The 144,179-nt window shown below is 42.4% G+C and overlaps 3 protein-coding genes across 3 annotated transcripts; 2 read left to right on the top strand and 1 right to left on the bottom strand.

Moving 5' to 3' along the window:
* The first annotated feature begins 23,964 nt into the window (after positions 1–23,964).
* LOC308293417 (serine incorporator 1-like) lies at positions 23,965–39,975 on the top strand. The gene is made up of 9 exons (XM_080735933.1): positions 23,965–24,099; positions 30,352–30,513; positions 31,482–31,672; positions 34,014–34,231; positions 35,618–35,787; positions 36,198–36,288; positions 36,759–36,903; positions 37,422–37,637; positions 38,201–39,975. The coding sequence occupies exons 1-9, from the start codon at positions 24,070–24,072 to the stop codon at positions 38,337–38,339; spliced, it is 1,362 nt and encodes a 453-aa protein (XP_080592059.1). The 5' UTR covers positions 23,965–24,069; the 3' UTR covers positions 38,340–39,975.
* Positions 39,976–40,854: 879 nt separating this feature from the next.
* Positions 40,855–93,791, bottom strand: LOC308293415 (aminopeptidase Ey-like). Its single transcript, XM_080735925.1, has 20 exons — positions 93,181–93,791; positions 82,110–82,252; positions 80,227–80,366; positions 79,685–79,811; positions 70,350–70,504; positions 69,453–69,566; positions 67,196–67,339; positions 66,370–66,435; positions 65,397–65,462; positions 61,882–62,060; positions 59,967–60,046; positions 58,573–58,709; positions 57,608–57,663; positions 56,191–56,341; positions 46,175–46,266; positions 45,668–45,778; positions 44,464–44,631; positions 42,964–43,104; positions 42,226–42,289; positions 40,855–41,149 (listed from the first exon to the last, which is right to left on the bottom strand). The coding sequence occupies exons 1-20, from the start codon at positions 93,771–93,773 to the stop codon at positions 41,006–41,008; spliced, it is 2,871 nt and encodes a 956-aa protein (XP_080592051.1). The 5' UTR covers positions 93,774–93,791; the 3' UTR covers positions 40,855–41,005.
* Positions 85,172–88,746, top strand: LOC308293424 (uncharacterized protein). Its single transcript, XM_080735941.1, has 4 exons — positions 85,172–85,250; positions 86,599–86,689; positions 86,999–87,182; positions 87,801–88,746. Exons 2-4 carry the CDS (start codon positions 86,628–86,630, stop codon positions 87,966–87,968), a joined length of 414 nt encoding a protein of 137 aa, XP_080592067.1. The 5' UTR covers positions 85,172–85,250; positions 86,599–86,627; the 3' UTR covers positions 87,969–88,746.
* Positions 93,792–144,179: the final 50,388 nt, after the last annotated feature.

The raw sequence follows: 144,179 nt of genomic DNA, 5'->3' as shown, positions 1-144,179 counted from the left end.
CTCTCTCTCTCTCTCCCTCTCTCTCTCTGAGAGAGAGTGTCTTTTGCTCTGTCCAATGTGCTGAAAACACCAGCAACATGGTGAGACCTTAGATGAGAGAAAGTGTGTGTGTGTGTGTGTGTGTGTGTGTGTGTGTGTGTGTGTGTGTGTGTGTGTGTGTGTGTGCGTGCGTGCGTGCGTGCGTGCGTGCGTGCGTGCGTGCGCGCGCTCGTGCGTGCGTAAGTCCTTCTCTCCCGCTTTTCTTTTGTGCCTTTCTTGCTCTGTCCATTGTGCTGAGAACACCCATCCCCACATGGTGAGATCCTTATACAGCAGGTGAGATAAAGCCTGTGTGTCTCTGAATAGAATCCTGAGGCACACGTTGCTGAGAACTGGTGTGAGGAGCTGTTTGGAGGGATATGATCTAGGGACCCCATTATGGTGTGGCATTAAGAGAAAAACTAGCCCTGCGTTGAACGTGAAGGTTCGGAAAAAGTCAGATGTCAGATCTAGCTTTCTATTTATCTTTTTAACATACATGGTCGTTACTGTAGAAGCAGGAACCAAATGATAGGAGGTAGGGAGAGCGTAAATAGCATTCATACATGAATATGAGGGAATCATTTTGACCCCACATGGTAATAAGTGCATTTCGCTGTTGACGGGTGGAAACCTTGTATGTCCAAAACCGTTCGTTTTGTATTTATAATTTTTTTAATGATTCAAAGTGGTGAAAATAGACGATCTACAAGCACACAACGCCTCACACCGCGAGGCGCTGTGTGCTTGTAGATCGGCTATTTTCACTAGTTTTGTGCGACAGTCTTGTATGATGAAGCAGGGCTTTACTTTACGAAAAACATACACATTTTGGAGATACAAGGTTTCTGCCCGACAGTGACGATTTATATAGCGCCTTTAACCCTGAGACTATTTTACACATTGGCATCACTACTGAATGGAGTGATGATGGTTTAATTGTAGGCCAGGGTATACGCTATATATAAATAGCCAAGGTAGTAATTAGTGTCATTAACAAGCGGCTCATCACTGATGAGAGAAGGGAAGACGCAGGTCTGTGAGCTTGCCGTTCTTTTCTGTCACGCCTGTCGCTGTCTTTGAACGAACCTTGACCTATTCTTCCATCAGAAGGCTTTCATAACGGCGGGTTTCATGATTTTTGGATTTCACTTGAAATGAGGACAACAGGCTACGCTTCACATGGTCAGGCAAGATCGTTCTGCCCCTCATTTTGCCAAAAAATGTCATGTGACTAGAAATAGAAGATAGGTTTTAATGTTGAACACACATTTTCTTTTTAATTTTCCCAACAAAGTGAATTTTTCAGATAGGAGGTTTTGCGTTTTGGCCATCGACATTTCCAAAGTAACAATTTAAGGACTTTTTACCACCTCTAAAATGACAAATTAAACCTTGGCCAAATACTTAAATATTAGAAATATATCAGAAATTGTGAAAATAGCAGATCTACATGCTCACAAGTCACAACGCCTCGCATGTAGATCAGTTATTTTCACGTTAGAACCGGGTTATACAAAATGTAATGCCTCTGTATGTAATAACTCTTAGTGCTCGTCAGGGTGGGTGGGGGGTCCCCAGTCAGAATCTGATTGTTTTGGGGGTCGCGGCCTGAAAAGGTTAAGAACCACTGTTGTAACACAGTGGTTCACAAACATTTAGTTCAAGAAAAACAATACATTTTATGTGTCTCCCCTGGACTCACACAAGTGAACATATAGCCAATCTGCCAATTTCACTTTTTTTTCTTACTTTTTGGGGGAAATGTATTACATTCTTTTGACCTTCTTCTGATTTTTTTTTTGTATTTTTATTAGCAAAAAGCTAAATAAAAATATGAATAAACATAATTGTAGGGATATTTAACATCCAGTGATAGGGACACAATAACTTGTGTAACCTGCAGTATCTATGTGACAGTGTGCATGATGATAGTCATCATCCAGTGATAACAACATTGTCCACATCTCTCTTCGCATCACCATTAGCCCAGGGTAACAGTAAACCTTCCCTAAATAACAAATAGTACTTCCCTAAAATAAGCACTTCCCTATCCACCAAATAAACCCTTGGATATACTCGGTTGACCAAGGTAGGTTGTCTATTTCTCTCCACACTAAATCTATTTGACAAAAAAACAGCCAGTCTACAAGCTCACAACATGTTGCATAATCTACGACACATTGTGAGCTTGCAGATAATCAATTCACTAATCACTATGGAAATGATCATACTAGCAGCTCTATTATCTATTCTTAGCATCATACTGTTGCTGTCGGGTAAAAAACCTCTGTATTTCTTGTCATGGTTTCTTTTTGGAAATGAATGCCCTAATTCAACATATAAGAACGTCGCACTAAAGTAGTGACAATAGTGGATCTACAAGCTTGTAGATTTATTTATATTTTGTATTATATACCGTATAATAGGCAACGAGGTCTTATGCACACCTGATAGGCTTAGAGACGGGTGCGTACTGCGTAGGCAAGCGCCTTGGGTTTATGAAAGGCGCTATATAAATACAAGTTATTATTATTATTATTATTATTATTAGGCAGGGATCAATGTATACTTTAATCATGCACAAATAGTACATATGACCTGCACACCTTCTTACACTTGGCAAAATAACTCTTTTTTATTTAATAATGCAACGTTTTGGTCAACGACCTTCTTCAGGCATAATTGCGACCGTAGGTCGCACTTACTACAGAAAGCTGCTCGAGGTGTCCGTGCGTCCGTCAGTCAGTCACACCTCACACGTCACACTTTTGCCCTGCTCATATCTCGGCCACCGTTGGCCCGATCCATGCCAAAATTTCCACACAAACTCCTTGCCTGCCAAACTACAACCTCCAAGGACCCCCAGAGTTCCAGGGACCCCCAGGTCCCTGGAATGACCACCCCAACGGGGCTGCTCACGGGGAATTCCCGGGGACCACCCACTCCTGGTGCTCCAGAACGGATGCAAAAGTGGTGGCGCCCCCAGTGGAGGACCCCCTGCCACTGCAGCTCACATAAAATGCCGTAACTCGGGCTAGGAGCGTCCGGGAGAGCCGGGGCCGGTACCTAATCGTCCGCCAAGGCAACGCGGACACCCCACCCCTCATTTCTCACATGGCCCTCTTCTAGCGCCACCTACAGGCCGATTTTTAAAACACATTTTTGGCCACTGCTCCTACAGTTTTGGCCCTCAAATCACGGAAATCACTACACAGTATGTCTACACTCATGTCATCAACATGGATCCGGAAGTTTTTGGAAAAACAAATTTTTGCCCTATTTGTGGAGATAAGTGACCTACGGTCGCTTATCTCCCGATTAGGGAGTCTTACTGGTATGTACTATTTGTGCATGATTGAAAGTATTATATATAATAAAAAAGTAACCGTTTTGGACATACAACCTGACAGTGACAATATGCTATGGTTTTCTCTTGCCGTTTTTCAAAGCCAAGTATTCAGGGGAAAAGGGAATATTGAGAGATTGAAAACCATTGCATTAACTGACTATGAGTGGACTGACCCTGTATTTGTAAAGCTGCGTCACTAAAGAAGAAGACTGCTCTAGATTTGGCATCACCAGGAATGCTGGTACCTCATTGGCTGTTGATGATGACGTTGCCATAAATGCTGCTCTCTGATTGGCTTAATATTGATGACATCAGGGATTTCCATATATGGGTATAAAACATGGCCTATCCAGGCCCACCCTTGGCTACGCCCTTGCAGCCACCTATCTGACCAACTCAACGCTGGGCACGGCACCCTCTTGGGATCTTTGGCAAGAGCTTTTATACATTTGTAGTAAGATGACTATCAATAAAGATAGCAAATGTTACAGGCGTGTAAATCACATGACACTGTACTGTATTCACATCCTCCCACGCTACACGTAGGGTTGAGAGTTAATACTCCCACAGGGGAGGAGGGGAGAGGAGCTGCCGTCATAAGGTCGGCTGTTCGGTGATGCCGAGATGTTGTGACTCCCTGAACCAAATTAAACTCTGCTTTAAAACTGGAGTGCATCGGCCTTTAGAGTCACCTCACCAGTCACCGCTAAGCTCGCGTCACCAGTCTTTCATGGGGAAAGCCTGGTATTCGTATACAGCAGGCCGTTTGATCCCGCCTAGGCGGGAACCACAAGCAGAAGAAGCGGCGTCGCTTTGTTTTGGTTCCCTCCGTTTGTTTACCCAATCCCTATTAAAATGCTCGAGCAGTCTAGTGTAGTCTTTTTTTAAGATTTTTTTATTTTTGGCTTTTTATGCCTTTATTGATAGGACAGTAGACTGACAGGAAATGGGGAGAGAGATGGGGAATGACATGTGGCAAAGGTCGTCCGGATCGGAAATCGAACCGGCGACGCCAGCAGGCATCATAGCCTAGTATGTGGTATGCGCCTTGACCACCAGGCCAGCGGGCGCCCCAGTCTAGTGTAGTCTTGCCAGTTGCTACGAGTTGGACTAAAAGATGCATACCAAACAAATTTTCCAAAAGAATAACTACTCCGCATCAAGGGGTTATTACTGTAGGTACTGTAGGCCCTAAAAGTATGTCCTTGAGCACAGGGGAATTATTTTGGGTTAAAACCGTTTCCGGTTTGATAGTTCCAGCCAAATTGTATTCCTTTGAGTATTACAACATGACGTAGAGTGGTTTCCGCTCCCGACCGGATCAAACCCCGAAATTGGAAGCGATCCCAGGCTACACCACCGCTTGTTTCTCTTGAGTCTTGCACAATCTGGCAACGCTGGGCTTAGTCTGTCCGTGGGAAGCCCACACTAATTGACACTCCAGTCCCCATTGAAAGGCCATTTAAATGATAATCGTAGCTCTCTGCTCCTCCTCTGACAGGCTAATCAACTAAAGGAGCTCTTCAGATGCTCAGACAAAAATATTTTAAAGGGGGTTGCACAACACACACACACACACACACACACACACACACACACACACACACACACACACACACACACACACTTATTATACTTGAGAAGACTGTGAGCTTATAGATCTGCTATTTTTGGTGCACGACACCAATATGCAACTAGGTCCAATTGGCATAACTCCAACCGTGAATCTTAAAACTAACCTCCACATGTCTAACCCTAACCCCAAGCTGACTCTACAAACACAAACACTTGAATGATTTCCTTGTGAGAACCTGGAACTCACTCATATCCTTCTAGACCTGTGGGGATATTTGGCCCTCACAAGTATAGTAATACAAACACGCACGCACGCACACACAGAGTGAGGTACAACCAAACCACTTTCATCATTTCATCACCTCATAAAAAAGGACCAAAATAGCCGGTGAGTGGAATGAGTGAAAGAATCGAAACTAATGACTGCAGTGAAGAAATTCCTGCCTCATCTGAATAGCATTTTAACAGGTGCAGGATGAAAGAGCCTACTGTATGTGAATTTACTGAATTAGGAAATGAATATTTGTCAAATAATGACATTTGAATCACGTGGATCCTGGGAACTACGATGTGATGTGATATCATCTACAGGTTCACAACGTGATGTGTTGTTAACTTAGACATGAGTTAATTTCATTAAGAGCCATTCACATAGGGTGACCATATTTTTAGCCGCTCAAACCGGGAGGCAAACCAATGTTGCCTAAAAAACGGGACCCTCAAAGCAACGTGCACGCGAGTGCCCATTCTCTAGCGTTCGTGCATGTGCACATACACACCGCAGGGTTGCATACAGGCAGTGAATGATTGACAAACAGTCTCAGCATTGAATTCAGATTGCGTGAATGCATTCGTTCATGTTTTGAACTGAAAACAGCTACTATTATTTTAATTCTGGCGAAAACCGGGACAATTTTGTAGTGAATGTTGAAAACCGGGACATATTAGTGTTTTAGAGATATTTGTTGGGACACCGGGACACGCAGCTTGAAAACGGGACAGTCCCGGCCAAAACGGGACATCTGGTCACCCTGCATTCACGGCCTGTCCTGCGAAGCTTGGCCAATGGGTGTACAACAAACTTTGAGACATTAGTGCCCAGATGTAGGCCATATCTAGGCCATTTTTTTTAGCTCCTTCCAGGAGCACCGTTCAAAAGTAGCAGATATACAGAGCTCATAGCATGTCACTTTGTGCCATGCTATGAGCTTGTAGATCTGCAATTCTTTTGAAAAATCTTTAAAATCTTTGAATTGTAATTATTCTATGGACTCAAATCTTTACTTCCGGAGGTCCCTAGCACAAAATAGTTTGAGACTCCGCAGCCGATTACATGAGCATTTTGAGAGTCCTTGACATAAAAATGTTTGTGTAAAACTGATGTCTGACACAGTCCTCCCACTGTATCCGTTATCCTTCTGATCCTCTGTTTGTCTCAGAGAATGGCTCTGTCTGACATTTCTGGCGAGTCCCAACGGCAGCAGACAGAGATGAAAGCAGCACGGACAAATGGCAGCGGGCCATGAGGTCACAGGATAAAGGCCACAAACACTGATTTGGCGACGGGTTTATGGGAGCCGGTCGATACGGAGCAATAATGACCGACCAGAGCCATTATCTCCCCACCCTCCATGTGACAAGCAGAGGGAGTCCATGTGACCTGGATTCACGGCACTGTGGTAAACTGACATGCAGATAACCAGTGGTAGAAAAAAGTACTCAAATGTTTTACCAAAGTAAAAGTAGCAGTACTAGAAACACTCTGTTACAAGTAAAGGTCAGGTTATCAAAATGTATTGAGTAAAAGTACTCAAGTATCTTGTGAATCTTTTGAAAAGAGCAGATCTAGTAAAGCCAACATTAGAAATAGGGCTGAAGTGGTTTTGTAATAATCAAATTCTACCAAAAGTAACTATTATAACTCAAGTTTTCAAATGATTGTGGGAGAAGTATAGAGAATTGGAAATACTCCAGTAAAGTAAAAGTACCTCAAATGTTTACTTAAATACAGTAGGCTACTTGAGTAAATGTACAGTACTTATCGTTATCTCCTTTACACCACAGCAGATAACAGATGACAGATGTTATATGCATTATTGTTTCAAAAGATTCACATTTCAGAGGAGGACACTTTCTCAGGTTGGGTAGAAAAAATACACCTGACAGATGGAAAATGTACTGTAAGGCAGGGGTCTTTAATGTTTTCAGGCCAATGACCCCTTAGTTGAGAGAGAGATGAAGCAGAGATCCTCACAACCTGTTCATAGATTCCATAGAGTTTCATTATTTGGCAGCACAATCATCAGTGTATTTTGGATCAATTTGTCTTTTCAGATATTTAACCAGTTGAACAATACTTTAAAAAGTTGACATTTCACTATGTACTTAGTCTGCTCTTTTTCCCCTCTACACCAAACCTCTTTGCCAAAAATAGCTGATCTACAAGCTCACAACGCCTAAAGTTCTCAGAATAAGGTCACTAGAGTTCACGTGGTTATTATACAAAAGGAGAACAACGTTTTGGAGGATCCCCTGTAGTAACTCTGAGGAGGACCCAATAGGAGTGAGTCCCAGACCCCCTATTGAAGACCCTTAATTTCTGTAAGGTGCTGTAAGTCAGTTGTTCTAAACTGACTGGCTAAACGCATGTTCAACCTTATCTTCATATAATTGGTCCTCAGTGTCCTCACCGATGCTCATTATAAGATGGCTAAACTTTAATAACATTTATGGGTCACACTCTTGTATTCTTCACAAATAAAGGACAAATGTTTCTACTATCCACACTGACGATGGCCGGATAGACGAAACATTTGACCTTTATAGTAAAGACATGGAGAAGAAATAAAAGAAGTTAGCGCAGTCTTGTCAAACACTTATTTGAACACTAAAAGATGGCACCATTTCTGTCTATTCGCTCTGTGTCTCAGACCTACTTGCCTACCAAATACCAATGATGGGGATTCAAAATGATTGTAAACGATAGCTCTCGTCCTCTGAAGTTAATAGCATGCTGAAATAGATGACTTTGCTCTGTGGAGGAAACTGATTGTGTCATTAGGGTAAGGTTTCTTAACTGTCCACAAGCCCTCCTCTGAGACTCAGAGTGAGTGGACAGAAATGGTGCCTTATTATAATTAGCATTAGTGAGGAGGAGCAATTATATGAAGATAAGCAGGGACGTGCAGAGAATGTTAGAGAGGCAGGGGCTGAAAGTTCTAAAAGGGCCTTTTGGTGAAAATATCGAAAATAGCAGACCTCCAAGATCACAATGTGTTGTCGGCTATTTTGGGTGCTTGATACCACACTTAACTAAGCATAATCAAGTCAATACTGGAGATGCGGCATATGGCATGGATTTCTACACAGAGTAGAGGGCAATTCTTTCAACATAAGATGCTGCATTCAAGTTCAGGAGAGTTTGGAAAAGGCAATTCTCTTGAATGCTGCCTTCAGGTATGGAATGGAAAGAAAGCATTTGCATTTCTTTCACCATAGTGAAAAAAAGCATTCATGGTCTGGAGAGGGCACTTGTTTACAGACAAATCAAATGGCAAGCCCCTTTTGATGTCTATGTGTGCACGTGCCTGAAGATAAGGGTTGAACATGGGTGAAGTCATCCTGTATTAAAGGAAAGCGTGACTGTGTGGAACTAGTCAGAGAAACGGCTGAGCAACCACCAGCCATAGCTGACTAGCATTGCAACGACTGACATCAGCTGACTCAAATAGTGACGTGCATGTCCTTTCCTTTTTTGAGCGGTGGTCACACCGTCTCCATAGCGTGGCCGTGTGTGTAGGTATGTTTGTTTGTTTGTTTGTTTGTATGTGGGTGGGTCTGTATGTAGCCTCAAGCCTGTGGTGTAGTACCTTTTCTGACCACACATGTTAAGGGAGGGGCGCTGTTTTCAGGCCAGGCCAGGCACACACACACACACGCACACACACACACACACACACACACACACACACAGGGGGGAAGGGGGGGGGGGGAGCGGGGGGGGGGGGGGGGGGGGGGGGGGGTAAAACCACCGCTCAGTTCACACGGGTGTGATTTTTACATTGCCTATAGTCTCAGACCAGGAATGACAAAGAGTCAGAATTAGGTAAACAGGCAACAGTGGAAGCGTGACATCATCATGTCTTCCGAATAAAACGATGATGTCAGACAGAGATCACATCAAACCAGGATGATTCGCTTAGCAGTGACAAAACAGGAGGACTGTGGGTCACAGCTGGTGTACACTCCAATATATGTACGGTATGTATACGTATATAGCGCACAGGGCTGGTAAATTAATATTCATAATTTTTTTGTTTGTTTATTTGACAGGGACAATAAAAGAAATACCAAGTTATAAAAACAGCAGCGCACAACAGGTTGCGTTGTGAGCTTGTAGATCATCCATTTTCACTCCTTTTGCTTAACACTCACAAATAATATAAAAAAAAAGTTGGAATAAGGAGACAGAAGGTGTCTGCTCAACAGCGGTGATATATTACCCTCTCTAGGCCTTGCCAATGTGATTTATACTATAGCCTTAAAAGGTGGAATTGTAAGATGTAGAGACACAAGGTGATACATTGAACACTAGGAGAGTGATGTTGGCATTCATTTTCCGTATTTGACATTTGGTATCTCCAGTCTTCTTGATGCACTAATTCATTTGGTCCCCTCTCGTTTGGGGTGTTTTCTTGTCACTGTGCATTTGCACATATGTAAAATTTGTCTTGTATATTTTAGGAGCAGTGGGTGCCATTAATACAGCACCCAGCCACCCAGGGAGAAGCTAGGGGTTTAAGTGTCTTGCTCAAGGACACTCTGACTAGAGGCGCATTTCCACTGCAGGGCCAAGCCAGAACCAGAACCAGAACTTTCCTGAACCAAGAACTTTCAGGAACCTGTGAAGTTCCGGGACCAAGTTCTGCTTTTGTTTCCATATAACCAGACCTACGTCATAACACAGACGCCTGCGCTCCGTTGCGTCATTACACGCGACAAACAAACAGATAACAAACAATATGATGACAACAGACAAGACCAGAGACGATAAGCTGAAGACACGTTTTAAAACTATTGACTCCGTTATTATCAGTTATTGAGAGCTTTTAAGAGAAATTGGCAAAATGGAAGACACCATCACGCAGATATTGATTTTATTAATGTTTTATGCTTTCGTGAATGCAACCCGCACTGTACAACGTCGGTGGAGACGAGCCAAATATGAACGGAATCTGCTAAGCTTAAGAAAGAGAAGAATTGAAATTATAAATGAACTTGATGAAACGGCAAGAAAGAGATGGATGGAATGGATGCCTCTACATGTTAGAACAACAAACAGACGCTGTTTTTCCAGGAGAGTGTCCCATGTACGTCGAGAAATGGTAAGACGAACAAACCCTACGTTAAACAGCAGTGTTTCACAAACGTACACATTTCAGTGTCTCCCTTTATCTCTGACAGTGCACAAAATGGAATCAAATTAATCCCTTCATTTGGTTCAATGTTCTAGTTGTACACTGTTACAGACTTGTATGGGTCCACTTAGAACAGTGGTTCTCAACCTGTGGGTCGGAACGCCCCAGGGGGTCCCCAAATTATTAACTTAATGTGAAACATTGTTTTCTCACTCAACAGTAAACATACCAACATAAAGTTTAAGTGTATAGAGGGTATCTATCTGCACACTTCGAAAGTGGCAATTTAAGGACTTTTTAATACCTCTAAAATGACAAATTAATCATTGGACAAGTTGCCAAAATATTAAAGGCAGAAATTGTGAAAATAGCAGATCTACATGTTCACAACGCAAGGCATCAAAAGGTTGAGAACCACTGATAATAGAACCCACATAGATCCTGGAATCCACTTGAACCAATATTCTGGGCACCTTTATAATGTGTGGAACTCCTGATCTGCAAGCTCAAGTCCAGAGCCAACGGTCAACTTCATTTAGCATTAAGGGTTTAAGTGGTCAAAGGTCTGAAAAACTTTAACATGAAACCAACAGTAATAGAAAACATATGTCATCAAACAAAAATAATAATAATTGACAACACATGGCTGTCAAACTGTCTATGAAGATATGCAATCTTTGAAAAAAGTTTAATCTGCAATGCAATTTAATACAATATATGATGGGTTTGGGTTCCTTGCTTCATCTCACTCAGCTAAGGGGTCCTTTTAGGTGGTACATTAGGTGGTTTATACACATTGTTACTTAAATAGTTAATGTTTTGTGATTCATACGCATACTGTTTACTTATGTTTTAGATCCTCCACTTCGTCCGAAGCAGACGCAGCTCACCAGAATGTTGGATGGAAGAGAGGTCAACTGACTGGTGGGACCGTATTGTGCCAAACTGGAAAAATGTCAAATATGTTGACAACTTCAGGATGTCTAAAGAGACGTTGATGTACATCTGTCGCACATTGCAACCTGAATTACAGAAGCAAGATACAAACTTCCGTCTGTGTTTGACTGTAAAAAAAAAGGTAGCCATTGCACTGTGGAAGCTTTCAACCAATGCAGAATACAGAACTATATCCCACTTGTTTGGTGTTGGCCTAAGCACAGTGTGGCGTTGTCTTAAGGAATTCTGCACAGCTACTGTTAAGGTTCTTATGCCTCAGGTTATTAATATACCAAATGCAACCACGCTCAAAGCGATCGCCTCATTTTTTGAGCGCAAATGGGGACTACCACAGTGTGTCGGGGCAATTGACGGCTCTCATATACCAATACTTGGACCAGAGAACTTTCATACTGACTATTATAATCGCAAGGGTTGGCATTCAGTTATATTACAGGCAGTTGTAGATGGCAAGGGACTATTTTGGGATGTGTCTGTGGGGATGCCTGGTAGTGTACACGACGCAAGAGTTCTGAAGCTGTCAGGACTCTGGCAGCTGGCTGAAAAGTCATTACTTTTCCCAAATCACCCCAAAAATGTATGCGAATATGATCTAGGCTACTACTTGCTCGGTGATGCTGCCTATCCCTTACAACAATGGTTGTTAAAGCCATTCCCAGACAATGGACACCTCACACGTCAACAGCGGTCGTATAACTATCACACTAGCAGAGCCAGAGTAGCTGTTGAAAATACTTTTGGCAGACTTAAGGGTAGATGGCGATGCCTACTGAAGCAAAATCACTTCAATTTAGAACTAGTCAAGTTAGTTGTGTTGACCTGCTGTGTCTTGCACAATATTTGTGAAAACCATGGTGAGATATACAGAGAGGAATGGGCACGGAGAGACGACGACGATATGCCAGAACTGCCTGTGGAACCTTTGGCAGACAATCTAGAGGATGAAGGTGACAATGCACGCACAGCTCTGATGCAATTTCTAAACCCTAATTAGTCATCCCTATATTAATGTTGTATGTACACAGTACTCACCTGACCAGTAAAGTTTGCCAATTGTCTGACTGTGCCCTAAACTGCCTTAATGCCTGAATGTAGGGTACTTATTACATTAAATAAGCAAATACTGTTTTTCACTTTTTATTGCTTGTACTTTGAACTGTACATCAATCAACATGTCAGTGCATTTCTTTTTTGAAATCAAAATACTCAATGTTCAAAAGTGGTTTCTAGAATTGTATGAACATACCAGTATCTCAGCAAACTGTTCAGTGCAAAAAAAAGCAATATAAAACATATCAAACATCTGTGCATGACTGCATGTATTGTAAACAACTGTATTATTTATATTAAATATAAAACAATATCAGCACACTGCTATGTAAATCATTCTTTATATTAATTTAAGTACATGTAACAGCAGAATTCTATATTAAGTGCATGTATTGTCAACAAATATCAACTATTTGATTTGACTTAAAAAGTAACAGTCATGGGCTTGGCTAGAAATGTGGTGACATTGAAGCCTCGAACAGAGTCGGGTCCGCGGTGGAAGGCTATCCACCGCGGTGTAGTCTTTTTGAGCGTTGACGTTGTAGTTTTATGACTCAAAAAGACTACACCGCACTACACCGCCGTGGATAGCCTTCCACCGCGGACCCGACTCTGATCGAGGCTTTAGTAGCAAAGCTTTGCTTTACTTCTTGCTCATGGCATCGACCAGCCGCCCAAGGACTGAAAGGAAGCCTTGTTGGAATAAAGCGTTCTCTCTAGCTTCTTGCCGTCGTATTTCCATTTCTTGTTCTCTGAGAGCAGCCTCTTCCAGCCTGGACCGTTCCATCGCCTCCGCACGTGCAGCAGCATCTTCCAACCTGGCCTTCTCCATCATCTCCAACTGCTCTCTCTGCAACTCTTTTTCATGGTCCAGCTTCTCCTTCTCCATCGATTTCATTGCCTCAAGGAATTCCACATCACGAGATCTTTTGCCTAAATTAATAAAGACAAAAAGGAGATTGTTATTATGCAATTCAAATGTTTGATCCTCACTATACCATTGTTATTGTGTCCATAACATTAAGATAAGACAACAGCCCTTTATTGATATTTTAAGGGAAAAGGGGAAAAAGACTGAATGAACCAGTTAAGCCCCATAAAAATGTGGTGAAAATAGCAGATCTACAGCCTCACAATGTCTCACACTGTGAAGCATTGTGAGTTTGTAGATTAGCCATTTTCACAGTCTATTGATATATCATTTAATATACCTGCTATACAAAGCAATGCAATGTTTTCTAGATGGAAAGAGGGGTCTAACATGGGTTCTATTTACGGTTTGGGTCAGTACATGTGATAAGAAAGGTTAAAAATAAAGCCCATGGGACATTTCAGCCTGGTACCTGGCAGAATAAAATATACACTTCAAGGAAAAAATGAAAAGAATACCCTATGCAAGTGGAACCCTCTTTCCATCATTGCTCTTTGTACTTAAGAATACTTCTGTATTTTAACTGAAGTACAAATTTGAGATACTTTAACTTGAATAATATAATAATTACTGGGTACAAGTACTGGGTTCTGAGTATAGGTATATATATCATAATACAGGGTATAATATGGAAAACATCTATAGTCATGTAGTAGTATGGCTTAAATACAAGTAGGCCTACAGCACAGCATATGCCCTATGGCTAAATCTTACGCTTCTGTGTGGTACTAGTTGATGCTGCAGTTGATCCTGTAGTAGTGGATCCTGTCTCCCCACAACTGCTGGTGCTTGTCTCTCCATCAGACAATGGACTTGCAGGTGAAGATGTGCTTGAGCGAGCGTCTGTCAAATGAAAACGGTGTCAAATTAAACATAAAGGGAAAATTCTGGTCCATCAAATACAGAAGTATTCTAGTGTGTAAGAGCAATGATGGAAAGAGGGTTCCACTTGCATAGGGTATTTATTTATTTTAAATCCTTGAAGTGTATATTTTATTCTGCCATTTACCAGGCTGAAATAATGTCCCATTGGCTTTATTTTTAACCTTTCTCTGTACTGACCCAAACCGTAAATTGTTAATAGAACCTCTCTTTCCATCTAGAAAACATTGCATTGCTTTGTATAGCAGCCAGGTATATTAAAATGATATATCAATAGCCAGTGAAAATGTCTAATCTACAGACTCACAATGCACTGCAGTGTGATATATTGTGATGCTGTAGATCTGCTATTTTCACCACATTTTTAATGGGGCTTAACTGGTTTATTCATAGTGTCTTTTTCCCCTTCTCCCTTTAAATATCAGTAATGGGCTGTCTTATCTTAATGTTATGGACACAATAACAGTGGTATAGTGAGGATCAAACATTTGAATTGCATAATAACAATCACCTTTTTGTCTATATTCATTTAGAAAAAATACAGATAGATATAGATCTAAACAGCTGTGCTGTTTATATAAATGCAGCCCATTCACTGCACTGCACTCCAAAACGAATATAACACTAACTACACTAACTACTGTCCAGATATGATATGCTTCTTGATATGCTTACCTCTTTGCGTTTCGATGGGTTCGTCGTTTGCTATCGCTTGTAGCAATGCTGTTGCAGACTCCACAACGTTGCTGGAGCCTGCATACACCGGGCGGGGCCCCAAAATAGCATCCAACGCATCATACCACTTGTTGGTTTTTCGGTTGGCATCACTTTTACTGTTATGGTCCTTTATTTTCTTGTAGTCCTGCTTCATTTTCTTTATTTTTTCGCGGCACTGTTTGCTTGAGCGCTCAACACCCATTTCAGAAAGACGACGGGAGATTTGTTTAAAAATCTTCTCGTTGCGGACGGCTCCTTCTAGCTCCTTCTGTATGTTTTCTTCTCCCCATACGCAAACCAGAGCCTGTATTTCATTATTTGTCCAATGTGTAGTGTCGTGGTTATCGTCTGGCGTCGCGTCCATAGTGTTTATGTGTGTTAATATCTGTTTATTTATCTCATCTGTCGGACTCGGAATAGGTTTTTAAAAATGGCGCTGTTGTGTTGTCAGAGGTTTGTTTCTCCCCGTTCTCCTCGGTGCGACGGTGTCGTCACCTCCGCTCGACCAATCGAGAGCAGCAGCGCTGCTGGCCCCGCCCATAGGTTCCCAGAACTCAAGTTTTAGTTCTGCCTCAGGAGCAGGGCTGAAAAAAGGTTCCAGGAGGTTCCAGGAACCTCGTCTGGAACCGGGCCGTTCGCAATGGAAACAAAACCAGAACCAAAAAAATTGGTTCTGGTTCCTGAAAGTTCTGGTTCCAGGTGGCAGTGGAAAAGCGCCTATAGACCAGGGCTGTGAAACAGGGACCTTCTATCTCTGCCCATTCAGACATTACACAGTAATTTTAAGATTTTTCAAATTATTTCTGAAATAGCAGATCAACAAGCTACAAGCTATTTTGAATAGTCAGAGTCTAAAAATAATAGGGTTAAACTGGTTACACTGATTTTGATACTAGATTAACTAAGTTTGTTTTTGGGCCCCCCAGTGGCCTTGGGGGTCCCCGGACCCCACTTTGGGAACCACTCTGACTGAGTAGCACTAGCAGTCAAATGAGGAGAGATGGGTCACAAACTGCTCGTCATAAAGCCAGTATAGTGACAAACAGATGTCACGAGGCCAGGCTGTCACAATAATTACATAGGCTACAAATTATTTGAGATAATCTCACTTATTTTGAAAAAGTGCTTCTGTGCTGACATTATTTTCCACACGTTTCAAAGATGTTCTTGAAGTTGTGGAAGGATAACAGCCATTTCCACTACATATTATTAAAATATTTCAGTCATATCTGACATAATTGTCATATCTCCCGTGTGCATTTTTATTCAGAAATGCATTTTTATTCATACACTATGTTACAACGTTCCAATGCCAAAACCACAATTAAATCCGTAACCACAATTATTTGTATGACAACTAATCGTCACAATGCCATGATCGTGATACTATGTTGTGCCTTTCTTCCTGGTTCCAGGAGCCTTTTTTTGCTCACCAAACCATGGAGAGACAAGGTTGCTTCAAGGGCCGATGGTAATGTGCACCATCTGTGAGCCAAATCACTCTACACTGGCACACACAAACAGCTATTTTCCAAGACGAAGGGTAACCTAACCTAGAACCTTCCATAACCCTGAACCTTTGCAGAACCGTATTTCTTTTCATTATTATTCATTTTTAGATTATATTATAACCACATCTGAAGGGGGAGGTACGTCATTCAAAAGAAACCCAGACCAAAATAGGGGAAATGTAAGCTCACAAGTCACACGTGTCGAGCTTGGCTATTACGGCTATTACGCTAGTACAGTGGTCTTCAACCTTTTCTTGCCAAGGACCCCCTAGCTGAGAGAGGGAGGAAGCAGGGACCCCCCATACATACTGTATCCACCTCTTTCCGCGGGAATTTACTGGAGAATTGTTTTCACCACACTTCCGGTTGACAGCAGACATACAAGCTCACGTCGCGTCGCAGATGCAACCGTTGTGAGCTTGAAGATCACTCGGCTGCGGCGCCGGAAGCTCTGTGCAACTTCTGCGCAATGCACGATGGGATGTTGGAAAGTTGTGGATACAATTATACAGAATTAAGGTTTTAAGGATAGCTTCATAGACTTGTTTGACAGCACTATCATCAGTGCATGTTGGATTTCTGTTAATGTGATTTTTTAAGACATTTAAACTTTCACTCTGTACTTGGTCTGGTCTTTTTTCCCTCTACAGTCTACACTAAACCTCTTTGCCGAAAATAGCTGATCTACGGTGTTGTGAGCTCGTAGATCTGCTATTTTCGGCTAATGTCCTCCTCAGAATAGCTCTTATCACACAAAGATTTGGTGGCCCCCCTGTAGTAACTCTGAGGACCCCCTAGGGGTCCCGGACCCCCTGTTGAAGACCCCTGCGCTAGTATAATTATAAGTTCTACCTCCTGATCAGGGCAGGGGACAACTTGAGTTCTGAGAACCTTATCTGAAACCCAGCAATAGCGTGTGGAAACAAACCCAGAACCTTATCTTCAACGAGCCATATAGCGTATGGAAACAAATCCAGAACCTTATCTTCAACGAGCCATATAGCGTATGGAAACAAATCCAGAACCTTATCTTAAACCCAGCTGTAGCAGCATAAACAAATCCAGAACATTACTAAAACACAGTTGTGCGATGTAATGCAAAGAGACTCCTGAATCACTGCCCTCCACTAACAGTCTGTCCGGCATCAGACAGGAAACAAATCCAGGACCTGTGAAATATGTTATAAAGACACGGGACAGCAGGGACGTCCAGAGAATGTTAGAGAGGCAGGGGCTGAAATTTCATCAAACATAGCAGACCTACAAGCTCACAACGCGTCTCAGCGCGACGCATTGTGAGCTTGGAGGTCAGCTATTTTTTGTTGCTTGATACCACACTGAACTAAGCATAATCAACAGAGAGAGCAATTCTTTCAACATAAGATGCTGCATTCAAGTTCAGGAGAGTTTGGACAAGGCAGTTCTCTTGAATGCTGCCTTCGGGTATGGCATGGAAAGAGGGCATTTGCATTTCTTTCACCAAAGTAAAAACTGCAATCATGGTCTGGAGAGGGCAGTTTTTACAGACGGATAAAAGGGCAGGGACTCAAGCCCCCTTTGATGTCTATGTGTGCACGTGCCCGCAGGGCAGTTCGCTTAGTTTACTCTTGTAGTGGCAAACAGCCAACAGAAGCAACAACACACAACATCCATCCATAATACATCCTGCTCTTCTCGTCCTCAAATGCAGCCTCAAGCCGGGAGAGGAGAGGTAATTTGTGACCAGGGCCTTATAGCACTGGTTCTCAACATGGGTTGCAGGGGGACCAGCATGTCCATGCACCAGACCCATAGAGAGAGAGAGAGAGAGAGAGAGAGAGAGCGAGAGAGAGAGAGAGAGAGAGAGAGAGAGAGAGAGAGAGAGATTTGCGTCACGCTTGCTGGATGTTGCCTCCTGTAGTTCCAAACATTGGAGCTTCCTCATTCCATTCTTACAAAGGGAGTCTATGCTAGTGACGTAGCGCTCTCTCTATATATCTCTACTATTGATTGATTGATTGCCTGAATACTTTATTAGCAGTTCGCATGGGAAAAGCACAAGACAGTTCAGATGCAATGTCTATAGGACATTGTTACTATTAAATAGGATGTAAACCAAAGAAAGCACAATGGCTTGTTTACATTGGAGTCCTTTTGTACCACAGGTCTGTAACCCTAAGAGGGTACAAATTACGATCCATTTGTACACTCTTTAATTAAACACTGAAGATACAGTGTGGATTGGGGTCCCAGAAAATATATAACATTAAACAAAATATTATGCAGGGGTATTCAACTCTGTAAAGTCTAAATGACTTGAGGTCAGGGGGCTACAAGACTATACCAACAAAAGTGAACAAAATGTAAGCGGTAATCATTAATACTAAAGGTTAAACGATTTATGTATTACACATAAAACAATGTTTTTTTTTGTTCCTTTTTTTGCAGAATAACAACATGATTTGCAACCAGATTATGATCGGAATCAATGTTTTGGCTTTGCATCAATCAACCATCGCAACAATGTCATGACCAAGGCCGTTATACCGTAGCTCTAATGCATATCAAACTGGGCTGTCCGTGAAATTGCAATGGCTGAGAATCACTGAACAAAAAAGAATCCTGGGACCCCCAGTATTTCATGTAGCTCAGCGAGCATAAAAATGGGAACCAAATAGCTCTATGCACAGCAGCAATATTGGAAAGAAATTGGGTCTCTTCTTTACTTCCTTCACAGGCGTCACCAAGTATAGAAAATGATGTTCCATTTAGTGTGGTATGTGGTTCTCAAGCCTTTTCAAGGAACCACATTACTATTGAGTGTAGAAATGGAACTATATGGAACCATTAGTTCCATTTGTACACTCAAGAGTTGAGGGTACCTGGACCACAGCAGACCAGTGAGCCAACATTGCACGATATCAGCATCAGCCGACTCTGTTCGACCAGAATGGAACAGAGCCTTCATTATATAATTGGTAAGACCTGTGAAGGAAGTATAAGGAATATGCCCTATTTCCTTTCCAATATGGCTGCTGCACGCGCATCGAGCCCGTTGACCCTCACGGGAGGTTTTGTGACTGTGAGAGTGTAGCCTACAGATGGAACGAACCGCTGAACTCCTCTAAATGCATGCCTTTGCCCGGCCTGGGATGATGATGAGAGGTCATTTGTGTCCAGACTAGAGCCTTTTACGGCAATTAAATTGTAACAGCTGAGAGGGCAATTGCCTCGTCACCCGTATTGGGGGAGGGGGAGTGGGGGGGACAGTAACACAATACTGTTGATTCATCTCTGAGTGACCACTGTTATGATGACAGGTTTGAGTGAATACTTAATTAGTCAGAAATGTAAACAGCACGTGGTACATTCAGACATAATGTATTATGGGCAGTGGTAGACAGTAACTATACATTTTACTATTATTTTTTTACTTCTAGGAAAAATAAATCTTACACAAAAGATAGTCTATTATGAATTAAGCTCACAACCATGTTACAGTGTGATGCATTGTGAACTTATATTATTTTTACATTTTGGGGGAAATTATTTAGCAGTGCATATTCAAAGTGTACTTTGTAACATATACTTTTGAATACTGAGTATTATTTAATTAGGCCTAGTGTGCTTTGTCCACCACTGATTATGGGTAGGCTAGTAGGCCTAATATATGGCTGTAGGCATAAGAAAATACTTTAAAATCGATCAAAAATAATAACCCTATTTCCCACACATAGCTTAAAGCTATAACAAATTGCATCAACCCTTGACTGAATAGTTGCATTATACATTGATAATTTGGTGAATTATTGATTATTACATGGATAATAGGTCTAGATCAATTATTTTAATCCAATAATAAAATATCTAGCCCATGAATATTTGCCACATTCTGCCCCAAGAGAGAAGACAGCTTATAGCACTGAGCCTTTATCTAATATAGTTCATTAGTCCTACATATAAATTGACAATCTTATTACCGGTATTATATATTGGCAATGGTATTGTTTATTGTTGCGTACATAGGGCACCTGCAGGGCACCGCTGTTTACCAAGAGCTCCCCAAAAAAATAATGAAAAAAAAGCAAACAAGAAGAAGAAGGAGAAAAAAAAGCAATACAAATTATTAAACATTTTTTGGTGAACTCGACACCGTATGCATTGCACAACCGCGGTATGGCGGTATTGCACCCAATTCTAGTTGTTCATAATTTATGTGCCCAATGCCAATGTAGACACACAAAAAAATACACAATTCATCCCAATACGTCTACATAATTCATATTCTCAAATGTCATAATTATGAATACATTAATTACCATATTATAGCTTAATAGCCAGGCCAACAGCAACAGGCATGTAAGCCTATACACCTGTGGAGTGAATTATAAGGGACGGGGGCGTCGCTCGCCGACAAGAGAAGATCTCCACAAGCTACAAAGCGTCACGGAACGCGACGCTTTGTAGCTTGAACTCATTGGAGATCTGTTCTTGCCAGCGAGTGACACCTACCGCCGTAAAAGGAGTAATAAATTGGAAATTTTAAACGGATTACGGCATGTAGCCTACGTGCGCAATAACAATGAACGAAACGACACTCACCAGTGCGTTGCGTGCGCCTCAAGGGGAAAAACCAAAAGTTGGAACTATCCTCCGCTCACCATCTTCTCCTTGGGCGTGAATTTGTTATTTCTGTCTTGTGTTATGAGTTAGGACTCCCTTTCGTGTGAATATATTGATAAAAGGTGTTAACTACGGCTGACATTCGTTAAAACATCCCCCTATTATTGAAACGGGGAGCCAGCGGAGCGCACGCAGGTTCAACGTACAAAATCCACAGGAGCGCAACTGGCCGAGAGGAGCAAACCATTCTGCTGTTTTTAGTGGAGGGAGGTGTGCACCTAGCCATGCGAAACATGACGGTCGTATCTCACGACTGTCATGGATCGACCTTCAAATGTTGTTGAGCAGTTTAACCAATTTGCCACATACGTTTACACAAACTTTCAAATTTCAAAAATAAAGTGCTTACTAAAGGCGCATCGATGTCACAATATGGTACGCTCAAGCCGAATTACCCGATTCCTCCGTATTGTTTAATAAGAAGCATTTTAATCTGATCAGTTGCCGTTTTCTAAAAAAGCTATAATGTATCATAGTGCAGTACACCTCCCAACCGATGGGGTCGCTTGAGAAAAATCCGAGAAAACGGCCGCCAATCGGATTAAAATGCTTTTTATTAAACAATACAGAATATACAGCTAATTCTGTTTAAGCGTACCATATTGTGACATCTGTTTACCTTCAGTAAGCACTTTACTTTTAAAATCAGAACGTTTGTCTAAAAGTACATGACAACATGGCTAAACTGCTCAACACTAGCTTGAGGTGGACCCACAACTGTCTTTATATGACAGTTATCTTTCAGGACAAGGGGTGAACCGTGCCACGGAGTTATAACTAGAAATCAAAATGTACTTGTCAGGCAATTTATCACACAAATCAGAAATGACGCAATTTGCTCAAAGATTTTAGTGACAAATTGAACATTTACGTCGAGGGCGGGTCGTATAGAAAAGGATGAAACCGGGACACCCCCCATCAGGACGGCGTGTCGTCCATGGATGGTAGCGTCCCCGTATTGTCCAATCAATCGCCCCGGGCTCCATCCATCCATAGACTCTGGCTCTGTGGTGGCTTATTGTGTGAAGTGTGCGGCTCTTATCTCTCAACAGGTTGTTTGGACCTTTTATAATCTGATAATGTTAGTTCACAGTGAGCTACTGTACCTTCGAACTTCCTCATATCTTCTACATTACATGTTTCTTTTGTTTATGCCCTATTGCCCTATCAGTGGTCAGTGGTGGAGTCTGGAATTCAAAATGTAGCCTTGAGTAAAAGTACACAAGTAAAAGTACAAAGGTAAAGTAGCCTACAAAAGTATCAAAATGTAGTTAAAGTACTAAAAGTAAAAGTAGCCTATCATTGTGAAGAATGTCAAAAATGTATAAAGCATATTTTGAAAATAGCCGATCTACAAGTTCACAATGCTTGTAGAATGTAGATCTGCTATTTTCAAATGGCTGAAATAGATATAGGCCTACACACACACACACACACACACACACACACGCACGCACGCACGCGCACGCACGCGCACACGCACGCATGCACGCACGCACGCACGCACGCACACACACACACACACACACACACACACACACACACACACACACACACTCTCTTACTCTCAGAGTTTCTCATCAGGAAGGTTTTACTATGAGGTTCAGGTTAAAGAGAAGACGGGCTGTGATTTAGGAGTGGCCAGAGAGTCCATCAACAGGAAGGAGAATCCAATGAAAATGACCCTCGACAACGGTTATACTGGACTATAATGTTGAGGAATGGAAATGATTACTGGGCTTGTGCTGGCTCTGCTGTCCCCATCCCTGTAAGAGAGAAAGAAGGTCCAGACAGTGGGAGTGTTTGTGGATTATGAGGAGGGTCTGGTCCCCTTTTATGATGTGGAGAGCAGAGCTCATCTCTACTCGTTCACTGGCTGCACCTTCACTGACAAACACTCTATCCATACGTCCGTCCTAGTCTTAATAATGATCATCTCTCCTCTCTTCTGTCATGGGCACTCAGTTTGGTGGGTAGGCTACTATCCTCTCCAACTTAGAAAAGAAAAGCATGAGATCCTACAAGAAAATATATTCCCAATTTATTTAACATTCAAAAATGGGACCATGCACCTTCATGACTAATTCTAGGCACATACAGACTAAAAGACTAAAACTATGATGACAAATTTTCATTGAACCTTTTGAGCTATGATGAAAAGAAACTATGACTAAATATATTGTCAATGTTGACAGCAAATAAAAACTATAGCTGGAAATGTTAGGGAGGGACTAGACAAGAGATCCAGTATGTGAAAACTTGAGTTAGGCCTACTACGCTACTTTGTAGATTTTACAAAACATACATTAACCACTTTAGCCATATAGGCCTAAATACATTTTCGGCCATTTGAAAATAACAGATCTACAAGCTCAATGTTAAGAAGCGTTGCGATGCCACGCATTGTGAGCTTGTAGATCTGCTATTTTCAAAATATTTGTATTCATAAAACTTGTGAAATGGCACAGTCTGCATGATGAGTAGGCCTACTTTCTACTTTTGTACTTTATTAAGCTACATTTTGATACCAATAGACCTACTTTTGTACTTTTGCTCAAGTCAATTTTGAATTCTGGAATAGTAGGCTATTGGGGGACTTGAAGTGGAACATTGTGCCCTACTTTTACTTTTGGTAGGCTACTTTTAGTACATTTTGATACCGATACCTTTACAAATGTAAATTCCTGACTTTTACTTGTAAAAGAGTACACTGCAGTAATGATTTTACTCAAGTAAATCATTTGATGCTTGCTGACTTTTTTCCACACCACTGCCTGGTCCTTAAGTTTGGGAACCAATCAGTGTAGGTATAGAACAATGACGTCATGACGTTACACCAGAAGCTGTTTCCTATCTTCAAACACACACCCTGCAGTAAGTTGCTTCCTTCCAGAAGTGCGTCGTCATTGGATTTCCTACTAACTTCTTCACACAACAAAACTTAAGAGTTTTGGATTAAAAACACATTTCTTCTAAAAGCAGGAAGTTATAAACACCATGGGATTGGTGTGTTCACTCGTCAGCTGTGTGAGTACAAGTTTTATTAAGTAATTTAACACAAAATAAGTAAATACAAATGTCAAAACAAAACGACCTACATTCACGTCCGTTGGTTTGTTTAGATCCGCGAGGGCGAACATAAAACACTAATATGGTCGATTTGTTGATCGATTATCTGACTTCCACATCGTCACTTTACCGTATTGACACTGTGGATTGATCAATGTTTTATTGACACTTTCAGTTGCAGTTATTTCGGAATGTTTTAATGTCTAAAAAAAGAAACGCTTTGAAAAACTTGATTTCCGGGGTTTTCACGCAACTGTGTTCTAGCTGCTGTTATGTTCTCCCCAGATAGTTAAAGGTGCTGTAAAGTGATTTTATTTTTGTTATAATAAGTGTTAAATAGCTCTACTTTCTTTTAATAGTAACCATTGCTATTGTCAAGAGTGGTTTCAGATCTTTTATAGTAAACAGAAAACATGTTCAGGAGCGAGAGAACTCATACAGCGATAGAACAGTGTTGAAATAGGCTAAATAAGTGATTGTCATGTGACACCATGACTGTCATGGTGTGACTGTCCATATCTGGTGAAGTAAAATGTCTATGTATTTGTTTATTTGTATTCTTTCCCCTTATTTTTTTCTGCTTTTGTAATTGAAGTTATCCTGTGCAAAGTACTCTGTTCTATCCGTCTGTCTTTCAATGTTCTATGAGTGGTTCCTGTGTAAATAAGCCGTAAAGCTTACTAGGATCTCCTTTTTAGTTGACCTTGTAACAGTGATTTGTACTGTACTTTTTCCTATTCAAACATCTACATTCTTCAATCAATCAATCAATCAATCAATCAATCAATCAGTCAAGCAATGCCAGAATGCCAGTGAATCATAATAATAAAGGTTTCCCTTAAAAGACAAATCCTACACTATACACTACAGTGGTGTAATTGCGACCGTAGGTCGCACTTACTACAGAAAGCTCCACCAGGTGTCCGTGCGTCAGTCAGTCAGTCCGTCCGTCACACCTCACACGTCACACTTTTGCCCTGCTCATATCTCCGCAACCGTTGCCCCGATCCATGCCAGATTTTGCCCACACACTCCTTACTTGCCAAACTACAACCTCCAAGGACCCCCGGAGCTCCAGGGACCCCCAAGTGTAAAAAATGAGCACATGTGCAAAAATTACCAAATGACCACCCCAACGGGGCTGCTCACGGGGAATTCCTGGGGACCACCCACTCCTGGTGCTCCAGAACGGATGCAAAAGTGGTGACGCCCCCAGTGGAGGACCCCCTCCACTGCAGCTCACATAAAATGCCGTAACTCGGCCTAGGAGCGTCCGGGAGAGCCGCGGCCGGTACCTATTCGTCCGCCAAGGCAACGCGGAGACCCCAACCCTCATTTCTCACATGGCCCTCTTCTAGCGCCACCTTCAGGCCGATTTTCACAACACATTTTTGCCCACTACTCCTACAGTTTTGGCCCTAAAATCACGCAAATTGCTACACAATATGTCTACACTCATCCCATCAACATGAATCTGTCCCATATAGCGCCACCTTCAGGCCGATTTTTAAAAACACATTTTTGGACACTGCTCCTACAGATGTTGCCCTAAAATCACGAAAATCACTACACAGTATGTCTACACTCATGTCATCAACATGGCTCAGGAAGATTTTGGAAAAACACATTTTTGCCCTATTTGTGGAGATAAGTGACCTACGGTCGCTTATCTCCCGATTAGGGAGTCTTACTGGTGATACATTAATACTAGTGATATGATACTCACCACAATACATTGTTGACAATATGATACCTGGATGATAAAGGTTCATTCATGGCCGATATAGTAACTATTTAGCAAAGATATTCTAATATGTGTGAAGCGTGTCACAGTGTCAATAGTGCAGTTTTTACGGGAAAAAGTTATTATTATGGATATAATTAACTAAACACACTGTGATTCTCTAGCAAATACATGGACATTATTTTTCAACACATGGACAAACCAGCACCAGCATGAACACAGAGATTACACACATTTATTGATAGACCAAGAGTAGCTATATGGAATAGAAAAGTAAAGGTTTTCTTCTTAAAATTGCTAAATACAAGGCACAAGTAGGCCCCACTTATCTATAATCGTTTATTTGCATTGTAAAACTATTTGATACCGATTATTTGCATTGAAAAACGATACGATACAAGGCCAAACGGTAAAATATTTTGCTCTTTGCATATCGATATAGTAGATCTTTGCAAATTAAAATCGATGACCGGAGTCTCAGACCAGAGACTCTTTGAGTAGTCTACTGGTGACTGTCACTGTCATTGTAGTGTTTATACCTGGTCATCAAATTATTGTCTCAGGAATATGACATCTCCATGAATTCAAGACTTCATGGGGTGTGTAATTGATCGAAAATAAGTCATTTTCTGTGGCGTAACTACTCCTTGTTAAGGCCTGCCTGCGTTCATGTTTACCATGCATGCAGTTACCCTGTGGTGTTATTATGATCCTATTCACAATACAATGAGAGGGAAAGAGAGAGAGAAAGGGAGAGAGAGACTATTCAGAACACAGGGTAAGAGAGAGAGAGAGAGATAGACCCTGTTTACAATACTAGGAAGAGAGCGATACTATTTCCAACACAGATTGACAGAAAGAGAGTGGGAAGGAGAGACGAGAAAGGCCTTGTTTACAGCAAAGAGAGAGAGAGGGAGAGAGAGAGAGCTATCCCTAAGAGGATGAGAGAGAGACACTATTCCCAACAGAGAGAGAGAGAGAGAGAGAGAGAGAGGAGAGAGAGAGAGAGAGAGAGAGGAGAGAGAGAGAGAGAGAGAGAGAGAGAGATGTTCCATGAGCTCAGCATCAGTTCAAGGTTGATGTGTCAGTACAGTACATCATCAATAGTTGATGTTTGTCTAGAAGGATACAGAGAGGAGAGGAGACAAGGTTGTCATGACAACAGTATACACGCTGCGTTGTGCATATCTTCGCTGTCGGGTGGAAACCTTGTATGACCCAAGATAACGTAGCTTTTCAGGTAAATGGGTATAATGAGCCTGTGTTCCAATGGATCCAATGTGCTCACAAGCTTTTCACAGATGAAAACTAAATAAAAACTAAGCTATGATTAATAAATATATTAACAATTTCATCAACAAAAAAAAAAAAGAATGTTAGGGAGGGACTAGTGGAGAAGAGATCAATCTTTTTGCAAGACGAGTCCCACTTTATGCTCGGTCTGCGCGCGAGCGTCACACTCCGATCTAGCCGATCTACAGGCTCACACCGCTTGTGGATCGACTATTATTTTTCCGGCACAGGTCTAAGTATAAAATCGGGCATTGGACGCCATCACGGCCTGTCAAAATAAACAAAACTAAATAGAATTTAATTCGACTTAGAATAAAACTTCCATCTAAATATGCTGTCAAAATGGAACACTGATGCAGATGGAAAGCTTCTGCCTGACAGCAACAACATGAATGCACAGTCAGTGCCCGCACACACACACACACACACACACACACACACACACACACACACACACACACACACACACACACACACACACACACACACACACACACACACACACACACACACACACACACACACACACACACACATCCATCCCAGAGGGCTATCCATCAGTCTAACAACAGCGTGAGTCACTGTCCTGTCCTGGGCTGTCCTCCTAAATCGTAATGCCCTCCGTGTGCGTGACTGTGTGTCTGTGTGTGTCTGTGTGTGTCTGTGCGTGTGTGTGTGTGTGTTAGTCCTACTATATTTCTGTGGACCAAATGTACAGTATACTGCGTGAGAAATAGATGATGTGAGGAGTCTGTAGAGTCGACCATTCCTCACAAGAAAATAGTTGTTTTTTATGGTTGAAAACGCATTTTTAGAGAAATGTTTAAAATCATGAAAAGGTTCAGGAACTTCAGGTTAGGGGCTAGGTAAGGTTTAGGATCAGATATTTATACGTTAGGTTTAAGGATCAGAGATGGAGTTATGCCTGATTTACACTTAGTTGCATGCTGGTGTCGTAGACCGAGAAATAGCTGATCTGCTGCTAGCTGCTATTACGGTTTGTGAAAACAATTGTGAAAATGACATACATTTTGTCGCAGTCCTAACATGTTGTTGTCCTCACAAGTATGTTAATTTCAAACCTGTGTGTGTGTGTGTGTGTGTGTGTGTGTGTGTGTGTGTGTGTGTGTGTGTGTGTGTGTGTGTGTGTGTGTGTGTGTGTGTGTGTGTGTGTGTGTGTGTGTGTGTGTGTGTGTGTGTGTGTGTGTGTGTGTGTGTGTGTGTGTGTGTGTGTGTGTGCGTGCGGCGTGCGCGTACTGTGCAGGCATCATTTATGCCCCGTCTCCCTTCCAAATGAACGCTGCCTTGAATCTTAACTCTTATTCTGCCAGATGTTGTTATTTATTATTGGGTTTTGTGCCAGCAAAAGCACCTTACCTTTGCGATGATATAGACAAACGTGTATTATTATTTTTTTTTAAATGTTCTCTTAAAGAGTGTGCCGTGGCTCTACCAGCAGTAGGGGGCAGCCTCATGCAAGAATTAATGTGAAAATGGTCTCAGCTCGACGCTTGCTTGTCAAGGCTGTTCAAGGCTGATGAGTCGCTACAGAGCAATAGATCCAGAGAAAAACACATGGAACAGTGTTGTGACTCCATTGATGTTAACGTCCAGTTGGATTTTAAGAGTACTTTTATGGGAGCTGTTTCAACGGTAGACACCCGCGCGACACCTCAACAGGTTACAGACATCAAACCAAGGTACAAAAGAACGAGCCAAAGAACGTACAATTGGCATTATCGGGCCGTCAAAAATGGGGCGAACGGGAACGTTCAAAGCAGTATAAGAGTTAAAGGAGCACTTCACCCATTTTAACCTCAACTCTGTATATTTGGTTCTTACTAATGCTCCTTATAAGATGACACCATTTCTGTCTACTCATCCTACGTCTCATTGGTGGGCTGGGGACAGTTCACAAACCTGCCTACCAGTGATATCATCAGTGGGGATTTCAAAGGAATAGAAACCATAGCATCTTCCTGGAAATCCTTGCATGATGAAAGGTTTCTCTTAAAAGACAAATCCTACTATAGTATACACTACAGTGGTGTAACGAAGCCATTGTTCTTAACATTATGACAAATCTGGAGTTTTGAAACTTCAAAAAAACTGCTTGCCGGGTGATGGTGTGGAGTCACTGGTAGTCAGTTTTCTGAACAATGCACAGTCCTCCTATGTTCACACAGTGAGTTGACAATCAGATATGGTGTCATCTTATAATCAGCATTAGTGAGGACCAATTATATGAATATGGTTGAACATGGGGGAAGTGCTCTTTTTAAGGATTGAATTGTGTTTTTTGTCCATTGAACATTGGAACGTATAAATAAAAATGTCTGTTTGGCTTCTGGGCTTTGCAAACCCAAGTTCCACACAGCGCACATTCGACAAATAACATAAATGTATAAAGAACAGCCCGACACATTCAATAATTGTTTTACGTTCAACAAAATAAAATAAAATGAAGATAATAGTGGAAATAGTGGACAGATCTGATATTTTCGGCTGATGTTCGCTGTGGAATGGTGATGGCGATAATATCGTAAATCGTGATTTCTTTTGTCACAATAATCGTGATATGAAATCTTCATATCTTCCCATCCCTATTATGTACTGAATAGTTGTGACAGGGCTGTCTGTCTGTCTGTGTGTCCTGCAGGCCTCATGTCTGTGTGGCTCAGCACAGTGTCTGCTGTCAGGGACATGCTGGGCCCCTGATTCAGCCCGGGAAAAAGAGTTGGAGAGGCCCTCATTGCGCCCCCTATAGCGCTGCTGCTACTCAAAGATTTGCCATTTCAGATCATGACAAGTGACAAGCCAGTGGGCCAAGTACTGTACATGAGTTATATTTTGTCGTTGTCGGGTGGAAACTTTGTATGTCCAAAGCCGTTTGTTTTGTATTTATCATTTTAAAAATGATTTAAACTAGTGAAAACAGCCGATCTACAAGCACACAACGCCTCGCACCGCAGATGTGCTGTTTTCACTACTTTTGTGCAAACAGTTTAATTTTTACTTTTGTGCAAACAGTTTAATTCTTTTCCTAATGGCCGGCCTGGACCGACCGGGAATGAAGCGGCCGTTCGGGAGTTCGGGAGTTGTCCCGCTTTTCCCAATGGCCAGCACATCCCTGTCTGCTGTCCTCCTCATGTCTGTCTCTGTGTGTCCTGCAGGCCTCATGTCTGTGTGGCTCAGCACAGTGTCTGCTGTCCTCATGCTGCCCCGCGTCCTTCAGCTCCACCATCACCCGCCTGGCCTTCTCCTTCCTGCTGCTGCTGGGCACCTTCCTGTCTGTCATCATGATCCTCCCGGGCATGGAGACACAGCTGAAGAAGGTACGTCTGTCTGTATGTCATCATGATCCTATCAGGCATTGGAGACACAGCTGAAGAAGGTAGGCCTGTCTGTCTGTCTGTCTGTCTGTCTGTCTGTCTGTCTGTACTGCAGGGTTCCCCAAATAGTTTTCCCCAAGGTCAGAATTATGTCTAGGATACCAAGCTGAGGGCCACAAGTAACATTGCAGGGGGGCGACGGTGGTGTTCCCGCTACTCCAACGACAGTTCAGATATTGTCGTTGTCGGGCAGAAACCTTGTATCTCCAAGTTTCAAATGTCTACGTCTTTTGGTAAAGCAAAGCCCTGCTTCATCATACAAGACTGTTGCACAAAACTAGTGAAAACAGCCGATCTACAAGCACACAGGTGCGAGGCGTTGTGTGCTTGTAAATCTGCTGTTTTCACTAGTTTAGTACATTTTTTTAGATGATAAATACAAAATGACGATATACTAGTGTTGTTGCTGCTCTTATACCACCATTATTACTGGGGTTGGTGGGGGCCAGACAGTAGCACCCTATTGGGGAACCCTGCTGTACTGTCTGTGTATCATCATGGAGACACAGCTGAAGAAGGTAAAAAGACACAATAATCGTATCGTGGACATTAACATTTATTGTGAAATTATCTTCCGTCATTCACTGGGATCAATTCACCTCGGTACCATTAAAAAATGTAAATCCTCTATAATTGGTTAAACGGAACTGGAAATGATGTACTTGATACAGTATTTTTTTTTCTCCACACTCTTGTGTGTCTGTAGATCGGATATTTTTTTGGCAAATGTTCCGCCCCAGGATAATGGATGTTTGGGATATTTTGATTATTGTGATAATATCGTAAATCAACAATAATCGTGACATGACATTTTAATATTGTCTCATCCCTAGTTGGTTGCACCCACCTGGTACCAGGCATGTTTGTGCTCGTACCTGGTCCTATAATGCCTGTGTTTTCCATCCCACCAGATTCCAGGGTTCTGTGTGGGGGGCACCCACCTGGTCCCCGGCATGGAGAACCATGTGAACTGTGACGTGGTGGTGGGCTACAAGTCGGTGTACCGCGTCTGCTTCGCCATGACCTGCTTCTTCTTCCTGTTCTCCATCATCATGATCCGCGTCCGCAGCAGCAAGGACCCCCGAGCCGCCATACAGAACGGGTACAAACACACACTGTGCTGTCACGATTACAAATTTAAGTTGACGACGCAAGCTTGTTGATCAACTATTTCTAATATTTTTATATTTGAAAATGTCTGACATTTTTTCAACATGGAAACGATTATGACGATTGTATGCGATTATCTCAAATAATTGCGATTAGACAATTATGTGATAATTGTGACAGGCCTACGAACACACACCATCTCTCTCTAGGGCAGGGTTTCTCAAAATGGGTGCCGTGACGCAAGTCCAGGGGTGCCTCAAAATACTATTTGACTTTGTAAAATCGGACCTGAGTTGCGCTCTTTTTCAGTCTACTCTACACCAAATCTCTTTGACAAAAATAGCAGATCTACAGGTTCACAACGTGTCCTGTAGATCGGCTATTTTTGGGCAAATGGTAAAAAAAAATCACACTCGTGTGAACTGAGCGGTGGAGGCTGTGTGTGTGTGTGTGTGTGTGTGTGTGTGTGTGTGTGTGTGTGTGTGTGTGTGTGTGTGTGTGAGTGTGAGTGTGCCCTCAGTGGCCTGAACAACAGCGCCCCTCCCTTAACATGTGTGGTCAAAAAAGGTACTTCAGGCTACAGACAGACAGACAGACAGACACACACACACGGACGGATACACACACGGCCACGCTATGGAGACGGTGTGACCACCGCTCAAAAAGTATAGTTATTTTCAATCTGTCCTCATGGAAATGGGTAGTTTTCTCAAGTTTTCCTCGTGGGGGGAAAGATTTACATATTGGGGAAAGATGTAGATATTAAGTACGTACCGTAACATGACTTAAATGTAAGATGCTACAAGTGAATGTAATTCAGGCGTGCCATGGATGAAAAGGTTGTTTACAGAGAGGTGCCCTGGCCTGAGCCAGACATGTTTGAGAACCACTGCTCTAAAGCCCCTTTTCCACAGGCCCAACTCCACACCACTCCACACCACACCGCCCACTTGTGTGAGGTTTTCCACTACAAGGTCCTGGGTAGAGTGGTGTGAAACTGCTACTAAACGGGGTACTAAAAAGTATCCACTCTAGAGTAGGTCTGAGCTAGGCCAAGCAGGGCCAAACACCTCATTTTGACTGATCACTCACTGGGTTTTCATTTAGACCACCAGGATATAGTTGTAATCCATGATAATAGATTCTATTGTGTTATAACCACTATTATAATCTATTATAGTATATTATAATTATCATAGTAATACATTAATACTTTATAATGTATTATAATCACAGTTATAATCCATTATAATTAGGATAGTTGTAATACAAATTTATTATGTATTATAATCACAGTTAAAAGGGTCAATTTGTTTCTTACCGATAGGGGTACTTTTGTGTAATGGAAAATGTAGATATTTTTATGTGGTGTGGTGTGGTGTAGTGTGGTGTGGTGTGGTGCTAAAACTGCAGTCGAAAAGGGGCTTAAAGTAAACAATGCTGCCCTCTTCTGGTCATGCAGGGAGGGTTTCCCACTGATTGTGAACTGACTTAAATTGGGCTTAGACAGTGTAAATGTTATCAACTAAATCCATGGCGAACAATGTTCATAGACAAAAACTGAATAAAAAACAAATCAATGATGACTAAAGCTATGACTAAATATACAGACAATTTCATCTACATATAAAAACTATGCTAAAATGTCATATTAAGTATGAATCAGGCATTACAACGCCATCAAGGTCCACCAATGTAAAGTTTGGTCGACTAAATCAACTGTAGATTTAGTCGATTCAAATCCTATAAAACGGGGGTCTTCAACGTTTTCAGGCCAAGGACTCCTTAGCTGAGAGAGAGATGAAGCAGGGACCCCCAGATTCCATATAGTTTCATCGTTTGACAGCACAATCGTCAGTGTATTTTGGATTCATGTCAATTTGTGTTATCAGATATTTAACCACTTGAACCGTCAATACTTAATACACTTGACCTTTCACTCTGTACTTAGTGTGCTCTTTTTTCCCCTCTACACCAAACCTCTTTGTCGAAAATAGCCAATCTACAAGCTCACAGATCATCTATTTTTGGCCAAAGTTCTCAGAATATGGACGTTAGGGTTCAAGTGGTTCATTCTATCACACAAAGATTTGAAGGACCCCCCAGGGGTCCCGGACCCCCCGTTGAAGACCCCCGCTATAAATTATTACTAAAACTAGAATAAAAGTAAAACATGACGGACCCCCCTGCATTAGTAAGTACATGGTCGGGGACCATGTGCAATGCTTTCACCCACTACCAATGGTCCACGGACCACCAGCTGAAAACCTCTTTTCTCACAGTGGTTGTTTTAAGACAAGGAGTAATATATTTGTCTCTGTGTTGTCACTCAGGTTCTGGTTCTTCAAGCTTCTCATCCTGGTGGGCATCATGGTGGGAGCCTTCTTCATCCCTGATGGAACCTTCACTACAGTGTGGTACTACTTTGGTGCCATTGGCTCCTTCATCTTCATCATCATCCAGCTCATCCTGCTGGTGGACTTCGCTCACTCCTGGAACCAGTCCTGGCTGGAGAAGGCCGAGGAAGGCAACTCCAAGTGCTGGTTTGCAGGTAGACCACATGGTGGCCATGTCCAAACAAGGGATGGTGTGGACATCGATAATCGTATCGTGGAGATTTAATTTATTGTGGTATCGTCCTCTGTCATGCACTGGTATCAGTTCACCTTTTATTTGCCGAGCTGCATATCCGGTACCACTTAACTCATTGAGTGCCAATCCCGAACTAGTTCGGCTTTATTATCGTATCGCAGAGTGACGATCCCGAACTAGTTCGGCTTTAAAAAAAAAAAAAATTGAATTTTTTTTTTGGACCCCATCAAATCTGGTGAACATGATTTAAATCGCGATTTTGCATGTTCCACCCCCATACAACCCCATCTAACATACAGGGCAGCCATTTTTGTTTACATAACATGTAAAACATAATGGCTATTATCTCAAGAATGCCTGAACGGATTTCCAATTGGATTTTTTTGTTTGAAAGCTGTGAACAAACTGCACAAATCCACTCCAATTGCATTGGATTTTTTAGAGATCATTCTTCTCTGTTTTTTTCCCATGCATGAGGTGTGCAAGGTTTAATCGTGGCTAAATTGCAGAAAATAGATCTTCTAAAATGCTTGGTAGCCAATAGCTAACTTCAAGCTAACTTCATCCTCTTCCTGTACATGCACAAAGGAAAGTGTTCAGGCATGTCATGGCTGCAGGGCTTGTGCATATACCAGCACTGTCTAAGTAGAATTCTCTGGTCATTGGGGCCCTCTAGTGGTGAAAAAGGGGGCACTCAAAGAGTTAATAAAACTGTAATTGGTAAAAGGTACTTATAATCGACGTACTTGATGCAGTCTTTTTTTCACTCTTTTTCACTCTCTATCAAAATTCTTTTGGCAAATGTTCCACCCAGGATAATGGATTTGATTATCGTGATAATATCGCAAACCACGATTTCTTTTGTCACAATAATCGTGATATGAAATTTTCATATCGTCCCATACCTAGTCCACACATTTGGCCCTCAACAAACACACTATGTTTGTTGTCACATTAACCTTGTTGACACTAGGTTGAAGTGGTTAAGAACGTAGACAGTGACATGGGTGACATAGAAAAAGACAGTGACATAGAAAATGATGGAAATATGAAATAAATGTTTCATCCAGCTGTTTTTATAGACTATGGCGAAGCATGTTTGGATTGCATATCTGCAGTAGCTGTTGTCAGACTACCTAACGCACTGCAGTAGCCATTATCATAGCACCAAAAGACATGCATGCCAGGTATACTCCTGCTTGTGGCCTTGACCGAGGTACTGACATGCACAACTGGAGTTTTATCTGATTATGCAGAAGTTTGTGCCAGGGAAGCCCCAGAATAGAATATTTGTGTTAAAAACAAAAAAACTAAACAAAGAAATCTTCTTGTTGGTTCTTTTCAGCTCTGCTGACGTCCACCTTCCTCTTCTACGCGGCGGCCTTCAGTGCCATGGTCCTCTTCTACGTCTTCTACACCCAGCCAGAGGGATGCACGGAGCACAAGGTCTTCATCAGCCTCAACCTCATCTTCTGCATCGTCGTCTCCATCGTCTCCATCCTGCCCAAAGTCCAGGTCATACACACACACCATCGTCATAACCCCTCAATCATTGCTGCCACTGTATCTTCTATCTGTATCTTCTCAGTGATTACTCTTCTGAATAATAGATAAAAAAATAAAGAAAGTATAATTGTTGATAATAACGACAATACTATAAAAACTCGGCAAGTTTAAAACCAAGACCTACCTTGTTTAATCCAACCTTTTTTACCTTTACTTCTATAGCTTTTCATCTTTTAACTAGTTTTTCCAAATAAAGTCGTTTTTATTTTGTTGCTGTTTTGTAAATCAACTGTGAGTACACAGAAAAGTGCTATATCAATTGTGTGTATACCGCACGATACATCACTAAAATAATGCATCTAGATTAGATTATTTGATTATACTGTATGTGATTGATGGATTATTCTCTCTGCACACAGGAAGCTCAGCCCAGTTCTGGTCTGCTCCAGGCGTCCCTCATCTCGGCCTACACCATGTACATCACCTGGTCGGCCATGTCCAACAACCCCAGTGAGTCACATGGCGCTCATATAATGCATGGATTAAAGGCACAGTGGTAAAGTCCATGACAATCCATCGCGGTGCAGCCGGCTTTTTCAGGCGTCTTAAGCCTCCCATACACGACAAGACTTTGGAAATAATTTTAAAAGACTACCCTCTTACACTATAAGATTTAAAAAAATATGTTTAAAGACTTTATATAAAGGTTTTTCAAGATTTTCAGCCTTTAGATGTGAGATGCCATTAAAATTTTACTGGCGAGAATATCAACGTAATCATTGTACTTATACATATTGTGTTAATTGTTTAGGAAACTCTTGTTTCACAAATCACAGACTGTCTGGGACTTGGCCTAACAAAATGGTTCAGTCATGAGATTGTATTTCTGGTTAATTATTGTAAGGTCATCTGTTATTTGTATTTGAATATACCTCATTTATATCCCAATAATTATGTCATGAACATGCGTATGTGTCCAGATCGTCAGTGTAACCCCAGCCTGCTCAGTCTGGTCAGTACCAGTGCCACTCCAGCTCCGACCACCGCTCCCGGCGACGTCCAGTGGTGGGACGCGCAAGGCATCGTGGGATTGGTCATCTTCTTCTTCTGTACGCTCTATGCCAGGTATAGGATCAAACACTTCTTCTGTACGCTCTATGGCAGGATAGGGTCAAACACTTCTTCTGTACGATCTATGCCACACGCCGGTATCTCTAGGAACTAGTGGAGGTAACAATACGATGGTCATTCATCGTGACATCGCAATCAGGGTTGTCGAGATGATGACATTTTGGGTTAGAGTTAGGCATTGAACACTGGAATAGATACTACAATATTACATTTCTGTTTGGCTTTTAGGCTTTGTAAACAGAAATTGCACAGGGCAGATTTGACAAAATAACAAAATAGCATATCGTCGCCAGCTCATTACTTTTTCAAGTACATTATTTCCAGGTCTGTTTATAATAAAGGGTTTAAGTGGTACTGGATATGCAGCTCGGCAAATAAAAGCTGAATCGATCCCATTGCATGATGGAGGATAATTTCAGGATGAATTCAAACCTCCACGATCCGATTATTGTGAGTGTTTTCTTTCTCTATAAACGATAATAACTTATTATCGTCCCATCTCTACTCTGCAGCATCCGCTCGTCCAACAACTCCCAGGTGAACAAGCTGATGCAGACGGAGGATGTCCAGGGCCTGACGGCCGACTACGAGGCCCCCGCGGACGAGGACGGGGTCCGGCGCGCCGTGGACAACGAGGAGGACGGCGTCACCTACAGCTACTCCTTCTTCCACTTCAGCCTCTGCCTGGCGTCGCTCTACATCATGATGACGCTCACCAACTGGTACCAGTAAGTGGCTTCACTTCAAAACAGTTAAACAGGGCCGGCCCTTTTCCGATGACGTCAATCTCTGGTTCCTTGTCCACTGTGAAAATCCACTTTTTTAACACGAGATGGGTCTAATCGCTGACTTGTGGAAAATGCTATAAAATGAAAATCCATCAATAATCTGTCATACCCCGAAAAAATGAATTTCAACTGCCCCTAGACCAGTGTTTCTCAAACTTCAAAATTTCAAAGTCTCCCCTTAACTCTGACAGTGTTCAAATGGAACCAAATTAACCAAATTAACCTGGTTCATTTTGCTCCCCGGGAACCAAACTAGTGAAAACAGCCGATCTTCAAGCTTACAAGTTACAACACGTATCGCTTGTAGATCTGCTATTTTCACTACTTCCTAAAAAGTATCCCTCCCCCCTCTTAATTCATTCACATGGGTCCTGACCCACTGTTTTGGGGGAAACGCTGGTTTTGTGCTATTGTAGGGGGCTCCCTTTCACACTGTCTCACAAATCAGATTTATTTTTTGTTGCTTTTATCCCTGCTAACGCTAACTTGTCCTCTCCCTCCAGGCCAGAGACTGACTACCACGCCATGAAGAGCAGCATGCCGGCGGTGTGGGTGAAGATCTCGTCCAGCTGGCTGGGTCTGGCGCTCTACCTCTGGACCCTGGTGGCTCCTCTCGTCCTGCCTGAGCGAGAGTTCAACTGAAACCGCCTACACCTGTCACTACAGTAAAAGGCTGCGCTCGCACTGCAGACTAATCTTCATTTGTTGGCCTGTTTACTATGCACAGCAGCCATATTACTTCCCTTCACTTTCTAATTGTACTAATGCAGGCTCTGTTCCGTTTAGTGTAGCACAGTGGTTTTCAAACATTTTAATTTCAAAGACCCCATAACTCTGAGAGTGTGCCGATGGAACCAAATGGACCATTACGGGTCCATTCGGTTCCATTTGCACATTCTCAGAGTTATACACCCGTAAGGGGCAATTTGGAACCCCCTCAAGGAACCATGACCACACATGAAGCCCCACTGGTGTCAGAGTAATGGGGAGAGTCCGACGAATGCAACGTCGAAGTAATGCGTGTCGGAACAACAACACGCACCCACTGATGCAGCAGAGTGTTAGCAGTGGGCCAACATGCACAATATCAGAACCCTTACTCTGTTTGACCTGAATGGCTGCTGTGCTTAGCCAACTGGAATCCAACTGGATTCATCAAGTCCGAAGAGCAAAAATAACACGCGAAAACTGACCGTTTCAAATTAGATACGAGCCACATTCCGAGGTGGTTTGAAATGCGATTCAAATCTTATTTCCAAAGATGTGTCTTGTTGAGAAAATAGCTGATCTACAAGCTCAGAACACACGCGATGCAATGCATTGTGAGCTTCTAGATGAACTGTTTCCGGTGAGCGACCCTTCGTACGACGGAGTGTAACTTAAGTGTTACTCACTCCTACTTATTTACATCGTTAGCACAGCTATCAATGCAAATAGGTCGATAATGTCGGAATGCATAATTCTGATCTGATCACTTGCAAATTATTGGACAATCGGTCATCAATATCAGATTTGATAAACAAATGGAATTTACCTGCAGTCCGAACAAAGCCAGCGATGTTGTTGCACCGCAAGAGCACATGGTTGTAGCTTTATAAATGAATCTGCTTCATTCTTTTTGTCCTCTTGAGACTTTATATTTGTTACTAATGTGCCTTAATGACTTTGCCTTGGTTCACAAGTGACGTGAAATATGCCAAATATTAATTTGACTGTGTATCTCAATTCTTATATGCTACTGTAAATACACTGCCCATTCCTTATTTTATAGGTCATTTTTATATTTCACTTCATTAATGATATATCACTTGCTGATTGCCGGTTCAGTTCAGAGCCGATTGTTTTTTTATAGCTCACACCGTTTGGATACTGAGTGAATTATTTGTCTGATTCTGTTATTTTTTCTATTCTTTGTTTCTATTTCTAGTCTGAAATTTAAAAGTTGTTCAACTGGTCTGGGGATTTGTTGTAGGCCTACATACTTTAATATAGTTTATTGTTAAGACTACAGTATGTTCTGTACTATTTAGGAGGTCGTGGTGCACCATGGCATTGGTGTAAGGAGGTGGGTGAAAGTCTAATGTCACATTTTGAACCAAATGCCTCAACATCAAACTCGTGATGAAGATATCTTATTGTGGCGTTAGTGACAATAATGCCAAATAGCTTTCCCCAAAGAATTGTCAAAAATAACAAATACATTAAGCCCACCACCAGAATCAGCATTCTATTTTAGACCTTCAATATTAAACCAATAAATGTGTAAATGACCACTGTCCTTCTGTTCCATTTTCTGTGTGTGCGTGTGTGTGTACATGAGCATCAAGGGTGCCCATATAGATTTTTATTTTATTTTCTCGCTTGTAAAAGAAACAGGCAATAACTCACCACAAGGGGGAGCTCTATGGTTGAGAGATGAAACATTGGACCTACAACTGATTAAGCAGATATACATTATACTGTACACATTGACGTGAACACAGATTAGCCTACATACATTTATTGATTAACCAAATGTAGTGATGAGTGATGGAAAAGTAATTCAATCTTAAATCCTATTCTTTTCTTAAAATTGCTGAATACAACGTGTACAAGTACTTAGTATCAATACAATTATTATTGCAAAAATGATTCAATACCGATTACACTGCAAAATGATTTGATCCGTTACAAAGTCAAACAAAACTATATTTTGCTGTTTGCATACTGATGCAGTAACAGTTAGGCCTACTATATCGTTACACCTAATCACAGAGGTTAGCATATTATAGGCATAGAGAGAGGAATTTGAGAACTTCATTGAGTGATTGATTTGAAATGGATGATTATAGAAATAATGTCATCCATGCACAGACAGATTTTGAACGTGATGTTTGTTGTGATGCTGGTCAGTTTTTGAACCATGGTTGGATGTTAACAAATGACAACATTACGACAACACACATTATCAAACTTTAATACATATAAAATACTTTTACATTTAAAAAATGCATTTCTTTAAAAGCGTCCAAGTTCAAAAACAAGTCACATTAATATTATTATTATAAAATATAGCGGCTGGTTTCATCTTTAAATAAAATAGATTATACAAAATATGAATTGAATATATAATATTATATAAAATATATGAATTTAAAAAATACATTTCTTTAAAAGCGTCCAAGTTCAAACAAGTCACATTGATATTATTATTATAAAATATAACGGCTGGTTTTCATCTTTAAATACAATAGATTATACAAAATATGAATTGAATATATAATATTATATAAAATATATGAATATGTTAAACTGTATTATTGAATGAGTTATGCAGCCTGCTCAGTGAACCATGTGAGGACCTGGTCTTTGTTCATGGTCACCCAGTCAATGTTCGCCTTAGTCCTCTCTAGCGCCTCCTCCAGGGCCGAGGTAGCTGCACCATCCGCGTGGGCCTCTTTAAACTGAAGCAACTGCATGGGGAAGAAAATCACACCCAGTGTGAAGTGAGCGGTGCCTTGATGAGTTAATTTCATTAAGCTATATGAACTGGAGGAGGGGTGGGCAACTCTGATGATGGAGAGGGCAATTATATTTCCACACTCCCTCCAAAGGTCGGGCAGAAACCTCCGTATTTTAACTTTTTTCCCTAAATGAATGCCCTACTTTGTTGTTCATGTTCGTCATGTCACAAAAAAGTAGCAAAAATAGCCGATCTACAAGCTCAAAACCTGTAGATCTGCTATTATTTGGGAATTGGAATCCTGATTTTTTTTTTTGCTATTTTTGAAATGGAATCCTGAAAAGTTAAAATTTTATTTAATTTCACATGCATTTAGTTATATTTACAGTTTAACTACAAATGCATTGGAAAATAAAAACCAATACAATCGTAATACTAGTCATTAAACTGAACTAAACTGAAGTAATTAAAGAGGATCATGTTTGCATGTCTGGAATTGTAACAGCTTAATAACTTAACCTGCGGATCAAGCTCGAAACACGGCACGCTTTGAGCTTGTAGATCTGATACTTTTGCTACTTTTGAATTTGAATGCTGAAAAGCAACAGTTTTGGGCATATGAGGTTTCCACCCAAAAGAAGAAGAATTAATTACATACCAAAAATAAATGTGATCTAAATAACTATACTAGATAACAATTCAGTTGAAAAGCTGACTCATTAGAAGCAGAAGAAAATGCCACTTGAGATAGACAAGGTAAAAAGCACATGCTGTTTGAAAAAAAAAAAAATATATATAGGCTATATGAATAATTAATAATAATAATAATAACCGAATCTATGGATAGATCAATTTGTAACATTACAGAAGCACCGGCACCTTATTATAGACTAAGTGGGGTTGCCGTTTTTGCATTTTCCGTATCTCTTATATTAGCAAAATGCAGGCACGTGATTCCTGATGAAGCCGGTCGAGTGTTCTCTGGCAAAACCTCTGGGGTTTCTATATAAAGAATAAAGTTGGACAAGTACTATAGTGTGGTTGCTAGGGCAACCACACTAATAAAGCGAGAAAGCAGCCATATACCTGTTTGTACTCGAACTCAGAGGAGAAGCGATTGGTCACGTCATAGATCAGGCTGAATCCATAACTACAGACACAAGGGAAAGCAAAAAGCATTTAATTGACGTCAAAACCTGCTCATCACTGTAATTGCCAGATTTGCCACCAGTGTCCATGTAACAAATACAACTGCCGTGTGAGTTATTTACCTGGTTTACAGTGACCGTATGCCTTTTTTTTAAGATACAGTATATGGACCCTATACTCAGTCATTGAACCTAGCCTGGACCCTATACTGTATACTCACTCATTGAACCTAGCCTGGACCCTATACTGTATACTCACTCATTGAACCTAGCCTGGACCCTATACTGTATACTCACTTATAGACCCATACAGGATGTGCAGAGAATGTTAGAGAGGCAGGGGCTAAAACTTCTAAAAGGGCCTTTTGGTGGAAATATCGAAAATAGCAGACCTCCAAGCTTGTTGTGAGCTTGGAGGTCTGCTATTTTCGGTGCGTAACAACAACACTCTGAACTTCTTTCAATGCAATTCTTTCAACATAAGATCCTGCATTCTGGAAAAGTTGGACAAGGCGATGCTCTTGAATGCTGCCTTCAAGTATGACATGGAAAGGGAGCATTTGCATTTCTTTCACCATAGTAAAAACGGCATTAATGGTTTGGAAAGGGCACGGATAAAAGGCCCCTTTGATGTCTATGTGTGCACGTGCCTGGACCCATATGTCAGTATACTCACTCATTGATAAGGTCCCATTTTGCTCTGAGGAAGTCCCATGCCAGAGGCTGTCCGATGCGGTTAGTGGATATTTGGTTGATGATATAGGAGGCTAAGTACTGCTTACTGATCTTCTCTGGATCCAGACAGTAGTCCATATATCTGCAAACACATAACCCATAGATCGGCCATTTTCACAGTATTTATCCCTGGGACAGATTCAAACTAAATCTAATGCCTAAAATTCCAAGTGCTTGTCCCTGCAGTTAAAATATGATTATTTTGGGGGGGTCGCTGCCTGAAAGGTTTGGGAACCCTTGATATAGAACAGTGGTTCTCAACCTGTGGGTCGGGACCCCCAGGGGGGGTCCCCACATTATTTTGGGGGGGTCCCCAGCTGATTAACTTCATGTGCAACATTGTTTTCTCTCAGTAAACAAACCAACATAAAGTTTCAGTGTATAGAAGGTATCTGCACATTTCTAAAGTGACAATTTAAGGACTTTTAATATGTCTAAAATGACAAATTAAAATGGTCAAATTGTCAAATATTAGAGGCTTAAATTGTGAAAATAGCCGATCTACATGCTCACAACGCCTCGCAAAACAATAGAACTGTGTTATACAAAATGTAATGCCTCAACTGTTAGTGCTCGTAAGGGTTCAGGGGTCCACTGTTAAAATATGATTCTTTTGGGGGTCACGGCCTGAAAAGCTTGGGAACCCTTAATATAGAACATCGGTCTTCAACGTTTTGCAGGCCAAGGAAGCCTTAGCTGAGCTAGAGATGAAAACAGCAGAAAACAGCAGCACACCATATACAAAAATCCCAACACACAAAAAGAAAATAACATAACATGATAAATAACAGCCAGGGAACAATTCCCAGCAGCGTAGGAAGTGCATACAGTGTTACATATTGTATACTCTATAAAGTATATACATTACATAAAGCACTGTGATGAGTTTTGAGCTTGTAGATCTGCTATTTTTGCCACTTTTCAATTGGAATCCTGAATTAGGCTATCTTTTGATATTTTTGAATTGGAATCCTGAAATGTAACATTTTGATTTTATTTCAAATGCATTTAATTTTATTTATGTTAACTTTATGAACTTAAATACAAATACATTGTTGGACATAAAAAAAAGAAATACTAACATTTCTATACTAGTCATTCAACTAACTGAAATAATTAAAGCGGGTTACGTTTGGAATTGTAACAGCTGAAAACAATAATATGTTTGTATTCCAATATTAACCTGCGGGCTGCATTAAGTGAAGGTGAGGGCCGCATGTGGCCCCGGGCCGCTACTTGCCCGTTTATATGCCCTATAGCCCAGGGGTCTTCAACAGGGGGTCCGAGGCTCAGAGTTACTACAGGGGGGTAGTAACTCTGCAACACAATTCTATACAATATGTAATGGGGGTCCCTGCTTTATCTCCCACTCAGCTAAGGGGTCCTTGGCCTGAAAACATTGAAGACCCCTGCTATAGCCTACATGTCCTGCTGTACGGACCTGTTGAGCAGCCATGGCTCCCTGCTGCAGGCCAGAGCAGAGAGCAGCATGTCCCCATCCGAGGCCACGGTGGAGTTCCGGTACATGGACCAGCCAAAGTCCCACTCCTCAGCGCCCCCTGCTGCTATGGCGCTGCAGTACACCGTGCCTCTCAGGTTGGGGTGGATGCTGTGGACCAGGGACGTGCAGAGAATGTTAGAGAGGCAGGGGCTGAAATTTCTAAAAAGGCTTTTTGGTGGAAATATCGAAAATAGCAGACCTCCAAGATCACAACGTGTCACAGCGCGACACATTGTGAGCTTGGAGGTCAGCTATTTTCGGTGTGTGATACAACACTGAACTAGTAAGCATTATCAAGTCAATACTGGAGATGTGGCGTAATGGCATGGATTTCTACACAGAGAGGGCAACTTCTTTCAACATAAGATGCTGCATGACAAGGCAATTCTCTTGAATGCTGCCTTCAGATATGGCATGGAAAGATCGGGCAGTTGCTTTTCTTTCACCATAGTAAAAACTGCATTCATGGTCTGGAGAGAGGGCACCTTTTTCAGGCAGATAAAGGGGCAGCGGCTCAAGCCCCCTTTGATGTCTATGTGTGCACGTGCCTGCTGTGGACATATAGGCGTTGACAGCAAGAATAACACCAATTATAGTCATCACTGCAATATGCAAATTTCCTCTTCTACCCAGGATTTTAACACGGTTTCCTGCGCACGTGCTGACATCTTTAAAGGGCCAGTTCACCTCTGGGACAACCAGATCTTATTTTATTGTTGTTTGAGATCAACACAATCCAAAAAATAACTCAGGATTGTGTTGATCGTGTCCCAAACAACAACAAAATAAGATCTGGTTGTCCCAGAGGTGAACTGGTCCTTTAACCATTGAGCTAATAGGCCTGGCTTTCTGCCCAGGGGATACATTGAAATCTGTGTCAGATCTATACGTCTCGATTTTCACCACGCTGCAAGCTTGCCCAGCACAACACTTGGGGAACACTTCAGCAGTCTGTAAACAAGGAAATACTTATTATAAATGTTATTGAGTAGCCTGGGTAATAAGCGGGATAACGACTGGCTCCTTGGTCTTTTGTAGCTTCGCCTCGGGTAGTTATAAGGCTGTCGGGATTGTTATTTCTCGAGAAAGACCGCAGAGCCAGTCGTTATCCCTTATACCTATAACATTAATATTATTAACATACGGGTTCCTGGTGGGGTCGCTCATCCACTGTCTGAACCAGCCAGTCACCAGCTCCTCACATCCCTCCACTCCAGTGCTACAGGCCATGAAGATGGCGTTCACCTGGTTGTACCTGCAGAGAGATGGACGAGAACAAACACTTGACTTCACACATCATGGGAGCGTCCTTCATATCTTCCCAGTCGGCCAGCAGAAACCTCTTTATCCCCATAGTTATGTACTTTTTCAGTTTTGTATGTGTCTATGAAGTCAATATTACTCTAATAGACCACCGGGTGGGGTTATAATGTGCAAATTTTACTTCCCTGTGCATTTCTGGTTTCCTCCTGAAAGAGGAAAGCCTATGAGTCAAAAGAACCGGTCGAAAAACACTGATTTAATGATCATAAAATAAAATAAAAAAACGTTTTGTGTTTTGTCTTAAATCCTTTGTGTGATGCTGTGGCATGATCAAGTAGGGCGTTAATTTACATAAAGCTGTATAATCTTTGCAAGTAAATCTCCTTACTGGTCAGAATGTCCGTCTGGGATCTTGGTCCAATTGGCTGTGATGTTCTTGAAGTAGTGGAACAGGGGAGTGACCTGTTTCTTAATGTAAGCCTGGTGAATGAAAAGGCCTCGAGGTTATGTCATTTTATATTTGTTACATTGATTAAAGAAAGTAAAATACAAAAGCCCCTGTGAAGAGTTCCATTACAAGAAGAGATATTTATCTACATTTTAATAAATGAGGCACACATACTTCAATTCACTGATGACCAGCATGCGATTATTTATCATTGAATAGTAGAAGTGACAATGCAATTTTTTGTTCCTTTATTTTTTTTTCATGTGATCCAAGATTTTCAAATTATTGAAAAATTGCAGATATACAAGCTCACCAGGTGGCACCGAGTGCCGCGCTGCGAGCTTGTAAGATCTATTATTTTTTCAAAGTCATGAAAATTTGTGCAACTCTTTGAATATTTGCATTTTTTAACCCTTAAGTTCTGTTCAGATTCACTACACCTTCGTTCTGTTTGGGTCATTTTGACCCGGGGGATATTTGGTTTTAAAAAAAACAACACTAATATAAATTTTAACTTAACAAATCATCATGATACATTGACTTTGACTCAATACCAAACAATTCATATGATATATATGGTAAATGTTTGCATTTCTGCTTTGCTATATCACATTAAACACTGAAAGAGCTAGGCGTTTTTTACTGATTTAGCTAAAATTCATGTAAAAAAAAATACTTTATTTAATACTACATGCTTATAGGAAAAAATGAAAATCAGACAATGTTTTTATGAACTTTTTTTTTTTTTTTGTTCAACATGCCCATTAATTGAATACGTGTGGTTCAAGAACAGGACGTCATTCTCACATAGAGCTGAACACACATGTGAACACACATGAACGTCACATATGAATATACACTTGAACATATACACTAGGACAGAGGTTTTCAAACACTTTGGTCTCAGGGCACCCCTGTAAACAACATTTTCATCCACAGCACCCCTGAATTACAGTGTTATTACTTTACAACACTTTATGTTTATGTAAAATAATGTAAAATTTTCCCTAAGATACAGTACAGTCAGAAGGAAAACCTCAGATAAGTGAGGGGTGAGGGTGAGGGGTGAGGAGGGGAGGGGTGAGGAGGAGAGGGGGTGAAGGGTGTGGGGGGGTGAGGGCGATAGGAGGGGGGAAGGAGGTGACTGTGTCTGTGTTAGTATACAGTCTGTTTAAAATAGCTACAAGTTCTGTGACTACTAACTATACTTTTTAAATAACTACACACACACACACACACCTAACCCCCCCTCCCCTGATGCACAGAAATACAAGGAATCATGTACAAACAAAGATACACAATCACCCCCTAACCCCTTCCACCCCTCACCTCACCCTTACCCCCTCCCCTCCAAACCCCCCAACCCAACCCAACCACACCTCCCTCCCACCACCCCCCCGCCACCCCAGATGCACAGAAATAAAAGAAAGCATGTATACCAGGGGTGCCCAACCTTTTTTGACCCAAGGTCTACTTTGAAAATGTGCCACCTAGCTGAGGGCTACCAGCCCAAAATGTACCGTAACACCCATTCAATAGGCTATACATGTGAAAAACAGAAAATATTAATAGATATTATAACATTGTCAGGGGCGGGCTGGCCATCTGGCATACAGGGCATTTGCCCGGTGGGCTGGTAGGCTAGGGGGCTGGGGGGGCTGGTGTAAAAAGAAAAAAAGAAAGAAAATAGCCAAAGTTCTGACACATTTTGGCACTAATTTATATGTGCCGCCCTCGACCGGTAGAGTATCTTCGCGCGTGTTGGTTGTGGGGGCTGGTCTGGCCAAGATGCCAGGGCTGAATTTTAGTCCCAGTCCGTCCCTGAACATTGTACTCACTGTACTGTACTGTAATCATACTGTATAGTAGGAATTGTAATTGAATGAAACGATTGCAACTTCTCACATTGGGCATACAGACAGCATGACCATTTATTGCACACTCTGCATACATGCACTGACAACACACTCACACAAAACCTGTGGATTTATGTCAAGTCACTGATAGTTCTCTTTTTTATATAGTTTTTTTTTTCTTTTTCTTTTTTTATAGTTTTTTTATAGTTTTTTTTTTTTGTCCTTTATTCCATGTCAGTCTCTCTGCCTTAGTGGGAAACCTGGCACTGGGAAGAGGAGGCTAGCCTGTCAAAGTCAGGGTTGTATGAGCTGGTTGCAAGTTTTAGGCTAAATTAGGCAGGCCACAAGGTGCTCATCTGTGGCTCTGTACTTTGACTTGATGAACTTCATGTGAGAAAAAGCAGACTCACACAGGTAGGTTGATCCAAATAAAGCAGTTATGTTCATGGCACATCTCCTGGAGCGAGGAATTTCCTCCGCTCCATTCCTCCGCTCCGCTCCGCTCCAAGCCGACCCTATTGGGGCCGCGCGCCGCATGTTTCCAACAAAACAGAGCCGTGCGCAGTAGCCTACTAGTGCAGTGAAGCCTTGTTGGCACCGCGGAGACGGAGAGGAGAACAGACAGAGAATTCCCTTTATCACGATTTCACTCATCCACACACGTAGGCTATGTTTATAATACATAGCCTACCTTGTGTCAGTTAAGTTATATATCACCAGCCAGTCAACGGATACGAATTCAAGTGAGACTGATTGAAAAACACACGCCACGATTAATCAATAACCAGCTGGATTTAATATTGCCCGTCTTATTAAAAAATACAATGCCTTAGATTAGATGGCGTCTTTTGTAACAGTGAACGCAGGTCTCCATCAAGCCGAGGCTCACGTAACGTTACCGCAGGCATTTGTGTTGGGAACACTTGTTGTGCAAAGCAAAGGAGAAAGTGTTTCGCATATGGTAGCAAAATACTTTTTTTATTTTGGCTGGTGACTCTGATTGACGACCCTGAGCGGAGCGTGGAGCGAGCGCGGAGCGAGAAATGCGAAAATCAACGTGAGCGACGGAGCGGCGGAGAGCGGAGCGGTGCGGTGGCCGACCAGAGCGATGAGCGAGCGGGACAAGAGCCCTCTGGAGCGCGGAGCGGCTTTAGTTGCCGCTCCACTCCGCTCACATGCTCTGACTACTACACGTTGAGTTGAGTTCAGTCAACATCATCCACTCGCTCGGAGTCGTTTCACTGAAACGCCCGATGTATGTCCTTCCCCCCCCGAATTAATAAATTATTTATTTGAAATCATCTCGCGGTCCACTGGTAACCAGCCCGCGATCTACCGGTCGACCGCGATCGACTGGTTGGGCACCCCTGGACTAGAAGCTTGTAGGAACAAACAGACCAGCAGAGGACAATAGGAGGAGAAGGAGAAGCTTGATAGGGGGAGGTGCAACAGGGCCAGGGAGCTAGGTGTGATCCTGAACAATGGCAGCCATTGCAACAGGGCCATTAGCATTAGCACATGCACCCACAACACCTACTCTAATTGAATATCCAAGCTCAGCAAAGCTCAAGACAGACAAAGACAAATACAAATTGGATCTACTGAAAAATAATATAGAGACACTGTATGCTGACTGCAACAAACATAAGACAATAACAAACCTCATTTTCTTCACACATAGTCCTAAGGCATGGCATGAGGCCACTGAAGAACACTACCCAGAGATAAGAAACGTGGGGGGGAAAGATGGAGCTTGCTTAAAAATGGGACTAGACGATCATGAAACCACCATATACATTTTCCATAGTGGAAAAGTAATGATCCAGGGAAACTGGGCCCCTCTACAGAGGGACTTCACCCAAATCAGGGAGATAGCACACACAAAGCTGAGTCTACTGAGAGAGGACACCCACACAGGAACAGTACTGGGTAGCCCACCCCCACCAAACAGGGTCACAAAAGAACACACATTCATGAAATACACCCCCAACACAGATCCAGACATGCTTAACATGTTGCTAGAAAAATTCCATAAAATGGAAATAAAGCAAGTTCAGATGGAGCAAACACTCTTAGAACATAGGCAAGAACAGACCCCCAGTCCCAGTGCAGAGGAAGAGCGTGAGCAGCTTGCCCTTAAAGGAACTGTGAAACAGCTCCAAAACAGTGAGGCGAAGCTGAGGCAGGAGATAGCACAGCTAAAGATAACCATGGGGATGGAGTTAGGACAACTAAGAGAAAGCATGGAGAAGGAGCTAAGAAAGCAAAAAGAAACAAAGGAAAGGGAGATAGATGACATGAGGGAAAGTATGAGAAAAGACAGAGAACAGCTAAACATAAGGTCAGAAAAGGATATAACACATCTCTGGAGAGAGATAGAAAAACTCAAGGCTGAGACAAGTTTTCCAACTAGCGCTCAACAGGAAAGAGTAGAGCCAACAGAAAACATCCCAGGAAACCTCAACCAGCCAGAAGGACCTATAAGTCAAGGACCTTCCCTAGAAACCTCCCAACCTGAAGAGCCAGAACACAGCCAGCCAGAAAGCCCGGAAATCATACTTTTGATGGACTCAAATGGGAAACACGTGGATGAAAAAAAGCTCTTCCCGAAGCACAGAGTCAAAAAGATCAGATGCAGCAACACCAGAAAGGCAATGGAGCAGCTGACAAAGGACTGTCTGGGTTCTCCCAGTCACATAATAATACACACGGGTACAAACGACATATGGAAGCAGGAAAACTACCAGATGGTTGCGTCGGCCAAGAGAATGATGGAGAAAGCCACATCAACATTCCCAGACGCAAAAGTAGTCATCTCTGCACTGCTACCCAGACGAGATGTCGAACCTGGCTACATCAACAAAATCAACACACAAATTTCCCACATTTGTGCAACGAAGCAGAACGTTAGCTTTGCAAAACACCCAAGGATGACCGGGAATTGCCTAGAGGACAAGGTACACATCTACAAGCATAAAGTCCCAGCTTTCGTAAAGAGCCTTAAGGATACGCTATTCAACCGCAGCCCCAGACAACCCATTGGACCCAGACATGGGGGACCCTCTGGATTCCCTCCTGCTTCACACAGACAACAGCGTGCTTCACCCAGACAACAGGGTGCCACACACAAGGGTAGCCCACTCACACCGCTGATGGCCATCCCCACCCGTGCACCATTCACACCCCCAATGGCCCACCCATTCACTCATGCACCAGCCTCACCACCACCCACTCTCCCACACTCATACGCACATGCAGTGACCGGAGAGATCCCCAACATACACCTCTTCCAGATGATGAAGGACTACTGCGCATGGTCCCAGAGCAGAACCCATGGAATCTAACAATGTGAACTATGGAGTACAAATCTCTCACTATATCATCCTGGAATATACAAGGACTGAAGTCGAGAGCCCTTGGCAACAAGAGCAGAACCCCAGACTTCTCCAAAGAAATTGCGAACATGGACATCATTGTTCTACAAGAGACATGGCACAGAGGTGACTGCCCCACGGGCTGTCCTATTGGCTACAGAGAACTTGTGATACCATCTACAAAGCTAGCAGGGGTCACCCAGGGAAGAGACTCTGGAGGTATGCTAGTATGGTACAAATCAAAACTAATCCACTCAATTAAGCTAGTCAAAACTGGAGCTTTTTCTATCTGGCTAGAAATAAACAAAGAACTAACCACAACTGAAAAAAATGTATTTCTGTGTGCTATCTACATCCCCCCGATAGAATCCCTTTATTTTAAGGAAGACATGTTCTCCACTCTAGAAGAGGAAATTAGCTATTTTCAGGCACAAGGTCACATTATGGTTTGTGGAGACCTAAACGCCAGAACAGGACAAGAGCCTGACACCCTCAGCACACAGGGAAACAAACACTTACCAGGGGGGGAAAACATCAGCTCCCCAACATGTCCCCCGAGAAACAATCACGATAAAGTAACAAATAAACATGGGTCACAGCTGCTGCAGCTCTGTCGCTCACTGGGTCTGTACATAGTTAATGGTAGGCTCAGAGGGGACTCCTTCGGCAGATATACATACAGCGCATCCCTTGGAAACAGCACCGTAGATTACTTTATCACTGACATAAACATGACATCTCTCAGAGCTTTCACAGTCAGCCCACAAACGCCCCTGTCAGACCACAACAGAACCACAATCTACCTAAACAGATCAACACACAGCCACGAAAAACAAAAACCAAACAAACTACACAATGTTAGAAAACTCTACAAATGGAAGGAAAATAGTTTAGAAGCATTCCAAAATGCTATTAGGCAAAAACAAGTCCAATCACGTCTAGATCAGTTCCTAGGAAAAACCTATCAAGAAAACAACGAAAGTGTAAACAGGGCAGTAGACGACCTAAATAATATATTTGACCTTACAGCTTCATTAGCAAGCCTAAAGGTATCAAATAGGAGAGCCAGGAAAAAACATGAGAACGATAAATGGTACGATAACGACTGTAAGAATCTCAGGAGTAAATTAAGGAAACTATCAAACCAAAAACATAGAGACCCAGACAACCAGAACACACGTCTCCAATATGGAGAAACACTGAAACAATACAAGAATACAGTAAGAGAGAAGAGAGATCAACACACCAGAAACCAACTACAAGATATCGAGGACTCCATACAAACAAACAGTTTCTGGGAAAACTGGAATAAACTTAACAAACTAAAACAGGACGAACTGCCCATCCAAAACGGAGACACATGGGTGAACCACTTTTCCAGCCTCTTTGGCCCAATAGAGAAAAACAAAGAGCAAAAACAGATACAAGATAAACTGCAAAACCTAGAGTCAGCCATAAAAGACTATCAGAACCCATTAGATTCCCAAATCACCCTAAAAGAACTCCAAGACAAAATAAAAACAATAAAAAGTAAGAAGGCCTGTGGTGTTGATGGCATTCTTAATGAAATGATAAAATTCACTGACCTCAAATTTCAACTGGCCATATTAAAACTCCTTAATATCGTGCTCAGCTCTGGGATTTTCCCCAACTTATGGAACCAAGGGCTGATAACACCACTCCATAAGAGTGGTGACAAATACGACCCAAATAACTACCGTGGGATCTGTGTAAACAGCAACCTCGGTAAAATTCTCTGCATGATCATCAATCACAGAATTCTACATTTCCTCACAGAAAGCAACGTCCTGAGCAAATCACAAATTGGCTTCCTACCAAACTATCGTACAACAGACCACATCTACACCCTCAACACCCTTATCGACAACCAAATAAACAAAAACAAAAGCAAACTATTCTCCTGCTTTGTTGACTTCAAAAAAGCATTCGATTCAATCTGGCACAAAGGTCTGATGTACAAACTGTTGGAAAGCGGTATCGGGGGAAAAACCTATGACATCATAAAATCAATGTACACAAACAACGAATGCGCAGTTAAAATAGGAGGAAAACGCACAGACTTCTTCCCCCAAAGCCGGGGAGTTAGACAGGGATGCAGCCTGAGTCCAACTCTCTTTAATATATATATAAATGAATTGGCAAAAACTTTAGAACAGTCTGCAGCACCAGGCATCACCCTAGGCAAAACAGAAGTCAAATGCTTACTCTTTGCAGATGACCTGCTGCTACTGTCTCCAACCAAAGAAGGACTGCAGCAGCAACTTGATCTCCTACACAAATTCTCCCAGACGTGGGCCCTTACAGTAAACTTAACCAAAACTAAAATCATGATATTTCAAAAGAGATCCAGCCGCCAAAACCAGCAATTCTTTCTAAATACAATCCCATTAGAACAAACAAAAAACTACACCTACCTTGGCCTAAACATCAGCAGCACAGGAAACTTCAACCAAGCTGTAAAAGACCTGAGAGACAAGGCAAGAAGGGCTTTCTATGCCATCAAAAGGAACATCAAAATAGACATCCCAATAAAAACCTGGCTAAAAATACTGGACTCTGTGATAGAACCAATTTCCCTCTATGGTTGCGAGATCTGGGGACCAGACGCAAACCAAGACCTTGAAAAATGGGACAAACATCAAATAGAGACCCTGCACACAGAATTCTGCAAATCAATTCTCAGAATTCAGCGGAAAACACCAAATAATGCATGCAGGGCAGAATTAGGACGATACCCTCTCATAATCAAAATAAAAAAGAGAGCATTCAAATTTTATAACCACTTAAAAGAAAGTGACCCAGATGCACTTCATAACAAGGCACTCACACACAGAGAAACCCTAGAGAGATGCCCCCTCAGCCAACTGGTCCGGGAACTCTGTACACAAACACAAGCAGAGCCACCAGACAGACAATTCACTGGACTAAACCAAATTATAAAACAGCAGAAAGAAAGCTACCTGACACATTGGAGAGAAGCAACCCAAAAGCAGAGCAAACTAGAATGCTATTTGGCCCTAAACAGAGAATACACCATGGCAGAATACCTGAGCAAGGTGGCCGACCCAAAACAAAGAAAAATCTTGACTAGGTACAGACTCAGTGAGCACAGTCTTGCAATCGAGAAAGGACGTCACAGGCATACCTGGCTCCCTAGAGAAAACAGACTTTGCACCCACTGCACACAAAATGAAGTGGAAACTGAGCTACATTTTCTAACCACCTGTCCGCTGTACCAAGACATCAGAGACACATACTTCCCACAGATCATAACCACCCAAGGAGAGTTTCAAAATATGACCAATGATGAAAAACTCCCATACCTGCTGGGGGAAGTAAAACAATGTGCAAACACAGCAGCAAGATTCGTGAGCTGCTGTGATAAGAGAAGGATATCAAATGGAACCCAACCACCTTAAAAACCATTGTATATATCACTGCTCTGCCTGCACGTTACCGTGATGCATGAAAACTGTTTTCACCTGTATATATTTTGTTCTGATTGTATTGTATTGTATTGTGTACATTTCTGCTTTGGCAATGTAAACGTATGTTTTCTCATGCCAATAAAGCCCTTTGAATTGAATTGAATTGAATTGTGTGTGTGTGGGGGGGGGGGGGGGTTCGGAATTGGGCTTTGGAAGGGGGGTGTTAGAAGTGGGGGTGACTGTGTGTCTGTGTTTTGGATTAATGCTGTGTATTTCTGTGCATCTGTACTTAAGGTTCAAAAAATATGAGAGGGGTGTAGCATGGGTGTAGTGCAAAAATATTTGTTTTACATGTTCATCTCAGAAGAATCTTTAAGGCCAGTGAGTTTCAGGTGGAAATTTTTTAAACTTCTACCTTTTTTTTCCAAATGAAAATGTAAACCGGGTCAAAATGAACTTAAGGGTGAGAACATTTGTAACTCAAATTTTGCTTCGGGGGGTTCCCTGGAACTAAATACTTTGATATTTTTCAAAAAAATTCAAATTTCAAGATTTTTCAAAAATAGCAGATCTACAAGCTCACAGCACGGCACTCGCGCTGTGAGCTGTATATCTGCTATATTTCAAGAGTTAAAGCACAAAGTAATGCGTAATAATGCGTTCCCTAAATGGGTTAAACCCCCTCCCCTTGTGAAGAACATTCATGGGGGGCCTGCAGTGAATCCTTGTATCCAGGGCCTAGAATACAGTATGGTGCGCAGGGGCGTCACACCAAATTCTGGGCCCTGGGTACAAGGATTCACTGCGGGCCCCCCATGAATGTTAACTATTGAAAAATAGCAGATATACAAGCGAGTGCCGCGCTGCGAGCTTGTATATCTGCTATTTTTTTTTAAAACGTGAAAATGTGTGCAAGAAACCTATGTCAAGGACTCCCAAGATGATATGTATTTGGCCACGGACCCCCATCTAAAAAAAAATTAGTTCCAGGGACCCCCAGAAGCAAAATTTGAGTTAGAAATGTCCGCTTAAAAAAATACATATATCCAAAGATTTTCACACATTTTCACAACTTTTCAAAAATAGCAGATCTACAAGCTCGCAGCGCGGCACTCGGTGCCGCGCTGTGAGCTTGTATATCTGCTATTTTTCAATAGCTAAAGTTATTAGGGCCCCCTCCACCTTGGGCCCCAGTAACTCAGTCCCACTTTCCTACCCCTTGTGACGCCCCTGATGGTGCGACACCCCTGCTATGAGGTGAAGGATTGTTGAGCAACCTGCATGAGTCCATAGACCTCACTGTGACTGCGGTCAAACAGGTAGAAGTAGTGCAGGTTGTTCCTGGCCGTCTGCCAGGGCATGTACTCTGTCTCTTTGACCAGAAACTGCGTGGTTCTCAGGGCCAGCGTTATGTTCACCATCTTTGCCCTGGAAAGAAGAAGATGAACTCATTCATTAAAGCAAAAATCAAACCTCGGTTCGAAGTGAAGCGGTGAACTTTTATTCTATGTGTTCTAGAGTTATGAACTCTGTGATCTATACATCTATACAGTTATGTGATCTATTCATTCTTTATATAATATTCTGAATTCTACATTCTTTATATATTCTGAATGAATAAAGAATGGAGGGCCAAATTATCATGTGAAGCTTGACCAATCCTCAAAGTATCCATTCATCAGACCGGGAGGGACACTACACACATATTCTGGACGTACAGGACAGATAAAACCTATTCATTCTGAACTGAAATGGCCATATATGGACATGGGACACACATTTTGCTTTTTGAAAAAGTCTATTCATTCTGGACTGATATTCTGGACGTACGGGACAGATAAAATCTGTTCATTCAGGACTGGAGTGACCATATATGGACATGAGGTGACATACATTGTGTTTTTGAAAAAGCCTGTTCATTCTGGACTGAGATGACCATATATGGACATTAAACACACATTTTGTTTTTGAAAGAACCTGTTCATTCTGGACTGAAATGACTGAATGATATATGGGCGTGGGACACACAAAGCCAAAATAAGCAGTTTTCTGCTGACATAAGCAGGAATCATGCAATTGCTTATTTTTTTTATTTATTTTTTATTCAGGCGGCTAACAATGCTTCCTAAAGAAATGTTGTGTGTGTGAGACACTTCCTGGGGCTACAATCTGACCCAAAAATATTATTTTTATCTGTGAGAAGTTCTGTCATTGGTCGATTAAACTGGGGGCCCATCCAAAATAACAGACTAATCAGGACCGCCTCTTGTTCTTGTTCAAATTGGTTGACTTGACCTGTCTGTCAATTAGCCCCGGTCGGCTGGTTCATGCACCAATGAGCTGCTAATGACAGAGCTTCTTACAGATAAAGTAATAGTTTTGGAGGTAGACTGCGGCTCCTAGAAGCACCACAGAGACTAGATTTTTTTAGGGAACATTGTTTGCCGCCTGAATATAATAAAATGAAAAAAAATAAAAATAAGCAATTGCATGATTCCTGCTTATGTCAGCAGAAAACTTATACCCTTTCAAAGGCTTTATGGCAGTGGTGGAAATAAGTACATTTAATTAAGTACTGTACTTAAGAAAAAGGTATTTTTTTTTAATAAATGTACTTCGGTAAAACAATGTAGTAGGTGACCCTTCCATCACTGCACAATGGTGCTCAACAGTGTTATGAAACCATGTTCTCACCTTGCCAGGTTAAAAGCGTCGTCGATAATCTGAGCTCGGTTGATTAGTGGGATTTGCTGAAATAAAATAATAACAATTAGTCAAAGTCGATGTGGTTTGGCAGACTGGCAGACATTTTTATTCTGTAACACTGCAGTGTTCATTTCGTTAAGACTATAACCCATTTAAAACCTCAAATATGTATTAAAAAATTACAAAACAAAATGACCGGTACCTCTACTCGTACTCATCCGATATTGCTCACGGCAGCACCGGATACCATTTTGTTTCATGAATATGTTGGAAACAACATATCGAAAGTCCTAAGACACAGTTTTGTGTCTTAGATCAACTAATGCACTAAATCGCAATATTTGGTTTCCAGACAGGAAATGGTGGACAGTCTCGCGATACTTGGCACGTTCAGAAACATACGTTGTGCTCTTTAGATACATCAATAAAATTACACAGTGCGCACATCGAAAATCAACACAACAAAGACAAAGATTAAAGAAAGTGTGACATGTCTTCTTTTATTTTCCAGAAGCGAAATTTACAAAGGTCTCAGTCATTAAGAAAATAGTGTTTGTTCATGAGCTGGTCCACATGCTTCCATTGACTCCAATGCATTCCACCCAACTTCCGGCTGCAATTTGGCACCCATGGTGCGACTAATCTGCCGATTGGAATTGCGTGATAGCAAAAACTACGTCGGTGTCCCTTCCTCTAAATATTCCTTGACCGTGACTCTGTGCCTCCGTGTCTGTTAAACCAGGGGGACCGCCCACCAAACCTCTAGACCAATCAGTGAACGGGGTGATGTCGGACAGTAAAAGCAGAGAGATGTGTCAGGGTGAGAGTGGATTCGCTACTCACCATGGTGAGTGACAATGTTGTAGTTTTCGAACTTTAGAAAACTACACTGCGGTGATTAAAACTGGAGTAGCCTATGAATGGCTTTAGGCACTCACTCAGTTTTTCTGTACCTGTGGGTTTGTTTGCAGCGCGGCCAGCAGTCTCTCCCAATTCTGGGAGTCATAGTTGACTCTATAGAAGCCAGATGTGTCGATGTTGGCCATGATCCAGTCAGCGCTGCTGCTGCAGGTCATGTTGGGGTTGGTATCTGATGTGGAGTAGAGTGGTATTCAACAAGTGTCGAGCAGTGCTAATTTTGACAGCATATTTTGATTTAGTTTTAGATAGTCTTTAGAATTAAATTCCATTATAGTAATAGTTTAGTCATATGAAATGTTTTACTTTTAGACTTTTTAGACTAAATATACTTAGAAGAGTCTTGTCAACTAAATCTACAGTTGAATTAGTCAACTTTCTTTTTTTCCCCCTGGCTGGCCTTGATGGCATTGAAATGTGTCATTTGTAGTGTAAAATGAAAGTTAAATTATGGTTAAACATCTGTTACTCAATTTACAAGATGTCTACACAATTAGATAATTTATATATATATTTTTATATTTTGATCAATGTTTGCCTGTTATCTCTCCTATGGTACCAACATCAATAGGCCTACAGCATGGAATTGTGGATGTTGTGAAGTTTTGGGTCTGAGAGGCCAAATCTCACCAAATGGTGGTCCTTGGCTCAAATGCCATACTGTATTATCTATCTATAAATGCGACAAATCTCTGTCTGTCTGTCTGTATGTAATCCGCGTATCTCGAGAACCGTTCGTCCCACCGGCTTCAGATTCGGCACGCGCGTTCCCCGCCGCGGCGCGGAGTGCAGTGCCGGGCCTCGGCCCGACCCGACGCGCGGTTTTCCGAAACCGGCGCGAAACGTTCTGAATCTCCTTATGCGGAGCTCATTGTTGACATCAGGCTGTTCCGGAGGAAATCGGCACAAGCGCTGACTCATTGTGACATCACTTCATAAAAGGCTCTGACATCACGTACGCCACATGAGTCAACAAATATGGGCATAAAATGGACGCAGATAAACAGATATCTCCATATACGGGCATAAAGGGACACAGACAGACAGATACAGAGATCTCCATATATGGGCATAAAATGGACGCAAATAGACAGATATCTCCATATATGGGCATATATGGGCATAAAATGGACCCAGAACTATATCTGCAGTGATCTCCATGGACATAACATGGACACCGACAGACAGACAGACAGATACAGATATCTCCATATATGGGCATAAATGGACACAGGCAAACAGATGGTCAAAACGGGTCCTATGACAACAGGTATAATGGGGTTTGCATTAAAGGGCGGGGCATTCATTCCCTATTTACATCGTTCCCGAGTTGGCCAGGTCGCCGACTAGACGCTGGGCCGCCCGACAGCTTCTAGTATAAATAATTGGCCTTGATATGAAAAACCACTTCATGTGAATGGAGTCTCACCTTCTTTCTTGTCGAGCCAATAGGTGTGCTCTTGCACTGCACCGGTCTTTATCCATTTAATGGGTACAATCCACTCATAACTACAGGGACAGCATATATACAGTACATGATGCACATTAAAACATGAACATATGCATACGTGTGTGTGTGTGTGTGTGTGTGTGTGTGTGTGTGTGTGTGTGTGTGTGTGTGTGTGTGTGTGTGTGTGTGTGATTGTGTGTGTGTCCTATGCAATACAAACACCAAAATCAATCCTCCAGTTCTAGGCAACACAGAAGGGAGGGGAGAACCTTCTGTTTCGCCTAGAACTCCTCTAAGGTATGACATAGTTCAGTATTGAAAATGGGCGGTTTTCCCCTTTAAGTATACCTGGTTTTCAGGTGGGTGGTGACTCAGCTGAAGTTAGCCACTCCCACAGTGTTGTTGAATGGTAAAAAGGGGAGGGGATGATTTTATGATGTCACTATATCAGTGTATGTCAATTGGGCCTTTTGACTCGGAGGCTTTCAGCTTTCAGGAAGAAAGTCTTTTTACTTGTTAATTTCGCCAGCAGAGCACGCAAGTGCAGTGGTCGGCTGCGTATATACGTATGTACACACTAAAAACTCATGGGTCATTTCTTGACCCAAATCATGGGTCATTTGTGTTAGGTCACATTTCTGGGTCATTTCTCAGAGCCACAACCCTTCCTTGAGTTATTGGGATATTATTTTGACCCAATTCCAGGGTTGTTCGAGTTAGGTAATATTTATCTGGGGGTGACCCGTTTTTGGGGTTAGTGGTAACCCCTATACTTGGGTCAGTTGTCTAGCTTTGGGCCAATCAGGGGACAGGCACCATAAACCTGTTTGCAAAGCATGCTGGGAAAAGCATTTTTCTAGGTTTCCAGAGACATTTTCTAAGCTGTTGGGAGCTAAAAATGCTAAATATGTCATATCCATGTGTCTGTCTCGGCAAGCTGTCTGTCATATGTCTGAATTTGATTTGTCAATATTTGAGCCTAAACCCTAACCGTAAGTGCTTGGCTGCTAGCTTAGGGTTGAGCTCCCTCCCCAACAGCTTGTCTGAAAGAGAAGAACTCATAGTAATTCTGAGATTATTTTTGTGTATCTTCTCTAAACTATTCTGACAATAGTATTATCAACATTGTTGCATAATATATTGTATGCACTTTTATGTTGATATTACCAATCTTCGAACAATTCATCTGAGAAGAAACCCTGAAACATTTCTGATGTTATGTTAATGACAGATAATATTGACGTTGTCATTCTAAAGACCATGCATATGTAGGTTGTATTCATTTAGCCCACTCAACCCCAAAACTTGGGTCATATTGACTACAATCTTGGGTCATTTTAAACAAATAATTTGGTTATTTATTTGACCCAATTTATGGGTCAATATTCATAACCAAATTTCTTGAGTTAAAATAACCAAACCTGGCATTGGTCCCTATTTGACCCGTGAGTTGGATCAAAAATGACCCAAGTTGAGTTGTTTTTGACCCAGCAGTTTTTAGAGTGTATGTCGGTGTCTGCCCGTGTTTAAGCCCATAGCCCAATCAGGGACCAGCATTTCTGGCAATGTCATCATTAACCGCCAATGAGGGACCAGATTTCCTGGTGATGCCAGTGGTGATGTCACTGGCATCGCCAGTGGTGGTGCCAGTTAGTGCACCTCATGGCTTGTTAGTGCACATGTTGGTGCACAAGTAGGCCATACATGGCCGGCCATACATGGCCTGCTTGTGCACAAGGCGCACGTTGTCACCTCGACAGAATGCAGTTCTAGTTGCACCACACCTGGGGGTCTCTTAGAGTATACTCCATAGACACATACAAAACTGAAAAAGTACAAAACTATGGCACCGCCACTGGTTAAGAGCACCACAAGATCAAACAGTGTTTCCTACTTGAAGGGAGAGGTTCTGTTCACTGGAGAGTCCGGGTCCAACAGGAAGTGCTTCTGACTGATGCTTCCTGTCCGGGTGTCGATGGTCACCACCGGGAAGCCCATCTGGAGGATCCAGCGGTTCATGAAGTCTTCTACAGGGTAGGGCAAGCCCAGACTGGGAGAGGCACTGTCTACTGCCTGTAGTACAACACATAACATCTATTATTACTTGCATCAGCAGAGCGTGCAAGTACTGCGTTCGGCTGCGTATGTAGGTAGGTACGGCAGGTAAGTATGCAGATATGTTGCCGTGTGTGTGTTTAAGACTGTAGCCCAATCAGGGACCAGCATTTCTGGCAACGTCATCATTAACAGCCAATGAGGGACCAGCATTCCTGGTGATGCAAGTAGTGATTCCAGTGGTGAGCGCAGTGGTGCACAAGTACTACTTGTGCACAAGGCGGAAGAAGTAGGCACCTCTAAAGAGTGCAGTTATAGTTATTACTTGCGCAAGCAGAGCAAGCAAGTACTGCGATCGGCCGGGTATGTATGTACTGTATGTATGTATGTATGTATGTATGTATGTATGTATGTACAGTATAGACTGTAGCCAATCAGGGACCAGCATCTCTGGTGACATCACTATTAACAGGAAATGAGGGACCTCATTTGTCTTTGGAAGCCTGATGCCAGTGGTGAGCGCACCTCATGGCATGCTCTGCTTGCGCAAGTTGGCACCTCGACAGAGTGCATTTCTTATTTATTTAATTGATTGGTTCAGGCTACGTTGCAATGCAATGGCCGACGGTTTTCCGTGTGACATCGGAATGATCGCTCGCTGGCAGTGCAGATGAGCTGTCAATCATGCACCCCTGGAACGTCCACAAAGTCCCAGCCTGGGACGTCCACAACGTCCCAGCCCTAATTCCCAACGGATGTCGTGTGGGAGTCCCTCCTGCTCCAGACCGTACTCAATAACCGCTAGTTTACATAACGTCTTGAGACTAGGACTCAAGTCCAAGATGTCTAAGGGGTCGTTATTGCCAGAAGAAGCAACACAACCTTGTCCGATACAGTTGCTATCGTAACTGTATCGGACAAAGATGATACGTTCTCTCACCTTGCAACAGCACTTCATTTGAAGGGACCTTAAACACAGGCCCTTCCCCTTGGGCTGAAGCTCCTTCCAGGAGAAGGTCTCTGGATTGAACTTCCACAGATCAGTTAAGAACCCAAACCGATCATTTCCCAGTGGGTCCAAATACAGATCATTTGTGCCCCTGCACTGACTAAACCCACCAAATATGTACAGTTCTCCATTGTAAACAAAGGCTGAATGACACCAGCGTCCTCTTGGAAGAAGCCCTGCAGAAGGCATGCTCAACCAGCAGTTGGTCTGCATGTCAAACACTCTGACGTTGTTGCAGTAGTTTGTCTCTTCATACGATCTACTGGTTCTATAGCTACCAAACACGAACATCTTTGTCCCGATGATGGTGGCAGAGTGACCTGCTGAGGCAAGTCCCGTAGTGCCTCTGGTGTGAATTAGAGACCAGACCATTGTGGCGGTGTCCAACCTTGTACAAGTCATTCATGAATCCAGTCAGCTGGTTGAATCCTCCATAGACATACATGACCTTCCCCGAGACACAGGCTGAGTGCCTCTCCCTCCCCTCTGGAACTGTCCCAGAAAACCTGGGCTTCAACCATGTGTGGGTGTCAACATCAAACGCATAAAGCACATTGAAGTAATCTGAATAATTATATCCCCCCCAGAGGTAGGTTATAGTTTCGATCAGCACAACTGTGTGGCCTTTGCGATAGGAGGGAACCTCTGGGTTCAATTCTCTTCCAATTGTCTCCGTGGACAACGTCATCCAGCGCAAGGACACTGTGTTGATGATTTTCACCTCAATCTGATCGTTTCCACGGTGCCATGCGAATGAGTAGACCTTTTCCCCAGATGCAACAGCAACGCCTACAGCTATATCCATTGCACCTTCCAGATGGTCGACCCATTGCAACATATCTCACAGCAAAGCAAGACAACTACTACTCTGCAAAACAAGTGAGATATTCGCATGATCAACCATTTATATAGTATAGTACTGAACAAACGTCACTGTGAAGCTTGGCCAATCATTGAAGCCGATGTTTTAGGTCAGCTAAAACATCAGATGCAGATGCCTGTTGATGTTCCTAAAATGGCAAATTGATCTGTCATTTCTTGCCATGAAATTTTTGGCTTAGTAATGCAACAAAAACTAAGAAATCTTCACAAATTCAAGGCTTTGTGGGGTGTATAATTGATAAAAAATAAAATGTTTATTGGGTGAACCACACCTTTGATGTTTGATTAGTAGGACAGGTGATGTGTGAAGCCTTCAACTCAAAACGTTTATGTTTGAAACCCATGTGGGACATGAAACGTATCATTGCTGTCGGGCAGAAACCTCTTCTCTCCATATATTCGTCAAAGAAGAGTGCCGGACAAAAGCAGTGAAAATAGCACGCGGCACGTTGCGATAAAATGCGCTGTGAGCTCGCAGACCGGTGTTTTTCACAAATTTGTTTAACTGTAAAGCTTCTGCCCTATGTGTGTTTTGCACCTTATGCCTAATCATGTACATAACTGCCACTAGATGCCTAATCATGCACATAACTGTCACACGATATGTCTAATCATGCACATAACTGCCACTAAATATGCCTAATCATAGGGGCACGGTGGTGCAGTGGTTAGCACTTCGCCTCACAGCCAGAAGGTCCTGGGTTCAATTCCCACCGGGGGAAGCTGTGGGCGCTGGGGGCGTGTTCCTCCACCTGCGTCATCAGCACCCACACCCCAGGTGGGGTTGGCGATAGGGCCTCTCTGTGGTGAGTTTGCATGTTCTCCCCGTGTCTCCTTGGGCATAGGCCCTCACACAAAAACATGCAGTAGTCCTGGTTTCTATACTACCTCTCCCCCTAGCCAGCCGGGTGCTCCCCAATGTCCCCTGGTGCGGCAAGGGGAGAGCGGAAACCAGGACTACAGGTTAGGTAGTCACCGGGTGAGAAAAATGGGTTGCAAAAAATGTGGGATAAAAAACAAAAGAAAAAAAATATATATATATGCCTAATCATGCATATAACTGTACAAGACATTTGTTTCGATGAGACTGCCCTGACTTAACACGACTGACAACACGTTGTGCTGCGATGTCTTTATGCCTCCACTGACAGGACAGGAAACAGCGAGAGAGACGGGGAGCGACACGTCACACGCAGCAAAGGCAGTTGGGACCGGGACTCAAACCAGCGACACGCTGCCAGGCTACACTGAGCCCATGTGGCATGCACCCGGACCGGTAGGACAGCGGGCACCCCAGTGTTGTGTTCAGTTTAATGAAACACAACGAGAAACCTTTCAGCCCATCATGTCGTCTAACACAGCCAATGAACATCAATGACATATCCTGATAAACGGATAAAAGAAAACACCACAGACACGTCATTGATTATTTTCTTTTTTTTTTCATTAGGAAAAAGGGTTACCTTTTGTAGATGCTCCCAGAGGTCTGTGTAGACTGTGTTGCTGTACTTGAACACGTTTAAGTAAGTCTGCAGAGAGATGGATAGTGTTAGTATGTAAACGAGTGTGAGAGTTTAATAAATTAGCTCTTGGTTTGGAATAAATATATTTTCTTTGAGACATACAGTAGAGAACATACATACGGGTATTTCGGGGCTTGGCCCGAAACACCTTTGCTTCTCCAGGTGTACAACACACAGCTTTCTCCATTGGAATTGCATTACGGAACGCACACGTTGTTACATTTTATGGGTTTATTTTGTCATAGCACAACATATGGTGAAGTATTGTAGTGAAGGTGATTGCAACGACCCCCAAATATTCTAAACGTCCCGTGATTCTACCAATAATCATATTCTTTGAGAGACATGCGTGTTTTTGCCGGGCCACTGGGAGAGCCACAATGACTTGAGATTGATCCCCTTCCCCTATTCGCTCATATACTAGGACAGGGGTCCACACCAACCGCAGTAAGAGCAGCAACAACACTAGTATATTGTCGTTGTCGGATGGAAATCTCGTAAGTTCTTTGTGTGCTTGTAGATTGGCTGTTTTCACTAGTTTACTTTTTTTTTTAATGATAAATGCAAAACAAACGGTTTTGGACATACAAGATTTTCACCCGACAAACGACGATATCTGAACTGTCGCTGGAGTAGCAGGAACGCCACCATTGCCCCCTGCAATGTTGTGGCCCTCGGCTTGGTACCCTAGACATAATTCGGCCCTTGAGGAAAACTAATTGGGGAACCCTGTACTAGGAGATGACGACGTATGTGTAGGCAGAAGAAAGATGCAGCACAATAATAAAGCGCATGTAGTGTCACTATATAAAACTGTATTTTGTCTGGTCAGCAACTGTCTAAAAGATTTGTGTTGAGGTTTAAGGGTTGTGTTGCATGTGGTTTCTTTCAATCTTCATCTTACGATACTCACAACGAGTCCTTTGGAGAACACATCCTCTGTGATGACGTCTGAGAGCATCCTGAGAACTGCAGCCCCCTGGAAACAACATCAACATCATATAGTTTCCTCTCTAATGGACCGGGAAACGGGCACATTAGTCCGAGGCTGGTGAATGCTAACCTGCCGATGCTGTTGAACCTCATGAATGATAACCCTAACCCTAAACCTAACCCTAATCCTAACCTTACTTGGACTAATGGAACCTCAGACTATTGAGATTTTCCCCCTGGAAACAAAATCAACTCATTTAAGCGCCTTGCAGTCGGTCACGGTGTGTGTGTGTGTGTGTGTGTGTGTGTGTGTGTGTGTGTGTGTGTGTGTGTCTGTGTGTGTGTCTGTGTGTGTGTGTGTGTGTGTGTGTGTGGGTGTATGTGCAAGGACGTGTCGAAAATGTTAGAGAGGCAGGGGCTGAAATGCTTGACGCATTGTGAGCTTGGAGTTCGGCAATTTACGGTGCTTGATACCAGACTGAACTAAGCATAATCGACAGAGAGGACAATTCTTTCAACATAAGATGCTGCATGCAAGTTCAGGAGAGTTTGGACAAGACACTTTCTCTTGAATGATGCCTTCAGGTATGGCAAGGAGAGAGGGGCATTGGCATTTCTTTCACCATAGTAAAAACGGCATTCATGGTCTGGAGAGGGCAGTTTTTACAGACGGATAAAAGGGCAGAGGCTCAAGCCCAATTTGTGCACGTGCCTGCGTGTGTGTGTGTGTGTGTGTGTGTGTGTGTGTGTGTGTGTGTGTGTGTGTGTGTGTGTGTGTGTGTGTGTGTGTGTGTGTGTGTGTGTACCTTGCTGTAGGTGATGACGCTGTACAGTTCATTGATTTGTTCAGGTGTCTGGATCTCCTCCTCCTTAGTTGACAGAGGATGGGAGGAAGCCAGGGCGTCCTCCTCCATCACACTATGCACCATATCCACCACCATCCTAGCTTTCTGCAACATAGCAAGAACTCAAGATGGTTCAGTGGATTTTCTTTTTGTTTGAAAGCTGTGAGCGGCGTGCACGCGCTGGTGCACGATGGACACACGCGCACACGCCCACTTTAAAAGGTCAGAAAAGTATCAGTGGTGGAAAAAGTACTTTTCTACTTAAGTAAAAGTATCAATACTGCCCTACAGTAGATGTACTCCGTTACAAGTAAATGTCCAGAATTCAAAATGTACTTGAGTAAAAGTATGAAAGTATTTGCATCAAAATGTACTTAAAGTACCAAAAGTAAAAGTACTAAATGTTTGAAAATAGCAGACCTACAAGCTGTTGCGACGCGTTGTGAGCTTGTAGATCGGCTATTTTCAAATAGCCAAGGTATAAAATAGGGTTAAAGTGGGATAATGTGTGTTTTATAATATTATAGTTTACACCTGCAAAGTAACTAGTAAAGTAACGTTTTAAAAATAAATGTAGTGGAGTAAAAGTACAATATTTGAATCCAAGATGTAGAGAAGTAGAAGTAAAATTATTGGAAATTGGAAATACTCAAGTAAAGTACACATACCTCACAATTGTACTTAAGTACAGTACTTAAGTAAATATACTTAGTTACTTTACACCACTGAAAAGTATGGCAGTCTGATCCAAAAGACCAAGTCTTTGCCTCAGACACATTTGTTCGTGTATGGATACCACTTTCATAAGGTGATATTTATGACCACTTGAACCCCAGAGGGGTCCAGGGGAAAAATTCGCCTAAAATGCATGCCCAAATTGGAACAGTTGTGGACCCAAAACTACAATGATTGTGGCTACTCTTGACCCACCAAATGTAAGCTAACCCCTGAAAATTCACAAATGCAGTGTAAAACATCACATTTCTCTTACCAAATTGTAATGCTGTGATCACTTACTAGGGAAAAGAGGATTGAAAAAGACCTCCGCCTATGGAAAATCTGCATTCTGAATAGTGAAAAAGACTCAAGATCTCATTGGAGTCATATAGTGAAATTGTCCATCAAGGTGTCGTCAATTCATAGGCAAAATCTTATGAATATATTTCAAACTATGTAAACACTACAGATGTTTTAGTGAAAGTAGTGCTGTAATATTAGTAATGTAAAAGTATAGGGTGAAAAATGATAAAAACAAGTACAAATAATGTGTAATAATCACTTAATATGAGTAATGCATGGATGAAAAATCACACCCGTGTGAAGTGGAGCTGTGTGTGTGTGTGTGTGTGTGTGTGTGTGTGTGTGTGTGTGTGTGTGTGTGTGTGTGTGTGTGTGTGTGTGGATCATGTGTACCGATTTTTGTGACATTTGAAGAAAATATGTAGGAAAAGGAGCAAAAAGTGTGTTTTGGAGAAAATTCAAGATGGCGGAAAATCTAGCATGGCGCAAATGGGCGTGGCCTATATGGGGAGATGCGTCATGACCCAAGGAATCCAGGGAAAAAATATTTTTAATTTTTCGACCTACGGTTCAAGAGTTACAGGCCAAAACGTAAAGTGGGGTGTTATAGCGCCACCATGAGGCCAAATGACACAATTATTTTTTATTTAATCCTTGAAATCATTATGAACCTCCTCTCCAAGTCTTGAAACTGTAGCCCCTGTGGTTTGCGAGAGACAAATAATTGAATGTGAGTTTTTGCGATTCCCATTCTAAGTCAATGGGGAAAATTAATTCACTAATAAATTAATATCAATTAAACTATAGAACCTTTCTCTTAGAAAAGTAATAGCCCACGATTCCCGAGTAAGCCGGTCGATTTGACATATGGCGCGAGTGTGTGGTGGCAAAACTGTGGGACTAGTTACGCGCCGAAGTTTAGGAAGTTCAGGCTACATACACACACACAGACAGACACACAGACAGACACACAGACCCACACAGCCACGTATAGGGAGCCTGTGTTTCACACAGCTCCAAAAATACAATGGCAGCTGATTATATGTGCTGCAGCGCCCCTGTAGCAGAATCAACATTGAAATTGTAATTTGATTTTGTCTCTATTGATTTATTGACCAGTTGTGTGACTGGTTGTGACTGGTTATGGGAAGCCGGCTTCCAATATGGGCTTAAGTGGTTATGAGACAGCAGAACTTACAATGCCCCACGTTGGTTCAGCAAAATGGATTCCCAGGTATGCAGCATAGGAGGCAAAGCCCTCCTTTAGCCACAGCTCATTCCACCATCTCATTGTCACTAGATTCCCAAACCACTGAGGACAAAACATGGTTACATTAGAACACATTGACAATAACGACAGATAATTTTCTTCCTTTCTGGTCTTTAACCTACTCTCTAAGTTGGACCCATTGTTGCCATGTCTGCTTATTATAAGAAACCTTCTGTAAAGTTGCTTGTAAATAGTTACTTTCAAGGTTGCCTTTTGGGGCTTGTTTATAAGTGTAGTTGCTTCTTTTGGCTTGTATTTTTCTTCTTTTTTTAATATATACATAAACAATATACAGCGTGCACCCCACAGGCGTGTTTCTAATGTATATCGTCACTGTCGGGCAGAAACCTTGTATCTCCAAGTTTCAAATGTGTATGTTTTTTTCATAAAGTAAAGCCCTGCTTCATCATACAAGACTGTCGACTAGTGAAACCAGCAGATCTACAAGCACACAACGTGTAGTCTAGCTTGGAGCTTGTTTCTAAAGTGTAGTTGCTTATTTGGGTCTTGTTTGTAAAGTAACTTTGCCTATTTGGGCTTGCTTCCAAATGTTTTTAATATGGTCTTTTCTCAAATATTGTCATGTCATGAAACCCCATCTGAAAATGTGCCAGGGAACAAGATGTATTAATTTATTTTTAAACATCAATGCGTCGCAGTCGCAGTGCGACGCGTAGGCCTAGTGATCCGCTATTTTCAGAGAGCAACATCTGAGCGCAACCCATCTTAAAAAAGACTTGTCTTGAAAAAATTACCAATAGATTTCACCTTAGTTTTAGTCATCATCATAACTTAGTTTTTGTGCAAATGAACACAGTACTGTACCATGTGGGCCAGCTCATGGGAGGTGATTTCAACCACCTGTTCCTTGTCTCCGTTAGTGGACACGTTGGGGTTGTAGAGGATTAAAGACTCTGAGTAGGTGATCAGACCCCAGTTCTCCATCCCTCCAACACCGAAGTCAGGCAGGGAGATCTGGTCTGAAACATGGAGGAAAACATGTATAAAGAGCTCTGGCCACCACCACAGTATGGCCTTTTAACCTGTCATTACTCCAAAATGGTCTCATTTTGAAGGAAAACAGAAATCATTATCACTCTGTGCTACTGACATTGAGTAATGCAAGTTTGAACATACTGGAATAGAAGATTTTTAATTCTCATCTAAATGCTCATAGCCTTAAAATGTTAGCCTATATATCTTGCCTATGTAAGTGACACGCTTTTATGTACATCGGAGGCGACTAATCAGAGAGTTCTACCTTCGGGGTCAGAAACAGCGCGGGTCACATGGTTCATGGTCACTTTACCTATCATAGTTGTGCATTAACGACTTGTGATTTTTGCAAGTCGACTCAACTCGATTATTTTGGGGGGTCCCCAGATGATTAATTTAATGTGCAACATTTGTTTTCTCACTCAACTGTAAACAAACCAACATAACGTTTTTAGTATATAGAGGGTATCTTCACATTTCTAAAGTGCCAATTTAAGGACTTTTTAATACCTCTAAAATGACAAATTAAACATTGTCTAAATTGTCAAATATATAGGCAGAAATTGTGAAAATAGCCGATCATGCTCATCAGGTTGGGGGTCCGTAGTTAAAATATTATTATTCTGGGGGTTGCAGCCTCAAAAAGTTGAGAACCAGTGTAATATTAGATAAAATACAAAGGTTTTTTCTTTTTTTTTACTTCGACTTTCGACTTTCTCTGGTGGGAGTCGACTTGTGACTTTTTCGTTAATGCCCTACCTCATAGACTTCAATGTATTCTGTAAACTTCCGGTTCACGGTTTGTCACTATATACGCCAATAGATGTGACTGTGCGTAGAAGACCTGGCCCCATGAAGTGAACGGGAGTGATGCGACTCTATGAATACATGGCTCTGGTGTACACGTGTTTCTTTAAGAAAATATGGTCTGTGGGCCCATGAATATTAACAGGTTAAAAGCACTATTCAGGACTTTTCTGCTATAATTCAGGCTTTTGCAAATCCCGCCCCATTCTGCCCTGTTACTATGGTGGGACATTTGACCCTGGGCAGATTGTTTTTATAGTGGCAGTGAATGGGATTTTTTTTATTTTTTCATAGCCTCATTACAGCTATATAAAGTACCAAAGGAAAAACATCTAGGTGATATTAATAAAAAGGGAAGACAAAGGTACAGTAGTTACATTGCAAAACAGGGGGTTTCCCCGAAAATACATGTTTTAATTTGTTTAATCCCAGTGGGACAGAATCATCCATTGCAGATTCTTTTATAGTGGAAGTGGATGGGATTTTTTTTTATTTTTTCATAGCCTCATTACAGCTATATAAAGTACCAAAAAAAACACATACGTGAAATTAATAAAAAGGGAAGAAAAATGTACAGTAATTACATAGCAAAACAGTAGTTCATTGCATCTTGGGTAGGAAGAGGAGAGACAGATTATAGTTCTCCTCACATAATAGGCTGGCTTTTCGTAATTCTGCCCATTTAAAATACTAGAAGCTGGGCGGCCCAGCGTCTAGTCGGCGACCTGGCCAACTCGGAACAATGTAAATAGGGAATGAATGCCCCGCCCTTTAATGCAAACCCCATTATACCTGTTTTCATAGGACCCGTTTTGACCATCTGTCTGCCTGTGTCCATTTATGCCCATATATGGAGATATCTGTATCTGTCTGTCTGTCTGTCGGCGTCCATTTTATGTCCATATATGGAGATCACTGCAGTTATAGTTCTGGGTCCATTTTATGCCCATATATGGAGATATCTGTCTATCTGCGTCCATTTTATGCCCATATATGGAGTATCTGTCTGTGCCTCCAACTGTGTTGCAGACACAGTGCCGGTTCCCCCTTTAATGCAAACCTCATTATACCTGTTGTCATAGGACCCGTTTTGAACATCTGTTTGCCTGTGTCCATTTATGCCCATATATGGAGATATCTGTATCTGTCTGTCTGTCTGTCGGCGTCCATTTTATGTCCATATATGGAGATCACTGCAGTTATAGTTCTGGGTCCATTTTATGCCCAGATATGGAGATATCTGGCTATCTGCGTCCATTTTATGCCCATATATGGAGTACCTGTCTGTGCCTCCAACTGTGTTGCAGACACAGTGCCGGTTCCCCCTTTAATGCAAACCTCATTATACTTGTTGTCATAGGACCCGTTTTGAACATCTGTTTGCCTGTGTCCATTTATGCCCATATATGGAGATATCTGTATCTGTCTGTCTGCGTCCATTTTATGCCCATATATGGAGATCTTTGACCATCTGTTTGCCTCTGTCCATTTATGTCCATATATGGAGATATCTGTATCTGTCTGTCTGCAATCCATTTTATGCCCATATATGGGGGCATTCATTTTATGCCCATATATGGAGAACGCGCGTGCCCGTGGGACGAACGGTTCTCGAGATACGCGGATTACATACATACATACACACTCACAGAGATTTTTTGTTGACTCATGTGGTGTACGTGATGTCAGAGCCTTTTATGAAGTGATGTCACAATGAGTCAGAGCTTTCGCCGATTTCCTCCGGAACAGCCTGATGTCAACAATCAACCCCGCATAAGGAGATTCCGAACGTTTCGCGCCGGTTCGGGAAAACCGCGCGTCGGGTCGGGTCGAGACCCGGCACTGCACTCCGTGCCGCGGCGGGGAACGCGCGTGCCGAATCTGAAGCCGGTGGGACGAACGGTTCTCGAGATACGCGGATTACATACACGCAGAGATTTGTCGCATTTCGAAGTGATGTCAGAATGCCCATATGCCCATATATGGAGATATCTGTATCTGTGTCCCCTTTATGCCCATATACGGAGATTGCGTCCATTTTATGTCACAATGAGTCAGCGCTTGCGCCGATACATCCATTTATGCCCATATATGGAGATGTGCGGCCGAGCATCTAGTCGGCGCCCTAGCCAACTCGGGAACAATGTAAATATGCCCATATATGGAGATCTCTGTAGGACCCGTTATGCCCATATATGGAGATGCGCGGCCGAGCGTCTAGTCGGCGCCCTAGCCAACTCGGGAACAATGTAAATATGCCCATATATGGAGATCTCTGTAGGACCCGTTTTGACCATCTGTTTGCCTGTTTGTCTTTGAGTCAGCAGAAGTGATGTCAGAATGCCCATATGCCCATATATGGAGATCACTGTATCTGTGTCCCCTTTATGCCCATATACGGAGATTGCGTCCATTGTATGTCACAATGAGTCAGCGCTTGCGCCGATACGTCCATTTATGCCCATATATGGAGATGGGCGGCCGAGCGTCTAGTCGGCGCCCTGGCCAACTCGGGAACAATGTAAATATGCCCGTGTTGTCATAGGAGTGTGGGGTCATGTGGTGTACGTGATGTCAGAGCCTTTTATGAAGTGATGTCACAATGACATGATTTCCTCCGGAACAGCCTGATGTCAACAATCAGCTCCGCATAAAGAGATTCCGAACGTTTTGCGCCGTTTCGGAAAAAAAGTGCGTCGGGTCGGGTTGAGGCCCGGCACTGCACTCCGCGCCACGGCGGAGAACGTGCGTGCCGAATCTGAAGCCGGTGGGACGAACGGTTCTCGAGATACGCGGGTTACATACACGCAGAGATACATACACGCAGAGATTTGGAGATGCGCGGCCGAGCATCTAGTCGGCGCCCTAGCCAACTCGGGAACAATGTAAATATGCCCATATATGGAGATCTCTGTAGGACCCGTTTTGACCATCTGTTTGCCTGTTTGTCTTTGAGTCAGCAGAAGTGATGTCAGAATGCCCATATGCCCATATATGGAGATCACTGTATCTGTGTCCCCTTTATGCCCATATACGGAGATTGCGTCCATTGTATGTCACAATGAGTCAGCGCTTGCGCCGATACGTCCATTTATGCCCATATATGGAGATGGGCGGCCGAGCGTCTAGTCGGCGCCCTGGCCAACTCGGGAACAATGTAAATATGCCCGTGTTGTCATAGGAGTGTGGGGTCATGTGGTGTACGTGATGTCCTTTTATGAAGTGATGTCACAATGACATGATTTCCTCCGGAACAGCCTGATGTCAACAATCAGCTCCGCATAAGGAGATTCCGAACGTTTTGCGCCGTTTCGGAAAAAACGCGCGTCGGGTCGGGTCGAGGCCGGGCACTGCACTCCGCGCCGCGGCGGAGAACGTGCGTGCCGAATCTGAAGCCGGTGGGACGAACGGTTCTCGAGATACGCGGATTACATACACGCAGACAGACAGACAGACACGCAGAGACTTCTCGCATTTATAGATAGATATATGTACCCAATCGTAACTCTTAGACCATTGATAAGGTCCATGTGTGCGTATGACGTTTTGTAGGCCGATTTGGAGTTATCGGCCTACAAAACCAGCGCCATTGCTGAGGGGGACCAGTCCAAAAAAAAAAAGAAAAAAAAGAAGAAAAAAAAAATACAATTAAAAAAAAGTGTCCCCATTATGCAAGTAAACAACATTCGATTGTGGTTTAATAAATAGGCTTAGGCCTAAAGAGATTATATTTTAATCGGCAATGCAACACAGGTCCCGTCTTACTCACAATACAAAGTGGAGCTCACTCGACCATTTCTCTCTCTCTCTTTCTCTCTCTCTCTTTCTAGCCTACAACTATTACAAACAAACGGAAAATGACTTACCTCTAAAAATAGCCTAAAAGCATTCCTTTCTCCCTGTCATGTCAGCAACACTCGCAATTTCCCAGAATTGCATCTTTCTAGTTTTGTGTTATTATTACAATGAGTAATTATTGTTGCCACTTTTAGAGATGCTTAGCCTAAAAGCATTCCTTTCTCCCTGTCATGTCAGCAACACTCGCAATTTCCCAGAATTGCATCTTTCTAGTTTTGTGTTATTATTACAACTAGAAGCTGGGCCGCCCTTCGGGCGGCCCAGCGTCTAGTCGGCGACCTGGCCAACTCGGGAACGATGTAAATAGAGAATGAATGCCCCGCCCTTTAATGCAAACCCCATTATACCTGTTGTCATAGGACCCGTTTTGACCATCTGTTTGCCTGTGTCCATTTATGCCCATATATTAGCGGGGCAGATAAATGCATTTTTGCACTAAAATACTTCAGAAGTGGAAAGAAACCTAAAACTTTTCACAAGTACTCCTTAGGGGTTGTTCCTATGATAAAACACATTAGACACTGAAAAATCAAAATGGCTGCCATGTTTCCAAGATGGCTGCCTCTGAACAGTACGCCAGCCAGTTAATGTCCGATTTTCATAATATTAGAGTTGTTTTGTAGGTTTTAAAACATCCTGAGTTCATTTATTACACTTTTAAAGCAGCCAGAATAACCTTTCTGACTTTTGGTTGGGGTCTTTCCTCACCTGGGACCCCCCAAACAGACCCCTGAGCCTATCTCAGTAATCGCATTGCTCCTGCTCCAGAGCAATGTTAAATTAGATCATAACTGAAGCATTAAAGTTGTTGTAACTGGGCTCTGAAAGCAAAAATGAGTAGTAGCAAATACCCAGGGGTCTTCCACAGGGGGTCCGGGACCCCTAGGGGGTCCTCAGAGTTACTACAGGGGGCCTGCCGAATCTTGATGGGGAAGTTCTTTTCTTTTTTTTTAACTGTTTTTATTAGTATTCTCAGTATTATTTATTACATTTTTGTGTTAGACAGACAGGTTCACAGGTGTTACTGCAGGGATTGCAATAATTAAGGTATTGCAACTTCTCACTTTGGGCGCGCAGTCTAACATGTCCATTTATTGCGCTGCACTCACACTGACAACACAACACACACACACACCTCTTTGTTATCGTCACCCCAAAACCCGCACCCTATCCTCTTAAAGAGCTCACGGTCAATTGTACCCAAAGAAATTCACTACTATACATGTCCTCCCTTGGCTCCCTAATAGTGTTGACAGTTTCCACTATAGCATTTGAAGGGAGGAGAGTGCAAGGCAGGTTATTGTTTGAGCAGCTGCACCGTCCCTTGTAACCTGCTTTGCAGCCACATTTGATGAGCTCAAGTACTGCCTTTGCAGCAGGGAAGGCAAGAAACCTGACTGGACATACCCTCCACTCTCTGAATTCCATCTATTTTTTTTTTCAATTGATGGAAGCTCAGGGCAATTTGTCAGGTATGACAAAGTAGGCATCATAATAGGATACCTTCATCAAGGGACATGATTTTGAGGAAGTGCAAACACATGAAGAGGCTGATACCCCGATTCCTTATCAAGTCCTTGCCTCCGGTACAAAAAAAGGACATTTATATATTCAAGTGAGTTCAAGTTATTGGATGTTACAAATGTCAAGGGTTCCTTTGCGTACATAGTTTTTCAGGTGCTGACTGGGGATGAACATTTGTTGGAATCACCAAAAAGACATGGGTCAATGCCTACTTGATGATGATGATGATGACCAAGCCATTAACCGCTTCAAGGACCTTGGCAAGGTCATTGGCCATTCCTCCTGAGCTTATAAATGGTGAGCTTCCATCAACATTGCAGTCGGAACATTTTGCAGTTCAAAAGATCCAACAACCCTGGGATTACTCAGATGGGAACTATTTCTGTCAAAGAACTTGGAGGGTGAGATGCTACCTCCAACTCGTGCTGCACTGCTACCACATTACCTCCGTGCCAACTCTGTCACAATGCAGGATAAATCATACCTGACCATACCATACCCTGTGCTTCCACCAATCGAAGAAAATAGATGGAATTCAGAGAGTGGAGGGTATATTCCAGTCAGGTTTCTTGCTCTCCCTGCTCAAAAGGCAGTACTTGAGCTCATCAAATGTGTCTGCAAAGCAGGTTGTAAGGGACGGTGCAGCTGCTTAAATAACCTGCCTTTCACTCTATGCTATGGTGGAGACTGTGTCAACACTATTAGGTTGGACATTGAAGATGATGATGATGAAGACGAATATATCCTGCAAGTCTGAAATTACTGTATTGTAGTTAATCTCTTTGGGCGTAATTGACCATGGGCTCTAATAAGGTGAGGGTTTTGGGGTGACAATAACAAAGAGGTGTGTGTGTGTGTGTGTGTGTGTGTGTGTGTGTGTGTGTGTGTGTGTGTGTGTGTGTGTGTGTGTGTGTGTGTGTGCGCGTGTGTGTGTGTGTGTGTGTGTGTGTGTGTGTGTGTGTGTGTGTGTGTGTGTGTGTGAGTGTGTGTGTGTGTGTGTGTGGTCAGTGTGAGTGCAGTGCAATAAATGGAAATGTTGTTCTGCGCCCAAAGTGAAAAGTTGCAATACCTTCATTATTGCAATCCCTGCAGTAACAGCTGTCAACCATAACTGTTTAACACAAAAAAACATTATAAATAATACTGAGAATACTAATAAACCATCAAAGTACAATACATAAAACTAGGATACATAAAAACATTCGAAGTTTCAAAAAAAATAGATTTGGCAGGCCCCCTCACCCCCTGTAGTAGCTCTGAGGATCCCCCCAGGGGTCCCGGACCCCCCGTGGAAGACCTCTGTTATTTGCTACTAGTCATTTTTTATTTCAGAGCATATTTCAGATCTAATTTAACATTGTTCTGGAGCAGGAGCAGAGCGATTACTGAAATAGGCTCAGGGGTCTGTCTGGGGGGTCCCAGGTGAGAAAAGACCCCAACCAAAAGTCAGAAAGGTTATTCTGGCTGCTTTAAAAGTGTAATAAATGAACTCAGGATGTTTTAAAACCTACAAAACAACTTTAATATTATGAAAATTCGATATTAACTGGCTGGCGTCCTGTAAAACATATCCGAAAAGGCGGCCATCTTTAAAACTGGCAGCCATTTTGAAAATTAAGTGTCTAATGTGATTTTTCTAAAGAATGACCCAAGAGGTACACTCTGTAAAATTTTGGTGCTTCTTTCCAGAACTGAAGTATCGTTCTCCTAACTGCGCCGCTATATGGAGATATCTGTATCTGTCTGTCTGTCGGCGTCCATTTTATGTCCATATATGGAGATCACTGCAGATATAGTTCTGGGTCCATTTTATGCCCATATGCCCATATATGGAGATATCTGTCTATTTGCGTCCATTTTATGCCTGCCCCACCCTTTAATGCAAACCCCAATATACCTGTTGTCATAGGACCCGTTTTGACCATCTGTTAGCCTTTGTCCCCACCCTTTAATGCAAACCCCAATATACCTGTTGTCATAGGACCCGTTTTGACCATCTGTTTGCCATTGTCCCCTTATGCCCATAGATGGAGATCTCTGCACACACAGTACCGGTTGCGGAAAACTCTGATGTCAGACATCAGTTCCGCATACGGGCATTCATTTTATGCCCATATATGGAGAACGTGGGAAGAATGGTTTAGAGATACTCGGATTACATACATACATACACATTCACAGAGATTTTTTGTTGACTCATGTGGCGTACGTGATGTCAGAGCCTTTTATGAAGTGATGTCACAATGAGTCAGCGCTTCCTCCGGAACAGCCTGATGTCAACAATCAGCTCCGCATAAGGAGATTCCGAACGTTTCGCGCCGGTTTCGGAAAACCGCGAGTCGGGTCGGGTCGAGGCCCGGCACTGCACTCCGCGCGGCGGCGGGGAACGCGCGTGCCGAATCTGAAGCCGGTGGGACGAACGGTTCTCGAGATACGCGGATTACAAACAAACAAACAGACAGAGATTTGTCGCATTTATAGATAGATATATGTACCCAATCGTAACTCTTAGACCATTGATAAGGTCCATGTGAACTAGTTTGTTGAAACTTATTCATTATGATGAGCGAGATCGCTATCACCGCCCGCGGCCGTACTGGACGAATGCCGTGTCGCGCAGAGCGGGCAGTTTTTGAAAGCCTGAAGCAACATTCTCCACTGCACAAACTCCACCCCCGATAGCAAAAAGTGAATGTTTTTTTCTGGTTGGCCAGTCAGGGAGTCTCAGGGACCAATCAGAAGGCTGACAAACGGTGAATTGTATTGGATTTTATATTGTGTGTGTGCAGCATTTTGTGAGATTTCTTCTGAACAGCAATAAAGAAAGTTAAGTTTATTGTTAGGATACTATGCGACCACTTTGCGTCTTTTGAAGCATACCGTAGCCCATGTTCCGAAGGTCTTTAGTTTCAACGGTTTCAAAGTTAGTAATTAGATTCAGTTAGTACTTAAAGAACGAGAGTTCTTAGGCCTACCTGATTTTTTCAGGGGAAAAGTGGAATTGTAGTAGCCTTCAAAGAAAGACAGTATGGGGCCTGTCTTTTCCAGAGCGTAGTCTCCTTGTCCCTCTAGTATGTACTTTCTCCGAGCCCACATCCTAATCTGAACACACAGCCATGAAGCTGTATTTCACCAAACAGATCTTTCAAATACATTATATAATGTAAATATTTATGTAATTATTGTAGCAACATAAACGTAAAGAATAATCACAAAATAAAATAAAATAAATAATAAAATAATAATAATAAAAATAAATCATGTTTGAACTGTAATAGTTGAGGCAAGTTTAACTTGGTTCCATAGATAATATTGTGAAAACAGGATATCTATGAGCTTGTAGTGTACAGTAGATCTTGCCACTTTCTAATAATTGCTGAGGTTGAGAACCACTGAACTAGCTGGTAGAACAGAACACTTAGAACCGGTTAACCAGCTGGTTTAATAGAGAACTATTAGCAGGAACAGAGCTGAGAAACACTACCTACTACTAACCTACTACTACGAGTAGGTTTACCTGAACAGCGTCTCCTGGTGGAGAGCTGATGAATCCAAAGTCACAAACAACGAAGGCCAGCAGGTAGGTGGACATGACCTCTGTGGGCTCAAAGCTGGTCTGAAGCAAACTCTGACCCTGCATAGTAATGTTGACCGTCACTGTATGGACAATTGGACATACAAACACAATGTTAGAGGAATAGTAGAGACAGTAGTAAACTCTGACCCATAGGCTCTGACCCCCCATATAGTAACTGATATCATCATATTTGAACTAACTGTCCAGTCGCATCCTTGCCTGTGTAACATGGTTAATAATGCGTCCACTTGCCCATGCATTAGAAGTATATAGTGTTCCACCTTAAGAGTGTACTGCCACCTTAAGACAATGGGCGTGACTGCCTTTAGACAATGACGTTGTCTCGTTCACTTCCTTTTCTCTCCCTGATATGAGTGGTAGGTTGTGTTTATTGTGCTCTGGAGATAATTTAGTTTATTTTATTATTTTTGTATGAATATATGAATACATATGTACACAGAGATATTATGACATTTACTGATGCTTTAGACAGTATTCTAATTTCACTGTATCTGCTCTATTTCCAGCAATTATTTGTTACTGTATACTGAAGAGCAGACCAGTGATTGCCTCGTTTTCTGTTTATCAGGTACATATTGTATTTATGTGTTCACTTGCTATTCTCTCCCTGATATGAGAGCGCAATTATTTGTTACTGTATACTGTATGAAGAGCAGACCAGTGATTGCCTCGCTTTCTGTTTATCAGAATAAATTCACTGGCTGAGCTGAGAATCCTGGTCTGTGGTCCATTCTACAAAACACAACGTACGATCACGTCTGTTACACCTGATAGCGTTGTCTAATCGTTGTGTTCTATTGCCTCCCCACTGCCCACTCTGGGAGTGTTATCCATGTTCTAGTTCTGCCTTGACAGAACACTGACGTTTTTAACCGTCGAACATCCTGCATGTTTCCGCATGGTTAAAATAGCTCATCTACAAGCCGACAACGTCTCGCTATTTTCGGCATGCAACACGCGTCAAAAGACGAAGTATAAGTCAGACTTTACTTGGGAGACGTAACGAGGAGGCGATGCACACACAGTGCTTCAACTGTGAATGCGAAGACAAACGAGCCGACGAGTGCCGTTCGCGGACGTCAGAATGAAACGCTTTCGACAATAACGTTCATCAAGAGGAAATAAAGAATGTTCAGTTCATGTTCAAAATGAGTTCATGAATGATCGTTCAATGACCTCTGCTCTGGGGCACTGATAGCCTAGTGGTTGAGGAGCATACCTCATAAGCATAAGACTTTGAGCAGCAGTAGGTGCCTGATATTAACGCATCATTTTCACTGAGGATTCAAATGCATACGTACTGATGTCCATAGAGTTGGCTGCTACAGTTTAAAACTTACTGACCTCCATGGCGTTGGCTAATGCTACAGTTTAAAACGTACTGACGTCCATGGTGTTGGCTAATGCTACAGTTTAAAATGTACTGACGTCCATGGTGTTGGCTAATGCTACAGTTTAAAACTTACTAATGTCCATGGCATTGGCTAATGCTACAGTTTAAAACGTACTGACGTCCATGGTGTTGGCTAATGCTACAGTTTAAAACTTACTAATGTCCATGGCATTGGCTAATGCTACAGTTTAAAACTTACTAATGTCCATGGCATTGGCTAATGCTACAGTTTAAAACATACTGACGTACATGGTGTTGGCTAATGCTACAGTTTAAAACTTACTGACGTCCATGGTGTTGGCTAATGCTACAGTTTAAAACGTACTGATGTCCATGGCATTGGCTAATGCTACAGTTTAAAACTTAGTGACGTCCATGGCGTTTGCTAATGCTACAGTTTAAAACTTACTGATGTCCATGGCGTTGGCTAGCGCTACAGTGCCGTGGGGGTGGATCAGAGTCATGTGGAAGACAGCTTTCATAGCGGGCTCATCAAAGCAGGGTAAGGCTTTCCTGGCACCTGTGGGCGCCATGTGAGTGGCGGCCAATAGTCTGCAAGGAAGAAGGATGTATTTAGTATACACAACGCGATCATGTGTTAACTCATTCTCTGCCAGAGACGAGATTTCTCATAAATGTTGTCCTACTGTAGGTCCAATGCTAAAGACGGCATTCTCGTCAGATTGGTTTGCGCTGCCTGTGAATGATCGCTAGGGTTGGGTATCGTCAGTGATACTTTTAATGGTATCGATTCACTGAACCGATACTATCGAGTATCGGTTAACGTAAAAACGAACGATACCTTGTTTCGATACTTTTGAATGCACCCCTTGCCGGTCGTCTGTAACAGTTGGGCTACTGAAAGTTTAATGACTGCTTTAGTAGGCTACACTCGTTACTGTGAAAATTGCAGAGAATAGCCTATAATGTTTATTATTATAATAATGATCCAACGTCTATAAAATAGCCCATAGAAAAAGGGAAATAATAATTATAATAATAATAATAAATAAAAAGTATCGAAAATGGTATCGAAAAAGGTATCGTATCGATTCCCAGGTATCGAAAAAAGTATCGTATCGATTAAAAGGTGAACGATACCCATCCCTAATGATCGCAGGACTACAATCCCAGAATACAGACGGAAATGACGTCATCGGGTAAAAAAGATATCCCGTCCACTGTAATGTGGTGGGTTTTTGGTCAAAACAAGACGGTCCCTAACTTTAAAACAGATGATCATGGATATAATTATATTTTGCCAGTGGAAAGAAGAGAGATGAGTCTTTCCATCGTCACCTCCTTTGTTTAAAATTGCCCCTGGAAAGATAATTCTGTGGATTAGTCAAAACGCTTGAAATTGCTGGTAAAGTTAAAGCTATTTCATTTATTCATTTATTTTGTTGTTACCCATTCAGATTTTATCCAAAATCACGCAAATTGGTACACAGTATCGCGATAGTCATGACATATCTGTCCCATATTTTATATTCCATCCTAATTGGCTAACATTGCCATTGGCTTCCACTTTGTAGGATTGGTCTGTTTTGAACAAAATGCCTGAAATCATGAACGAGGGTTGCGATTTCCTTGACATTTTGCACGCACATTCCCACTGAGGGCTGATACACGCTGCAAGATATTTTCCCTGATTATGCTGTCGCCAACCATTTTTGGCGCTTGCTGACAAAACCGATAAGTAGTGATATGCTTATGGGTTCTGCGCTATGCTGGGGGGCCCACTGGGGAAACTTGATGACAGGGGAGATTCTGAAAATAGACTGCATGGCTAGTCATTTGGGATCAATATACCGGTAAGTAGGAAAAGGCTAGATGTTATTTTAGTCCGGACTTGTCCTAACACAGGGGTCTTCAACGTTTTCAGGCCAAGGACCCCTTAGTTGAGAGAGAGAGATGAAGCAGGGCCAGGGACCCCCACAACCTTTTCATAGATTCCATATAGTTTCATTGTTTGACAGCACGATCATCAGATAACCACTTGAATCGTCAACACTTAATAAACTTGACCTTTCACTCTGTACTTAGTCTGCTCTTTTTCTCCCCTACACCGAACAATATGCCAAAAATAGCCGAACTACAAGCTCACAACGCCTCGCAGTGTGAGGAGCTTGTAGATCTGCTATTTTTGGCTAAAGTTCTCAGAATATGGACACTGGGGTTCAAGTGGTTAATATAGAAAAGAAGAAACAAAGTTTTTATCACACAAAGATTTGGAGGACCGCTTGTAGTAACTCTGAGGACCCCCTAGGGGTCCCGGACCCCCTGTTGAAGACCCCTGCCACAGAATTGCACTTATCTAGTTACAAGTATAGCGTTATTTTCAATCTGTCCTAAACGGAAATGGATATTCTCTCAAGTTTTCCTTGTGACATGCTGAAAGATTTAAAATTTTAAGTAGCGTATACATAAAAGCAAGGTTCTATAAAGCAGTGGTTGACCCCCAGAGGGGTCCCCAAATTATTTTGGGGGGTCCCCAGATGTTTAGCTAAATGTTAACATTGTTTTCTCACTCAGACCAACATACAGTATAAATGTATACACGGTATCTGCACATTTATAATGTGACAATTTAGCGACTTTAAAGACCGTTTTAGTACCTCTGGTCAAACATTAGTAAAATTGTCAAATATTAGAGGTAGAAATTGTGAAAATAGCCCATCTACATGCTCACAATGCCTCGCAACACGAGGTATAGATCCAGTCAAACTAAATGCAATGCCAACTCCTTCAATTCCAAGTGCTTGTGCAGTGTGGGGGTCCCCTGTTAGAATATGATTATTTTGGGGGTCGCGGGCCGCGGCCTGAAAAGGTTGAGAACCACTGCTATAAAGTAACAATGTAATTCAGCAGTGGTGGAAGTAGAACTCACTTGTTTCAGTACTGCAATATAGAAATACTTTGTTAAAAGTAAAAGTGTGGAATTCAAAATGTGTTCGAATAAAAGTATGAAAGTGTTGGCATCCAAATGTCGCAGATCTACAAGCTCACAACGCGTCGCATCGCAACTTTGTTGTGAGCTTGTAGATCGTCTATTGTATGTATGTTATATGTATGTATGTTATATATATGTATGTATGTATGTATGTATGTATGTATGTACACTGAAAGAAATGATCCTGATGTCCAGTAGATGTAACATAATTAAATCTTTTAAAAGTTACAATAACAAATCAAGTTTGTTCGTTTACATAAATATGTCCCGTATTATGTGAAATATCACTTGTTGAAAATACAAGAAAAAGTGCATTTATTCCTCAAATAGCTTTATTTACTTAAAACCAACCAATCTTGTTCAGTACACAAATTCAACTAATACAATCACGTAATATTTACAGCCAAACTCAACAATCAAAACGTACTAATTTCTACAGCCAATGAACATCTGTAGAATTTATGTGATCTGCAAAGCAAGAAGTACACGCCCCTTTCAAAAAGTTTGAACTGAGTGAGAAGAAAGAAGAAGCGACAAGAAGCAGGTCGCCGGCGTCGCCACAGAGCCTCGGATAAAGCTGCGTTTTATAACTTCAAGGTAAGAATTAAATTAGCTTTAAGCTTTGCATTTGATTGAGGTTCAGTTCCGCAAGTGTTTTTAGGATTGCTTTTTCTTAAAACAGCGGTGGCATGTTCTAGCTATTTAGAAGAAAAATCAAAGCGAGCCGCCGCGAGCCGCCGCCGCCACCGACACAACCCGCCCGGGGAAGGCCGTCGGTCGGCGGGGGCGGGCGCCACAGGCCGGCGGCGACTCTGGACGCGCGCTGGGCCCTACTCGCGGATCTCCTCAGCTACGGTACTCGCCGCGGGCCCGTCCCCCTCGGGGGGACGGCCGCCCCGGCGGGCTGCCTCGGCTGGCGCCTAGCTGACTTAGAACTGGTGCGGACCAGGGGAATCCGACTGTTTAATTAACAGAGCATCGCGAGTGTCGTCTAAATGCCATTGTTTTGCTGTGGGTGTTATGTAATTGTGACTTATAATGTCACGCAGCGTGGGTGTGTTTTTCGTGTCTTAAAAACGATTTCTTCGTGGAATGTAATGGTCTGTGAGTTTAACCAAAGATTTGGGAAGTGTATGCTATACTGTTGTGTGGAAAAGACTGGACACGCACATGTTTCACCTGTAACAATACTTCCTTGTCTAACACGCGCTTTGCACGTAATGTCAGCATCCCATAATAATCACACAACCACTGTAACACAGTGTGACCCACGTTATTAGAACAATACATTTAAGCAGGGGTAAAAGTGAGCGTCTGTAGTGCTTGTATTGCGACCACTTTCACCCCAGAATTTTAGTTGAGTGTGAAGGACAACGTTCACGTTGGAAAGCCTTGAATATGCTGGTGTCCTTAGGGGGTTGAGGAGTCTGTATGTATTTCTAATTGATTGTATTCTCTATTCTCATCCATTGATAACTAACTATGTAATGTATGATGTCATTTTAAAACATGTGTTTATGTTCATATTTCTGATAATTGTAAAAGCATTTAACTATTGTAAAATAGCAGATATACAAGCTCACAGTGCGGCACCGAGTGCCACGCTGCGAGCTTGTAGATCTGCTATTTTTGAAAAATTGTAAAAAATTGAATTTTGACCCGATTCCATAAGTGTCTTTTGAATCCTTCTAAGGTTTTTTGAAAAACCTATGTTTCTATGTCAGCAATCTGGCCAGCCATCGTCAAAGAAAAGGTCCTTTTCACTTAAATGGAGCTCAGTTAGTCTGTTCTTGAGAGACTACTATGTTAGTGGTGCTCAAACCTTTTCATTTGAAGCCTGCCTAGTTTAGTGCACCCTTTTCTCACCCTTGTGTTCAAGTCTTTGCCCAGAATGGCCAGTCATGAGGTTTAACAAAGTATGTATGATTTTACTCTATTCACCCAGATCGCTGACGCCCACCCTATCGGTCTCCCATGGTCCCTGCAGAGACAGGACACCACCCAAGCCAGTCGCTCTCCGTGGTCACCAGAGACAGGTAGAACAGAAGCCTAGCACACACTAACACAACCGTTTGACTTTAATGTAGGGCTGTCACGAAATTACATCTGTTTGGCTTTTAGGCTTTGAAGTTGCACATAACCAAAGGGACCTTTTAGGGTTCATTTGGTTCCATTTGAAGACTGTCAGAGTTACAGACTTGTATGGAACAATTTAGACCCGCTAAAGGAACCCACAGAGTCCTCAGTGGGAATCCTCTTTGAGAACCACTTACTGTGTTCAAAACTCTTTGCCCAAATGTCATGAGGTTTAACGAAGTATGTATGATTTTACTCTTTTCTCCCAGATCGCTGACACCCACCCTATCAGTCTCCCTGTGGTCCCTGCAGAGACAGGACACCACCCCACCCAGTCGGTCTCCCTGTGGTCCCCAGAGACAGGACACCACCCCACCCAGTCGGTCTCCCTGTGGTCCCGGCAGAGACAGGACACCACCCCACCCAGTCGCTCTCTGTGGTCACCAGAGACAGGTAGAAGCCTAGCATACACCAACACAACCATTAAAGTAACGTAAAGCCAAAGTAAAGGCCTGTCAGTCAGAAATCCAATTTTATACATATATCCAATATATCCCATTTTTACATTATTTTTTTCCCCTTACTTTTGAGGTCTGACTGACCAGCACACGACATCCTGACCATAAACTGGGCGTCATGCGAGCTTGTAGATCTGCTATTTTTCAATAGTTAACGCATTAAATAATTCTAAGCCTAAATGGGTTAAAGGAGTAGTTCACTCCCAAAATGACTTTTTTTCTATTGATTACTGAGCCCATATGGTTAGGCTGAAGTGTCGCATGTAGCTCTTATTGGCTAACCATGATAGATCCAGACACCAGGCACAAGCCAACGCTCGCTCACCTCCCAGGCCTGGCTCTTGTCACTTTTTATTATTTAAAGACATTTGAAATAAGTGAAAATAGTCGCTCTACAATCTCACAACACGTCTCAAGATACATTGGGGCAACTTAACTCAAAACCTCTAAACCTCTACCAAGTTTAAGTGTGCTTTAAATGCCATTACAGTGATAACTGATGACAAGTGCTCCTTTATATTAGCACATTCTCATTGTTGTCTCTATTTCACAGGTATTTGATGACAACGATGCTGTCGAGGTCCAGGAGGCCATCGCTATAATGGTTCTGAAAATCTTGTCAGCCGGGGCACCGATGGTCGAGACAAAGCCTTGGGCGGGTATCGGCATCGAGGGAACAGAGGTCCTCTTCGTCCCTGATGTGGCAAGCCCTGAGGGCTAGCCTCTTCTTTTAATACTTCACTTCAAGTGTCACAAGATTGTGCTTCTTCAATGTCATCTGTAATATTTGACTGATACTTGTGTACAATTACAGCACGGAAGTCAATTGAAGAATGTGCTGTGTGATTTCTAGACCTATGTGATGCAAAGGTTCCTTTAACATTTGTCTCATAATGACAGTCTTTGAAGACACAGCGCACAGTTTCCTTTTTTTTCAAGATGAACTCCAAGATGTTGGAAATAATCCTTCTCGTTGGAAAGAGTAGAACTGCAATATTCAAACTTGAAACAAATGCCTTTGGTAGTTGACTTGTTGAATGTTTCCTTGACAAGTGTGACATGAGGGCACCACAGGTTTTGAAGGAGCAGGGGCAATCACAGTGTAAACAGTGAAGAACTTCACTGTGGCCGTGTCTTAATCTATACTGCTTCATAAGTTCCTTTGCTTCTGGCCCATCAAAAGAACATATAAACTAAAAATGTTACATTGAAGTGAAAATAGATGTTGAAATGTTGGAACTAGCCCTGAGGGCTAGCCTCCATGAAAAAATTAGGCCCTACTGACCTTTAGAACACTTAAATATATTTGGAACCAGCCCTGAGGGCTGGCCTAGTCCTTTAATTTGGGACTTAAATCATACACCTTGGAGTCTTCTTTGCATCCAGCTCCAGAAATATCTTCTGGAAGACCTCGAATGTGAACTTCAACGGCTTCTGGTAACTGAGTTCCAACGAGTACATGAGGCCCATCAGGCATGTGCACACCGTAGTGCCAACATTTCAACATCTATTTTCACTTAAATGTACAATTTTTAGTTGTGTAATATGAAATGTACAATTTTTTGTTGTGTAATATGAAATGAAGCGCTGCACTGTAGCTGTCCTGAAGATTCGATGAGGAATAAATGTTATTAAACCTGACTCATGCTGGTGGTGTTCATAGGACAATATAAGCATTTACAGTATTTTCAGAAATGGCATATAATTACAATTTAAAAAATAAGTTATTCTTTAAAATGGATATTAATATTTATTAAATTAATGAATTGTATTATACTTGTAGATTTTACTGGACAATCCTTGTAGAGTTTATGAATGCAGACTTTACTTAAAATTCCTTGTATATTTTACTGTGACAAACATTGTAGAATTTACTGGATAATTCTAATAGATTTTACTGCCTTACATCTACTGCCGTAGATTTTACGGGAGAAGATAAGTTGACTACTTAAACAAATTAAGTATTTGATACAAGACATTTTCTAGTATAATTTACATAATTCAGTGATGCAATTGGTTGCATGGATTTTTTTTTGTAAATGGGAAGAGAAATCTTTCTCAGTGTATGTATGTTATACATACTGTATGTATGCATGTATGTACAGTATGTATGTATGTATGTATGTATGTATGTATGTATGTATGTATGTATGTATGTATACGTACGTACGTACGTACGTACAGTATGTATGTATATATATATGTATGTATGTATGTATGTATGTATGTATGTATGTATGTTTTATAATATTGTAATTTCTATCTGCAAAGTAACTACAGTTTTCAAATAATGCAGTGTAGTAAAAGTCTACTAGTTATTTGACACCACTGTAATTCAGGGTGCCGTGGATGAAAAAGTGTTTTCCAGGGGTGCCCCGAGTCAAACATGTTTGAGAACCACTGCTCAAGAACCACATAACTTTGCTCTGGATCCATTGAGAGTGGCTCCCCTCCCCTCATCCTGTTTCCGTCTAAAAGAATGTCTAAAACTATTCCCTATGGCTATAAGCATTTGCCAAAATACATAATGCACTGGGCTTTATTCCAGCTTTATCCCACACTCTTTGACTATCCCATCCCTATCCTTACTGACTTTCAGTGGTGGAAAAAGTACTCACATATTTTACACCAGTAAGACGCCCTAAGGGTGAAAAGCGACCTCGCTAAAGGGCGAGATCGAGCAGGACGGAATTCGTACAAGAATTCATTTGCAAGTGTGATTCGAGTTGTGCGGTTCGTTGTATAAGTTGGACAAAATAAGGACACAATATTTTCCCAAATATGGATATGACTGACATCTGACATCATACAGTAGAGATGTCTTATGTTGTAGACCACACAAGACTCACACAATATGTCCATATTATGGGCATTCTAAGCTATGGTCTTAATATTGATAACTTCAGGGATCTCCATATATGGGCATACAAGGGACAGGGACGGAATTCATTTGCAATTGTGTGCCACACTGGTTAGACTGACACAATATGTAAAGTATATATATTGCCATTCCCAGATATGGGCTTGATATTGATGACATAAGGGATCTCCATATATGCACATAAAAGGGATTCTGTTAGTGTGGTTCCCCTAACAGGGCATCATCTGGGAGCGTCCCTATATGGACATTGCCAAATATGGACATTGCCAAATATGGACATTGCCAAATATGGATATACAGTAGAAATACAAAAAAATACAAGAACTAGACACTACAATCAATGACAAAGTCTGTGACTGTGACAGTAGAAGATTGGTGTACAGTAGGAAGAGCGGAGGCTGGTTGTGAGCATGCAGATCCTTTATTTTTTTTATATTTCTGCCTCTAATATTTGACGATTTGGCCAATGTTTAATTTGTAATTTTTATAGAGCTATTAAAACGTCCTTAAATTGTCACTTTAGAAATGTGCAGATACCCTGTTGGCTTGTTTATTGTTTAGTGTGAGAAAACAATGTTGCACATGCCATTAAGTTGGGGGTCCCGACCCACAGGTTGAGAACCCCTGGTGTAGTGCATGGAGGAGTTCCTACATCTCGCGGAGTGAGCGTATAGCAGAGTTTGGCAATGTTCCTGAAGTGAAAGAAGGATGACTTACACAGATGTTTAATGTGTGACTCAAGATAGTTGTGTGTCCATTTTCACACCCAAAACCAGGGACGTGCTGGGCCCCTGATTCAGCCTGGGAAAAAGAGTTGTAGAGGCCCTCATTGCGCACTACAGAGAGAGAGATCTCTCTATAGCGCTGCTGCTACTCAAAGATTTGCCATTTCAGATCATGACAAGTGACAAGCCAGTGGGTCAATATATTTAGTCGTTGTCGGGTGCAACCTTGTATGTCCAAAACCGTTTGTTTTGTATGTATCATTTTAAAAATGATTTAAACTAGTGAAAACAGACGATCTACAAGCACACAACGCCTCGCACCGCGAGGCGTTGTTTGCTTGTAGATCTGATGTTCTACATTGAGGTATTGATACCTTACTTAAATACAATTTTGAATACTTTTTTCACCACCAGATGCGGCTTTGCGCCAGGGAGTCTACAATTTTCTGTACACAGACACATTTATCTGTGGCAAGACTTGTCCTTGTCCGTGGGACATTTTAGATATACATTTTTTAAATATTATCTTGAGAGTGTACTCAATTTACAAATGGACCCGCATTTGTACACTCTCGGAGTTACAGACCTAATGGTCCATTTGGACCACCTTCAAGGCACCCTGATTGTCCCTCAAACCACTTTGACAACCAACCAAAGCACTAGTAGTATACATTTAGGCCTATACTGTAGCTCTGTATTTCCATGGCAAAAATATAGAATTTTGGCAAAAATGTCCGGAACAAGCCGGCATGGCGATGAAGGCTTACTGATGAAGGATTACTGTAGTTTTGCTGTAGTTTTCCATTTTTTTTGGAAGCTCTGTTTTCACCATCAACAATCCTATTTAGACTTTTGGATGAAAATGTTTGAAGTAGCCTACTGTCCATGCTCTCATGGGAAAGTGTTTCACATGCCTTACACCATTGACCCAAGCAGTGGGTCATGACCCACTGTTTTGATTTGCGTTATTACGTTATTTCAAAAGATAAAAAAAAAAAAAAACGTTAGACAAAAGTAAGCTATATAGAAATTGAACTGTGAATAGGGCTGTCATGTCTAATCACAATTATTTAGTCATAATCGCCATAATGTTTTCCATGTTGAAAAATATTCATATATTTTCAAACATTAAAAAAATATTGGAAATCTACAAGCTCGTCTATTTCCACTATCAATGTTCTCTTTAAGTATAAAGTTGTAAAATATTTCAGTAATTTCTTTGTATATTTATGATATCTGCTATGTGCAACTGCAAAGCCTTCAAGCCTAACAGAAATGTAATAGTCAACAACAAAAACAAAATTAAATCACTAATCACAATTATTAGTGACAATTAATCGTCATGTAAAATGTCACAATCGTGACAGCCAGTCAACAGTCTTTGGGTCGTTTCACACTCTAATAAAGAGCCTAACTAATTTCGGTTCGGGAGGGCTCCCCGACCCGAAATTATTTAGGTTCGGGGGGAGTTCATCCATACTTTATTAACGGCTAGTGCCGAAGTCGCATGTAAATATTGGAGGTCTGTGGCATGAAAACGTTTGTGGCCGAGAAATGAGCGTTGCAGGGCGGATATATCTGACTGGCCCTCGCGGCTGCACGCTGGAGGTCCAGTGACTGTCAGTGAGCAGCAGCGCAGCGAGCTCCGTCGAAAACATTCAATCTACAAGCTCACATTGTAGACATGCCGCCTCTCATTCTGCATGAATCACAGTCACAATTCGTTGCGGAGCTTGCAGGTCGGCTAAACCAACACGGAACATTAGCAAAGTTGTGTTTACTTTAAGCTCTTCTTTCCTCTTGAAAACGGTCAGCGACTAGCGAGCTGTGTGTGTGTGTGTGTGTGTGTGTGTGTGTGTGTGTGTGTGTGTGTGTGTGTGTGTGTGTGTGTGTGTGTGTGTGTGTGTGTGTGTGTGTGTGTGTCACGCGCACCTTCACTCTCCAGCCAGAGTGAGTGAGAACCAGCTGACATGTATCCGCTATGCAATGCTCTAATCACGGCCACAAGCATTTGGAAGTCGGCGTGTCTCCCTCCCAAATTACCGCTGTTTCCTTGGCTTCATAGCCGAGGAAATGAACTTGAAGCCGGGCTGAATGATTGAGAAGACACCGCTTAGTACCGAAATTAAGTCGGGAGGTCACAACATTTTGGCAGCACCGTGGAGCCGAGTTTAGTCGGTTGACGCCCCCCCCGAACCGGGGACGACGATCCATATTTGGGTTTGGACAGTGCCGAACCGAAATTAGTTAGGCTCCTTATAACGGTGTGAATCGACCCTTTGACATATGAGGTTTTTGACTGACAGAGACGATACAGTACTACTTACTTCTTAGTTCCATCCTCCGTGTACTCACTCCTATAGAACCCTTCCAGGTCGTAGGCCAGCTCTCCGGTGAACTCCGTGTACAGCCGGTAGGACTTCCCCACCTCCAGCTTGGCAGTCAGCTGGACCACCAGGTACTGAGTGGGGACCTCCAGCCAGGTCCGGCTGATGCCCGGTGCCTCCGCCCCCCCGTCCAGCGCTGCCAGCCGGGCTTGGCACGTCGTCCCGTCCAGCGCCGTGAGGTTGAGCTTGTTGGAGTGGACGAGGACGAGGTCGGTCTCTCTCAGGCAGGTGAAGAGCACCTCGGAGTGGCCGCTGAACACGTACATGCCCCGGTCGTCCGGTGCCAGGCGAGGCCACATGGTCACGTTGTAGGAGAGCGGAGACAGGGCGGTCGGGAGACGGTACAGCTCCCAGGGTTCCTTGGGGCCGGAGGAGGAAGGGGTGGAGGCAGGTGAAGTGCTGGTAGATTCGTTCTTTGACCTCTCCTGAGAGTAGGCCGCGGAGAGCGCGATGATGGTCAACACGGCCGCCGCCGCGGCGACGGCGGCGACCAACGCCGCAACCTTGCTGATGTAGAAGCCTTCACCCTTCATGGTGGACAGAGGGAGATTTCTTTCCCAACCAGAGTAATAACAACACTATACAAAGCTTAGCTTCTCAGGGAAGGGAAGGGAGAGGCGGAGGAATCCGCTGGACAACAGGAGGTCATCCCCCCTGGGTTGTGACGACGAGCAGAGAGTTCCAAAACAGGATGTTGTAAAAGTAAATAAATAATAAGTAGAAGAAAATCAATGTGATAAGAACCCAGTCCTCTGTCTTTCAGTGGGTCAGATTCCTCAGGAGAGCCACGAGCTCCATGGATATGTGGGGTCACTTCCTAGAAAGCTGTATTCAATTTACTTCTATTTATAAAGCAACATACAGTAGTTAACGTGAAGCCTCCATAATTGATAAATGAGAGACAGAGAGGAAAAGCTAGTCCAGTCAGTTCAGGAGGAAGGTGACGTTCTGTTTACTCTGGTCTGTAAACTTTGCAGACCAGAGTAAACAATTCGCTGTTCGTGTTATTATCGTGTTTCCACAGTTAATTTTTTAGCTATAACTGTTACACAATCAAGAACTAAACTTTCCCTTTCCTCTCTACACGCTGCGGACAGCGCGGAGACAAATCAAAAAGCCAAATGCCGCACACACAGGGGACATGCCACTGACGTCAGTAAGCATATAGACAGATTTTTTGTTTACCATCATTGAGACTGCACATGCAGCCTGTTTCATATAATCATTCAGTTCCCAACAGATTCTCAACCTGTTGTTTTGGGGAGTGCTGCTTTGAGTTCATTCAACCTTCTCTCTGTGTAGGCTGATGTTGCCTCCTGAGCGTTAAGCAGACATTGAATAATGATTCAGTTCATGTTCTCTGCTGTTATATGCTCCCTAGTGGAGTAAAGAGGGAGGAAATAATGATCTGAGTGGTTCTTCCTAAACAAAGTGGAAAGACATGCAGAAACAGTTTTGAGCCTTTTATATGGCATAGGCCAGGGGTGGGCAACTTTGATGCTGGAAAGGGCCACTATATTTTCACACACACTCCAGAAGGCCGCAATACATATACAGTCAAAAATAGCAAAGATAGTAGATCTGCTATTTTTGCTATTTTTTGGGTGGTATCCTGAAAGCACATTTTTAATTTAATGTCAAATGCATGTACAGGTTCTTATGTTACTTATTCTTACTTTATGAACTTAATCACAAATGCATTGGACAGAAAAAAATGACTTGGTGTAGGCTACTAGTCATCAAGAAGATACTAATATACAATCGACTGAAGTAATTAAAGTGGGTCATGTTTGCACATTTGGAATTATAACAGTAATCAGTATAACCTGCGGGCCGCATTATGTGAAGGTGGGGGCCGCATGTGGCCCCCAGGCCGCCAGTTAACCATGTATGGCATAGGCCTAATATGTGTGACTTTCTTTATCTGCTACCATTGTCATTTATGCTGGACATGTTTTGCATCCGCCAGAGAAGAGTTTCCACGTTCTATACTAACACCTGTGGCACCTGGGGGAGCACACCTACTTCTCGTGGTATTACTGTATATCTGACTGGTGGAGTAGCGATGGAGCAAAGTATTATGAAATGTCCATACATTTACAAATTCCACCACAGCATGTAGCTTGGTTAATAAACCAGACCGCACAACACCACCCCGTGGTGTGTGATAGAGTCTGGTTTATTAACCAGGCAACCACAGCATGCAGTTCAATTTTTATGGAAATCAGATCTACTCTGTCTTGTCTGTCATCAAACTGCATTCAAATGTATCTCCCCTGACATTGTTGAAATGCACAATGAAAATAAGAAATGTATGGATGACATTCTTTTCCTCAGTAGGTTTTATTTGCAATCCGATATGTATTTTATTATCAGACAATGAGAGCAACCACAAGTTCAAACAACGGTTCAACAAGTGTCTTGCAGTTTTTGGTCTGTGTTTGATTAAGACTATACTTTCAGGGATCATTTCTATAGTTTTGGACTGGAGAAATTAGTTTCTAAAGTGTTTGGTCTCGCTAACCACGATGATGAGATGTGAAGTTTCCTCCTGGGCGTTAAGCAGACATTGAATAATGATTCAGTTCATATGTTCTGTCATTGATGATTGTTATATGCTCCCTCGTGGAGTAAAGAGGGAGGTGATATGATCTGAGTGGTTCTTCCTAAACAAACATTTTAAACAGACAGTTTTAAGCCACCGAATATCCACTGTAAATAATATAATACAGTTATTACTCTTGCATGCCAAGTAAATAATTAAGGAGTAATAAGTAGCCTACTGTAACTAGTGATGAGATCGAGGTGAAACTTGGGATTTTGTGGCAACCACACATTAGTTAATTAAAAACTAGTTAATTAAAAACACAACACAATTTTATTCACAAAACACCAATTAAAAATGTGTACTATCACATCACAACAATTAAGAAAAACATTTAGTGTATAGGTAAGCCATAGAGCGTAGTTCTTCCACACGCCTGAGTGGCCGCTGCCCCCAATCCCAGCAGAGTAGTTCCGGTGCAGTGCATTGAGTGACCCTGTCTTACCCTAATAGGACTGATCGTGGATAGCTACTGGGACGTAAGTCGGGACTTGATCAACCCCGGCTGGGTCACCTGGGCGAGGGTGTATGATGTTGCGAGACCCGAAACACCCGTCGACCCCTGCAGGCTACATCACTGATGATACGTCCCAGTTGCATCCTGATGTTTTTTTTCATTAAGTAGTGATTTGAACCTAAGGTGCACTGGCAGTGCGGCAAATGCCCAATCACCCCGGGTAACCATGTTTGTTGGTATTTTGGCCTTTCAATAAGGCCTTATCTGAGGACCTAAGGATATGCCCTGACTCATGAGGGGGCAGCATATCTAATAGGTAGAATGATGGGTTTGGTTTTTCCTCTTCTAACAGGATGGAACAATTGTTCTAATTCTATCCATCATCACATCAACTGGAAAGAAAGAAAGAAAGAAAGAAAGAAAGAAAGAAAGAAAGAAAGAAAATGTATATATACTAGCTCATACTGTAAGTACAGCGACTCCAGGCTGAAAATCTGTCACAGTATCAAGGGGGGCCCTGAGCCCTGGGGGCCATCGAGCGCTCATCTGCCCGTTCAGCCCGTTCGTGCGGCAGTCAGAGGTCGCCCGAGGTCGCCTGTCCTCACATGCTCCAGCCTCCAATAGCACCCAGCTGCAGGCTAGCAGACCTCGCGGAAGTTGAATATGTGAGCGCCTGAGCGGTGCTGTCTGCAGCTGTGTGCTTCTCTTTACATGAAGCGCTGAGTCTCCTCCTCGTTACGCTGTCTCCCACCCAAGTAAAGCCTGATTATACTTCGTCGTGTGACGTGGGTTGCATGCCGAAATAGCTGATCTGCAAGCTCACAACGCATCGCATCCACGAGACGTGAGCTTGTACCAGATCAGCTATTTTAACCAATGTGGACGGTTACAAACGTCTGCCTTCACAATAAGGGTGAGGAAGACTGGGCACTGGGCACCTAAATATTGTGGGCACCTCAATGTTAAGTTGGATGAAATAATTTCTGTGTGTGGTTCTATATGGGCTATGTCAATAATTTTGACAAATAATAGCTTGCAGCAACGTCTAAAAAAAAAAAAAAAAAAAAAAAAGAAGAACATTTGAATTGCCAAAAGTATAAAAATATTATGTTTAAAAAAAGTCTGAAAAAGAACTAAGTTAGTTCATTTTGAGGAACCATGAACTTTAGTTCAAAATGTAGAATTATGAACTATGAAATGAACTAGTTCGTTTTAGAAGTATTGAACTTGAGTTCATTTTGAAAGTGAACTTTCCCAACACTGATTTATTCTCAGTTCTCTGTCTGTTGGAATTGTCTAGTAGTCAAATCATGTGTGGTTTGTCCGCAGACTCCGCAAGTCCTCGTGCAATTCTTGCTGATGAGTCAGCCCAGAAAATTCACCTTCCAGGAGTATCACTTCTCCCTTATAGACAGGCGAGAAGAGATCTCCCACCACAGTGGGTGAGTACAGCTTGTAAGCATGGGCCATTCGAGGCATGAGCTACACAGCCAAAGGTGTGGGTAGCGCCGACCACAATTTTGGCATTTACTCTCGAAAGAACAGTATTGCAGGCCTGCCAGGCCATTTTAACCATTTTTGGAGGGTCGCTATCCACACGTTTGGCTGTGTTACCATTTGGCATACAGTAATTAAAGGGGGGATATAATGGACCGAATGTTGGCAAATTTTGGGTCTGCGCTACCCACACGTTTGGCTGTGGTGCTTATTCCACGAATGCCCGATGCTAATAAAAACCACCATCCGCGCACCTCTAATATTTATATACCTGTATAAGTATCTCACCTTCACATATGCTCTGCCCACCACGCACAGTGAAGCTGCAGAATGTACTGTATGTATGTGTGATTGTGGTTTGAGAGTTCAAAAGGGAAGCACGCACATCCCAAACATAGTAGTATGAGGTGCTGGGCAAAAATATGTACATTACAATGAAAGGAGAGGATGTCCTGATTGTGGTTTGACACACAGCCTTTTTCCTTGTGCACATATTGTATACTCTATAGCAGTGTTTCTCAATCTTTTTTGGCTAGAGTACCCCATTTCGCAGATTTTTGAATCCAAGTACCCCCTTTACCCGACAACAACATTTTCCCAACTGCAATTAAAACCATAACTAGCGGTATATAACGGTATAACCCCCCTTTTCAAGAATATAACATCACAAAAAAAAAAAAAAAGGGAGTGAGAGTTTCAACACTGTGGCCGGCCATAACATCTTAGTAGGGAGTTAGACATGACAAAAAAAAACAAAAAAAACAACAAGCAACCAGGTCTATAAAAATAAGCCAAAAAGAAGCAACTAGGGCTTGTGAAATGTGAAAGAATTGTGGTGTTTCTCTGGAGGAGAGTTTCGCAAAATACCTACAATATCTCAGAATAGGGAAGAACAGAGAAACATAGCCCACAAGTGCAGATTCAAGTGCAGATAAACAGCTACTTTCATAACTTTTGTCTCGTCAATGGTTAAGAATCCAGACACAATTGCAGATAAACAATTTCTTTCACAATTTTTGTCTCACAAACATTCAGCCATCAGACACATTAACATGTACACCCTTCCTGTCAATTTGTCTGCCGTTTTGTAAGCTAAGCCTCTCTTCTAACTTGAATCTCACACCTGCCTTAAATACAATTTGTACTTTGCCTAAATTGACACTGACTACTGATAAACCACTATTAGTCCCATTTAGGCTAACTCACAACCACCTGTGTTTCACTATAAGCGTGGTAATAATAGTATCAGTAGCTAATTACTAAACACAGAAGAGCTGTTAACAATGGTTATCTATATAATAATCTACATTAAACAGCATGAGTGTAAACAGACTATGAACACTAGTAAGACACCTCAGGGTGACTTACGACCTCAGGGTGACATGCGTGAGTTATGATAAGAAAGGTAGCATCTTTTTCACGCCACCCACCCCTCCCTCGATCCACCCCCTCTCTCTCTCAGCAGTAGCTATTATTTAAGTGTATCATCAAGGAAGTAGAAGTTGTCAGAGTTGCTCATGTCAGCACTGCAGAATGGAACAAGTTCTGCCCCGCGTTCTCATTTGTGAGTAATATTATTATTACTACTACCACTATTATTACTAGCTCTGATATATCACTATTATTACCAGTGAAGTAGAGTTTTAGTATTTAAAATGCAAAGTAGAAATAATACTACTTGTCTTAAACAATGTTTTGTTAATGTCAAACTGCTGAGTCTGAATACAGTCAAACCATGTTAATAGACCATATTCACATAGCAGCCATCTTGCCATTAAGTTGCTGAAATGCCACCCTGGTTTTTCAATGCAAAATGCAAACATGGCCTCTCAATGAATGGGGTCTCTGTGCTATGGAATCAATGTTAGTTGTTTTTATATAGGATCTTGACCAGTCTTTTCAACCTTGCTGTAAATATCATTTCAACAATAATGATGCACCTCAACAGTACAGAGACATCCCTTCATAGTATTCAATCATCTATTCATCTGCGCATTTATTTGTTTGTGCACAAACAAGTAGAGAGTAGAGTTGCAACTTTTTGCAACTGATTGTGGCGCCCTCCGTGGACAGAAGAGAAAGTGAATTTGGAGGTTAGCTCCAGACATAGAGGACAGACAGACAAATGGATGGACAGGGTGTGGAATTGCTTTCAAGAAACCGAGTCAAGGCTAAACATATCCAGGTTAACTAGCTAGGCTAATAAGCCAAAATATTATCATTATCATTAAGCTGATTCATGGCTGATCCTGGATAACGTAATCTAGGATATTTGACAATTCCCGGCTTGATCCCCAATCTAGGGCCCCAGGCCCCTGATCTCCCCCAAATGTTAAACACACTTTGAAAAGACACGTTGAAAGCTTGTAGATCTACTATTTTAGTAAAAAGGCTGAAAACAATTACGGTAGGCCCAAATGAAATGATTGAAATGATTGCATCTTGTTACAACGATCTCACACAAGGTGTTCGTACTCCATATTGCATGTAATTAGAATCTAAAAACAGCATGTATTTTCAATACATTAGTCCCAATTGGCATGTTGAGGGCTCTCTATAGAGCGCACCTCCAAAAGTAGTTTTACCTCTGTCCATAGGGTGCGCCACAAACAAAAAGCTGCACCGTCTGTCGTACAAACTATTTCTCCCCACAGTGTCCTCGTGTCGTGTCCTGATGGCTGCACCCCACGACTGACAGAGCCTTGGGTAGGCAACCCGGCCTGGCGGGGAGATCTGCATGTGCTCAGAGCACACTTTTTAGTTTTCTGTTTGTTCTTATTGAACATCAGTCAACTGTAGCTGTGTATGTTGGTGTTGTGTTAATAAGGAGTAATTCAAATGCAAATATTTATGTTATGTTGATGTTGTCTAATCAAATATCTTTCAGTGCTGAGTATCTTCATCTCCTGTGGACCCGGTCAAGGTGAAGATGAATTTAATTCATTCAATTTATTCACTCAGTAGGCTAAATATTTACACCATTTTCACATAATTTCATTGTCTCCATTATCACATGTATATATTTATGCCAGGTTATTACATAGTTGCCGTCACCTTTTTCTTATTGCCAGGGAGGGACTAATGTGCACGCACGTGAAGCACCATGGGATGTTCTGCTCTGTCTGTCAGCCCCAACTGTCTCATTGTGGGCATGAAATCTATTTAGCCACTGCCTTTTCATCTTATTATGGAGTGCTAATTCAAATAATACCAAGAGAAAAGGTCAATAGTTAAAGGAGCTATAGTCAACTTTCTCTTGAAAAATGGACGCTAAAATAAAAATAATGTTTCGAAAATAATTTATAAAAAAGATTACCGGTAAGCTTCATATATGTGTTTCTATTCAAGAATGACCACCAAAAGCGTAAACTAATGATAGAATAATCATTTTGGCCATTGTCAGGCTGACTTTGTTTATATCCATATAAAAGAATAGAAGAGGGATATAAACAAAGTCAGCCTGACAATGGCCAAAATGATTATTTTATCATTATTTTACGCTTTTTGTAGTCATTTTTGAATAGAAACACACATGAAGCTTAATCTTTTTTATGAAATATTTTCGACATTATTTTTATTTTAGCGTCCGTTTTTCAAGAAAAAGTTGACTATAGCTCCTTTAAATATGTTTAATTTTGAAAGAAATGTAGTGCACATCAAACAATAATACCAGTAAGACTCCCTAATCGGAAGATAAGCGACCGCCACGTCGCATAGACACAAATTGGCCTGTAAGTAGATTTAAAATATTATTTTACAAAACATACAGTAAGCACTTCAGGCCTACTGTAGGCCTATATAGACTTTGAGTTTAAAGATACTGTGTACCGCTTTGCGTGATTTGTGTGCAAAGTCAGTAGGGGCAGCTTGGCAAAATATGTGTTGAGGGAACGTGTGTGGCAAATTGCAAAGAAAAGGCACGTGGTGTTCATGATTTGCGGTATTTTTTTTAAAAGGGAGCAATCCAGCAAACTTTAGATTTCAGTTCCTTAATTGTTTGAATTTTTCTCAGTTCTCTGTCTGCTGGAATTGTCTAGAAGTCAAATGAGGTGCGCTTTGTCCGCAGACTCCACAAGTCCTCTTTCATGCAGTTCTTGCTGATGAGTCAGCCCTGAAAATTCACCTTCCAGGAGTATCACTTCTCCCTTATAGACAGGCGAGAAGAGATCACCCCCTTTACCCCCACCACCTTTTCCCCTACTCTGTACATAATTATAGTGTTTTATACTATATATATATATATATATATATATATATATACAGTATATATCCTTATGCTATTATTGAAGAGCGGGACAGGTGTTGTTCGCTTCTACAATGTCTACATTAGTGGCATTTACCTGTCGCTCTTGCGCATTAACATCATAACATATCTTATTATAACAGACAAAGCCAACACAGAGCAGCAAGCCACCCTGTACCGGAGGGGTTTGTATTGCTGTATTGCATATTTGTATATGCTTCTGCCTCGCTGATCATCTACTTTTCCACCTTCAGATATGTCTCTAATTCTCAAAATCACAAAATGTTTACACATTTTGCCCAAATATTGGCCTGTAGACGGTGCAGGGCCGGACCTATAGGTGACTGGGCAGGCGGCACACAGTCAATTCAATTCAATTCAAAGGAGCTTTATTGGCATGAGAAAACATACGTTTACATTGCCAAAGCAACACAGTCAGGGCTGTGTTTTGCTGTAGGCCATTTTATATATACAAGAGAAAAAGTCAATAGGCTAGTTAAATATGTATAATTATGAAAGAAGTGTAGTGCACATCAAACAATAATAAAAACATTGTTTATTTATGATGATTGCACTTGACTTGATACATTTTATATCGGTTGGAATTTCAGTTCCTTCATTTCTTTTTCTCAGTTCTCTGTCTGCTGGAATTGTCTAGTAGTCAAATGATGTGTGCTTTGTCCGCAGACTCCGCAAGTCCTCGTGCAGTTCTTGCTGATGAGTCAGCCCTGAAAATTCACCTTTCAGGAGTATCACTTCTCCCTTATAGACAGGCGAGAAGAGATCCCCCCCCCCCCTCCCTTTACATACAGTGTTACATGTTACTGTGTTTTTGAGGTACCAGTAAGATTGGGACCAGGGCGCTTGTTTTATGGGCAACTGCATTCATGGTCTGGAGAGGACACTTTTTACAGACGGGCCGGGGCTCAAGCCCCCTTTGGTGTCTATGTGTGCACGTGCGTGGATGGCATCAAAGTGACTGCATTGGTCCGACTTCTCATTGGTCCGACTTCTCATTGTTCCTCCATTTTTCCCATTAGTCCGACACTGGTGAATGCTAACCTGGTGAATCCTACTATGCCGAAACCTAACCCTAATCCTAATCCTAATCCCAACCTCAGTAAAATGATGCCTAAACCTAATCCTAACCCTAACCTCAGTAAAGATATGCCTAAACCTAACCCTAACCTCTGTAAAACTATGCCTAAACCTAAACCTAAACCTGTAGGACTAATTATGGGCAGTCCCACGAAGGAGGCACCGCTTCCACCTCGTGCCCAAAAACAAGCGCTCCTGGTCTTTTTTTGTAACCCATTTTTTCACCCAGTGCCAATTACCTAACCTGTAATCCTGGTTTCTGCTCTCCCTCTGCCCCAGGACAAAAATCCACTCGTCCTAGACAATTTGCCCTCCTGGCCCCCAAACTGTGGAATAAACTCCCCGTTGCACTCCCCTAGCTTCCGCCGTGGACTGAAGACTCACGTCTTCAGACTCCACCTAAACCCATAGCACTACTGTAACACTCCCTATGCATTGTTATATTGTTGTTGATGTACTGACACATTAGCTTGCTTATTATATTGATGTATTTTACCTGCTTATTTTAAGTCGCTTTGGATTAAAAACGTCTACTAAATGCCTAAATTGTAAATTGTATGTAGGTGGTGTAATGTAAGGGTATGCGACTGTGGTACAATGAAAAAAATAAGACTAAGCTAAAACTTATAAGCTTTTAGCAAACTACTATTACTTCTGGCATCCTCACCTGATACAATATTGAACGGGGAACAATACGACAAATCCATAAGCAACATATTAATGAGCATGTCATCTCGACCCTTTAGGTGTCACCACAATCATTCAAACAAATTCTTTAAAGAATGTGTGAATGTAATGTGAATATTTAGGATCAAAAATAGGCCTACAAAATGTCCCACAGACATGGACAAGTCTTGCCACGGACATGTTTGTCCGTGTACGGGCATGTTGACCCCTGCACCACACACTGTCTGAAGCTGTCAGATTCTCACAGAAAACGCCCAATGTCCAACCATACAACATTACATGAAGGCCAAACTAGGGATGGGTATCGTTAAGATTTTAACGATTCCGATTCCGATTCCGGTTCTGCTTATCGATTCGATTCCTTATCGATTCTCTTATCGATTCTCAGCTGGTCAGAAATAGTGGCCAATAGTCTTTTCTACCTCCTCCACTCCTTTTCTTCTTTTTCTAGAGAGGTTTTGGGTTATTTTTCCACTCCCATGTTAATAGGGGTATACAAGACTTGAGAAATATCCCTCTAAGGTACATTATGAACAGATAAAAACGTATGACTTATGTGCGATTAATCGCACGATTAACTAGGTATATCTTGCGATTAATCACGATTAAAATATTTAATCGTTGGACAGCACTAATAGATTTGTATCAAGGGGGGCGTGGTTTCACTGTTTCGCGCGTTTCTGAACAGAGACCGAGAGAAGCACCCATGGAAGCACTCGCGTCATACTGTGTACTACTAGTGACTGTCTGTTTCCTGGTTCTATTTCACAAGTTGGACTTTAGGGTATAGTTTAGGGCAGTGGTTCTCAAACTTTTTGCACCAAGTACCACCTAAGAAAATATTTGGCTCTCCAAGTACCACCATAATAACTGATGTTAAACTGCTACATGTACCCTATCCCAGCGATGATACACCTACCCTAACCCCAACCAGGAGGCTTTTATATTAATAATTATATGAATTCCAATTAATATATAATAATACGATACAATATGACTATTATTTGATTTTGTAACTGTAGAAACAGTGAAAACTAAAAGCATTCTTAAAAAAATTAAAAGAAAAGAAAAGCATAATACCAAATGGACGTGGACGGTGGAAAAGTGCTGTTTTATTAGGACAGACCTGTCAAATGTGTAAATCAACACATGTGTAAATCAACTTAATCAACTTCTATTATTTACCTTCTATAAAGGGGTCCCTGCTTCATCTCTCTCTCAGCTATAAGGGGTCCCTACTTCATCTCTGTCACAGCTAAAAGAGGTCCCTGCTTCATCTGTCTCTCAGCTGGGTTGGCTTGCTAATAGGCAGCTCATTAGTGCTACCCATAGTACTTACCGATGTTTCTGGTTGACATTGACACATTTCACTCAGGTTTTTTCATCTCACTCATGTCACTTTGTCTGCTGACCTCATTCAGCAACAAAATAAAAATAAAATAAACAAAAATAAAACAATTCACAGGAGGCAAGCATTGCTCACCCCATGATGTGCACTGCAATGTAGTTTCAATGCACTACATTGCAGGCGCTTTTTGAGAGTAAAAAACTAAAAAAGAAGAAGAAGATGTGTGACATGCATGATCTGGGCAGATTGCCCCAGGAAATGTGCCAATCTCAACCCAAAACAACGGTACCCATAGTTTTACATAAGGCATAAACATCTAGGCTATTGTTTAAACCAGGAATGTAATGGGACAGTCAGCCAGTCAATTAACACCTGAATGCAACTCATATGCATAGCTATTCATTTAGTATTTTATAAATGCTTATGTCCACTAAAAATGCCAATGCCATAATTATGAATTTAAGCTTTTATTCTCACAGGCGGACTGTTTGAGGGAGGAGTCGGAATTTTGGGGATTGTTGGCGGGGGGGGGGGGGGGGGGGGTCGCCATTGGCTGGGGTTCTGATTTTTGGAGCGGCCGATCGGCCTGCATGGTGCACCCAAGCGCTCTGCTGGGGCAAGAAAAAATTGCCAATCGGCAAGGTAACAACCCATCACATCGTGAAGCGCTGTGAGCTTGTAGATCGCCTAATTTTGCCATTTTCGCCAGACAGACAGGCTGGCAGGCAAAAAACTTTACAAGGACACAACCCATCACATTATGAAGAGTTGTGAGCATGTAGATCGGTCCCGTTTGGTTCCATTTGTACTGCAACTGTAACTTTTTTGACTATCTGATCATTCCTTGAGTATTCTCCATCAAAGATTTGAAAGGCAAAACAGGGAAAGAAACCTGTAGGAAAATGCATTTGCTGGACATTTTCAGAAAAAGAGCAGTAAAGACTGATGACTTGAAACGGCACATCTGTATGTGCATTTTACATTTCAAAGACAAATATTGTACTTTTGACTCCACTACTACCATTTCAAAAAGGTGCATTATGAAATGGCATTATTTAAAATATAGTGAAATAGCAGATCTACAAGCTCACTGTGTGTCGCTTCAGAGCTTAATAGTCATTGTGCATTAATATAGATTTCTTCGTGTAAACAGTGGGCAGGTCCGTTGTGATCCAGCAGCCCAGTTGGTCTCCGTTATTCAGAGGAGGAACCGTCACTCTGAAGTGTGAGATAGAGGGGAGAGGAAACACGGACTGGATTTACGAATGGAACACAACCAGCTCATCTGCAGACAAACCAGGAAACCAAGCTGAATACAAGATCACTAAAGTCCATCCATCTCACAGTGGAGACTACAGGTGTCAGGGTCGTCCCCAAAACGACCCGCAGTCTTCAACAGGATGGAGTGATGCTGTTACATTAACTGTGTTAAGTAAGTCAGAATGTATCACATTTATATTGAAAATGTAAAGGCTGTGTTGTGAATTGGAGAGAGAACGTATCAACATCTTCAGCAAACATAATGTTAAATAACAGACTTTGTGTTGTAATCCAGAGAAATGTGCTTTCCAACAGACCCACCCATCCCGGTTCTGAGTGTGTCCCCTAGATGGTTGAGTCCTGGAGCTTCAGTGACTCTGAGCTGTGAAGTTAAACCATCACCTGAAGGATGGAGGTTCCACTGGTACAGGATTCTTCCCTACATCAACATTACGCTCGATAGCCTCCATGGGACTGTAGAAGGTTCCTACATCATCCATCCTAAAGGCACAGAAGCATATCGGTGTAGAGCTGGGAGAGGAATAAACCCAGTTTATAAGACTAACAGCAGTGCCCTTCAGTATGTGTTTTCTGGTGGTGAGTGTGACTCGTAAATCATCATTCATAATTCTTCTAGATTGTTTTATAAACATACAACATACAACGTATACATTTACCCCAGTGATTCCGGAACTACTCCTTTAAACCCTGTTAACAATATAGTGAAAATAGTAGATCTACAAGCAGGGCCAGATTTAGCCTTAACTAGGTGGGGCAGGAAGAAATGAAAAGGGGGTGACCTCCAGCCCTGCATCAGGCTACAGCATCACGCGTATTTGCAATGTGATGTTGTAGCGACCGAAGGTCGCATTTACCCTGAGAAATCTCTTAGCTTATCTGACTGTCTGTACGTACAACAGGAAGTGATGTCACGTGATGTCAGTGAGTCACAGTGATATGGGCATAAAAAGGATGTCACAGGACATCACTTCCTGTACTGACAGTCAGACAAGCTACGAGATTTCTCAGGGTATAAAAGTCCAAAAGAAAAAAAACTTTTATGCCCATACATGGAGATTTCTGATGTCATAAATCCCAGGCCGAAAATGAGAATGTTAGGGTACCCCCTTATGCCCATATATGGAGAGCCACAGTCATCAAACCAAGGCCCTAACTCAACAAGGCCCTGCTTGGCATTACTAATTGAGTACCTGAGACAAATCCAGTCTAAGTCCGTATTTTAAAATTTTGGATAAAGATTTTTTTTTTATATTTACCAGACTGTAAACCACAAACTAAACGTTTTTAATTTCCTAAAGTCTTAATGTACTCCCCCCTCATTTTATTGATTTAGATATTTTTACTTAACTCATATATATTAGGAATTATAAGACATAATACTTATGGAAAGTGGAAAAACAGTATATCTCCAGCAGTTTGTGGAACAACAGTCTAAGTCTGTACAAGCAATATTCAGCAGACAAAGGGAGCAGATAACATTAAAACCGACAATTAAACTAAATGAGGGAGGATTGCATTAACAATTTAACAGATTAATAATGACTAGTTTGTGGTTTACAGTCTGGTAAATCCAAAAATATATATATTCTCTCTCTCTCTCTCTCTCTCTCTCTCTCTCTCTCTCTCTCTCTCTAATATCTTATCATTGTATCTATCCATCTACATAGTCGTAGCATAATTGTGATGTAGATGTGCTATTCTCGCTATTTATGAAAGAAAGAGAAAACCTTTGAATTCTTTGGGGGGAAATGTCTATAAATATATCAATATAATGCATTGACATTAAAATGAAAATCTACTTTGCAATCTCAACATTTGAATACTTAAGTATTTTCAAAATCATACTAACTCAAATACAAAATGAACAGATATTTCACATGTAGTTGAGAAACATTTAATCAGGGTATATACTTTGACTCAAGTACTGAGTTTGAGTATTGTCCACCACTGTGCCAATGTAACAGTGCTCTTTGTTTGACCTCTGACCCTGTGTTGTGTTTTAGATGGTCATTCTTCAGCTTCTCTCACAGTGAGTCCAGACACAACTCAACACTTCATCAATGAGTCTGTTACACTGATCTGTGAGGGAAACGCTACTAGATGGAGAGTGACAGGGTTCACTGAGGAAGGACTCGCTATGAAACTGTGTGAATCCAACCACTCAGTGCCAACGACCAATTTCACATGTGATGTCAGCAGCAGCTGGAAACACCGTAATAAAGTGTTCTTGTGTACCGGTATGTCTGGCCTGGGAGAGTACAGCAATGCTGTCAACATCACAGTACATGGTGAGTCCAGTTCCTTCATTCACTACCTAACAACACTGCAGCATTCCATCAACTCATTAACACATTCTGTTTAAATGAGTTCAGTGTGAATGCTAACACCTTTTTGTAACGTGTTTTACAGACGGTCCTGTCATCCTGGTGAGTCCTGCTCGCCCTGTGACTGTGGGACATTCTGTCACTCTTAAATGCAAACACAGAACAGACTTGTCACTGTCCAACGTGGACTTTTATAGAAATGATCAACTGGTCCAAACTAGAACCAATGGACAGATGATCATACCTGCTGTGTCTGCGTCTGATGAGGGATTCTACAAGTGTACATATTCTGGAGAAGCATCAATACAGAGCTGGATGGCAGTGACAGGTTAGTTATGACTGTTAGGTCGCAGCTACCAAAACCTCCACTGGCTGTCAGTCCGTCAGTCAGTCAGTCAGTCAGTCAGTCAGTCAGTCAGTCAGTCAGTCAGTCAGTCGATGTTTAGTGATGAAAAGTGATAAGTCATCACTTTTCACAGTTTTTGTGGGTGTTAGTTAGATCCCTCACAACCTACTGAGCTCGGCTCGGGCGCCCTAGCTAAATCATTAGAGCAAGCCCTGGGCTACATCTGTGCAAAATGTGGTGCTTTGATTTGCACAAAAAATTGAAATTATATTAGGATACATTTGCGTGACTGTAAAGATGAAACGGAAGCGGGGAGGAGGATTCACATCCGCTTTATATTTTACTCACGATCAGAGGTTCCGTTCTCCAGACTATAAGGTAACAGTCTGTCCACACGAGACTATAGTAAGTAGTGTCCCCTTTCTCTTCTATGCAGAGTGTGGTCGGTTCAAAGCAGACTCTACTCTGGTAAGTTGATCTACAATGTATTCAATCATCAGAGAGAGATGATGTGGCTGTACCCAGGGGTGTCACACCAAATGCTGGGCCCTGTGTACAAGGATTCACTGCGGGCCCCCCATGAATGTTCGTGTTTGTGCTTTAACTATTGAAAAATAGCAGATATACAAGCTCACAGCGCGGTAGTCTTTGAATATTTTTTATTTATTTTGGAAAACCTATGTTTCTATGTCAGTGGTTCTCAAAGTTTTTCATGTGAAGGACCCCCAAAATGATATGTATTTGGCCGCGGACCCCCATCTCAAAATATTTAGTTCCAGAAGCAAAATTTTAGTTACAAATGTTCGCTTAAAGAAATACACTTCCAATCAAAGATTTGAACAAATTTTCACGACTTTTCAAAAATAGCATGACTACAAGCTCGCAGCACGGCACTTATCTGCTAATTGTTCAATAGCTAAAGTATATTGGGCCCTGGTAATTCAGTCCCACCTTCCCCCCAGTGTTATGTACCAAACATAACACTACTTGTGCCCCCCCCCCCCCCCCCCCCCGTACATGCACCTGCAGTTCCAATGGACATGATGCCACTGTATGGCAAATGTCTGTCTGTCTGTCTGTCTGTCTGTCTGTCTGTCTGTCTGTCTGTCTGTCTGTCTGTCTGTCCAGTCTTCATCAGGCCTGTCTAACATCTTGACCCTGATGTGGAAAACCTGCAATGAGATGTCTAGAGAGTCAATCAATGGAGATTCACTGCTAAAGGTAGCACACGCACGCATGCACACACACACATGCATGAACACACACTTTTTATGAATGATTTTTTCCCCCATTTAAACTGAAACTGAAAATAGAGATAGAAATAGAGTTGTCAGCTTGTAGCTATCAGTGCACAACACTGGCATGGTAGGGTAAGTGAAGCATTGTTTTGCACAAAAAACTTTCCTTGGGCTAAAAATGGATCCCACATATCTGTGAAAAGTGATGACTCATCACTAAACTATAGTTTTGTCGGTCGTTTTTAGCCCAAGGAATGTTTTTCGTGCAAATCAAATGCTTGCAATGGATTCAGAATCATGAAAAACCCTTTGTTAGACCCCTCACATGCTACTTAAAGCAGATTTTTTTGGGGGGTCTTTTTTTCCTGTATTGTAAGTGAATGGACCCAAACTCGAACCCCCTGAATTCATGACCACGGTTTTCCTGGTGACCCTGAGCGAAATGGTGGGGGCGCGGGAGTGTGGGGAACACAACACGCCACTGACTAATGCCGATGATGGAGAGGCTTTATGTATTGAGAAGCCCTCTTGCCGATTTCGTAAGAGACTCGTCGCCAATTGCAAGATATTTTAAAGTTATTTGGGGCCATGATGATAATTTTTTTAAATTTATTTTAGTTGTTTCTCATAAGCTCGCGACCCTCCTTGCCCATCGGCCCCCACCTTTGCACTCAGGTTCACCAGGAAAACCGCGGTCGCCCTGAATTCACCTTGATCCAAATATATAATTCACAACTTTTAATATGTTATTTGGATGACCCAAATGATCATAAAAAACCCTGAATGATTACTATTGCAATTTATTTTGGGTCAAACTACAGATTGACTGGACTATATGCACACACACACACGCACGCACGCACGCACACACACACACACACACACACACACACACACACACACACACACACACACACACACACACACACACACACACACACACAGAGACTGCTCTCACTTCTCCTTGTGGTTTGTCTCTGTTGGGTAGGAACTGTTCAGGAAAGTGAATGATGACGTCCTGCTGTCCCCTGATGACCTGGATGACCTTGACAGTGACAGTGACATGGTGACAGTGTTACTGGAGGTGGTGGAGGACGCTATAAGGTTCATCGGACCCCAGCTTAATGACAGCCACACACACATAGAGGAGAACCACACAGGTATTGGATATATATCAGCAATTCCTAACGTACTATGACACACACACACACACACACACACACACACACACACACACACACACACACACACACACACACACACACACCATTATAGCTGTCCATCGTAGACGATGATGACGCTTGCTTGACGGGGGAAGGGGGGGTTCAGCGTTGTTGCCGCTGATGCCACTAGGTGTGGCTGTCGAGGCCGATGCGCGAGCCGCACATCCGTCCACAGGTAGGGCAGGGGAGCCCCGTCGTTGGGAGAATGCCGGCTTCCCTCTGGTGTCGCAGGGCACGTCTCTCGGACCTTCGTTGTTGGTTGCTGTTGTTTATTTGTGTGATTGCTCTGGTACAGGTGACCTGCCATGCTGATCGGTCAAGTGCCAGGGTTTCAAGCTGTGTGGGGTTGATGGCAGTGCGCTTCAGAAGGTCCTTGGTGTAGTCCTTGTAGCGCCTCTTTTGTCTGCCGGCAGCACGCTTTGAGTTTTGTAGTTGGCCGTAGGTGTTTCTTGAAATGTGTTTTCTGTCTCATCAGAGGTGGAGCTTGTTGTGAGGAGGGGAGAGACTCCGCCCACTGGACCAATCCATCTGAGCAGTGATCACGCTAGTCTACTCACTGACTGGAACACGGCCACAGGAAATGGAACATACCCTGGTGAACTAGTCCTCTCCTCTCTCATCCTCTCCTTTGATACATATAATTATTTTGATTGATTGAAGACGTTATTAGAAGTTTGCATTGGAAAAGGTACAGTTTCATACCGGTACAGTTCACTGGTACAAGGTCTGCTAAAAGGAGATCCTAGAAAAGACTAAGCTTATTTGCACAGGAAACCATTAAAGTATCTCATATAACATTGAATGACAGACGGATAGAACACAGTACTATGCAATAGATATAGTCAGGAGAAGAAAAAAAGAAAGAATAAACAAAAAAACTGTATATGTAGAAAGAGGGGTCAGGGAAGGGTAGGGCTGGGCTAGGTTTGTAGTTGCGAACGGCTGCCGCCTGTAAGTAGTTTTTCAGGGCGATTTTAAATGATGCGAGGGAACCACACTCCTTTATGGCCTTCGGTAAGGCGTTATTGGTGGTATAGCAGAAGAATGAGTTTGACCCTTTGTTTGATTTGACTCTGGGTTGAACGTGATCTGTGATCTTACAACAATCTTACAACAAATCCTTCTCATTTCTCATACAGTACTGTAAATGCTGGCTTCCACAGGTTTTGCTTTCGCGGCGTTGGTGACCTACAATAATCTGGAGAGGTCCATGAACCACTCCTTTGAGCGTGTCAGCGGACAGCAGAAAGATGGCGTAGATCCTGAATACCAGATCTACTCTAAAGTGGTGTCAGTCGTGGTGTCCAACCCTTCCACTGAAAACCTGGACACACCTGTCAACCTCACATTCAGACACTTACAGGTGGGCCCATAACGGCAGCAGTCTATGTATATAGATTTGCATATAGTTGTATCGATTGGGGTGCAACATATCGAACCGAATATCGAAAATAGAACCGAACCGAGAAATATCGAACCGAATGACCCTGTACCGAACTATACAATACAATACCACTCCACATCCACATTCCCCTGGAACCTCCTCAAGGACCCCTAGGGGTCCGCAGAGCCCACTTAGAGAACCACCACTACCTTAGAGGTTGGGTACCGTATTGTTCAAAGTTAAAACAATAAAATACATAGTTATAAAAATACATTTATAAATCAAGGACATTTCTGTTTATTTTTTGTATCGAAAAAGTATCGAACCGTGACACCAAAATATCGAACCGAACCGAACCGTGAATTTTGTGTATCGTTGCACCCCTAGTATCGATGTATCAAGACCCTGTCCTTCAATGTCCTTTACACTACAAGCAAATTAGACACATAAATCATTGTGTTTTTCTTACGGTAATCTGATGTTATTCATCCCTTACCAAGTGGTAGAGGCGTAAAAAAAATGCAATTTCTTGCGAGTTGGCTGTGTGTGGAGATTCAAGGCTCTGTCAGTTTACCTTGTTACAGCAGCTGTGAGTGGAGATGGAAGGCGTCTCTCAGTTTAACTTGTTACAGCGGCTGCACAGAAAACTAAACTCTTCAGAGACATTTCCGCCATTATGCAAGTCAGATGTAAACCAAAAAAAAGTAATTGTCGAGTGATACAAACAAGCAATTTAGCAATAAATCCCTGCACCTCAAAATAAGAAAAAAAGAAAAAAGAAGAAGAAGAATAAATTGTTCATGGACATCATAGTCTTGCGAGGCCAGACTGTTGCCTCCCACACAGTGGTGTAAAGTAACTAAGTACATTACTTAAGTACTGTACTTAAATACAATTTTGAGGTATTTTTACTTAACTTGAATATTTCCAGTATTCAGTACTTTTACTTCCACTCCACTACATCTCAGAGGAAAATATTACTTTTACTCCCCTACAATTATTGGAAACCTTTAGTTACTAGTTACTTTGCAGGTATAAATTATAATATTAAAAAACATACATGAACCACTTTAGTCCTATTTTATACCTTGACTATTTGAAAATAGTGATGCGTTGCATGTAGATCGGCTATTTTCAAACATTTTGTACTTTTACTTTTGGTACTTTAAGCACATTTTAATACCAATACTTTTGTACTTTTACTCAAGTACATTTTGAATTCCAGACTTTTACTTGTAACAGAGTATTTATACAATACAGTATTGATACTTTACTTAAAGGAGGACTTCACCACTTTTCAACCTACCGGTATCTTCATACCAGTAAGACTCCCTAATCGGGAGATAAGCGACCGTTGGTCGCTTATCTCCACAAATAGGCCAAAAGTTTGTTTTACCAATTATCAAGACATACGGGCAGTTGACAGTTTGCCATGGTTACTCATTGAAGTTGAATCTCCATATATGGAGATAACCTACGCATCACACTAAGTCTGACCTCACCAGCCCATATTTGGGCATGAGCAACTTATGTCTCCATATATGGAGATATGATGACATCACACAGTCCTCAGCCGATGATGTGGCGTGATGTCATACAATACACAAACGAGCCCTACAGTATAAAGGGGCAATTCTTGCCAGGAAAGAAGCATTTCTTCGACTCAGACCTTATCGCCAGAGTTGGCTTATAGCAGCTGTCGGTATCGGACCATATATGGATTCTGTTAGTGTGGATCTCCTAACAGGGCATCATCTGGGATACAATCCCTTTTATGCCCATATATGGAGATCCCTAACAGAATCCCTTTCATGCCCATATATGGAGATCCCTAACAGAATCCCTTTTATGCCCATATATGGAGATCCCTAACAGCATCCCTTTTATGCCCATATATGGAGATCACTAACAGCTAACAGAATCCCTTTATGCCCATATATGGAGATCCCTAACAGAATCCCTTTTATGCCCATATATGGAGATCCCTAACAGAATCCCTTTTATGCCCATATATGGAGATCCCTAACAGAATCCCTTTTATGCCCAGATCCCTAACAGAATCCCTTGTATGCCCATATATGGAGATCCCTAACAGAATCCCTTTTATGCCCATATATGGAGATCCCTAACAGAATCCCTTTTATGCCCATATATTATGGAGAAATCCCTGCTCTGAGTATCTGACATCAGTGTGATGTCACCTGTTTATGCCCATATATGGAGATCCCTGCTCTGCGTAGCTGGTTGCTATGGTAAACAGTTGGTTGCTAGGGTAAAAAAACATGGTTGCTATGGTAAACAGTTGGTTGCTAGGGTAAACAGTTGGTTGCTAGGGTAAAACCATGGTTGCTAAGGTGGTTGCTAACGTACACTAACAGACCAGCAACAACAGACTGTTGCCACAGCAACGTACACAAAGGTTTGTGTACACATGTGGTGTGATGTCATACTGATGCGGAGATATGAGCAGGGCAAAGGTGTGACGTGTGACGTGTGACCGACCGACCGACCGACCGACGAACGGCCGGTGGAGGTTTTGATAATAGAAACGGCAGGCTTTCTATTCCTGAAAAGTTGCAATGTTAAAGTGGAAGCCATTGTTCTCGCGATAATAAAAATCGAAATATCTTTTTCAAAAATATATATTTTTTTGTTTTTGTTTTTTAAATGATGATGATGAAAATGATGATGTCACAAGACGTTCCCACAGCTCTCCTAGGAGACTTGGACCGAGTAGAAAAAAATTGCGCTATTTTATTATGAACAGTGAGGACATATTATATGAAGATAGGTTGAAAAGTGGTGACGTCCTCCTTTAAGTAAAAAATCTGAGTACTTTTTCCAACACTGCTAGTCAGGTGGAAATTCTGAAAAAAAGGCCTTCTATAAGCAGGTTAGAGGCATTTGGTGGTAAAAGTGGGGAACCAGGCTATTTTACATAATTCAAGGGTGCAGAATCTGAAAAACCTGGTTCCCAATCAAAATTTTGAGTTTTTGACCTTCTAATTTGCATAACAAAGTGGCTGCCGAATTGTACATTTTCAACTATTTATTCAAGCAATATTTCTCTTTCAAAAAACTTTTCTTCATTTTATCATATAATCAGGGTTTTGCGAACACCCAGGACAGTTTTTGAGTTGCTTGATTCAGTTTAGATTTAGATATTTAATATTCATTTTATCAGACACGCCCCCTTCCTATACAAACCCATTGTAACTTCAAACTCCATTTTAACCATGATAGATTTAATGAAAACACCTGTCCTTTTTTTCTGGTGACTCCTGACGCCCTCCTAATATGTGGGCAGGTCGTGTTCTTTCGATAACTCCTTTCATTTATTTTTAATAATTTATTTTTTGTATTTATTTATTTTCATTTTCCCAAATAATTATTAAAAAAGAAACTAAAAAAGTTATTGAAAAAACACTGCCAGTTTGTGTATTAGGAGGGCGTCAGGAGTCACCAGAAAAAAGGATGGGTGTTTTCATTGAATCTATCATGGTTAAATGTTTTTGTATTTAAGTGAAATATCCCTTTTAAATAAAAATAAAACATTATCAGGTCGCAAACAACAGAGCTTCTAAATACGACACACACACACACACACACACACACACACACACACACACACACACACACACACACACACACACACACACACACACACACGCATGCACAGAGCCATGTGAGTGAGTGTTACAGCCAAATGTGTTACTTGCTTTTTTGTGGCCAGCCTTCATGGATGGAATGAGAGGGAGGAACTGAAGTGGATAGCTAACGAAATGTAGTGTAATAGCGCGACACACTAGTGTGATGGACGGACATGAGGTGGAGGTTTTGATTGTGACCGCAGGGAGCAGTTAGTGTGAAAACCTGCAGCAATTGTGTCACGCTGTTACTCTTGCCTCTAATGCTTGCCTGTAATGGCTTAAGGTTGTCCATCGTGTCCGATGGACACACACACACACGCACACACACGCACACACACGCACACACACGCGCGTGCGCACACACACACACACACACAAAGACAGCCCTAGTGTGTGTGTGTGTGTGTGTGTGTGTGTGTGTGTGTGTGTGTGTGTGTGTGTGTGTGTGTGTGTGTGTGTGTGTGTGTACATTGCCAGATTTACACTGACTATTTTTTTCGCCCTGTGGTCGCTTCTCGTCCTTAAATGAGTAGTTCACTCCCAAAATGACTTTTTTTCTATTGATTACTCATTCCATGGAGACTTCAGTTCAATAATATTTCTTTGTATTCGTCGCATTCCTAGACAAAAATGTGATTATAGTAAATGTACCGCCATTGATTCCGGATGGGGACCCGAATGCATTTGGGTCCCCATCCAGAATCAATGGGGGTAAATTTATTGTAATACATTTTTTGTCTTAGGAATGCGTCAAAAAACCCCAAATAGTATTGAACTCAAGTCTCTATGGTGTAAGTAATCAATAGAAAAAACATCATTTTGTGGGTGAACTACTCCTTTAAGGCGTCTTACTCTTACTTGTACTAACTGCGACCTTCTTGATTGTTGACTGTGTATCAGGAGGTACAGAAGGGATCAGAGGTGAGCTTCATCTGTGTCCGATGGAAGGCTGGAGGACAAGGACAGGACGGGGAGAGAGGGGCCTGGGACACACATGGCTGCTCTCAACTGTTTACCAACTCTACCCACACCGTGTGTCTCTTTGACCACCTCAGCAGCTCTGCTATGGTCAAGGAAGAATACCCCTCGCAGGTGAACAATCTACAACTTCTGCATTTATCACACGCTCTAGCATCTGTCTAAACATCATCATGCTATCTACAGTACATCCAGGGTGTTTTAGGGAAGGGGAGTCTAGGATGCGTGGAGCATTGTCCAGGGTGTTTTAGTGAAGGGGAAGAGTCTAGGACATGTGGAGCATTGTCCAGGGTGTTTAATGAAGGGGAAGAGTCTAGGACATACATGGGCAACTGGCGGCCCGGGGGCCACATGCGGCCCCCACCTTCACTTAATGCGACCCTCAGGTTAATACCAGAATACTGTTATATTATTGATTTCAGCTGTTACAATTACAAACATGACCTGTTTTAATTCCGTCGGTCTATATTAGTAGCTTAATGACTGGTTGCGACCGTAGGTCGCATTTACTACCAAAACCTCCACAGGCTGTCTGTCTGTCTGTCAGTGAGTCAGTGAGTGAGTGAGTGAGTGAGTGAGTGAGTCCGTCACACTTTTGCCCTGCTCATATCTCCACAACCGTTGCCCCCATCCATGCCAAATTTTGCACACACACTCCTTGACTGCCAAACTACAACCTCCAAGGACCCCCGGAGCCCCACTGGTATAGTAGTATTAAAATGTTTTTTACGTCTAATGTATTTGTATTTAGGTCCATAAAGTTAACATGAGTATATAACTAAATGAGTTTGAAATTAAATTAAAATGTTAGATTTCAGGATTCCAATAAAAAAAAATATATATAATTCATGATTCCAATTCAAAAGAAGCAAAAATAGCCGATCTACAAGCTCAAAACGCATCGCAGCTTCTTTTGTATGCGATACTAGAATGACAAAGTAGGACGTAGCAATATGCAATGTGGCCCTCTGGAGTGAAGGTGGAAATATAGTGGCCCTCGCCATCATCAAAGTTGCCCATCCCTGGTCTAGGACAAGACATGTGGAGCATTGTCCGGGTGTTTTAGGGAAGGGAGAAGAGTCTAGGACGTGCGGATCGTTGTCCAGGGTGTTTTAGTGCACCGATGCTATCGGATGATAACATTTGAAGCAGGTGCACCCGGAAGGGAGAAGAGATGTGTGGAGCGTTGTCCCAGGTGTTTTAAGGAAGACTTAAACAGCATTCCTGCATTAAGCTAGACAGCTACACACACACACACACTCACACACACACACACACACACACGCGCGCACGCACGCACGCACGCACGCACGCACGCACACACACACACACACACACACACAGACACACACACACAGACACCGAGACACACACACACACACACCCACACACACACACACACACACGCACGCACGCACGCACGCACGCACGCACGCACGCACGCACACACACACCATTAAACCCACATACTCTCTTTCTCTGTACAGAATTCCGTCGGGGGCTGGCCTTGCCTTGTCGTTTTCCCATTGGTGTGTGTGGCAGTATTCTCCGCCTACAGGTTCTGCTCCACTGCTGCTTATTATGTTTATTTATCATTATTTATTATGCTTATTGCTTATTTGAAGACGTAACTAATTAATTGGTTACTTGAATTGATTACTTGAATTGCAAAACCAAAGTAATCCGAGAGGGGTCCCCCAATTTGTTGTGCCGGCAAGCACAGCAACACTCAAGTTCAACAGGGTTTTCTCCCACAATATTCTCCAGAGGCATGGCCACATTATAGGCTATCTTTCCTACCTTCAATAGACTTACCGATGTGCCACTTTAACTCTTCGGTCAGCGGACAGCAGAAAGATGGCGTAGATCCTGAATACCAAATCTACTCTAAAGTGGTGTCAGTTGTGGTGTCCAACCCTTCCACTGAACACCTGGACACACCTATCATCCTCACATTCAGACACTTACACTTTTGTGATTTTTTTTTTCCCCCCACAGGTTTCTTTCCATGTTTTTATGGAGAATGGAACGTATTTTTGCAGAAACTCACAAATGGCAAGAAACCATTTCATTCGATCCACCTAACTTCAAATGTCAAAATTGCTAAAATTGCTAAAATTGCTGATCTACAAGCTCAATGTTCTGCAAATCCCCTGAAATTCTATATGATGTTGGAACAACAAAGGTTCAGGAGAATAGACCACACCGGATAACCTAATCATCTCCAATCTAACCTGCTTTTCTCCTCCCCACCTCGCTTGCTACAGGTCTAACTGATAACACCTCCTCCCTTATCTCCTCCTACCAGGTTAATCAAGCGCTGTATTTAAACCTGGCCGTGCTCACAGCACTTCCCTGCTCAGTTTCTCGCATTGCGCGAAACACACGCATCTTGTACCTCGTACAAAAACCCTTTTTGTCTTTGACAAAGTTTGTCTTAATCGACATTTTCAAAAACCATCGCCATGGAAAACGACGAACCCATGGACCTGCTCGCGTCTGAGGACGAGATCCCGCCGACCGCGGACCTCAGACTGGTCCTGAACAGGCAGCGAGCCACCGCCACCGCCATCACCACCACCGCGGCCACCAGAACCTCCACTTCCACCACCACTACGCCGCCACCTTCCCTCACTCCCGCACGGAGCCATCACTTATCACCGGCGCGTTCTACTCACCGCCCCTCCGCTGCCTCCGCCACCGGCCCGTACACCAGGAGTCGTTCTGTCACCTCCGTGCTATCAGCCAGGTCAGTCACTCCCTCCTTTGCCATTAAAGATTGGACCATACGTGGCTTACAGAACGCCCTGATTAGCCTAAACGTAACTTTTCCCCGTGTTGCAGTTAAAGCCACTCTGTTTGATCTTTACTGTAATGCTATGCGAGATCCCTCCATGCCCGGTCCGTCGCACGTTGATGACGCGGGACCGACAGGCGTGTCAGAGGGAATCCCCGGGGAATCCCCGTCCCGCCCACCCCCTAGGAAAGCTGCTCGTAAAACACGTCACGTCGCTTCCCCCGCCATTTCCCCCGCTGTCACTACTCATGTCTCTGCAACCACTGTTCACTCTTCCCCATCCACGTATCCCAACCCACTGTTGCACTTACTTAACTTGTATGCACAGGGGACTGTACAAACCCAAACCCCCGTCCAATCTTCCATTATTCTCGGCCACACACAAACACCCCCCCCTCCCCCCCGCAATCAGGCCACGGGTCTAACGACCCAAAGCCAATCTGTCCTCCCTCCCTCCACAGCTAATCAGCTCACTTTTTCCCAAAGCCAATCTGTCCTCCCTCCCTCCACAGCTAATCAGCTCACTTTTTCCCACACCCAGGCCCAAACTGTTCCCCCTCCCCCCACCATGTTCAATCAGCCTACTCGCTTCCAACAGGCTTTAACTGCCCCCCCCCCCCCCCACAGCTAATCAGCTCATTTTTTCCCACACCCAGGCCCAAATTGTTCCCCCTCCCCCCACCATGTTCAATCAGCCTACTCGCTTCCAACAGGCTTTAACTGCCCCCCCCCCCCCCCCCCCCCACGGCCAATCAGCTCCCACACACCCTACCACAGGCTCCATTTCCCATCCTCCGCCTTCCTGCCACGGCCAACCAGGCCGCCCACCTCAACCCACAGATCCAAATGCCCCTCCCCCTCCCATCCATGTATAACCAAGCCCAGGTCCAAATGCCCCTCCCCCTCCCCTCCACGTATAACCAAGCCACCTTTCCTCCCATACCCACGCAGTCTGCTCTGCCCCTCCCTTCCCAGCCATTCTACCAACCCATAGCCCAGGCTCAAGTCCACACCCCCATACCTCAATTCACATATTCTCTCTCCACAGCCCTGCCTGTACCCGTACCCCCGTCGGCCATCTCCGCCAACCCGATGCCGGTGTCAAACACCCTTCGCCACCAGATCCTCCAGGGTATGGACGTGGACTTAGCCGCACTAATCAAACCCTCTGCTTTTTCCCACCAGGCCAGGACCGTAGACTGCGGAGGGGTGTCCATCACCCTCCGCGATCTCAATTCCTCCTCTAACCCCACCATTCTCTCCCCCAAAGAGTTTGCCCTGGCTTTCTCCCTCTACCGGAACGTCATTTGTTCCGTTTTCCCCCACCGCAGGCAGGAGCTGAATGATTATTTGCAGATAATCATCGACCTAGCCTTACGCTTCCCGGGGGCCCTCTTTTATCACTACCACAGGCAGTTCGCAGCGACGGCGGCAGCTCGACTCCAGCAGTCAAACCAGCTGACCTACTGGGGCGCACTGGACTCCGAGATGTACTGCCGGCTCTTTGCCGGCAGAACTGCCGTCGCCTGCGAACTGTGCAGCTGCCCGGCCCACCCCACCTCAGCTTGCGTCCTCGCCACCTCCCGCCCCACAGCCCCCACTTCATCCACCCGGCCATCGTCCCACCAGGTACCACAGACCCACACACAATTCCCACAGCCCATGACCCCCCCAGCTAGGTCCCCAACCCAAAGTCCCACCACCTCCCCAGCCTCCTCCCAGGACAGGGACCGTCGAGGCCGCCCCGTGCTCTTCGTCGGGTCAAAAATGCTGTGCAACAATTTTAATGACCAGGGCTGTAAATCGTCCGCATGTAAATTGTTGCATGTGTGCTCCTCTTGCGGCGGAGCCCATTCCCTTGTCGCATGCCCCCACACAACCCCACCAAAACCCTTAAGCAGCCGACGAACGGAGCACTATTCATTGTAGCGGCTTCCCTTGGGGTTCAGAATGGACCAGCCGCTCTGTCCTCATCCACTCAGTCAACCAAACCACCGTAGAGATAATTAACAAGGCAGTTCCTCCTCACTCCCCATTCACACGTACATTCGCTCTAATGCCCACGACCTCCGCCAAGCTCACTCAGTGCTCGTCCATAAATCACGGCTCCTTTTTGGGGACTCTGTTCGGGCCCAGCTATAAGCTGTCCAGAGACAAGCCGTCCAGACACAGGCTGTCCAGAGCCCCAGAGCCAAACTACCCAGGGCTCGTGCCCCGAGCACTCAGCCCCCCCCGCCTTCTCCGCTCCACTCAGCAATGCCCGTCCTCGCTAAAACATCACAATCCCTCCCGTTAACTCACTGGGTTCATTCCACCATCCATCAAACCATTCACTCCTCTCCAACCCGGCCAATCCCCCCATCCACAACAGCAACCATTCACTCACTACAGTCACGGCGTTCCGCCGCCGTCCTGTCACCTAAGCAAAGGCGTTTCCGCCTTCTCCCTGTCACCCAAGCAAAGGCGTTCCGCCTTCCCCTCGTCTAAGCAAAGGCGTTCCGCCTTCCCCTCGACTAAGCCAAGGCGCTCGCCTACCTTCCTGTCACCTAACCAAAGCGTCGTCGCCGCTTTACTTAGCAGGTGTTGTTGCCACCTTCCTGTCACCTAACCAAAGCGTTGTCGCCGCTTTACTTAGCAGGTGTTGTCGCCACCTTCCTGTCCCGAGGCACCTCCCTGGCCTCTTCTTTTCCCCATTCTACCTCCAAACGTATTTCCATGCCTCCATGTTCTCCAAATACATTTTAATAAATACAACCCAAGTGTGTCTCTGTTTGATGGTGTGGTCTTTACTAGTGAAATGATGTTGGAACAACAAAGGTTCAGGAGAATAGACCACACCGGATAACCACCTTCTCTCTTCCCTAATCATCTCCAATCTAACCTGCTTTTCTCCTCCCCACCTCGCTTGCTACAGGTCTAACTGATAACACCTCCTCCCTTATCTCCTCCTACCAGGTTAATCAAGCGCTGTATTTAAACCTGGCCGTGCTCACAGCACTTCCCTGCTCAGTTTCTCGCATCCCGCCTCCACCCCATTCTCCTCCCTATCTACAGTAACTAACCTTCTCACGCATCCTTCTCAGATAACTAACATTCATTTGCATCCTTCCACAGATACCAGTTCCAAAAGGGGGGACTCTGTTCGGGCCCAGCTATAAGCTGTCCAGAGACAAGCCGTCCAGACACAGGCTGTCCAGAGCCCCAGAGCCAAACTACCCAGGGCTCGTGCCCCGAGCACTCAGCCCCCCCCGCCTTCTCCGCTCCACTCAGCAATGCCCGTCCTCGCTAAAACATCACAATCCCTCCCGTTAACTCACTGGGTTCATTCCACCATCCATCAAACCATTCACTCCTCTCCAACCCGGCCAATCCCCCCATCCACAACAGCAACCATTCACTCACTACAGTCACGGCGTTCCGCCGCCGTCCTGTCACCTAAGCAAAGGCGTTTCCGCCTTCTCCCTGTCACCCAAGCAAAGGCGTTCCGCCTTCCCCTCGTCTAAGCAAAGGCGTTCCGCCTTCCCCTCGACTAAGCCAAGGCGCTCGCCTACCTTCCTGTCACCTAACCAAAGCGTCGTCGCCGCTTTACTTAGCAGGTGTTGTTGCCACCTTCCTGTCACCTAACCAAAGCGTTGTCGCCGCTTTACTTAGCAGGTGTTGTCGCCACCTTCCTGTCCCGAGGCACCTCCCTGGCCTCTTCTTTTCCCCATTCTACCTCCAAACGTATTTCCATGCCTCCATGTTCTCCAAATACATTTTAATAAATACAACCCAAGTGTGTCTCTGTTTGATGGTGTGGTCTTTACTAGTGAATGTCTTGCTAATGGCAGGACTTGTGAAGTTTTGAAATGGCACATATCACCATGCTTCATGTGATATCACAATATAACCAGGGCATGGCCACGGTATAGGCTACCTTAATATACCTACATGATGAATAATCTAACATTTTGCAAAACTTTCATGCCTAATATAAGTCCTTTTCTGCTGATTCGATATTGGAGGACAATAAGAAAGAATTACCTATACATTTCCTAAATTCACAGACACCTTCTGGAATCCCTGGCCATAACCTGAAACTGACAGTAGGAGCACCTGTCATGCTATATATATATATATATATATATATATATATATATATATATATATATATATATATATATATATATATATACTTTATATATATATTGTATGTATATACACCTGTATATACCCGTGTATATATTCTATATTTAGCTAAATGAAATGAACTGCTCAAATGCACCGCTCACTTCAAACTGGGTTTGATTTTTTTTAAAGCATTAACTGTCTGTGGTGTTGTCAGGAGGTGGAAACCCCAAAGGAGAGGAGAGTTAGAACCAGCTGCAGCTGGACATCCACTGTGAGTAAAAACATTTTCACGTCTGTTATTCCCAATGTTATTATAATGAGGCTAAGGTTGGTCACTAGAAAATATAAATAGAAACAGTTCAGTGCAGTATGTACACTATTAGATACGCTTCATGTGCGTTTTATTGTACAGTATTCCTTTGTATACATAGTGTTGTATTGCACAGTATATTGTATATTTTGTTTCTTTGAGTGTGATGTACATGTACCGGTATTTTACCTTGCTGTACTGTTTCATTTTTGTGTTTGTATTTAAATCTGTGTATGTGTGTGCCTGCGTGCGTCTTTCTAGACTCCCATTCAGGGACATTGTGAGTAAAACCAGCTCCTCCACAACATAATATTCACAGCCAAAGCATCAATACAGTGGCTCATTGTTTTTCTGTTATTGTGCTCTATCTTTCAGACCCGTTTTAAACAGTATTCGAACACAGAACAGACAGCAGAAGAGACAGTAATTGAATCCGTTGGTACCTTCCTACAGTAAGTGGTGTAAAGTAACACAAAATTGCTCAATAATTGTCAATAATTGTCTCTCAATAATTGTCTCCACCAGCCGAAGGCATAGGGGAGAGTATGTTTTCACCCTGTCTGCACGCACACACTAAAGGGATTTGCCTAAAGGGAATAGAAAATGCAACAAAAAATCTTTTGACAGCTTTTTTCTTGGTGCGACCTTCAAAGGGATAAAATAACAAAAATGAAGGTAAAACATAATGTATGCTGGTTACGCCCTTTGGCCATAATAGCTGGTGGCCGTTGCACCTCTAAATCACCACGTAATGCAAAACATATTTTTGCATATGTTATGTTATGTAACAACATGAACTGGAACACTTTTATCACTGGAACAGATCAGTAGGTTACAAATGCATATTTTGATGCACCCAACTGTACAGTATATTATTAAATGCTTTCTGTAATCATTCATTCACGATTGAACCAAATTCATCCATTATTAATATAAAATTAAATTAAATGAGCTAAATTAAACTTCTTAATTTAAATGTATTAGACTATGCTCCCCAATTATTGCACTTGTATGATCTTGAGCATGATTTAGGTTCTGTTTCTAATTAGCACATCAGAGGAAGAGAAGGATGAAGATTCTGGTGAGAACAAAAAATTACTGGAATGCATTTCTTAATGGCTCTTTTCAGTGGGAAACATACAGTATGATCAATATCAACAACATATTTTATATAAATATTTTGTACCCCCCCACAGATGTTGTGTGGCCAGGCTGTGAATACTGTAAAAATGTCCAGGTCAGTTTGCCCAAAGCACATACCTACAGTACTCTCCTGTATTTACAGTATGAATACAGCTGTTGTTGATCCTAAATGCTCTCCTGTTTGCTTGGTAGAGCAACAATGAGAAGATCAAACCTGAGAAGCTCTCCAGGGGGCGCTTGCAGTGAGTCTGACTCTGCACACCTTCCCATTGATATTCTGGTTTAATTCGATCCTTACCCCTATTGTCTTTGATTTTGTGTGTGTGTGTGTGTGTGTGTGTGTGTGTGTGTGTGTGTGTGTGTGTGTGTGTGTGTGTGTGTGTGTGTGTGTGTGTGTGTGTGTGCGTGTGCGTGCACGTGCATGCGTTTGTGCATGTGTGCATGCACGTATGTTTCAGGGCACAGCTGAGAGAGGGGATATATGAGTGTGCTTTCACAGGATTGATATTTGAGGTACTGAAGCCAGTTCTGGTGCGTTATTGCGTCCTGTCCTGGTCCACGTTGAGCAAGTTCCTCCCGGACCCCTGGATGATTGCTGGTCCCATATTCAACGTGCAGACATGCAACACGGATGCATCTGCCCTTAAGTCCATCCAGCTGCCTCACTCCCAGTGCCTGGCTGGTAAGGACATTTGCTGGCTCTAGAGCCAATGGCGGTTCAGAGATATTTATTATGGGATTGTACAGCTAAAGGAAAGAAAATGTATAGCCTGGGGTTTACAAATTACACACACCCCGATAGGAACTATACTCAATTCAAAATGTATTGACAACAATAATGTCTTGTCTGTTTAACAGATAAGAATTAGGTTTAGAGCTCTATCTGCTAGAGGGGCTGATACGGTGAATCCAACCAAACCGCAGTATCCAAACAAAGCGATATTTGTATCCAAATTTGCTCAAACAATTGCATGAGGTGATGCCTCTACATGTGTTGTCTCATTTTAAGTATTGTACAAGCCCCCCATGCCCCCAATCCACCCTTTTGTCTTTACCCAGGCCAGGAAAATGAGATAGAATTTGGTCTTCTACACATCACTGGCAAGCATCCTGTCATTGAAAGGGTCGAGTTCTCTGGCAGCCATCTGAAGTGGCAGGTGACCTCGCTGTCACCTTTTGGTTCCATCCTGAGGAGAGGGAAAAAGCAGGTGAAGACCCACGGAGCGGTGTTGCTCTACAAGGATCTGTTCAGCATCGATGAAAGTCACACTTTCCGCGTCTATCTCACGGTCAACAGCCCATCGCACGTCAATGTGAGTGAGGAACCAAGGAGATTTGCATGTATGCTTCCAGTTTAGCACTTGGCTAGCTGATCTTAATGCAAAGGAGCTTAATTCCCACAAATTGAAAATTGTACAGTTAAAAATATCTCCTACTAACTAACTACACCCCTACACCCCCACCGTTGTGCTCAGGTTTGTGGGCAAAAACAAGCATGCAACCTAACCCTAACCACTGTCGGACTAATGGGACAACGGACTATCGAGATTTTGCCTGCACGTCTGCGTGATCTCATATTGACTTAAATTGGTCAGAAGAAACAGACTGTTTTGTTTGTGTTTCCCTTCCCATGACTCATCTCTTCCCTCCTTCTCTTATTTTCTACCGTCGGGAGGGTTGTAAAAAGCTTTGTAAAAAAAACTATTAACATATCGCCATTTTCACACTACGCGAGAAAAACTGTGCGTCGTGAGCAATCTTGAGCTGTTACTCGTCGAGGTCATAAATTCCTCAAATGCCACAACATTGCGCACAAAGTTTCACCATGTGTAGAGGCCCTTATCTTGTCCATTGTCCTCCTGTTGTCCTTGTGTTTGGCAGGACATATTTAAGGAGATGCACAACTCCAGCAGGTACAGGAGGATTCAGAAGAATACAAACACCCTCTGTCCTCTGGTGGTAGAGAGTCAATACCATCTCATGAGTGAACCACGAGGAGAGATCGAGAATGAGGTTGGTCTGCTCATTTGTCTTACCATATCGTACAAGCTTGCGTGCGTGTTAAGTCGTTCCACTCCATATTCCCCATCCCCCCCACTTTCTGAGAGGCTGTGACGCCTCTGGGTTAAGGTAAGTGTGATAGGGCATAATGTGGTCCACAGATAGAAAGACCATTATTTTTTTCCCACAGAGATTTTAAGAAAATATTAGATTATTTCAAGCCTGGAACCAAGCCATGCAGGGTCCTGGTGAATCATGGCCATACAACATTTGGATCTGTGTCAAAACATATTTTAAAATGTAATTATAAATATGGGCTTTCTATCTCTGGAACCACAACAAGGTTCACAACACTGCTATGCACTATACATTCTCTATACTGTATATATATATATATATATATATATATATATTGTATTTATTATGAATTTGTGATGCAAGTGAATCATTAATATTATGTGTCTGTGCAGGACTTGATATTCACCCTGGATAAAAAGATGTTGATAGGCTACTATGAAGCGTACTATGAGCAGCCACCTCCCTTCAAATTCTATCTTAAAGCGAGTGGTGATGGTATTACCGTATGGTCTGCGACCATTCGGCCAGGTACCTGTGTACACACTCACCTTACTGCAATGTTTGTGTTTATTTCTGTTTGATTCTTCTTTGCAGTGTATTTCTGAATAATTATGCCTGTCTTTGTTCTTGTCTCAGGTGACTTGGTGGACAGAACTGAGGAAAAGACAAGCACAGGGGAAGTTTGTAAGCACAATCAATTTGCTTTTCTTTGTGTTATATCAAGATCCAGGTAACCGGAACGGACGTCCCAAAACACAGTTTTTGCCACCACTTTGTTTTTGCAGAACGGTCTGCCCCAGCGGTTCTTGTATTCTTATTTTACTGAGGTTAATTTTAGGAATACATTTATAGTTAGGCATAGTTTGACAGAGGTTACGTTTAGGAATAGGTTATAGGTTTAAGCATACAGTAGTTTTACTGAGGTTAAGTTTAGGAATAAGGTTAGGTTTAGGCATATAGTTATACAGAGGTTATGATTACGAATATGGTAAGGTTTAAGCATAGTTTTACATAGGTTAAGTTTGGAATAAGGTTAGGTTTAGGCATAGCTTTACTGAGGTAACGTAACGTTTAGGAATAAATGTTGGCAACCCATCTGAGGCCGTCGGATTTGATCGCGACGAGTACGTTTGGGGTTGTGTCAGCTAGGCAACCATTCTTGTATTCAATTTCCAGATTATAGAACCAGGCAGTAATTTACATAATGTCTTACAGGCAGAAAGCAGAGGTGTGATGCATCGGTAGAAGAAATCACCAATGAGCCAGGTGATTTTCTGTTTACTAAAGACTTGGAGATATGGGGAGACTCAATCCTGATACTAAACAAAAATACGTTTAAATACATTATGTGTTTTAGACATTAATATACTGATAATTAGTTATCTCGTCTGTGAATGGATATGGATACACCTCTACAGCAGGCCCTAAACTACCAACCAGGAGATGGAAAATAGTGTCTTGTTTTCTTTATTTCTGCTGTCAACACATCTACTGTTTATGCTGTGTTGCAGAGGACGGAGAGAACACAGAATCAATTCTTCTTCTGAGCAGGAGGACAAACACTGTGGAATCAACTCCAGACAGTGAGTGCATGTTACTCTTTTAAACTTTTCGTCATCCTGATGTCTCTATAATTCCGGCAATGAGTTCAGTTTTTACAGTAGGCCTAACCCAGATTCATATTCAAATGAGACTTCTTAGAGACATGAACAAACCTTCCAATAAATAAAAGGTGGAAACATAACTAATTCAACTCTTCACAGGCACCATAGACAATCATACTGAGCTTAAACAAAAAATAATGTAATACTTCATTCAGTTAATATGAGCATCATGACGATAGTTGAACCTCTTATAGCACATGCTTTATTAAGTAAGCAATTTACCCCGAGTGAGAGGACATTATGCTCTCATAATGTCCGCAGTGATGGTGTTATCGGACGAGGCGCAGCCGAGTCCGATAACACCATCACTCAGGACATTATGAGAGCATAATGTCCGACCCCGAGTGGTAAATAGCTTTTCTACCACTTTTTCCCTTATACATGAAAGAAAACACATAGTTGTAACTTGCAAGGATCTTAAGTTACAATCATTATTGCCTATAAAACTTCCGCGAGACAGCAGATAGTTCCACCAACAACATCTTCTACTCACCAACAGATGGCGCCAACTCCATACTAATCCATGCGTCTAGCTTACAGCTAAGCTAACGTCAGTTAAAAGCACCGTTCCGGCCGTAAATAGAGGCTGTTCGCTTCCAGAAAGGCATAGGTTCAGAGAAAAGGGGCTTTAAAGTTGGCGGATTGCATTGGATCCAAATAAATGGGCGACGATAGTACGCACGTTAGTAAACATAGGACCGCTGCGACCTTCATTTGTTGGTTGGGGGAAAGTCCCCGGATGTACACTGAGGCGCATTGATCTCGGACACACAACTTTGCGGCATTTGTCCTCTCATAACCTCCGGAATTTAGCCAATCAGAATCCAGTATTTGAACACGTGACTAGAAAAAGTGGTAGAAGTGTTGGCAAACAGCAATGTACGGACATCTCCTGGGCACGCTGCAGGGACAGTCCTATAATCTATGCTGGGTGACATTTATATTCAAAACGTATTCATTCCATTCATAACGGAGACTACATTTTGGTGTCATTCGTGCACTTTGACAAAGATGATTCCCACTTGGGTGGTGAATCAAAATAGAAACATAAATAGGCAGCTAACAACAGTTGCAATCAAGGTACAGGGGGGAGGCAGTCATTGAGAGGGAGGCTTTAACAGCTTGAGGAATATGAATCAGAAAAGTAATTGTTGCACAGTATCGTTTTATGAATCAATTATTGTCTATCTCTTAATAAAATCAGTCTGGATGATGGATTTTACATACAGTTTTGTATAATGATAGGATTCAGTTTAAAAAAAGGACAGCCAATAGAATGCAGTTGTTATTTAAGTGTTAATCATTAATATTTATAACAGTTCAAAATGATTCACAGAATGTAAAGTTTTTTACCAAATGCCCTCATCACCCCATTATGGTCTGGCTACAACAAAATAGGAGAACCATATAGAAGTTACCTGTATGCACCGGTATTATTTATTTATTTATTTTTATTACAGTAACAACTGGTGAATACTAAGCAAATTGTGTAGTTTCCAACATAACTAGGCAGGGAAACATACTGCCCATTTGAATTTAGGCTCTTCTGTGTGGAGGAAGAATGAAGAGACAAAGAATTAACTGATCAGCAAGTGTATTATCGTCTTTGAGGGAACAGATAGGTGTCTCCCCTTCCCCTGACTGACAGGCACACCCACAGAAACCTGGCAAAGGCCCCATGTAGGGGGCCATCACATTCACAACACATACAAGCACACTAAGCACTCCGGTGACGGGTTCCGACACATTCCCATTCTGAACACCAGGTTAGCATTCACCAGCGTCGGCAGGTTAGCATTTCACCAGGTTAGCATTCACCAGCGTTAAGCATTCACAAGCATGCATGCAAACATACTCCTGAACATTTTTATTGCAGGTGAGAGCAAATGTTTCATGCAGTGCAATTAAAGGTATCAATGCTATCTATCCCTTCTCTTCCAGGAATCTGCATCCCAGCTAAAGAGATGATCAGACAAAACAAGACAACTCTTCAAAATATTCTGATGGCAGACATTAGCCATGTCCTCCAATGTGTATTTGAAAAAGCACTGCTGGTGGACCGTGAGTACAACAACCTGAGGAGCATACCTTACCCATCCGAAGCAGCTGTTGAACTTGTGGACAAAATGATTGGGAAGGGAGAAGAAACTTGCAAGGCCTTCCTGTGTCTGCTACAAGACACAAAACTAACAGCTGTGTATCCTGACCTGAAGGCAATGCCATGGTACAAGTCTCCAGTACAGTCTCCGGTCCAGACTCCAGTCCAGCATCCAGTCGAGTCTGCATCTGTACATTCCCGCTCTTCTGGGGCAAAATCAACTGCCAATAGAAAGTGCAAAAGCCAGTAGAAAATGTTCTGGACATTAATGTTTAAGTTTAACTGCACTGCACCCTTTTTTTTAGCAGTGCTAGCCTTTCCCATGGGCGGATTTGTGTGAATGTCCATGTGTGTATTTCCAATGCAAAATGGACAGTACATCAAATACTTCTAACATACCTGCATGTCCCTTTTTTGATTGGACAATATAATGTTGACATCATGCGGGTCTATCCTGACATCATGGGTCTATCATCAGCAGCAGCAGCACCGCTCACTTCACACCAGTGTGATTTATTTTTTCATAATATGCATACTTCTTCAAAGGTAACATTATCTACAGTTTGACTTGACTTTTGAATATAGCCTGCTGTATGTAATCTGAATATAGCCTATGTAATGTCACCCAGCGTTAACCTTCTGTTCTATGTTAATAATCCCTTTGGAACCATAGTCAAACTATTATCCTGATTGGACAGTGGACAGTAGCTGTAGCAGTGGTGTAAAGTAACTAAGTAGATTTACTTAAAGGGGAAGACCACCCATTTTCAATATTGAAATATGTCATTAATATACCTTAGAGGAGTTGTGTGGAAATAGAAAAAAAGTTCCCTCCCTTCTGTGTTGCCTAGAACTGGAAGATTGATTTTGGGGTTTGTATTGTAAATTACAACTTGATGACATCACACATTGTACTTTACAATACAAACCCCAAAATCAATCCTCCAGTTCTAGGCAACACAGAAGAGAGGGAACTTTTTTTCTATTTCCACACAACTCCTCTAAGGTATATTAATGACATATTTCAATATTGAAAATGGGTGGTCTTCCCCTTTAAGTACTGTACTTAAGTACAATTTTGACGTATGTGTACTTTACTTGAGTATTTCCTGAGTATTTCCAGTTATTCAGTACTTTTACTTCTACTCCACTACATACATGATGCATACTGTAAGTGTTGCTTATCATCATAAAATCTGCTCAGTATTTTACTACTACTACTATACAAGTAATTTTACTATAGACTGAAGAAAATAAAGCGTGTCATGTTTGCATGTAACTGAAATAAACAATACATAGGTTTTCCGATATCAACCACATTAAGTGAAGGTGGGGTCCGCATGTAAAATTATTTAGTATGGTTAGGCCTACTGTTTACATTTCATTCTGCACGGAACCTTTGTTCTTAATCCAGTTTCTTTGGGGTCCCCATATAAGGGAGCGCCCCTTCTGCCCAACCTTAGAGGTGCTGGACTGGATGATAGGAAGGAGCGTGGAGTCGGACCGCGAAATACAAAATGAAGAAGACACGAGAGGTTATGATAACAAAAAGAGGAGAAGGGAAACATCGAGTTCAAGGAAGTTATTTTAGAAGGAAAGGAAACACGTGACGCAGGGGATGCACAAGAGGCTGTAGCACTGCCGGCTCCACGGGGGGGCATTTGGGGGCAATGCCCATCCAGCTTAGACTTTGTTTCACCCAGATTGGCAAATAGTATACCTACCCCACATTATTGTACAAAAGGCTGACCGTGAGTAATTGTTTTTGTATTAAATGTGAAGATATTTAGATTATTTTAGAGAATCTAAATATATGCGCCCCTGGGAGATGCATTGCTGAGGTGGAGCACAAGCAAGAGTTGCTGCACCCCAGCCGTGCTACTCATACGTTGTGTTGGCACTGCCTGGGATCAAACCCGAAACCAAATACCTCTGGTGATATTTTGACAATAATATTGAACTTATGCCAAATTGTTCTTCCCCCAAAGAATTGTCAAAAATAACAGAAATAGACGATCTACAAGTCCTCTGTGGTTCTATTGCATTCTAAAAAGTTTTTAAATATGTAAAGAGCCGCTGTCCTTTTATTAAATGTTCTCTCTCTCACTCTCTCTCTGTGTGTGTGTGTGTGTGTGTGTGTGCGTGCGTGCGTGCGTGCGTGCGTGCGTGCGCGTGCTTGCTTGCGTGCAAATGTTAAATACTCTCTCCGAAACCGAACTTTTCATCAGAAATGTCCGGTTCGACTACAAAATGACGTCACTCGCGACTTCTGAAACGCATTACACCGAATTAGAGTCTGGAAATCTGCACGTCGGAAAGTCGGAACTCTCAGCCGAAAAGTTTGGTTTCGGGGGAAAGTATGGACAGGCCTTTAGTCATTTGGACACCTGTGTATCTCATTTTCACACAGCAAAAGAAACAGGGAAATAATACGCCACAAAGGGGAGCTCTAAGGTTGAGAGCTCAGGCAGTAGAGCAGACGACTGTACTGTACTATTAAAGGAATTATTATACAGTATACAATATTTCATGGTAAATATGGGAACAACAGTGGGGGGAGGGGCTTCCTACATGGATCAAAACTATGAAAAAAAATACAAAAAAAACATGTACAGCTCTAGTATGTGGATAATTGATGTCAATATGGCTGCTGTCATGAAGGCCTATTGATATGATGTACACACATTATATTCTCTATCATTCTAATTCTCTATCATTCTAATTCCTGTATCATACTCACAGTGGTGGAAAGTACAAGTACATTTACTCAAGTAGTTTACTGTACATTAATTATTGGAGTATTTCCAATATGTTTACCTCTAGTCCAACAACATCCAAGAGGCAAATATTATACTTTTACTCCACTACATTTATTTGAAAACCTTATTACTGCGCACATTTTGATTACTACAAAACATGCATTAACTAGTTCAGCCCTACAGTATATTTGACAATGAGCTTGTAGATTGTCTATTTTTCATATATTTTAAAACTAGCTGGACTAGCTGGCAAATCATGGGCAAACAGGGTGGGGCTGAGCTGAGGACGTGACCATGACAATTCACCCTTTGTCAAGTCCCGCCCGTTGTCCCGCCCCTCTTCACACCCATTGGTTGCTGTGTCTTGGTGGGACATTCGGTGGGACACTCCATCCACTACCATTGTAATTAAGTTGCTTCGAATTGTTATTCTGTGTATTCAATTCTCATTTCAAACTTGGTTTCAGTGAAATGGAGCTGCTCAGTGGCAGTATAGTGACTCAGCATGTTTTTAATGTTTTTATTTCTCCAAAAAATATGTTTTAGCAAATTCAACATAAAAAAGGCGGAAACAGGGCGGGACAAGGCAGATAGAGCCTGCTAGTTGGTCAGTCAGGGACCAACCAGAAGGCTAACAAAGGGTGAATTTGCTTCCCTCCCCTTATGCCTTGTTGTGGTATTCAGTATATCTGCCTCATTCCTTGCTTCATCAAGCCCACTATCTTCTATGGTCTTCATGAGTTTACTGTTTACTGTATATCACTGGTTCTCAACAAGGGGTCTGGGGACCACCATGCAGGGGTCCAAATGGAGAGTAAAATAAGCATTAAGGATTTTACAGTGTAGATTGGGGTCCCAGAGATGAAAAACAAAACTATGTTCAATGTTTAGATATTTGACATTCATTTATATTCATTTGTATCAGACACACCCACCTACTACTGTAAACCAATTGAACGTCAAACTCAATTTAAACCTCATAGCTCGCAAAGTAAGCTTCATTGGCAATTTCGCACATTGTTTTATTTTATTTTTTTTCTCTATAATTTTTATCCCACAATTTTGTAACCCATTTTTTCACCCAGTGCTAATTGCCTATGTAATCCTGGGCTCTGCTCTCCCTCTGCCACGCCTGGGGAGACAACGGACTGACCTCATGCTTCCTTCTATGCATGAGGAGTCCAAGTTGCTTCTTTTCACCTGACAGTGGAGATTTCCCTGGTTTGGACGTAGCGCGTGGAAGGAACACGTTATTCCAACCAGTTCCTTTCCCCTCCATCAGGCGCCCCGGCTGGCCAGGGGGAGGCATTATTGAGACCAGGATTACGTGCATGTTTTTGTGAGGGTATCAACCCTAGGAGACACGGGGAGAACATGCAAATTCCACACAGAAGGGCCCTATCGCCAACCCCACCTAGGGTGTGGACGCTGATGACGCGGAGGAGGAACACGCCGCCAGCGCCCACAGCGTCCCCCGGCGGGAATCAAACCCAGGACCTTCTAGCTGTGAGGCGAAGCGCTAACCACTGCGCCACCGTGTCCCCACATTGTTTTATTTATTTTATTTATACTTTCTATGACCAGTCCATGGAGCTGTTGCTGAAATCGAGAACAACAGCTCCTATGAGTCTTGCTCCAGTTGATGTCAGGGATGAGTTTTGCATTGAAAAAACATTGTGGTTCTGCATCATGGAGCTGCTGCACATTAATCATCATTTGAATGTCAGTTTATTTGTATAACACATTTAAATGAATTGGAATCCAGGGAGTGTGTGTGTGCAGAGTTTGACAGCGACCGGGCCAACGGTGCTGGAGATTAGCTGGTAACAGACGGACGGACGGACACACACACACACACACACACACACACACACACACACACACACACACACACACACACACACACACACACACACTCACACACACACACACACGGACGGACGGACGGACGGACAGACACATGGGGACACACACAGACGGACAGACGGGGCAAAACATACTCTCGCCATGCCTTTTGGGACAACAACCAAGCAATTCAAAATGACATTAAGCAATAGTACATCACTCCACAGAGCATAATGAACATGAAGAAAATATGATTAATTGCAACCGTAGGTCACAGTTTACTATCAGAACCGTCACAGCTTAACCGTGTCTGTCTGTCCGGTCGTCCGGACAGGTAACGCCTGACACTGTGGTTCCCCTGACACATCACTGTGTTCACTGTGATTCACTGTGACATCACATACTCTGCTGAGACGCGTAAACGTTTTCAATAAATGTGAAAATTGCATCTGAGTCTTGCATCCTTAATTTTTGAGTGCTGCTTTTTTCACTTCGGTGGCATTTGATTTTCACCACCCTCTGCAGTGATTTCTGCTCCGAAACAGTACAGTTTTGGGGTCTAGCATGAGAATATTCACATCACACATCAGTGGCCACTTACACACAGAAATGTAGTGCAGGTTTCTTTCAATAAACACTCGGTTCTGTTTGTTGAATTTCTAGTCAGTGGCTATTTACTAACCAGTAAAAGCTGGTTAGTCGGGGCGGCATAGCTCAGGGGTAGAGAAACCGTCATTGGAGCACAAAGGGTTCCAGAAGAGTTCCGAGTTTGAATCCAGGCTCCCCCTGAGTTAATGTCAAAGAGTCCTTGAGCAAGACTCTGAACCCCTAGCTTGCTCCCGGTGAGCAGGTTGGTGCCTTGCATGGTTTCCTCCGCCATCGGTGTGTGAATGTAATGCACAATCTATGTAAAGCGCCTTGGATGAAGGCACTATATAAATGCACCATTTTAGTCACTCACTGTAAAGGCTACGGATACATGATAAACAAATGATCACAAGATCACGGTTGTGCGAGGTTGTCCAACCAAAGGCAAAGTGTGCATAACGACTGTACGGATCATTGAATATATTTCCATGGAATAACCATCAAAAGCACTTTGGAAGTACATAATGTGCAGGTTTACAACAGGGTAATGGAATGGTTAGAGGAGGCAAAGCAGAGAGGACATCATTTGGAGGATGTGACATCCAGGAAGACAAAGACCGCCTGAAGAAGAGACTTCACCAAAACACCAACTCAGAGATCTGAGACATCCAAAACGTGAGATCACTTTAACCTTGTGTTCATTGTTCATTAGAATAGGTGTTGTTTTCAGAAGAATGTTGAGAAGAGTTTAAAATGTTTAAAATGTTTAGTTGTCTCATTGTTAGTCAGTCAACTGCACTCAAATCCAGCCATTATGTCTTGCTCTTCTGAACGGCACAGAATCTTAGGATGAATGGCACACTGGAAAATGGTACCAACTCCTCCATCCCCTTCATATCCTCAGAAGACGACACCGATCCGACACTACGAACTGCTATCAACTCTATCTACCTCCTCCTGGTTCTACCCATCAACAGCTACGTTGTGTGGCTGATCCTGAGTGGAGCTGGTGGGACGATAGCCTCCGAGTTCTTTTATCTCAACTTGACTGCATCTCTGATCATCTTTTCCCTGACCGCTGTCTTCTACTTTGCATGGCTCTTCACAAGCAACTTTATTTTTGTCATGGTTTGTAACTTTGCTTGTTTTATTTTCTTCTTCTCTGTCCCATCGTTCCAGTGTTGTATATGTGTGGAGCGTTACATAGCGGTGGTTCACCCTGTGGTATTTCTCAGGTACAAAGCTCTTCGGTACAAGGTGGCCTGTTGCTGCGTTGTCTGGCTGACAGCGCTTGCCTTCAGCTCATTATATTTTTGGTCACCAACAGTGTTGTCATACATCTTACTGGGCTTTTGCATCGTGTGCATTTCTGTGGTGTCTTTCTGCTGCTTCTCGGTCCTCAGAGCTCTGAAACAGCCTGGACCAGGAGAAGGACAGAGGGACAGTGGGGAGGGAAACAACATGAAGAGAAGGGCCTTTAGAATCATTCTGATCAGCTTGATAGTAATGTTAATTACTACAATGAGCTATATTCCTTATGTTCTGTCTACACTACTGAATTATTCCAGCCCAGTTGCTATTTACATCACATATACAATAGCCATGATGTCAGTGTTTGTTCATCCTTTGCTGTACATTCACAAAGCTGAGAAACTGCCTTGCTTCCAGGAGCTCTAGCTGAAAGCAGATAGATAGATCTCTTTAGACCTGTGTGCAATGTTATATTTTAAATCTAGCCAAAAACTTCCACTGTGTTAGAGAATCTTATTAAAGTTATTCAGCTATTTGTTATTTTGTTGTTCAGTTATTTGGTGTTGAAATGATTCATTGAATGAGAAACACTACTGTTCTTCTCCTACCAATGTTAAGGGTACAATGTTGCCACCTACTGTACAGAGCGTGTGACATCATGAGTTTACTGTATATCACTGGTTCTCAAGTGGGGTCTGGGCTGGGGACTCTTACGTAATTTCTTCCTTAATCAACTTTCTTCATTTTCCTTAATTTATTCAGGGAAGGGGAAGCCCATTGAGAGCAAGGTCTCTTTTTCAAGGACTCCCCGATAACAACATATAAAACTCAACTCACATATAATGCAAAAAATATATATAGACATTTGAACCACATTACCACGTCACAGATGCAAATTAATGTATTACATGAAACAGGTAGACATATTTACCATGGCGATGTTGTGGTAACAACATCTAACAGAAAGCATTTGCATCTGCCAACATTTTGCTTGTTTCTTTTGCTTGTGTCCATAATAAACTTTGGCACTTGGGCTAAAAACGGCGGCAATACAACTCTGAAAAGTGATGACTCAAAACTAAACCATAGTTTTGTGGGGGCCCTTTTTTGCCCTAGGAATGTTTTTCGTTCAAAACAAATGCTTGCATTGGATTCAGAATCATGAAAAAAAAACCTCACATGCTACTTAAAGCAATTTCTTTTCTTATTTTTTGTATTATTTTCCTGTATAGTAAAGTCAATGAGACCCCGACTTTGATTGGCTCCCACAAAGTTTCCCAAGGGAGTTGTTGGGTTTGAAAATGTTCAGAGGTGATAGTAGACACCTTTATGAACACATTTTGAGAAGACAGCTATTGGTAAGCATTTAGTTCCCAGATTGGTCAAAGACTCGGCTAACTTTCCCTAAATTTAGAGGGACAGTGGGGAAGGAAACATCATGAAGAGAAGGGCTTTTAGAATGATTCTGATCAGCTTGATAGTAATGGTACGACTATCAACTCTACTATCAATACTATCAGCTGCATTACCTATCTTCTGTCTATGCTGCTGAATTTTTGCAGCCCAGTTGCTATTTTCATTACACATGCCAGGATGTCAGTGTTTGTTCATGTATGCTGATCCTGCATGTGTGCAGGGCCTTCTCCAGGATTGGTGGCCAGGTGGAGAGCTCTCCACATCAAGCTCAACCATACAGTACCTTATCTTCCAATCCCCTCTCCCTCAGTCGCTTTAAAGTCTACCTGGAAACTTCATTCACAGCCGCTGTCAGTTTTGGTGCAGCAGTGACAGCGCGCCCAACAGAGCAGGGTGTTCTAGTGAACCCTATGTTGTAAAGGTTGCTACTTATCTTAATACTTTGAGTGCCATTGTTTTGCCATACCCACTGTAATGTAGATTATACTGCACAGGCTTTCCTATTGTAATTGTCTGATTTTCAGCCAACTCTGGCTGCCTAACTAATACTCAAAATAGTAAGAAAACCATATCCTACCTGACCACTTACCAACAAAAATACAGCTTATAGTGGAACCTGCTCTCTTATCTGGTGTTTTAACAAAGTGAAGAATAAATATACTAAATACCTGCAATACTACCTGCCCTGTAGTATCAAACACACTGACCACTTTAAACACACTATTTCTATGCCAGTGGCTAGTAGCTAACCAGTACAAGCTGGTTAAGCCTCTATCATAGGCCAAGGTGAAGAGCTACCGCGGTGTCGTTTTCTAGCTATCACATAGGTGATAGCTAGAAAACTACACCGTGGTGAGGTGATAGCTCTTCACCTTGGACTATGATAGAGGCTTTATTCACCCTCCTCTCTGTTCTATCATTGATCAACCCATAAAGATGTACTGTAGTTCACCCAAACAATTACTTATTTTCTATCAATCTATCAACACGCCATGTTTTGGTTGCATTCCTGAGCTGGCAGAGATTCAATTGACCTGCATTTGAGTCTCCCACTGGAATTCAAGTCCTGCACGGGTTCAATTTTGACAACCCGCCCCGCCATTAATCAGATCCTTGGACTGACCCGTTACCCATCATTATATAAAAATCTAAACCAGATCCGCCCCGCCCGTAAAAAAATTGACCCGTCGCCCACCCCGCTACCCATGATTACATGCCGTAAAGTAAATAGCCTACAGCTGTGCATACGTGCTTCCAAAAGGCATCGCACTCGAGCGTCCCCGCAAATGCTCCTCAGTGTTTGCGACGCAATATACAGTACAGTATTTACATGAACGCCAGGTCAGCTGCCACTCTTAATCCTTTTAGATAGCCTTTTAAACCACCCTTGCTATGATGAGAACATGGGCTAATGTGATTTTTGTGGTTTTGTGGTTGTCTGTCTGTGTTATACAGTATGCGTCCTGCTGCCAGGTGCCACTTCCCACTGTGTGCACTGCGCTCCACGTTGTTTAGGCGGAAACAATGCTCTATGCATGACATGGTTCTGTCCTGCTGCTCAAAGTGTGCACTCCTATGATGTTCTTTAGGCCGAAACTGTTTTCAGATTTTCACAATAAAATGTCACCTGCCCGTGTTTAGTCGCGCACCGCCCGTCCCCGCGAATTTATAATAGAATATATTCCGCCCATTTTCACCTGTCAAACATGGGCCCCGACCTGTTGCAGGACTCTGACCCAGGATAAGTAAAGGCTTCATAGGTATGGGATAAACACTCTGTGTTGCTCGAGCTTATACAACATTGGACAGAGTTTGCATAACGACTGGTCATGGGTGATTGGATATACATTTCCATGGAATAACCATCAAAAGAAATATTGCTTTGTGCAGGTGTACAACGAGTAATACAGTGATAGGAGGAGCAAAGAAGGGAATGGTTAGGGGAGGTAGAGCAGAGAGGACATCATTTGGAGGATGAGACATCAGGAAGACAGAGACCGCCTGAAGAAGAAACTTCACCGAAACACCCAACTCAGAGATCTGACACACTCTGCTGGCATCCAAAACGTGAGATCACTTTAACCTTGTGTTCATTGTTCATTTGTTTTCAGAAGAATGTTGAGAAGAGAAAATGTTTAGTTGTGTCATTGTTATATTCAGTCAACTGCACTCAAGTCCAGTCATTATGTCTTGCTCTTCTGAATGGCTTGCAGGGCAATCACAGAGTCTTAAGATGAATGACACACTGGGAAATGGCACCAACTCCTCCATCCCCTTCATAATCCCAGCAAACGACACCGATCTGGCACTACTGACTGCTATGAACTCTCTCTGCCTCATCCTGGCTTTCCCCATCAACAGCTACGTTGTGTGGCTGATCCTGAGTGGAGCTGGTGGGACGATAGCCTCCGAGTTCTTTTATCTCAACTTGACTGCATCTCTGATCCTCTTTTCCCTGACCTCTGTCTTCTACTTTGCATGGTTCTTCACTGACAACTGGATTTTTAGCGAGGTCCGTGCCTTTGCTTTTGCTATTTTCCTCTACTCTGTCCCATCGTTCCAATGTTGTATCTGTGTGGAGCGTTACATGGCGGTGGTTCACCCTGTGGTATTTCTCAGGTACAAAGCTCTTCGGTACAAGGTGGCCTGTTGCTGCGTTGTCTGGCTGATGGTGCTTGTATTCAGCTCATTTAATTTTTGGTCTGAAACAGTGTCGGGTTACAACTTTATGTGCTCTTGCATTGTGTGCATTTCTGTGGTGTCTTTCTGCTGCTTCTCGGTCCTCCGAGCCCTGAAGCAGCCTGGACCAGGAGAAGGACATAGGGACAGTGGGGAGGGAAACAACATGAAGAGAAGGGCTTTTAGAATCATTCTCATCAGCTTGATAGTTATGGTACTCACCACAGTAAGCTATATTCCTTATGTTCTGTCTTTACTGATCTCGCTCAGCTCAGTTGCTATATATGTCACGTATACAATAGCCGTGATGTCAATGTTTGTTCATCCTTTGCTCTACATCCTCAAAGCTGGGAAACTGCCGTGCTTCAAGGGGCTCTGAAAGCAGGACAGACCTCTTACCAGACCTGTGTGTGATATTACTATTTAAATCTAAACTAAATCTTTCACTGTGTTAGAGATGTCTTATTGAAATCATTCAACTTTTTGTGAAGCTGTAAATTGATAGAGAAAACTGTATTTTGAAACAATTGCATAACTTTGTAATAATAACATTACGGTGAAAATGTATTTTATGAAACACGTACGCTTCTCAGCCTAAATACACATGTCCATTATTTATTGTTACATTTTACAAAAGCTGAAATGATTTCTCCTAAGTTGACTCTCATAGCAGGTGATTTGACACCACTTTATGTGAAACGATTGGTAGAGAATATTGAACCATCAGATCATCTGTGTTCTACGTCTATTGATCAGGGTTGTGATCAAACGGTTATAACTTGCAGCTCCTGCAGTTATAAAATACCAATTCCTTTACCAATGCTACAGATTCATATCCACTGTCTAAATCAATAAACATGTTCATGATCTACTTTTAATTAACACAGTTTTATTTTGTACATGTTTGTGATGGAACATGTAACAGTGGAAAATTACACTCTTGTAAAGAAACTTTATGCTGCAGTGTCTTGTCTTTTGTTGTAGGCCTACAGGTGGAAAGATAATAACACCACAAGCTCATTTGATTGAATAACCAGCTGGAATTATCTTTGAAGAGATACACTGAGGTACCCAGAATTGAACTGGGAACCATTTGGGAACCCTCTGTATTCTAATGACGGTTTCTCTACCCCTGAGCCACTGCCGTCCCCATGGCTTGTCGTTTGGGTAGACTTTAATAGTTTTTGTTGGGACTACATCATCAATGCATTTCTTAATCACAGATAGTACGCTGTCAGCATATTCGTCACTGTTTCCCTCTGCTGCCTCTCTAACCCTTACCAAAAAGTAGTATACTTACGTATACTCTGAGTATACTTGTTATGAACTAAGTATACTTTGTCTAAACTAATACTTTGGTAAGTATACTTTTCTGTTTACTTAAAATGTACTATCAGGAATATACTTAACAAAAGTATACTTAGTTTATACTGACGAGTACACAGCAAAAGTTTAAGTATACTTTTCCTTCATTTCAAGTGCAGCCTATATTCTATAGTACTGTGTTCTTATACAGTATCTGGCTTGTGGGTGTATACTTGTATATTTCTCACACTGGCTGCTTGAGGTAGTTGCCCTACACTGTGCACCTGTAGTGCTTATGCTTGAGGTATACTAGATTTATACTTGAACTGCACTATTTTCATACATGAAGTATACCATTTATATACTCCAAACATACTATGCGTGAACTTAATGTACACTACTCTTTTACTTGCAGTGTACTTGAATTGCACTTTTCTTATACTTGAGGGGTACCATATTTATTTACACAAAATGTATATACTACAAACATACTATGCGTGAACTTAATGTACACTACTCTTTTATTTGCAGTGTAC

This window comes from Nannobrachium achirus (genome assembly GCF_963921795.1).
Source record: "Nannobrachium achirus genome assembly, chromosome: 10".
Taxonomy (NCBI): domain Eukaryota; kingdom Metazoa; phylum Chordata; class Actinopteri; order Myctophiformes; family Myctophidae; genus Nannobrachium; species Nannobrachium achirus.
Note: the sequence above shows the minus strand (reverse complement) of the source record. Positions and strands in the feature narration are given on the sequence as shown.

What these genes read in the sequence shown, in the direction of transcription:
- LOC308293417 (XM_080735933.1), top strand. Translation starts at nt 24,070, where the DNA reads ATGGGATTGGTGTGTTCACTCGTCAGCTGT. An exon ending in CCATCCTGCCCAAAGTCCAG is followed by an intron (nt 35,788 to 36,197) that starts GTCATACACACA and finishes CTCTGCACACAG; the next exon opens with GAAGCTCAGCCCAGTTCTGG. An exon ending in GGCCATGTCCAACAACCCCA is followed by an intron (nt 36,289 to 36,758) that starts GTGAGTCACATG and finishes GTATGTGTCCAG; the next exon opens with ATCGTCAGTGTAACCCCAGC.
- LOC308293424 (XM_080735941.1), top strand. Translation starts at nt 86,628, where the DNA reads ATGGTCCCTGCAGAGACAGGACACCACCCAAGCCAGTCGCTCTCCGTG. An exon ending in TCCGTGGTCACCAGAGACAG is followed by an intron (nt 86,690 to 86,998) that starts GTAGAACAGAAG and finishes CTTTTCTCCCAG; the next exon opens with ATCGCTGACACCCACCCTAT. An exon ending in TCTGTGGTCACCAGAGACAG is followed by an intron (nt 87,183 to 87,800) that starts GTAGAAGCCTAG and finishes TCTATTTCACAG; the next exon opens with GTATTTGATGACAACGATGC.
- LOC308293415 (XM_080735925.1), bottom strand. Translation starts at nt 93,773, where the DNA reads ATGAAGGGTGAAGGCTTCTACATCAGCAAGGTTGCGGCGTTGGTCGCC. An exon ending in CACCAGGAGACGCTGTTCAG is followed by an intron (nt 79,812 to 80,226) that starts GTAAACCTACTC and finishes CTGTGTGTTCAG; the next exon opens with ATTAGGATGTGGGCTCGGAG. An exon ending in TTTTCCCCTGAAAAAATCAG is followed by an intron (nt 70,505 to 79,684) that starts GTAGGCCTAAGA and finishes TCCATGTTTCAG; the next exon opens with ACCAGATCTCCCTGCCTGAC.